Genomic DNA, 144,179 nt, shown 5'->3' with positions numbered 1-144,179 from the left:
AAACGTTAAAAGTAAAGTTATTTTTCACAAGATGCCATAGAATGTTGGGCCAAGGCTCCGTTCTGCCTTTACCACACTTCAGAAGTTTATTCTGGTAAAGCTGATGTTTGGAAGCAGAGTTAACCTTTCAGTGGTGGCACAATTTACCCCAAGCAGCTGTACTTGTAAGGCTTTTTGCACATGTTTCTACGAGCAGGTCTTGTCAGATCCTCCTGCTTCATTGCCAACATGTGGGTTTTCATTGTCAGCTTCAGTGTCTGGAGGACTTTTGGAAAGACACACCTCAGGGGGCCTCTTCCTACAGTGAGTGTAGCTCCTCACTCCCACTTATCACCAGCTCCTGTTCTTTTTCATGACTGCAACCACCCGCTTGCTTGCTTGCTTGCTTGCTTGCTTGCTTGCTTGCTTGCTTGCCAGGCAGAGTGCCAGGCAGCAAGCAGGCAGTGGCATCTACTGCTCCTCCTCCTCATCACGACTGTTGTCGGGACCAGAGCCAAAGGCAGCTGAGCAAGCAAGCAGGTAGAAGTTGGGAAGGAGGAGGAGGCTTCTGGGGTGTGGGCCTGGCCACGCTATCCCTTGTGGCTGGCCCTGCACACATTCACTCTGCAGGAATGAATGCATGAAGAAGGCTGATAAGAAAGCAATATTGCCTGCAAGTAAGCCTAGAAGTGAGGCAAATCCATTCCCATTTTATTCTGTGTAGGGAAACCTCATACCTTCAGGGGAAGCCAGGTAAACTCCCTGCCCTAGTTTTCTCTGAAGCAACATGGAGGGAGCTAGAGATAAAATTAAAGTTTGTAATGCACGTTGTGCATGAACATTGCTAGGTATATATATCCCCCCTCCCCAGATTATGTTAGCTGTGTTCCAGTACTTAAATAACAAGGCAGCTGCTGTCTAAGGGTGTGCCTGGATTTCGCAGCTCCAAGGTTATGCTTTCAGAGTATCCTCCTGCTATAGCCATTTCATATTTCTCGCAAAAATGAGCCTGAAAATCCCCCACAGGGATTTTGCTTGCCATCTATGGGATTTTCTTTCTAAAAAAAAACACCAAACCTTTTTCTTACAACAGGCCAGCAGAAGGTTACTGAAAGGAGGGGTAGCTAAAAGTGAAGCAAAGAGAAGTGTTAAACATGAAATATGGGTGTCTACTGGGGGGCAAGGAAGGATTCGACCACGTCCTTGTTTTATTCTCTAGACAGTCCTTCCTTGGCAGCAATCCAAGAAATGGGTAGCAATACAGTTTTTATGAGTTGCTGTGGAGCCTCTGAGTAAGTTTTGAACTTGCTACTCACCTATCAATTCTCTTTATTTCCTTCCATAGGTATGCAGTGCCAAATCCCATATGAGTGTAACGTATCATGAGTGCCAACAGCACTTGTGACTCAGCAGCAGCAATATTCCTGGGAAAAGCAGCCTTGGATATTAGGCTCCATCAACAGATTTGCTTCTAGGACTTTAGTCACCCACATCTGGGGACATCTGCTATCAGCATCAGCCAACATGGTAACTGCTCAAGAAGGAGGATGGTTGAAGTCCAGCAACTGGCTCCCTGATCCTGTTTTTTTTGTTTCGTTTTTTGTAAATTCAAATATAAATTCCATTCCAAAGCATTCAAAATTATTGTGAACTCGTTATCAATCCAGAACTAATCTGCACCGATATTCAGAAGATTCAAGGCACGGGGTTGAAAAGCACACCTTCAAGCATCCCCAGGTATTTCATACTCCAGGAACTTTTTAGGAAGCTTGTCTCATGCTATGTCCCCAGGCTGACTTACATGAGCAATGAATGCAGATATATACCAGTACGAAGAAGGCTAAGGAATTCCATTTAAGCAGCAACATTTTTAAGACCTCTAGCCCTTAGGAGATACATACTTGCTGAACATAATTAGATCTATATTTAATTTTCAAATGCTGAAGGATATGTGCCTATAAACCAAATATTCTTAATACTTTGAGTTTAGGATTGTTGACTGCAAGCCATCCATACCATCTGAGTGACCAGTCTGAATGGAGTGACATCCAAATTTTTTAAAATATAATTTTCATTTATATATATATATCACAATTATTCAATCATAATTTTAACATTTCAAACTCCAACTCCCTTCCCTCTCTTTCTGTGGTTCTTTACATTTCATCTTCCTGCATACTCCAGATTATCTCAACATATTCTTTTATATATCTATTCCCATATATATTTTGAAACTGCAGGTTTTTACATTAATCCTGCCAATGTCTTAATCTGTTTACAGTTTGTTTGTAAATACTCAATAAACCATTTTCACTCCTTTCTTTAAAATTGTTGTCTTGATTTCTTATTCTCCCAGTAAGTTTCACCATTTCTGTGTAGTCCTTTAACTTCTGTATCCGTTCTTGTCTCATCAGGACCTCTTCTTCTTTCCCTTTTTTGGCAAATAAGATTCTTGCAGCTATGGCTGCATACATAGATAAATTCCTATACTGTTTAGGTAGTTCTGATCCCATAATTCCCAAAAGAAAATCTTCTGGGGTTTTTAAAAATAAATGTTATCTTAAACATCTTTTTCAGCTCATTATATATCATTTCCCAGTAAGCTTTAACCTTATTACAAGACGACCACATATGAAAAAGGTACCTTCTTTCTCTTTACATTTCCAGCACACATTCAATTTGGATTTATAAATCTACTAGATTTAACCAATCTACTAGGTGTTGGGTATCATCAACACCAAAGTATTCAAGTGTGGAGTGTGGAGTAGAGTGATTGCAACCTGTCTTCATGTTTGTGTTTTTATAGACTTGGCTAGACAATAATGCCATGTATCTTTCTCCTCTTCTTATCTGCCATTTCCTGACAGTAGAGCATGAGCCTCTTAATCCCAGTGTCATGGGTTGAAGCCTCATGTTGGGCAAAAGATTCCTGCATTGTTGGGGATTGGACTAAATAACTCCCTTCCAGCTACAATTCTATCATTCTAAACTAATTAAAAAAACACTTCTAATCACATCATCCCATGAGACAAACCCAAATTTGCTAGAGCAGATCTTAGCATGCCTTTCTTCATATTCTGTGTCAAATCCTTCACAAGAAGCACAAGAAGGGTGCTCTGCTCCATAGGATTTCTGTTCTTTGGTGAGCAAACTGCTTGGTTCTACCAGATAATTCTTCCATGTGTCTGCATCCCTTAGATGAGAGATAGGGAGCTACAGATGTCGTTGAACAGCTACTTCCATCATCCTTTACCATTGGCCATGCTGTTGGGGATGCTGGGAGTTGAAACCCAACAACATCTAGAGGACTGCAGGTTCATCATCCCTGCCTTGGATCAATGGGCTTGCTTCCTGAAAAATTTCACTTATACTAGCACCCCTGAGACTATCCTCAGGACTATTTTTTTAATGTTATTGATGAGTAGTCATTCCTCTTTATGTGCCATGGGTCCTCTTCAACTGATGTAAGATGCACTTCCTGATTTTTATTGCTGTTTTAGTACCAACCTATAAATGATAATTTTCCTTTCAATTTTTTTATTAGGCTGCATATCCATGCTAATCTGTAAATCATAGCCAATAAATTTCCACCTCGTTTAAATGTTCTGATATGGGTAAATCTTCAAGAGTCCCATTGAACTCGTGGGGTATTGCTTCTCAATTAACGTGCGTGGAATAAGCATCATACTCCCCTTCTCCGTCTCCTGGCAAAGGTCATTGATCAGGTGACGAAGGCAGACTCAGGTAGCCAGAAGCCCCAGTCTGTCTGCCTTGACACCAGCTACAGGCACTCAAGGCCCGTCTCAAAGTGAAGAGGGTTCCTGGTGAGCAAGATAGATTTAAGGGCCATGGCAACACCTCCACCTTGACCTTCAAGCCTGTGCTGATGCTGTACTGAGTAACTGGACAGGCAGAGAGGGATAAGATCCACTCTGCTCTTCCACCCAAGTTTCAATGACAAAGGCCAGATCAGCAGTCAGTGTATTTGTATGCAACTGGTCGTTGGCCCGTATGTATTTTGTAATCACAAAATAATAGAAGGAAGTTAATTTTTATACAGTATATAAAAAATCTCTTCACTTTCTGTGTAGAATTGGCCTTGGCTGCCTGGCTGACTATATTGTACTAGTTTACTTTTTTTAAAAAGAAAAACCATTACTTACACACACACATTCTCTTCTTCTTCGTCATGCCACGTATTTAAAAGGACAAGAAAACGGACCATTTCATAGATTAAACAGAACCTATTTTAACCAAAGGAATCACAGGAGGGAGAAAGGTTGTTTTCTGCTGCTCCAGAGAAGCGGACACGGAGCAATGGATCCAAACTACAAGAAGAAGATTCCACCTAAACATTAGGAAGAACTTCCTGACAGTAAGAGCTGTTTGACAGTGGAATTTGCTGCCAAGGAGTGTGGTGGAGTCTCCTTCTTTGGAGGTCTTTAAGCAGAGGCTTGACAACCATATGTCGGGAGTGCTCTGATGGTGTTTCCTGCTTGGCAGGGGGTTGGACTCGATGGCCCTTGTGGTCTCTTCCAACTCTATGATTCTATGATTCTATGATTTTCAATACCAAGCAAGCAAAGGAAAGCATCTGTGGGAGAGGTCAGCTAGTGTTTGATGTTTCAGGTCCGGGGGAGGACGGACGAATTGTAGACAGTTATGACATGGTGTCTTCCTCTTTGACCATACTGCACTTCAAAACATCAGAAGGAGTTGACTAACCTCTGACCAGAGAAGTGTATTAATCTACCATGGCAATTGATTTGACTGTTAAAATGGGAATGGCCTTCAGCATAGCTTACATGAGCTCAGAACTGCAAATTGTTTAAAGATGTACAATTTATAAGGGAAGGTGTGTTGCCACTGGCTCTGGTGTTCAGTGAAGACTTAAATCTAAGCCCGCCAAATTGCTGTATCTCTTGCAGCTTTCAGATATCTAGCTTGCCATCCAATGCATATTTGTTTGGAAGTAAGACCCTTTGTTCTCAAATGAGCTTATTCCCAAGAATGCATTTGTAGCTTGGTAATTATTCAGAACAGACACGGCCAATGTGGTGATTACAAATCCCATCATCCCTGACTACTGGCCCTACTGGTTTAGGCTGGTGACTGTTGTAGTCCGATGACATCTGGAGGGCCCCATGTTGTCTACTGCTGATTTAGAAGGAAGCAGGGGAGAAAAAAAAGCTCAGGGTTTCCCGGTAGTGATGTATGGAAGTGAGAGCTGGACCATAAAGAAGGCTGATCGCCAAAGAATTGATGCTTTTGAATTATGGTGCTGGAGGAGACTCTTGAGAGTCCCATGGACTGCAAGAAGATCAAACCTCTCCATTCGGAAGGAAATCAGCCCTGAGTGCTCACTGGAAGGACAGATCGTGAAGCTGAGGCTCCAATACTTTGGCCACCTCATGAGAAGAGAAGACTCCCTGGAAAAGACCCTGATGTTGGGAAAGATGGAGGGCACAAGGAGAAGGGGACGACAGAGGACAAGATGGTTGGATAGTGTTCTCGAAGCTACCAGAATGAGTTTGACCAAACTGCGGGAGGCAGTGGAAGACAGGAGTGCCTGGCGTGCTCTAGTCTATGGGGTCACGAATAGTCGGACACGACTAAACGACTAAACAACAACAACAACAAAGGGGAGGAAAATATTGTTCTTCTCAGGTCCTCCAGATTTCCTTATATCCAATTCATTTAATCACTTTTTCACCACAAGATGACTCTGAGCACTGTCAGTAGAATTGCCAGATGCCCATTATTTTAAGAGACACATCTTAAAAATTCTTTCAGAACATCTTGAGTCAGTGGGCAGACTGACATTCTAAAGCAGGCATAGGCAACCTCAGCCCTCCAGATGCTTTGGGGCTACAAATCCCAGACCACTGGTCCTGTTAGCCAGGGATCATGGGAGCTGTAGTCCCCAAACATCTGGAGGGCCGAGGTTGCCTATGCCCATTTTAAAGTGTGAGTGAAGTTATTAAAACACGTCTGTTACATTCTGACACAGCTGCTTCCAAGGAAAAACCCAGGTTTGGCTAGATGAGGGGGAATGGTGGGAGGCTACAGCTGGGGAACTCCCCAGGGAAGCATCAGAATGGGAAGGCTCCGAGCCACGAAAATGGTCTTCGGATGCAGGAGACAAGTCAGAGGAAGAAGGGGGTGCAGACGGGTTGGAGGCTGAGCAAGCAACTGGGTTAAGTGGGACAGCTGAGGAGGACGAGGAGAAGGAGGAGGCTGAGGCTGCGACAGACCCCCAGCCACTTGCCAGTTCCAGTGGCTCCTTCTCCCCTCCTCCTCTGTCCCCAAGATCAAGGAGGGTGTTACATGTAGCAGAGCAAAAGGTGCCTTGAAGGAGTTTGCAACTGTTGGGAAGGCAGCTGGCTTGGGGGTCTTTCGCACCTCTTCCTCCTCTTCCACTGTCTCAGTCTCACTTAACCCAGTTGCTTGCTCAGCCTCCAACCCATCTGACTTAGGAGGAAGTGGAAAGCTCAGGTCCTCAGTCCTGGCAACTGCCTAACCGGGGCTAGTCCTGCCCGTGGAGTTCTCTGTTGGTGTTTTGTCTCTCTGAATGAATGAATGAATGAATGAATGGTTTGTTTGTTTGTTTGTTTGTTTATTATATCCTGCCCATCTGGCTGGGTTTCCCCAGCCACTCTGGGCAGCTTACAGCATATATAAATCATAGTAAAGAATCTACCCTACTGCTCATCTCTGAGTTTCTGTGCTGAACCAGCCTTGACAACGCCTGCCTCCCTCGCTGCTCAACTTCCAATTTTGTGGTATTGGGTGGGAAGGCTTGAATTGGGTTTGTTAAGAGCATTGGGCTCAATGCAGTTAGTCTCCCAGTGGTCAGGAACCCTGATTGTGAAGAGTGACACAGAGGGAACTGCAAGGGTGGTCAGCTGACCAGGTCGAATGTGCATTTCCAATGAAAAAACTAGTGATCGCATTTCAACCTTCTCTTATTTATATATTGAGGATACACTTTCCAGCTTCTCCTCAGTTCCCAACGATGCAAGAACATTCCTGCAATTTTATTATGCTTGTTTTTAAAACTGCTGGTTTTCTCTAATTTTGATAATTGCACCATGCCTACTATTTTAAAGTCCTTTTCTGCTATTTTAATATTTTAGAGCATTTTTAAGTTGAGTGGTATATAAATCTTGCTAAATAAAAATAACCATTTTTTTGAATCTGATTTTTTTAGGGGAAGACCAATTTGGGTCTTCGTACGTCTTCTCACCAGAAAAAGGATTTTGATAGGTGAAAATTTCTGCAAAGTCATTTTACATATAATAGCAAGTGTCATAAATGAGAAAAGTCATAAAGATGATGTGGCATGATACAATCCGCAAGGCATCATTAGATGTGCTTATGCCTTTTTCTCAGCGGTTTTTCAGTGTCAGTAAGAGAAATAAACACTGTTGAGAGTTGGCTGAAGGATAATAAATACATCAGCACCAAATGATGTTATATACGGGAACAGATAAAATAGATTTTTTAAAAAAATCTGTTTATGCTTCTTTAATATTCACAGCTGTTGAACACATCAATTTCTTACCTTTATTTACATTGTATTCTCCTCTGCCTGCCCTGCCCCCACATCATGGATGGTAAATGGGAACTTTTTCTTTACTAATCCTTGTAGCTATGTAGAGGCACTGTATTTGAGGGGACATGGCTGGGGGAGAAAGAGAGACCCCCCTGCTTCTCACATGCTGGAGTCCCAATAGCAAAAGCGCCATCACAGCTGCAATTAATTAAAAAGCATGAGAGACATACTTGCATCCCAAACATTGAATATAATGTGTAGCTTGACTCTAAGACTGCAGTGTTTTGCATATTTTACTGGAGGTAAGGCCCACTGAATATAGTGGGACTTATTTCTGAGAAAACATGCTTAGAGTTGCAGGGTAAGACTGGAATTCTGTCCACGTTGTAGTTGTTGTTAGATATTTATAATTATATTCCATCTCCAAACAAAGCAGTCAAGGTGACTGACAACCAGATGCAAAGGTTAAAAGCAAAAAGCAATAAAAATTATGGACCCATTTCTTAAAAATCATATCCAATCCCATGATAAATCCAGGTTAATAAATCTGGGTTAAAAGGCCTGGAAAAATACAAAGAAGTTACCAGATGAGTCTTCTGGAGAAAGGTTTTTCCAGAAGTAAATCCTGAAATCCCATCCAGTGGGATTTACTTCAAAATAATGCATAGAACTGTACTGCATGAAGTGGACAGGAAATAAAGCAAAAGTATGCTCCCCCATTGAACTGTGGTCCATCCTTGGAGATAAATGGCCTGCATAGTGGGTAGGAAGCCATTGGAATGGGCAGAACGACAGTAGCTAGAGAGAGCAGAAACTAAGGACTCAGATAAGGCAAAGGTAAAGGGACCCCTGACCATTAGGTCCAGTCATGGCCGACTCTGGGCTAGCAGCGCTCATCTTGCTTTATTGGCCGAGGGAGCCGGCGTACAGCTTCCGGGTCATGTGGCCAGCATGACTAAGCCGCTTCTGGCGAACCAGAGCAGCGCACGGAAACGCCGCTTACCTTCCCGCCGGAGTGGTACCTATTTATCTACTTGCACTTTGACATGCTTTGGAACTGCTAGGTGGGCAGGAGCAGGGACCGAGCAACGGGAGCTCACCCCGTCGCGGGGATTCAAACCGCCGACCTTCTGATCGGCAAGTCCGAGGCTCTGTGGTTTAACCCACAGCGCCACCCTCGTCCCTGAGGACTCAGATATACAGCTGCAAATAAAACGTTTGAAGTGTGTTGTAAAGTGCAATATACAATGTGATGCTAGATGGCGATAGTGAGCCATACGGAAAATTCAATGTATTTTTAAGAACACTTTTATAAAAAAGCATTTTCAAAGCGGTTTTTATATGTGTGTAGATTCCACCTAAGAGTGTAGGGAGGGTCCCCAGACTGCTTTTTGAGGGATCTTTTGTTAGTATTATCTTTTGTTTTGTATAAGTAAGCCTCTGCTTGTGGTCTATTTACAAATAAATACAATGTTACAAATACCATAGGTCTTTGGAACGCTTTCATCCAAAGCAGAGAATTGTTTTATTGTTATCACACCTGTTAAGTTGTGGTTGAACATATCAGACGACACAGCAATTCTTCAAACAGCTCTTATTTATTCACAGGCCAGAACAGAACTGAACTGAAGGGTTCAGTCAGCCTGCTTATATAGAGTCCAGTACAACGTAACTGTAACAATTTTCTAAAACTATCCAATCACTGAACGTCACTTTCGATCCCTTATTTGCATAACTATCTAAAGTATCCCCCTGCTGGTCCAGGGTGAGAACTTCAGTACATAACAACACCCAAGGGCCACATTCCCTCAAAGGAAAACTCTGAAGGGCTGCATGCCAGTGTTGTTCAGGGACAAAGGCTGTGACTCCTGCCTCTGTACAGTAGGCTACATTTTAGCCTTGCTAAAGTCCAGTTTCTACACACACATACATCCTTTCACCCTTCATGCAGGAGAGCAAGAGGTGCTGTCACAGTTCAAGGATCCTTTCCAGGTAAAAGAGCTCAAGGAGGACAAAAAGCAGGGCCAGTGAGCTAAGTTGCTTGAGACATGGGCTGTGGCCTGGGAAAAATCTTGAGGGCTGCATAACACCAAGGAAACTAGCCCTAATACGACCAAGAACCTCACTAAAATGCTGGAGAGAGGGTGCATCTCCACAGGCACATACCTCCACATGTGGTGGGAATGCCCCAAAATCCAACTATTCTGGACAACAGCCATACAAGAAATACTGTATTTTTTGCTCTATAAGACTCACTTTTCCCTCCTAAAAAGTAAGGGGAAATGTGTGTGTGTCTTATGGAGCGAATGCAGGCTGCTTTCACTGCACAGTGATCCCTCTTGCTGTTCTGGCTTCTGAGATTCAGAATATTTTTTTCTTGTTTTCCTCCTCCAAAAACTAGGTGCGTCTTGTGGTCTGGTGCATCTTACAGAGCAAAAAATATGGTATGTAAAATAAGCAAGTTTTAGAAATCACCCCAGAACTAGCCCTACTAAACATATTCCAAGACAATAATGCCCACTCATATCACAAAGAACTCATAACCTACCTACTTTCAGTAACCAGAAACATCATAGCCAGACACTGGAGAGACCTGTCAAGAGTAAGCATGGACCAATGGTACCAAATAGTATGGGAAACAGCCCTACTGGAAAAATTAACCAATAAACTGAAACTGACATGGGGACAAATAGAAGAAGACACCTTCACCCCGGTATGGCTCCCCTTTATTACACAGCCCAACAAGACAACGAGACAAATCCACCAACAGCATACAAATCAATATGGCTAACCTGATCCAAAACACCCACCCATCCCACTCACACATGAAAACAAAGTTCAACACAGCCAATCACAAACAAACAAGCACACCCTAGGCCAACCACAATATCTCTCACCACCAAAGGAACACAAGCAAATAGCAAAGAGAACCTGCACAAATGACGCTGGCACAAAAAACCACACATGCATTAAGCAAAATAGAAATATCGCCTCCCAACCCCGACCCCACCCCCACCCACCATGGCCCCCTCCACCTCTTCTCTCCATCCTAATGTCTCAACAAATGAAACTGACCTATGGAAAATGTAACTTAAAAAAAGAGACATTGTGCATACCTTTGTAAACCAAGAAAACTTTAATGAGAGAGAGAGAGAGAGACCGAGAGGAGTGCATTGAACCTCTGGATCTGAGCTTCCCCACCTCTGGGGAAACAAAGTGCTGTGGTACTGTCTCTCAAACTTCCACTGCACAGGGAAGGGATGAGTCAATAACAGCACACAATGAATGTTCTGGCACGCAGTCATCTATAAATGGGCAACTGCACCTGATTTTTCTATGTAGTGTCACTCAGGCTTGCTCAAATGTCACATATGTCCTAAGGCTAACATTTCGATGGTTAAACTATATCTGGAACTATGCACAAGACTATTCATAATGTGCACTCACTCCCGATGATAAGTGTTGATCTTCCCATAATAACTAGAGCAGCTTGTTAGATTTCAAATGGAGTGGTCACAGGAATGCCTCTCGCAGTGCCCATAAACTGAAGCACTCCCCATGGAAATAAACAGAAATATACACACTGGGATGCTTTTGGACCCTAAATACACAGAGTCAGCATATCAAATCCCACATGCCACACTGCAGCTTGATGCTTAATGACAGCACATGCAAGAGCCTGGAGGAATCGTGGAACTTCCCTGTAGACATACCCTAAATATATAACATGACTGCCATTTTTAAAGAATTGCTAGGATAGTTATGCAAATATCTACTGGTAGAATTAAGAGTGACACACTACCTCTGAAATTAAATAAGGAGTCTTGATAAAATAGAAATGAATACACGTAACGAATATTCCCAAGAAAGCACATGTAAGATTCCAACTACGTATCCCTGATTTAGCCCAGGCATAAGTCCCATAAAGGTAAACGGGACTTCCTCCTAAATAAATGGGATTAAAGTTAAGTAGTCTGAACTTAACACATGTTTACTCAGAAGTACAATACATCAGCAGCAATCAGATGGAATTTATCTAACAGGTGAAGAGTTACCAAGAGAAGATAAAAGACTTTTTTTGTATGCAACAATGGCAGCGAGAATGCTACTAGCCCAGAGATGGAAGGAAGGAAGAAGTACCAATGAAAGAAGAATGGCAAGTGAAACTGATGGAGTATGCAGAGATGGTGAAACTGACGGGAAATTCCGAAACCAGGAAGATCAAGTATTTACTAAAAATTGGAGTAAATTTGTAATTTACTTAAAAGACCACTGTAAACAGTTAAAATCTTTGGCAGGGATGTAAGGACACTTGTAATGTGAAGTTATTTCTGATAACTATGGTTAATTAATAGAGCTACCAGCATGAACTTGACTAAACTGCGGGAAGCAGTGGAAGACAGGAGTGCCTGGCGTGCTCTGGTCCAGGGGGTCACGAAGAGTCGGACACAACTAAATGACTAAACAACAACAACAATGGTAAAAGATGCGGCAAACTTAAATTTAAATATGGAATCCATGGAGGGAGAGAAGGAAGTCTGAAGGCTCAAAAGAACCTTGTATTTGAATGTTTGAAAAGGTATAATGTGTATAAAATTATTAAAAACCTAATTAAAAATTATTATTTTAAAAAAGATGGAATTTATCAGGTTGACTGGCACACTTCCCATACCTTTGAATAGAAGATAAGGGTCTGCTTGACCACCCAGGTCTTGGTGATGCATACAAGGTTAGTCCTCTAATCCATGATCATACTGTATATGAGTAGCTTTTCATTACGGAATGACTTGGCATTCACCAGCAGGGCCGTTAGATGGGAGCGTTGGTTTGATGAATCGGGGCAGTCCAGAAAGGGGGAGAGTCTTTAACTGTCTTCCATCCCATCTCCTCAGATGGCCTAAACTGCTCCTCTTGCCATATCCAAAGCACTATAATTAAAGTGCATTGCACCCACACTCCAAAAATATCACATTCATCTGGTAACTTGTAAATCTAAATCAATTTCAGTTATATTCAGAGTCACCTTTTGTACCTTTGCATTTTATAGTTCTTTGTAAGTAAACCATACTATGAAATTCAGCTTCTACTTTGCAAGCAGACCTTTCTGTCTGTAACTATAGATCCACTTCCCTCTATAAATCCACTTCCCTCAGACAATCACTGGGTGAAGGTAATGTTCCTACAGCCAGGCAATCAAACGAGAGTCATACTCTCATTTGCAACTCCCTGTCTTGGGTTTCACCTGATAGAAATAAGTATGTTCTAATCTCAGCTTTTGCTAGCAATCAGTATGTTGCACTCTTCTGTATAAAATAAGACAGATTTCTGTCTGTTCTAGAACTATCCTACCAATTAATTTAAAAAGCCATTGCCAGATGCCAAAGTAGACAGGGCTTCGGTACCTCAAATAGGTGCGTGGAACAGAAGAATGTGGCAAGGATAACTTGTTACTCTACCCAAAAGTCAGCCAGCAATTAAGGCCCAGTTTATACATCACACTAGTGGTGAGCTGCTCTCAACAGTGCATGCAACAGTGATTGTCTGAGCAGGCATACTTGGTAGGAGCAAATCATAATCACGCATGGGTAGGCAAACTAAGGCCCAGGGGACGGATCAGGCCCAATTGCCTTCTCAATCCAGCCCACGGATGATCCAGGAATCAGTGTGTTTTTACATGAGTAGAATGTGTCCTTTTATTTAAAATGCATTTCTGGGTTATTTGTGGGGCCTGCCTGGTGTTTTTACATGAGCAGAATGTGTGCTTTAAAAAAAATGCAACTCTGGGTTATTTGTGGGGCCTAGGAATTCATTCATTATTATTTTTTTCAAAATATAGTCCAGCCCACCACATGGTCTGAGGGACAGTGGAGCGGCCCCCTGCCAGAAAAGTTTGCTGACCCCTGCACTAGAGTAATCCTTCCATAGCTCTTTCTAGTAGTGCAGAAGTAAGTAGCATAACAATTTTTATATCCCTGTGTGAGGGTCAGGCTAAAACACATAGATATAAACAATACCCCTTTGGGATTGTGTGCATGCAGAAACATATTACATTTATAAGCATAGTACATGGATATCCTACTTTTCCTTATATGGCAGATATAGTTCTCCCCCTTCCTATTTTATCCTCTTCCTGAGGAGTAGCGCTGGACTGAGAGACAGTGACTAGCTCAAGGTCACTCTGTGAGCTTCATTGGCTATGTCAGAATTTGAACTCTAGCCTCCAAGGTCCTAGTTCAACCCTCTGACCACTCCACCACTCCAGCTCTCTGATGCAGAATACTGAGCTGCAATGTTATCAACTGTTCTAAATATAACATTGCTTAGAAGTGATCAATGAGCTGTTTCTCAGCAAGTTAAGCAAAGCAAGCAAAATTATGCTGTTTTGTGTCAGGTACTTAGCAGAAATCCCTTAATAATGTGTTTGAGTGCTGAAATCATTAATAAATGCATAATTCCCTAAGACAGGCTCGATTAAGTCATATGTGTATCCTCCTAATTAAAAAAGAATGACATTAGGCAAATGAGTGGAATCTTTAAGAGGAAAGTTCAATGCTGATTCTCTCCCCCCCCCCAACCCTTTGGTGATTTTTAAAGCCTTAATTTTAACAAAAGAAGAAAAGCTGCTGGTTAATGTAACTGCCAAAGAGCAGCTATAGTGCTTATACAAAGCCCCCAAATTCTGTGACTTCTTAAAAACAATTCAGCATTCATTTGCTAATTTGCAGCTTCATTGCTAATCAGGTGGCTGCTTGAGTAATCCAGACAGTTAAGATTTGAGGGACAGCTGGTGCTCTTATGTAAGTAAACAGACAAGGGAAATGGGGCCAATATAAATCAACATGTAGAGAGGCTCAAAGCAAGGTCTTAAATGAGTGTTTTGAACTTTTTCTAGTTTACTTTCCCTGGGCTTGTTAAGATAGCATGGCATATTTAGAGGGTCAGAACCAAACTGTACACTTTATGGTCCTAAGATACTCTTAGTACAGCAACATAGGGAAGCAAGACCAAAGTTTCATTTTTAAAAATAATAATACACACACACTTTTTATTGTTGTAAAGTACTTTGGATGGGCTTTGCCTGGCAAAGTGATATATAAATAGTCTTAAATGAGGAGGGGAGTTTATAATGTTGTGAAAAGTTGAAAACCCTTATTAAGTTTGGTTGCAATTATTAAAGTCAAGGTCAATTAAAACACAATTACGACCCTTTCTGTTTTCATTTCATATTGTCTGACGTGTCATTTGTCTGCTGTGTCCCCTGCATTGTAGGGCTCGGCTAGTTTCTGGCATCCTTCCATTACTTGCACAAAGTTTCACAAGGGAAGAAAAAGTGAGGTAAACCATGCAAGGTTAGATGAAATGACCCATGACAGTTTGAAGATGGTTTTTCGGTATCCCCAGGTGTAAGATGCAAGAAATCATAGAAGCATTCACATTTTTTGTGGAGGCTTAATTTTGTAATCTCTTGGTGCTCCAAGTTATAGCATGCTGGTGAATACTGCCCCCACGTTTATAATTCCTGCTAGCAAAGCTGTACTTTGTTCCAGGGCAGTCTGGGATGGGTGACCCAGTGGTACGAGCACATCGTAGTATGCACATATAGAGCCCTTGTTTGAGTCTTAACTCAAACATTACTCTTTAAACTTGAGAACTTGACTCAGCCTCCTCCTCTCTTTCCCACAGGACAAGGGGGACAGGAGACTGACATGTCTCCTTTTGTCCTCCCTGCTCTCTCCCCATACACGCTGGCAGGCAGTCTCCAGACAATGGGAAAATAGTTCATTTCCCCAGCAGCATGACTCAGGGAAACCTCCCCTCTTCAAAGAGCGCTATGATCAAAATACTATTTACCTCACAGATACACAGAGTATTTAGTTAGGGTGGGAATGTTAACTCTCACCACTGTGGCATGAGATAAGGAGGCTGACATGGCCTTGCTTTTGTTTATTTGAACCAATGCGGTATCAAGGCTCCAGGATATCTCTTGTTGTAGAGCCAGCTTGTTTTGTGATTTGTAGTCTCCCTCCTTAAATTGTGGGATTACTGTTATGCATGAGGGAGCTGTGCAGATCAAGAAAATCCAAAGAAGGGGAGGAGGAAGATACACTCCTCAGGCAACTTAACTTAAAGCAGTCTGATTGAAGTGGTTTGAGGTTTGTTGTATTACCCAACCTGAAAGTAAAACTGAAGATAAGAAGGCAGGTGAGGGACCAGATGCAGTTTCCACCACTAAGAGTATGGGCAGGAAGCGATGATCAAAATGCAGCTGGTTTTCTAGGTCTATTTGCAATCCGGCTAACACGAAACCAAGGAGGAACATCAATTTGCAAATACAGCTTTATAAACAGCCGCAGGAATGTCATAATTAAAGCTTTGCTTCTCCTTGTAAAGTCCATAATCAAAACAAAAGAAGCTTCAGAAACTAGCAAGGTTAGCAGACAGTGGCTAGGGAATAGCTCATATTGTACCAAAATATCTAATCTCAATCTCTGGCTGAGTGGGGAAAAAGGAGAACCACCAGTTATTAATTGCATTGATGTGTAGAGATGTAATGTAACCAAGGTTCTTATCTCATGGCTAAGATAATAAAAAGCCCACAAGGTGGGAGAATGAGTCTAAACAGATAATTAGAGTACATTGCATTTACATCCTGAAGACATTCAATTAGTATGAGATACTGATATAATAGAATTCTGACACAGTAAGATGCACTTACCCACACAAAGGCACATTTCTCTTCATTTTAATAATCCTGCATTTTATTTTCACCAACACATATTCACAAATAAATCCTAGCATCTCAAAAATAGTTTTCCCATTTCCCTACACATTTGAAATGGAGCAAAGTAAACACGCAAGCTCTGCCCCCATCCCTGGTCACTATTTCTGTCACATTCCAATTCTCAACCTTGATTATTTTGACACATTTTCACAGACCCTCCAAGTGTCCCTATTTTCCATGGATGACCCTGATTTAAGAGAAGCTGTCCCAGTTTTTTATTTGATCCTTAAATGTTCCACCTTTCCTTATTACATCCCTATTTTCATTGAAGAATTGGGGGGGCGGGGTAGGGAGTTATCCGACCCCCGAGCTGTCTGAAGGCAATCCCATACAGGGAAGTTTTTTTAAATGTTTGATTATGTATTTATATATGTTGGAAACTGCCCAGAGTGGCTAGGGCAACCCAGTAAGATGTGTGGGGTATAAATAGTAAAATTATCATTATGGAATGGGGCATCCCTATTTTCATCGGAGAAATGTTGGGGGGTATTTTTTCATGTTTTGTAGATGATTTGTTTTTGTAGATTACATTGTTTAGAGGTTTTAATAAGTATTCACTAAGCATGGAAACCTTTGGCTTACATGATCTTTCCAATACATAGCCCAATTTTTTGAAAACAAAAGAAGATATAAACACTGTGACTACTACTCAAAATATATGTAAATGCCCTCTTTCCTCTTTCTTTACATTTACTTTCCATTTTGAGAGAGAAAGAGAGAGAATGCTTTTGGGTTACAGAAGTGAAATGGGTGCAAGAAGACCCTTTACTTCTCCCCCCTTCATGATCACAAATTCTAGCATGTCACTAGAAATACTTTAACTAAATAGTTGTTATATATAAATAATCATTGCCCCTAAATCAGGAAAACTGTTACATGCTATGCTGTGCTACCTCCTGGGTAAAATCTGTAACACTGTTTTTAAAATTGACAAAATAGTACCATCACTGCAGTAAGATAGGGATTTATTTAGACATGACAGATATTTCTGATATAGTGAAAAGTTTTTAACCCATGTATTCATGTTGCAATGATTCACCTAGACCACCAAGGAGGTCTGAAAGACTGAAGATCAACTTGTTTTTGGACATGTGCCCTGCAAGTGGGACCTAAGTTCCCTGCTAAGGAAAGCTCTTTAGTCAGTACTGAGCTGTCATAAGTTCTTATCACAGCCCAGACCACCTCAACTATACTTGCCTAGAAAATTCATCAAGCAATTTTATACTTAAAATCTTCAATAAATGCTTGGATCAGAAAGTGGGTGGTGCTGGGAAAGATTGGCAGAGATGGGGAACCTATGACCCTCCAGATGTTGTTGGACTCCAACTTCCATCACCACCAGCCAGTGTGGCCAATGGCCAGGAATGATGGGAGCTGGAGTCCAAACATATCGATGGATAAAATTCTAGGAGTTTCCCATTTAAAGTAATTCCTTGAAACTCCTGCTAATTTATGACTGTGTGCTAATATCTCAGACTCTGTGAAGAACTATTACATAAATCTTTTAAACGGTGTTATCATCTCTTGCACACAAACCATAATTTATCCTAAGGACTTCAAAAGGTCATTAGTTATCTCGGTTTCACTCCAGCCTGATGTGGTAATTATTAAAAACAGAGACACTTCAGCCAACAAAGTTTTTCAATTCACAGTTTCGTTCACCTGGTAATTTATAACCACTCTTTTTCAGGCAAAGACTTTTCATATTTTAAGAAGCATAAAAAACTTCTGTTCGAGTTATTCACAGTTTATTATGGTATTAGCTACCTCCTGCAGCCTTTATTTTACAATATTCTTTTTATGTTATTTTAATACACACTCACTTTGCCAAACTCCTCCCCCCTTCCGTATAATTTTTGGATAAATAAACTATGTACATTCAGACTGGTTTTGCAAGCAGTCCTTTCCTTTGCAAGGAAAAAGGCAGCGCTTTCTGCAAATATTTCAGGGATCTGGTTGCAGTTGAGACAGTCTCAGACGGCCTCACATCTGTTTATGCTCATAGTTTGAATTTCCCTTTTATATCAAAAGGATAAACCTTCTGTAAAAATATTTGGAGTGTTTCGCCTGCAAAGTCTGAAACCCACCTCCAGAGGAACTGAAACAATATACAGCCCGAGGGGGGAAAAACAAATACAGAGCGGCAGGAAAACGTCTTCACACAAAGAGGGATTTGCCAAAAGAAAAAGAAGCAGTAATGGTTGAACTCCTTTTATCAGTACCCTAACAAATAACACCTCCTGTGCTTTAAATATTTAATGTGAAATCATGGATTTATATAGCTTACAAAATGCCGGTGGCTTATTATCTTTACAGTTTGCATGACAGGAATATTCATATTCAATTCCACCAACCAAGACAACAGGAATTCCTGCAGGTGCTAATAGCAGATAGCTTGGCTTGCTGCTCCAGTAATCTACTAATTATAGAATCCCTCAGGTTGAACAATGTCATTAATCTGATTAAATTATTTATATTGAGGGAAAGCTAAATCTTATTAGGCCCTCAGTATTTTGGATGTTGTACAACTGTATGAATGACATCTTGGAACAGCTGTGGAGCATGGATGATTGTCACAAGAGCTGTCAAAGAAGTTAGAAGCAGCGCACACATGCTCAGTCCTCATACATCTAAACCCTTTATGAATTATTATTAGAAGTACACCACCAGGGAAAACCATCAATGTATACAACTTCCAGAGTATACACTGAAGCACTTTATACAGCTGTAGCACTGCTGAAGCTAAGTTGACGTTGACTTGATAAGTGTCTGAATCAGAGGCCTCCTGGAGCCACATGTAGATTTTGCCAGCTGGTTTATACGTAACCAGAACAGTTATGGTTGCTACTTCCTCATAGCTTCTTCCCACAATGGTAACATCTCAATTGGTGCTTCAGTCAGTAAATTCTAGGCCTGTTACTTGAGATGCAACAGTGTCAGCGCCCTCAATGGAAGAAGTGGTTATTTCCCTTGTTAGCCTATCACAAGCGAAAAATTAATTCAGACACTAGTAGTACAGTGGTACCACGGGTTACAGACGCTTCAGGTTACAGACTCCGCTAAGCCAGAAATAGTACCTCAGGTTAAGAACTTAGCTTCAGGATGAGAACAGAAATTGTGTGGTGGTGGCGCGGCGGCAGTGGGAGGCCCCATTAGCTAAAGTGGTACCTCAGGTTAAGTACAGTTTCAGGTTAAGAACGGACCTCCAGAATGAATAAGTTCTTAACCAGAGGTACCACTGTACACTGTAGGACGAATCCATGCTTAGTAACTTGATGCTCTCTAAATGTTGAACTACAAATACCTTCAGTCATATGTAGTTTGGCTGTTGGTCATGGATGGTGGAAGGAGAAGGGCAGGGTGACCTACTGATCATCCAGGATCTTCCAGTGGCTTTTAATACATGGACCCCCGCCCGGGAACCAATGTCCCCACTGTGGAAGGACGTGTGGGTCCAGAATTGGCCTCCACAGTCACTTACGGACTCATTGTCAAAACTGTGTTTATGGAAGACAATCTTACTTGGCTACGAGTGATCATCAAAGAACAATGAAGAAGAATGGTGTCTTTCCAGGCTTTTCAATGGCTGGCAGTAATTTATACCTCCAGTGCCCCCCTGCTACCCCTCTTAGCACCCCCTGAGATAATCCCATCGCACCTCAGGGGAGAGTACCCCCTTTAGGAACCACTGGTTTAGAGACAACATGTCACTGAATGCCTGTTCATGGGGAGTCACAGTTTATGGGCTTCCCAGAGGCATCTGTGGCCAGTGCAAGAAGCAGGATGCTAGAATAAAAGGAACTTTGGTCTGACCTAGCTGTTGCAACTGCTATTCACACCCGAGATGATGTCCTCAGCAGTCCTTGTGTCTTTTGAAGTTCTGTGCTTTTCTCCCTGATGCCAGCCGGCCAAGCTGGGCTCTGGGCTCCAATTTCTCATTCATCAAAAATCTGAGCAAATTGAATTATTTATATTTTAATGTCTGAATCTTTGTGAAGACAGAGAAAAGCAATGTCCATGCTGCTTGCTTATTCATAATGGTGACCTTGGGTGCAAAAGCATTGGTTTCATGTCAGGCACTGATAAACAACTAAATAAATACAGAAAGCAGATGCTTGAAATTGGAATATTCACACAAAGCCCATTTGCCTCCAGCAAGATGGCAGCTGATGTCCTTTATAGGATTTAACATAGAATGCTTGCAATTTGGAATTTGCTAATTGTGTACCTTTTTCTTGTCCTATTCTTTATTCAGCTTTCTACATAGAGGAGTGCAGAAATGGTATCTATGTCACTGATATCATTTGTCAAAAGGTAGGCTTAGCAGGACGCGGGTGGCGCTGTGGGTAAAACCTCAGTGCCTAGGACTTGCTGATCGTATGGTCGGCAGTTCGAATCCCCGCGGTGGGGTGAGCTCCCATCGTTCCGTCCCAGCTCCTGCCCACCTAGCAGTTCGAAAGCACTCTTAAGTGCAAGTAGATAAATAGGTACCACTCCGGCGGGAAGGTAAACGGCGTTTCCGTGTGCTGCGCTGGTGCTGGCTCGCCAGCTGCAGCTTTGTCACGCTGGCCACGTGACCCGGAAGTGTCTTCGGATGGCGCCGGCTCACGGCCTCTAGAGCGAGATGAGCACGCAACCCTAGAGTCGGACACGACTGGCCCGTAAGGGCAGGGGTACCTTTACTTTTACCTTTAGGCTTAGATATTTGACTGTGTTCCCTACACATGCACAAGTTTGCCCTATAGAGCATCACATCCTTTCTACTACTTTCTGGAACAAGGCTCCCCACCCCCACCCCCAGCCCCTGCTTAAGATACCTGACCCATTTACTAAATAATGATGCTTTCATGAGGCAAAAGTAAAAGTAATAGCAAGCATCTGAATGGTAAACTGTAGACAAAGAAAGTCTGAGTGAAAATTATTTCAGTTTTAGGAGCCCTCGACACTCATGCTATTGAAAATATATAGTAAAGACCAAGATCACATGTTCAAACTGCTTCCAAATCAAATTACTACGTTATGCTAGTTTGCATCTTGACATCTCCAAGCTTGAAAGCCAATGCACACTTTACACAATTATTTCCTTGAAACTTTTTTTTTTTGGTCAGCCTTGGTTCAATGTATCATGTGCTTGTCTGAACATGCCAAGCTGAGCCCAAATGCTGATTTAGTGATTTAGGGTGACATTGATGCCAAAGAGAGAGAGAGTTAAACACAGACTGAACTCTCCTAATCAAAACACTTACCTATGACTGGAACATGCCAAGTTCTTTGAGATTTTTCAGAACATGGCATGAAGCACAATGGGTGGGATTCACCTAACAAGGCTTTCCCCGCTTTCCCCACCCTGCAAGTCCCCACGCCTGGTCAAAGTGACACTTGTGGGGGTCAGGTAAAGCCACAGAACAGTACACAGAAGGAGGAAAGGGGGATCGTGTTGAATTCCCCCATTCAACTTTTTGAGTGTGTTATATGCATGAAACAGTATACAGTATGTCCAGGTAACTGAGTAAATTTTGTGTATGATGAAGAATGTACAGTTTTCACTTTTACTTTTTTCTCTTTTGGAAGGCAACACCATCAAAGTAAAAATACCCAGGAGCATTTCCCCCCTAGATAAATGCATTTCACTGCATAAATGCTTTCACTTTAAGAACTTTAATATCAATTTGGATTTCACATGCAATTCACATAAAAACCAGGCCAATATAATGAATGCACTATATAAGAGGTTGAGTTGTGCATATTCTGCATGGTATGCAGATGTTAAACTAACTATTGCTTTCCGTCGATGGCACACTTCATTTGGACTTCTGTCTTCTGCATTATTTTCTATATGCATCAATCAACCTGCAAAAGCACACAAATCTCAGAGGAGGGCTGATTTTTTCTTATGTTAACATTCTCTGAGGATGTGTTATTAGTGCTTAATGGTTTTGTAGATTGAGTGTAATACTCTTCAGCATTTGCATTTTGGGTCTTGCTAGTGATAGAAAAATTAACATGATAGACAGAATTGCCTTGAGTTGTAATGTTCCTTAAAATTCACACACAAATTGGCTCCAATTGGTACCCATCCCCTCTTTTTGCTGCTATTTGAATTGGCTGACCTGCAAGTCTAGTTAACTCCACCGCACACTGGAAAAGTGGAATTATGAATGAAACACAGCTATCTTTAGCCCAATCAGCAGCTCCACATGGTTACCCACCGTCTATTATATTAAGCTTTCTGCACAGGAGTTATGAAGTTAAACAAAAGCATTATTAAGCGTGGACTTATTCTACTCTAACATTAGTTACTGTTTCATAAATCTATGGAACAGACAAAACGAGGAAGGATTTCTTGATCAAGTTGCTTCTTCCATCTAGCATGACACTTATGGCTAATTGCATGCTGAAATTCCCCAAGAGATTCCACGTACACCGAAGAACAAAACATTTGCCTGGTATATAATGAAAATGGAGGGAGAAAGAAAACTCTAGCAGCTTTAGCCAGAACTCATTGCTAGAGTAGGTCACATAGAAAGACATTTTTATAATGAGCCATATGTATACTTTCTTATGGAGGCTTAAATTATCCTCAGGAAATATGATTTCTGTCATATTTACTCTTATCATTCTAGCTAGTCTTCAGAATATGTGAAAGAAACTACACTAAACCTTCCAGACTGAGCTTCCCAACCAACTTTTCAATCAGATGGGACCAAAGATTTGTTGAACGTTTTTCTTTGTCTTTAAAAAAAGAGCAATAAACAAACTAGAGATGGCTGAAGAACATATGGCACTGTTTTACCATACAGACGTTGCTTCCCCTTCTCTTCTTTCTCTTTGTTCTTAAAAATTTTCCCACTTACCTGTTTGTGTGTCTGTGATTGTTCTTTTTGTTCACTTCATCTTGTACTGTGAGTGCTGAGAAGATGGCGCAAAGGAGTACATTTCCCATAATGATGTAGAAAACAACATTCTACGGCTGCACTTTCCTAAAGCTAATATATACTGGGGGAAATGGTCTATAAAAGCCATTCATTTGTATGTTCAAATTACATGAAGAAATGTATGCCAAAAATGCCAACTGCTGGGGTTAATACTTTCAGTAAGGACACAAACGGGGCGTGCTAGGTGTTAGAAATCAGCCAATTGAAGAGTTACTAAACAAGATACAGGAGGAGCTTGAAATGGCATGGCTGGTGACATGTGTTCAGGAAGGATGGCTGGCTTTCCTGAATCTTGGACTGCAGCTGCCAATTATAAGAATGTTTGACGGCTCAGTTCAAGAGGCCTACAGCATGCACTTGCATTTGATTTACCAAATTAAATGATGTAAGAAATGAATAGGTAAAAGTAAAGGGCCCCCTGACCATTAGGTCCAGTCGTGGCCGACTCTGGGGATGCGGCGCTCATCTTGCTTTATTGGCCGAGGGAGCCAGCATATAGCTTCTGGGTCATGTGGCCAGCATGACTAAGCCACTTCTGGCGAATCAGAGCAGCACACAGAAACGGCGTTTACCTTCCCGTTGGAGCGGTACCTATTTATCTACTTGCACTTTGACGTGCTTTCGAAGTGCTAGGTTGGCAGGAGCAGGGACCGAGCAACGGGAGCTCACCCCGTCACGGGGATTCGAACCACCGAACTTCTGATCGGCAAGTCCTAGGCTCTGTGGTTTAACCCACAGCGTAGTTTGCATGCAACTGTATACTGGCAGGCAATGTAGTTTGGTGGTTAGAGTGTTGGATTAGGAGCTGGGGGGGGGGCAGAGTCCAAATCTCCACTCAGCCATGAAGCTCAGTTGGGTTAGTCATAATCTTCCAGCCTTACCTACCCCACAGAGTTGTTGTGAGGATAAAATGGGGATGAGGAGAGTCATGTATGCCACTTCAATCTCCTGGGAGAAAAGGTGATATACCCTTGGAAACATGATCAAGTGAAATCAGTGCGAGTTTGGACAAGTTTACGCAGACACATTCCACCACTCAATGGACTGAATTATCAAGCGATCATCATGAAAGCCGGGTGGTAACCGTGTTGGTCTGACACAGTCGAAATAAATAAAAAGTTGTCCAGTAGCACCTTAGAGACCAGATAAGTTGTTCTGAGCATAAGCTTTTGTGTGCATGCACACTTCTTCAGATACCATGCACACAAGTTTATACCCAGAACAAACTTAGTTGCTCTCTAAGGTGCTACTGGACAACGTTTTATTTATCATGAAAGCCATCATAGATGATTGCAAATAACAGAGAAAACATTTTCATCCCTTCGTTTAGTTTTTTCATTAAGTCTTCAAGGGAGGCAGTTTGTACATTCAGCCAGGAGGAACTGAGTAATAAACTCATTGGGCCAGAATCAGTCAAGTAGTTCCACTACAGGCTCCAGTCCGGAGGTGCCAACTTCTGAAGGAGAATGGGGGTGCCAATATCACACGGCACATGATGTCAGGAAGCGGTGGTAGCATGGCAGCAGCGTAACTTCAATGGCCACAGCTCCTCCTTCTACCAGTGCCACCAGCCAGGGCTGCTTCCTTGCTCCTTCCCCTCTACAGCAGGAGCGGCAGGAAGAGGAGCCAGCCACGGTGCGCTCCGCTCCCTGCTTGCTCTCCTCCACCCTTTTTGAACATTGGGGGGCAGCCCCATCCCAAAATATTGGGGGGCCCAAAAGAGCTCAGCCCCTAGGAGATGGTACCCCTGTGCCAGTATAAGGGCTCTTGCTAATGCAATGGGGCTTCCCACTTCCTCGCCCCTGTGCCCCCCTCAGTTATCTCTGGAGGGTCAAAAGAACTGCCTGAACAAATGCACTGGGGAAGCAGAAGGGGGGGCATTCCATTGGGCAAATTTGTTTGCCTTGCATCGATGGAATGCTTGTTTTATTATGACATTGAATTCTTCTCACTGAGTGATAAGTCACTGAGGGGCATAAATGCATACAGTGGTACCTCTGGTTAAGAACTTAATTCATTCTGGAGGTCTGTTCTTAACCTGAAACTGTTCTTAACCTGAGGTACCACTTTAGCTAATGGGGCCTCCTGCTGCCGCCGCATTGCCGCCGCACGATTTCTGTTCTCATCCTGAAGCAAAGTTCTTAACCTGAGGTACTATTTCTGGGTTAACAGAGTCTGTAACCTGAAGCGTATGTAACCTGTACAGTGGTACCTCAGGATGTGAACAGGATCCATTCCAGAGCCCTGCTTGCATCCTGAACAGAACATAAGACGCGACTGCGCATACGCGGCTTGCATTTCGCCACCTCCACGCATGCGCGTGACATCATTTTGACCGTCTGCACATGTGCAAGCGGCGAAACCCGGAAGTAATGCGCTCGGTTACTTACGGGTCGCCGTGGAACGCAACCCGAAAATACTTATCCTAAAGCATATTAATCCCAAGGTATGACTATATATGAATCTGAGGCTCCGTATGACATCATTCAAATAAATAAACCTTCAAACAAATGGATTATTGGTGATTACAATATAGTGAAAGAAAGCTAGATTCATCATTAAATCTCTAGCAGCTCTGCTATAGAATAGCCACAATAGTATTTCTCAGGGTGATTTTTTATTTTTATCTTTTTGCATTTTTGTGGAGTAAAAATATGCTGTTCTTGTTAAAGACTGTGGCTAGTCCAATGACTATAAAAAAAAGCTGCCATGGAATAAATTAACCATACTTATTTTACACATTTAGTTTAAATCCAGCCAAATTATGATTTTTAAAAATATATTTTATTCAGTTTTCAAAGATGTTGTACAACAGGGAAAAGAAAGAAGGAATCAGTAAAGTACAATAGTGCACTTTCTTTGTGAAACAAATTATGTTATGTTTCCTTCCACAAATAATGCATGCTTTGGGGGTTCACCATCCCCATAGATGCAAGTTATTTGTCTTCAGTGCAGGACTGACTTTTTTATATGATTGCAGTTTTGACATCTGACATTTCCGCATTCACCCTTCATCTACCAAGATCGTCCCCTACTGACAAGCCAGTACAGGCAAGAATGGCTTGCTCTGTTCTTCAGGATCTGTAACACTGGGCTATTTTAGGAAAGCCTTGTCTTCAAGCATGGGGTTCCTTCAAGCTTTGTGTGATGCCAAACTTTAAGAAATCGCTACAAATCAAGATGATGATTGAAGTGGCAACCGCAGAAGTTAAATGTCTCCATTCCAGGAAGCCTTTTCATGCCCTCCAGTGGTTGCGGATGTCTCAAACATCTAAAGGGCAGAAGCATTACCAAGCACCTTTGGGAAGAATGGTGAAGAAGCATGCCATGGACTTGCTTTTTTGGTGCAAAAAAAATGGGTCACTGTTGAAAGAATATTATTACCTTTGAAGCAGCGCCTTCAGTCCAGCTTCATTTCCACTTAAGGATAATGGCCTTGTGGCCAGGTAGCTTGTTCTTATGTGGTTCCCAGTGTTTAGAGCTGGTCCCTCAAGCATGGGGTCTGGCTGGCTAGTGGTCACAAGGAGCGTCTCCACCCCCATCATTCTGCCTGGATGCTGAGGTCCAGCACCAAGGATCTTTTGGCAGTTCCCTCACTGCGAGAAGCAAAGCTACAGGGAAGCAGGCAGAGGGCCTTCTCGGTAGTGGCGCCCGCCCTGTGGAACACCCTCCCATCAAATATCAAAGAGATAAACAACTGCCTGACATTTAGAAGACATCTGAAGGCAGCCCTGTTCGGGGAAGTTTTTAATGTGTGACATTTTGATGTATTTTTAATCTTTGTTGGAAGCCGCCCAGAGTGGCTGGGGAAACCTAGCCAGATGGGTGGGGTACAAATAATAAATTATTATTATTATTATAAAGCTAGAGACCACTTGCCTCACCTTTTTCCATCAGCTCTCTCTTCAGGAAGACCTTATAAGCAAATGTGAACACAAACTGCATTTTCAAAAATGTTTTCTAACAATTGTTGTTGTTTAGTCATTTAGTCGTGTACGACTTTTCCTGACCCCATGGACCAGAGCATGCCAGGCACTTCTGTCTTCCACTGCCTCCTGCAGTTTCGTCAGACTCATGTTGGTTGCTTCGAGAACACTATCCAACCATCTCGCCCTCTGTTGTCCCCTTCTCCTTGTGCCCTCCATCTTTCCCAACATCAGGGTCTTTTCCAGGGAATCTTCTCTTTTCATGAGGTGGCCAAAGTATTGGAGCCTCAGCTTCACAATCTGTCCTTCCAGTGAGCACTCAGGGCTGATTTTCTAACTATACATTGCCACAAAAGTTTTGAAACGGCTAACAAAAAAATGCTGTTCATTTATTTAGCTACATTTGCATGCTGCGTAATCTAATAAAATAAAATAAATCGCTAGGCAGTTTGCAGAAAATAAGGATGCATTTCTGATTGCAACTGAGTGACTCCACAAAGAGTAACTATACCATTGTGAAGGTTCAATGACAATGATGTGGGGACCAGAAAATCTAAATAACAACTGGGGCAGAAAGACCCTGCCAGCTGCAGCCACTTACCTTCTCCTTCCAGATTCAACCACCTGTACATGCAAGAATCAAGCCCTGAACTGTTGCAAAGCTTCAGTTTAGATACAGGGAAAGAGGGGAAGCCAAAGAAAAATTGGGACTTTTCTGTCACCATGCTGGACTAGAATTAAGAGATGGCCACCAGAATTCTGGTGTCTCTATCTTGTGATACATTTTCTTCCTCCGCAGTTTACTACAACGCTGAAGACCAGGCACAGCCAACAGTTACAAACGATGTGAGTTGTAGTCTAAAATCTTTATCTCAATTGGTATCTTTTTTAGATTGGAATTTCTTTTTTGGTGTGTTACTGTCATATTAAACCTTCTTAATAATGGATTTTAAATATGCAATAGTTTTAGTACTTTTTATATGTGTAATTGTTATATATATGCCATACACTTCAGGATGCTTAATGGGAAGTGATTCATAAATGAAATAAATAAAAATAATCCAAAACATCTGGAGGGCACCATAATGGTGAAGGCTGCTTTCACCTCTTTAATCTTGTAAAAGTTATTCCATTTATAGCTCTTTCTCCTGGCTACCTTTACTTCCTGTATTCTTGCAAGGGCTGCTGAGAATTGTAGTATTGCAGGAATAAAGAGAAGACACTATCTGGACAAGATCTTATTGTTTCCAGTTTCATTGCCAGCTTTTTTTATGGGAGATAATGAAGTACCTGGAGATGGCTGTGTGATAGATATGTGTTTCTTTACTGTGTTTAAGAAGCTATCACATGTACACGCAGATGTTGATGGAGTACATAAATGAATATAACATGGGGAAATGATGGCTCCATGCTTTACAAAGCAAACACAAAAGCTATGTGCACACTGTTGTGTACCCTAAACACCAGTGAACTCACGACAACTGCATTTATTATATAACGTGTGGAAATATCTTATTTTTTTATCCAGTCTCTGAGTGAGTTGGTTTCTTCTCCTCTCTTGTTATTTATGTCGCCAAGCTTCTGGACTTGGTAGAAACAATTAGGAACATAAGAAACTGAGTTATACAAGCTTAGTTGGTAGAGCATTGGACTCAATCTTGGGGTCATGGGTCTGAGCACTATGTTGGACCAAAAGATCCCTGCATTGCAGAGGGTTGGACTATATGACGCTTGTGATCCTTTACAACCCTACTCCTGTCATCCATGATCACATGGGGGGCATGGGAGTTGTCTTACTCCTATGCTAGGTTCTTGATCTGATTTGCATGTGGAAGTCAAGGGAAAGGGTTCCAACTATGAATAAGGTGAGCATCTGAGCAAGCACCCCTGCTAAAATGCTTGTGACCAGATTGAAGAGCAGGTCAGCTTCTTCTTCTTCTTCTGCTGCTGCTGCTGCTCCTTGCCCATGGATTAAGCCTGGGAATGGAGAGGGAAGTGGGTGAAGTGATCCTGGGAATGGCTGTAGTAGCAAAGAGGACTAACTCATTAAGTTGTCTTGGGTAGGTGGTGAGCTCTTTGGTTGTCAACGGGTATCCAATGACAACAATCCTTAATGCTCCCTCAACTTCAAGGCTGGATGAAGATGTTTGCTCCTTGTTATCAAAGTGAGAATGCATAAACACTTTAGATTCCCTAGAACTACAGTAGCAGCACAAAAATAATTTAGAGATAGATCCAGTGATATAGCTACATGTGAAAGCAGTTTTCAGTTCTGAAGCCAGTTCAATATTTACTAACAAAATCTCTTCTATTCCAGAAGAGAGTAGATTATAGCAATTCTACTGAGGGAGGAAACAAAGCAAGTTTTTTTTGTTTTGTTTATTTTTATTACCACTACTACTAATACTACTGTTGTTGTTGTTGTTGTTGTTGTTGTTGTTGTTATACAACACTCAGTGCTTAAGGGAGACTCCCTGCAATGGATGCCTTCACACTAATTCCAGGGATATCAATTATTCTGGAATCGCAAACAAAATGGTCAAAAAACAGTAAAAATCAAACACAGGCAGACACCTTTTGAAACCCGCCTACTGAACAGCTTATGGGATCTGTTTATTCATTCAACAAATATATGTTGAAAGATTAGGCTGGAGTTGGCTGCCATTCAGCAAGATAAATGTAGAGTAGACTCATTTTCTGCCTCACTTAATGCTTAAGGATTTGTATTAAAGGAGGTAAAAGCAGGGGGTGGGGAATTCCAGCCACCTAGATCTTTGGAGTGGGATTATTTTGCCAAGGACCTCACACAGAGGGTCTGATCAGCCCCCTTACATAGAGTGAACGGTCTATTTTTTCCCCCATAGAAAATTGACAAAGAAAGAAAACTGGCAATCAAGGAGCACTTGCAGAGACTATTCAGACTCCAAAGACTGGTTTTCACAAATAGCATCAGTAAAACTGTGTCTGGACTATGCCACTTTGAACTGCAGGTGATTCACATGACTGAATACATGAAAATATATTCCTATGTATAGAAAACCTAGGATGTCGGGGAACTAGGCTTGGACATTTATTTCTGACTGCTACTTTTCCATACATTTTTTTGTATGCAGGGAATGTTCAAACGATCTGAAATGGCACCACTCAGATTTTCCACCTCACCCACTTGCTTGTGATAATAGGGCCTTAAGTGACAAGAGAAATAACAGAAAGCTAGAAATAGAGTTTTTGACTATACAGTAGGGGTGAGGAACCACAGTCTGAACTGATGTGTGTCTGTCTTCTAGTCAGCATCTCAGACTCTCTCAGGGGACCAAGAGAGGCAGGTCCTGATTGAAAGGCAAGCATAACTACGGAGCCTGTCTAGTAAGGTTTTCTGGCTGTGTACACACTCCCATTTACACTGCATCCTGTGTGCTCCCACAATCGGTTTTGGAAGTGGTATATACAAAAAGTTAGCCCCAATTCATATCTATCCTGCCATATCTTACTAAATACTGCATGTTGATGTGTTTCTGCCAAACCAGCTTTGATCCGAATTGAGAAAAATAACAGCTTAGCTGTATTAGGCTGGCCTGTCTCCATGCTCCCTCTCTTCTCCAGCCTCCGGGGAAATGAGTGAGAAAGAGATGGTAACCAGGAGAAAATTGATGGGGAGAAGTTTTTCTCCCTCTGTCATAATACTAGAACTTGGGACTGTTGAAATAAATTGAATGACGAAGCCCTTCTTCACACGGTGCATAACTAATAGAATTTGCTCCCATAAGATGTAATGGACACCACCTTAGGTGACTTTAAAAGAGGATTAGATAAATTCATGTAGGATAAGGCTACAATAATGGCTATCAGCCATGATGGGTATGTCCTGCCTAAACTGTTGGAAGCACCATGCCTCTGCATATCATCAGCTGGGAATCACAAGTGGGGTGTGTGCTGTTGTACTCAGGTTCTGTTTGTGGGCTTCCTTCATGCTGGAAAGAAAAGCTCAGTTAGAGAATTTCTGACTTAGGGAGTGACTCACTTGCGAGTGAGTCGTAGCTGCAGAGGGGGCTTGCTGCTGCTGAATTCCATCATTTGCCACCTGAGGTGACTGCCCCGCTCTGCCTAATGGTAGGACCAGCTCTGACCACCTGTGCTTCAACTGCAGCAACAGTTAAGAATACCTTTTACCAGCTAAGGTTGGTGCACCTGCTGTGCTTAAGAAGCCAAACCAGGCCTTTGTCATTCATGCAGTAGATCAAAAGTGGAGAACAAATGTGGCCATCGATGCCTCTCTATCTAGCCCTCAAGCTTCTCCCCAAACAAAGCCTTTCTCCAGGCCACACCCCTCTTCCTGAGACTGCATCATTTACTAGCCTTGTTCCATTCCCTCACTGGCATTCAACCCCACAGAATTTTGTCCATGAGGCAATGCAACCATTAAGCCCATTGTCCATTCTTGGTTAATTCCAATTGCGATTACTATGATGTGTGCTGAATTTGGTTGGGGCTTCCTTTGAAGCATTTCAGAAATCTCAGTTAGTAAGGGGAGCAATTTTTAAAAATCTCTCTCTCTGAATATTACCACCTTCATTAGCCACTGATTCGTTTTCTACATTAATTCAAATAAATGATTTTGTCCTAGAAAACCCTATTTGACCTTGGACACACCCACACCATCCATTTAAAGTACTCTTATGCCACTTTGACAGTCATGGCCTCCCCTTCAAATCCTGGGACTGGATTTTAAATCCTGGGAATTATAGCTCTGTGAATGTCTCCTAACAGCTCTTAGCACTCCTTTTTTTTTTTATATAATATTTTTATTTTTCCATATAAACACAATACAACAAACAAAAACATACAAAAAACAACAACAAAACAAAAAACATGTATCATTTCATATCCTAATTTCATATCCTATCTTCCCCGACTTCCTCATGCCTCCCCTTTCTGTATTCCAAATTATTATCGATTGTTCAGCAAATCTTCCCTTATTTTAATTTAAATTTAGGCTATTCTTTCTTATTCTCCTTGTCTTAACCATTACTAATAGTAACCATTTACTTTCCAGTCCAACATCATTCTAACTTTCATTAACTTTGTAATATTTCTTTAAATAGTCCTTGAATTTTTTCCATTCTTCTTGCGCTGCTTCTCTTCCCTGGTTTCGGATTCTGCTCGTCATTTCTGCCAAGCCCATGTAGTCTATCACCTTCATCTGCCATTCTTCCAGTGTGGGTAGCTCTTGCGTCTTCCAGTACTTCGCAATGAGTATTCTAGCTGCTGTTGTAGCATACATAAAGAAAGTTATATCCGTCTTTAACACCCCTTGGCCGACAATACCCAAGAGAAAGGCCTCTGGTTTCTTGGGGAAAGTATATTTAAATACCTTTTTAAGTTCATTATAGATCATTTCCCAGAATGCCTTAATCTTCGGGCAAGTCCACCAAAGATGAAAAAATGTACCTTCAGTTTCTTTACATTTCCAACATTTATTGTCAGGCACATGGTAAATCTTTGCAAGCTTGACTGGGGTTATGTACCACCTATATATCATTTTCATAATGTTTTCTCTTAAGGCATTACATGCCGTAAATTTCATCCCGGTGGTCCACAACTTTTCCCAATCAGCAAACAAAATATTATGACCAATGTCCTGAGCCCATTTAATCATGACCGATTTAACCGTTTCATCTTGTGTATTCCATTTCAGCAGCAAGTTGTACATTTTGGACAAATTCTTAGTACTGGGTTCTAACAGTTCTGTCTCCAATTTTGATTTTTCCACCTGGAAGCCAATTTTACTGTCCAGTTTAAACGCTTCATTTATTTGATGATAGTGCAACCAGTCTCTCACCTTCCCTTTTAATTTCTCAAAACTCTGCAATCTCAATTTGTCCCCTTCCTTTTCCAAAATTTCCCAGTATCTTGGCCACTTAGACTCCATATTTAACTTTTTAACTGCCTTAGCTTCCATTGGCGACAGCCACCTTGGAGTTTTATTTTCCAGCAAGTCTTTATATCTGACCCAGACATTTAATAGTGCTTTTCTGACAATATGATTTTTAAAACTTTTATGTGCTTTAACCTTGTCATACCACAAATATGCATGCCACCCAAAAATGTTATTAAAACCTTCCAAATCCAAAATGTCTGTGTTTTCAAGAAGTAGCCATTCTTTCAGCCAGCAGAAAGCTGCCGCTTCATAGTAAAGTTTAAAGTCTGGCAGGGCAAACCCCCCTCTTTCCTTTGAATCCGTTAGTATCTTAAATTTAATTCTGGGCTTTTTGCCCTGCCAGACAAACTTAGATATGTCTTTTTGCCACCTCTTGAAACAATCCATTTTATCAATTATTTGCAATGCTTGGAACAAGAACAACATTCTTGGCAATACATTCATTTTTATAGCTGCAATACGGCCTAACAAGGAAAGCTTTAAGTTGGACCAAATCTCCAAATCTTTTTTCACTTCTCTCCAGGTTTTTTCATAGTTATCTTTAAACAAATTCACATTTTTAGCTGTCATATTTATACCCAAATATTTCACTTTTTTAACCACAGTTAACCCTGTCTCGTTCTGAAACCTTTCCTTTTCTATCTGTGTCAAATTTTTCTCCAAAACCTTTGTCTTAGACTTATTCAATTTAAATCCTGCCATTTGACCAAACTCTTGAATTATTTCCAAAACTCTTTTCGTGCTAGCTTCTGGCTCTTGTAATGTAAGTACTAAGTCATCTGCAAATGCTCTCAGTTTATATTGTTTAGCTCCGACCTGAATCCCTTTAACCAACTGGTCCCTCCTAATCATATTAAGCAAAACCTCCAGGACTGATATAAAAAGTAATGGGGAGATAGGGCACCCCTGACGTGTCCCTTTTTCAATCTTGAACTCTTCTGTAACCACATTATTTACAATTAATTTAGCTTTCTGTTCAGAGTATATTGCACCTATACCATTTTCAAACCCTTGGCCTACCCCCATCCCCCGGAGGTTCTTCAACATAAAACTCCAAGAAATGTTGTCAAAGGCTTTCTCGGCATCCACAAATATCAAAACAGCTTTAGTGTTTATGTTCACTTCCAGCTTTTCCAAAATGTCAATTATATTCCTTACATTGTTCGACAAATGCCTTTTTGGGAGAAAGCCCGCTTGGTCCCCGTGAATCTCCTCCATCAAAACTCTTTTCAGTCTCATTGCTAAAATGTCAGCAAAGATTTTGTAATCCACATTCAATAACGAGATGGGTCGGTAGTTTTTAAGTTGGGTCTTTTCAGTCTCTGTCTTTGGTATAAGTGTAATGTAGGCCTCTCTCCACGTATCGGGTGCCCTTTTCCCCTCCATAATCTCATTGCAGACTTCCTTCAGAGGTTGTATCAACCCTTCCTTCAAAACTTTGTAATATTTGGAAGTCAGTCCATCCGGTCCGGGGGATTTGCCCAGCGTCATGCCTTGAATGGCATCTTCTATTTCTTGTGCTGATATCTCCTGGTTCAATATTGTCTTACTTTCTTGCGAAACCTTTTTCAGCCCATTTTCCTCGAGGAACTGTTGTATGTCCATTTCTTTCTGCGGCCCTTGTGTGTAGAGTTGTCTAAAGTAGTTCTGAAAGCAATTCCTAATTTCCGCTGGGTTGCTTATGTTTTTTCCTTCCACTTCTATATTTGTTACCGTGTTGAGTTTTTGTCTCTTCTTTATTTGCCAAGCCAGTAACTTGCCACATTTATCAGCAGATTCAAAGGTCTTTTGTCTCATTTGTTTAATTTTCCACTCTAATTCTTGATTCATCAGTTCCATATATTGTGTTTGATGAAATTTGATTTCTCTTAAAATCTCTTGGGATTTTGGCTTCGATCTTAATTGTTTTTCCCCTTCTTTTATCTTTTCCAAAATTCTCTCCTTTTTCTCATTTTGCTTTCTCTTCTTTAAAGTATTTTGCTGAATCAAAAACCCTCTCATCACGGCTTTGCTTGCGTCCCATACTATTCTTTTTTCTACTTCAGACCTTAAGTTGATTTCAAAATAGTCTTTCAAGGTTTTTTGGGCCTTCTTGCAGATCTCCTCATCTCTGAATAAGGTGTCATTCATTCTCCATCTGAAGGAACCAGTTGTTGTTTGCCTCATCACCATCTTTACAGCATTATGGTCGGAGAAAGTTTTTGGGCAGATTTCTACTTTTTTTATGTTCGGAGCCATACTGCTAGTCACCCAGATTTGGTCAATCCTTGTCCATGTCATTTTGGCTTCAGAAAAGAAGGTTCCCTCTCTTTCTAATGGGTGTTTTGTTCTCCAAATATCAATCAAGTCCATATTGTCAGTCATTTCAAAAAAAGTCTTTGGTAGTCTTCCATCTTTTGTTATTACCTGTCTTTGTGCCTTGTCCATATTTGTTGAAACTACTCCATTCATATCTCCCATCAAAATTAAGTTGTAATCCATATGGTCCATCAAGATTTCATGCAACTTCTTAAAAAATTCAGCTTTCCCTTCGTTTGGTGCATAGATTCCCACTATCAAATACTTCTCTCCTTGAGATTGAATTTCAATTGCCAAATATCTTCCTTGATCATCTTTAAAGATTTGTTTCGGTTGCAATTTTTCTTTTGCATAGATCACCACTCCTCTCTTTTTTACTCTGTCTGAAGATATAAATTCCTGTCCCAATCTTTTATTTATTAGTAATTTTCTGTGTGCTCTTGTCACGTGGGTCTCTTGTAGGCAAATCAAGTCCAATTGGTCTTTCTTTAAGGCATGAAATATACTTTTTCTCTTCCTGGGAATGTTTAAGCCGTTACAATTCCAGGTTAGAAGTTGCAGAGCCATGATGGGATTATTTACTCCTTCCTCCTACAGCTCCCTGTTTTTGTTCCTCATCCGTCGGTGGTGCCGTGTTCGTGTCCAATGATGGATGCCCCTGTCCTGGAAATGTCTCTTTCTGTAGGTCTTCTTCGTGCTCTCCCAAGAACTTGTCTTTATCACTTACAGTCTTTATTCTTCTCTTCTTTCCCTTATATTTAAAAGACAAGCCTTGGGGAAATTCCCACCTGAATGGTATGTAGTTCTTCTTCAGCAGTGTCACCAGGTCCTTATAATGTCCTCTTGCGTCCAAGATACTCTTAGGGATGTCTTTAAAAATCTCAATAAAAAAGTCTTCAATTCGAAGGGCTGTTTGGTAGTGCAGGTTCAGTATTTTATCTCGCTCCTCCTTTGATCTTAAAGTAATAAGACAATCTCTGGGTCGATTCCTCTTCTGTCTTATTCCCAATCTAAATGCACTTTCTATCTTAAAATCCTCTTTCTTCAACTCCTGCTTCCAAAAATCAGAAAATTCTTTTGTCAAATAATCCACCAAGTTGTCTCCTTCCTTTTCCGGCACAAGTCTGATCCTTAGGTTCCTCTCCTTGCGTTGCATATCCTGCATAGAGAGTGCCAGTTCATATTCATCCAATTTCTTGTAAACAGGTGGAAATTTTTCCTCCGCAGCAGTTGCAATTTCCTTAGCTTCCTCAGCTATCTTTCGTGTTATAGATGAATCTTCCAACAATTTCCCAATTGCTTCTGCATTTAAGTTCACTTTATTCCCTAGGTCAGTTATACTTTTAGTATTTAGGTCAATTTTCCCAGAGATTTCTTCAATTTTTTTATTTGTTTCAGCAACTTGTACTTTAGTTTCAGCAACTTGCAATTTAGTCTCCGCACCTTGCTTTTTTAATTCCTCCAAAGAGTCATTTATCTTCTCCAATACCTTAGCAAATGATTCTTCTGTAGACATTGCTTTCACTTTTGGCTTTGCAGCCACTATAGTTCCAGAGGCTCCTGTTACAGAAGCCCTTCTTTGCATGAAAGTGTCAATTTTGTATTGTCTGCCAGATCTCAAGGTTGTTTCTTGTAGATCCCCTTTCTCTTTACCATCTGCCATAACAAAGTCTTTTAGTCAAGGTCATTCCCAGACTTTGGAGCTCACAAACAAAAGTTCTCAAATTTTAAACTCCACTTGTTGCTGAAACAATTTGCAGGTCCTCTAGAGGGCGTAGAGTCAGTTCTATGCTTCTCAAAATAATCCCACACTCTTCAAAAAAGAAGGAATAAAAGTTTCCTAGTCCCTTTCAATTTTTCTTTTCTCTTTCAAGGGGATCCCAATCAATAGTGTCCTGTAAGTAATTTTGTAATACCACAGAAACAGTGTTTCAAATTGGAAGTAACCAAAGTCAATTTAAGATACTTTTTAGCTTCTTATAGCAACAGTCCTTAGCCGGTTCCTTTTCTCCGGCAGTCCGATCCCAGGTTAAAGAGCAGCGGTACTTAATCCAATTCTTTTAAATTGGCAGGGAAACACTTTTAAATCTTCTTCCCCCCCCTCCTGCCTTCGGGGGGGGAGTTCTTTGCTTTGGTGGTGGATTTCTTAAATCCCGCAAGTTTCCTCTCAAGCAGTTACAGCTAGAGTGCCTTTCGCTTTGATCTTGCTACAGAACGGAAAGCAGACTTCCTTTTTAGTGCTTATCCGTCTCGGTGCCCAATTTCTTTATTTTAGAGTCCAATTTATATTTTAGCAGTCAATCCTACTCACGGATAGTTATTCTTTTAATCCAATTTCACGGGAAGAAGTCAGCGCTCTCCGCTAATGGCGACGCGGCTTTGCTTCGCAGGCTGGGTGAAGACGACTCTCAGCACCGCTCCAAGACCCCTCCGCTGCTCCGGAGCCTTTAAAAAGGCTATTTCGCAGCGTCGGGGGGGCGCAAAGGTGCCCGCCGAGTCTCCGGTTCACAGGCAACGCGCCTGTGATTTTTAAGGGTCCCCGCTTCGCCGTAGCTGACAGGACCCGAACCCGTGAAGCAGATCTCTCCCGGAGCTCCGGTTGAGATCCGCCATTAAGCGCCGGCGCTAACCGGAAGTCCAGCTCTTAGCACTCCTAACAAACCACAGTTCCCCAAATTCTTTGGGGAAGCCATGACTCTTAAAGTGGTATAAATGTATGACCAAGAATGGCCTCCACCAAAGAAATGATCTGCTGATGCATGCCCAACACACTGTGGCAGCTCAATGTGTGGCATGTGGGCCAATTTACATGGTAGCTCTGAGATAGTGGAACAACCTTCTTAAGAAAACTTATCTTGTCCAATCACTCCTTGTACAGTGGAACTTTGGGTTGCGGACATAATCCGTGACGGAGGCACATCCACAACCCACAGCGTTTGTAACCTGCAGTGCTGCATCTGCGCATGTGTGTGACATGATTTGGCACTTCTGTGCATGCGCAAAGCGTTATTTAGCGCTTCTGTGCATACGTGAGCGGCAAAACCCGGAAGTAACCCTTTCCAGTACTTTCAGGTTTCCCGCGGTCCACAACTTGAAAACACGTAACCTAAAGTGTTTGTAACCTGAGGTACCACTGTGCTTGGCAGCTAAAACTTATCTGTTCCAGTGGGAAAGTTCAGGTGTAGCCTTATAAGATAGATATCCAACTGCTTCTGTCTCTGCTTCTTTACCATTGTCAAGATTCACTAAGAACAACTTTTCGGGTGTACTGTTTGTCTAGTATGAGGAATCCTAATGCCAAGCAATGCTCCTACTTGTTGACCTTGTGAGCTGTTGTTTCATTATCTGAACTGAGAATACCAGTAGACAGACCCAAATGGGAAAGGGTGGTGAAGGTACATTTCAACAAACACATCTTCGTGGCCTGGCCCCTGACTCCTTAACTGTTGTTTTGACAGCAAACAGACAGAAGCTAGAAACAAATTTCAGCTCCACAGAAATACATGTTGTCAGCATCCCAGCAAAAGATGGAACAATGAGTGGAGGCAAAGATCAGTGATGATGTCAGAGATAAGAGCAACCAGTCATAGGTGGCAGGATTTGTTGAGGGAAACTTGGGAGTCCATGGGCTTTCCCTCATCATATGGAGAGAGAGAAACCCTAAATGTGATGTTAATCATGTTGTTAGACTTTGAGTGGATGAAATAGCTAGCTCAGGGAGCACATTGCAGACCCCTCCTCCATATCAAGATCCTGTTCTCCATCAGCCCCATCTCCCAGGCTGGCTATTTTTAAAAGGGAAATAGGGAAATTGTGCACTAAATGGCACAATTTAAACTTAGTTTGGCCCTAGAGAAGTGTAATTTGATAGAAGGTACGTTAGGAGGCCAGTAGTGATGCATGGAAGTGAGAGCTGGACCATAAAGAAGGCTGATCGCCGAAGAATTGATGCTTTTGAATTATGGTGCTGGAGGAGACTCTTGAGAGTCCCGTGGACTGCAAGAAGATCAAACCTATCCATTCTGAAGGAAATCAGCCCTGAGTGCTCACTGGAAGGACAGATCCTGAAGCTGAGGCTCCAATACTTTGGACACCTCATGAGAAGAGAAAACTCCCTAGAAAAGACCCTGATGTTGGGAAAGATGGAGGGCACAAGGAGAAGGGGACGACAGAGGACGAGATGGTTGGATAGTGTTCTTGAAGCTACCAGCATTTGTTTGACCAAACTGCGGGAGGCAGTGGAAGACAGGAGTGCCTGGCGTGCTCTGGTCCATGGGGTCACGAAGAGTCGGACACGACTAAACGACTAAACAACAACAACCAAGTTAGGAGGAGTTTCCAGCAGTTATATTGCAAACCCATGAGAGATAATAACCAACTCTGAAAAGATGTTGGTTCTGAAAGCTAAAGATAGGCACACAATAGTTGATATGAAAAAGTGACGGCCTTAATAAAAATTGTGGCAACCAAATTCAGTGTCCTGAGAGGGGAACAAAAACATGTTTCACAAACAGTCTCCATTCCACTGGTGGATGGACTCCATTGGCTATCAGCCTGTAATAATAACAGGAACTACAGTGTTTCTCGAGTGCTGAAGAACACCAGGAAAGAATTTATACCTAGAACAGCATCCATTTTAAGATGAACGGCTGTAAAAGTTGCAAAGTGTTAAATAAAATGTGCTTTTCTGCACTTATCACCTGCATCGTTTTATCAATTTTCCCACAGCAAATATATAGTAGTATCAAATATATAGTAGTCCCATTGATACCAAATTGCCTTTAATTCCCTTGAGGTGCTCCCACACTCAGTAACGCTGCAGCTTTTGCAGAGGGAATAAATTGTACCTGGGGAAGGGAGAAACTGTCTGTCCTTGTGGCATTTCTAGTTCTAGACTTAGAAGGAGAAAAGAGAACTGGGCACTGCAGTTTAGTTACAATGATGTAAACCTAAGGCTGCAATCTTCTGTGTGCGACTTGGAACCATATTAGATCAGTCTGTGGTCTAATATAATCATATATACAAAGTATGGCTGAGATGATTCACTTTCCTCCTTGAAAGTAGTGACTTTGGGAGGGAGAAGGCCTTTTCCCACTGTTATTCATAACTGTCAACACTTACCCCCCCCACTATTTTCTTAATCTCTCTGGTTCATTCCTTCTCAAGTGGTCACAGGGAATACACGCTGAATGTGATGATTTACAGTACATTGATTTAAAACTATCTGTTAAACTCACTAAATAAACTCTATTTAGAGTAATGGTAACCCTCTTTATTCTGATTGCATGGGTGATACCACCTAATCAGGGTTTGGTACTGCACTCTCCCATCACTTTTTCATTCCAGGATATATATAACCAATTACCTTGCTTACAAGCACTAAATGGAGCCTGCCCACTGAATCATTGTAGCAGCCGGGGGTGGGAGGAATGTTATTGGAATTAAGATAGACACACCCTACCGAAAAATGTTGTGAGATCCCCTGCCCAGCTTTAACTCAGCTCTAATACTTATATATACCAGAAAATCAGTGTAGATATAATAAAAACCAGTGCAATACTGATCTGCCCCAATGGATTTCTGCTATGGCAATAGTTATAACCAAACACCCAGAATTATCATTTCTTACTTGCTGCCATCAGTTGAATGCTTTAATTCCAGCCCTATTTCTTTCCACAGTTAATAAATCCATAAGTATCTTATTTTATTCCTATGGAAGGTACGACTCAGTCTGGAAATGGCCATGCTATTCTCATACCAGTCATGGCCATAATTATCCCTGTCAATAGCCTTATTGCACTCATTACACATTATTATGTGCACAAAAAAGTGCACGAAGACCTGGCACAGTGTATCCCATAATTTAAGTGCCCAGGCCTGGGCTTAATTTAGAAAAGATAAACTAAATTTTGGTAAAGGAGTTGCTGACTTTGAACTGCTTAATCTAAAACATCTGATTTTTGTTATAAAGGATATGGCTTGACACTCAAAAATTTAACCTACACACTAACGTTACGCTAGGGGGGAAAGCAGTAATGGGGCTCTGATGAATTCACTAGAGACCATTTGCATTTTGAAGCACACATAAAATGCGACCATGTGTGTTAGGTTTTGGCAAACTGCTAGGTATTTTGCTGCTGTCAGTCATCCAGAACTTCCATATATATCTTAGTACTGTTGCATTTAACACAGCAGCAATCTAGGATGGGCTCCTTTTGAACACTTACTAATGCTTAGCCTGGACAAGGCAAACGATAGGTGTTAGACCTAACGGACAGTCAGGCTATATTTACAGTCTTCACTGCTTAGAGCAGGGTTAGCCAATGTCGCACACACCCAGGTCTTGGACCCCAGCGCTCATCATAGGCCAAGCTGGGGCTGAGACTGATGGGAGGTGGGATCCAATAACATAAGGAGGTCAGGTCACCGTGTTGGCTGCCCTTGGGCTTACAGGGTTTGGAGTGTGGCCCAAAAACTTATTCTTGGGAACAAGAGAGTGGTTGTCAGTTATCAGTTATCAGCCTGGACTGTGTTATGACCACCAAAACAAAGTCCTTGGGTGAGGAAGAGATACAGGCTGCTGCACTCCAGAGGGACATCTAGCACCTCCTTCTTTACTCTCCCAACCTGAGGATGTGACCCTTCCACTGTTCTCTGACTCCAGAGATCAACCCCCAGTAGTGTCTATATATCCCCAGCCTTACAGAAACCATCGGTTGTAGAACTAAACAAGAGTCCTTTAGCAGAGCCAGATTCTGTGGGGAGGTGGGGCCAAGTGCAGAATAGCAGCCTTCATAAGACTCAGTTCTTTGCTGAGGCAACATTTCTTCATAACCTGTAAGAAGAAGAAAACCACAGCCAGAAGAGTTCACTGGGAGCTTTTTTTGGTCCTGATAAGGCTTATCGCTATCTTGTCCAATCAAGCTGTGTGCCCCTGAAACTGACTCTACATGATTCAAATCTGCTCATTGAGACTTTACTTGACACGATCATACCAACAAAGTTTTTATCTGGTATGACATTAATTAAACAAGCTTGTTACCACCTCCACTGAGAGCCTCAAGTCCCAGCAGAATAGAATAAATTGATACTAGAATTACAAGTCCCAGAATCCCTGGCTGAAGTCCTTCTCTTTAGGGAAAATGGTATGCATAACATCAGCTTCCTGCCCAGAAATTCTGGAACTGTTCATTCCAACCTCTGGCAAGAACAGATACTCTGCCAGGGCCTGGGAGTGCTCACTGCTGTTTCCACCTTCTCCTGCCCCGGGGAAAACAGCAGTTTACACAATCAAGGAGACTGTAGCCCTACTTGCCAAAAGCTTCAAGGCCAGGAATGTGTTCACAATCTTTTTTGTAAACACGCATGGAGAACTGCTTGGTTATATAATCACCTTTGCATGAATGCTTGTGGCAGCCCAGAGTAGTTGGCTGAAGGTCACTTCATGGAAGATAAAGGTAGTTTGTTCCAGAACTGTCCAACCAGGTCCCAAATAATGTCACCATCACATCACATTGATGTTCCAGAGCATGATCTCTAGGTGGACCTCAATACCACCAGTGGAGATTCCAAATTGGTTTATGGCAGATACCAAGACTGCAAACTGACAACAGTTAGAAGAATAGCACTGTAGGTACAGACATGTACTCTCATAAGAATATCTTATGTATATGTGGCATTGTTAGAAGAAAGAGCAAAGTGCAACATCATAAAATATGTAATGAATCTTTGCTAAGTCTTTCATAAGAATTCAGTGAGACTCAACAGTGATCTATGCCAGTTTGGGCAATTACCATCTACTTAGAGCTCGGCTGCACTTGCTCAAACTGCTATATTTCATGGATGTTCTGCCAACAGCATAACTTACAACAGATACACTTTTGACAACTCCAGTTGAAACATTTCAAACACAATTCTGGAAAGTGTAAATATGGAAAATTAGGTTGACTTTTTTGGTATGCCAAGAATACCCACGGTGCTTTATGGTGACCTGATTCAGCAGAAAGGCAAACAACAGGTTGAAAGAATGTATTTATTGTGTCTCAAGCATACAGTGCAGGTCACTGCTGTTTTCTGTTTACATTGTAGTGGCCCTTAACACTCCTAGAGCAGTTTATTCAGCTGTGTCTACAACACAAAATGATGTGCCGTATTTCCTCTTAAACCACATTTTAAACTTTCTGGGCCCAGTCACACTTTTCTATACATTCTGGGTAATCCAGGGGTGGGTGGCTGATTTTTCCTGTGGTTCAACCCCCTTAGGTAAAACACTGTATCTTTAAGTCATCTAAGTAGCAAAGTCAGGACATAGGGCTCAGCATTCATATAGGAATTCACAATTTATAAAGTATTAAATCTCTCATAATACAGTACTAGAACCCATGGCCCAATGAAATGAAAGGGTGGGAGATACAGGACAGACAAAAGGAAGAATTTATTCACACGGTGCAAAGTGAAGCGATGGAATTCTCCACCACAAAATGTTGTGGTGGCCCTCAAATTAGATGGCTTTAACCTGGAATTAGACGCATTAATGGAAGATAAAGCTATCAATGTCTGCTACTCCTGATAGCTGTATACTTCCTACAGGATCAAGGACAGCATACCTCTGAGTCCAGGAACACCAGTGGAAGAGGATCATTGCCCTTGTGCCCTGTCTGTGGGTTTCGCATAGGCATCCGGTTGGCCACGGACAGAAACAAGATGCTGGACGAGATGCGTATGATTCAGCAAGGCTCTTCTTATGTTCTTAAATTGAGCCCTAAACACCTTAGCTTTGATGTCCCATCCCAGAATCTACAACCAGCTAAGACTAAAGAGATTCTTCCTTGCATATAAGAGGCACACTGAATGTACAGAGAGGCCCTCTCAGTGGTTACTCTTCAGCTTTACCAAGGCCAGACACTCTTAAAGGCAATAGTCACTACAAGGTTCAATAGCCAGACATCACTGTGCATTTTAGTTGTATTTATATGTGCCAATTCATACAACATAGCATGGTGGTGTACAACATGGTGGTATTCAGCTAAGTTTTATTCAGGGCAGACTCATAGAAATTAACAATCATGACTAAACTGGGTCCATTAATTTTAATAGGTCTACTCTGAGTAAAATTTAGTTGACTGCCGCCCAATATATGCAAACAAATATAACACCTGAACTGACTTCAAAAAAGGAGTTGTGAGGCTAAAATGCTTCTTTGAGCTACTTGACAGAAGAGCTGAATACAAATATAGCCAACAGAGATTAAAGACACTTCACTGAGCACCACGAAAAGGAGCAAAGTATAAATCTAACTACAAATGAAAGCAGGGTGAATCAGTCATAATATGTGAAAGCAGCCTTTCAGGAAAGAAAGTGAACCCTGACATATATTTTAGGGTTACTGAACTTCAGCTAGGATTTGTTTCTCTTTTTCGCTGTTTGATGAATATGACACAGTTGTAACACTTAAAACATTTAAGGTGTGCAAAATGTTCCTCAGTGATTAGGAAAAGAATAGCAGGAACATTTGCTCTAGCATATGACATTCACAGCTCATAGGTCCAAACCAGGGTCTGGTTCACTCATAATGCTAAACCAGGGTTAACGTTAACTACAGTTAATCATAGTTAAAGAAGATGTGTTTGGCAGATGATCACTTAAACCTTGGTTTGTGATATTACAGAATAGTTAAAACAACAAGCAAGTGACTGTGTCTTGATCGTGGCTAGACTTTTCAGCCACTCTTCTTTCACATGTCTAGAGCTTTTGGATGGTGGCAGCTCCTTAACCATAGTTAAAGAGAAGGTCCAGGTCCACCTGTAATGCTGAACTGTGATTAACATAAAATAAAGTTTTTAAAAATGGCTGGGAACCTTGGTTAATGAGCAACCTTTAACCATAGTTAATAAACACTAAGTCACAGTTTAATAAACCATTGTTTAGCATTATGCAGGCCCAGATACGACATGGCAGGCTGGTGCATTTTATTCTTGTATCTGCTCCAGGAGTAGCCAACATGGTGCCCCTCCAGGTGTTGTTGAACACCATTTGCCCCAGTCAACATGGCCAGGGCTGACATGGGCTGTATTCCAGCAAGATCTGGAAGGCACCACAATGGTTACCCTTGTCTACTTCACCAAGAGCTTGACAAGAACAATCAATTGTACTCCTACTGACCTTACAGCACTCATTGCTTTTAGCAAATTTACCTCTACCCAGCTTTTCCAGTCTCAGAACCAGGTGAGAGTGTGGAATTCCCAAAGCAATGGAGGAGAGCAAGGTAAGCTCAAAGGGCAAGAGGAAGCATTTTAACTCTCCTCCCTGCATGCTCCTTTTCTGGGGTGGGTAAAGAATATATGTCCTTCCCTGATTTGTTTGCAAATGGAACAGATAAAGTGCACAAAGTACATGTAGGTGTCCTATCCCATCTTGTCTGGCCATGAGGAAAAACCTTTTTTTGGATCTACAATAGTTCCAAGGTCACTGGCCAAGGTGTGACACAAATAAACACAGCCCAGAACACTTCGTATAGGCGGGGACGTGACATTTTCACCCAATGCACTCAGAGGTAAGAGAATGGCTATAAGATTATATTTCCATTGATGAAGGGTCCCAGGCTGCGAGTAGAAGAAAAGCACTCCATGCAGATCCATGCCCATGCCTTCTACAGGTGGACTAGATTGTTTGGATGTGGTCATAGAAGGCAAAGCACTGCGTCATATATAGCACCCTGTTTCCACAGTCGGAAGAGTCTCTAGAGTGTTTATGTCATAAGAAAAAGAATCTCTGTAGGAAGAGTGAAAGGTTCTTTCTCTTTCTCTCTCTCTCTATTGCTGTGGGACACCCAGACAAAGCTCCTATCTTTAATTTCTGCTTCCTTTCATTTTGGTTTTGATAACATGGGTTTCTTCAGACTAGTGTAGCAGTAAGCTCCCCACCCCCACCCCCACCCCAAGGAGCTGGAGACACAGTCAATAACTGGCATGTTTTATTTTTGATTGAATGTCTTGCTTGAGGCATCTTTTCAAGGCTTTGCACCAAAAATGTGGGAAATTGCTATGGATCAAGCTCAGGACTTTAAAGTAGTAGCACAGTGTGAAACACTTGTTATAAACACAGACTGTAGCACACTGCAGAAATAAAATAGCGGGTCACTATTTTCTTCACAGGAGAGGGAGGTGGACACATGCCCTTTTCTAACATTCAAATATTCACAATGCAAAGATAGGGCCCCAAATCCCCATCGCAATAATGCACCTGTGACAACCAATGCAACTCATGGCCACAAAGTCCAAATGGGTTCACGCCCTCTTTGCAAAGCCTTACTTTGCTTTTTAGCTGGGAACTCACTTAAACTTTCCCCCTATAACCTCTTCCCCTTTCCTCATCCACTTGCGTTTTCCCACAATCCTAGAATGTGGATTTTAGTGTTAATCCATTTCCATTTATTCTCCTCAGCATATTGCTTCAAGTATTTTGGGATACAGCCACGAAACTGCACAAAGCATTGAAAGGGGGGAAATGCATTAAAAGATGGAGGCCTGGGAGTAATTCAAAGAGAAAGGAATGGGCATGTTTTCTTTTTTTCCTTTTTGGGGTTCTGTACACTTACAGCGGGATGCGGGTGGCGCTGTGGTCTAAACCACAAAGCCCAGGGCTTGCCGATTGGAAGGTAGGCAGTTCTAATCCCCGCAACAGAGTGAGCTCCCATTGTTCGGTCCCTGCTCCTGCTAACCTAGCAGTTTGAAAGCACACAGTGCAAGCAGATAAAGAGATACCCCTCTGGCGGGAAGGTAAACGGTGTTTCTGTGCGCTGCTCTGGTTTCACCAGAAGCGGCTTAGTCATGCTGGCCACATGACCTGGAACAAACTGTCTGTGGAAGCAGACAAATTACCTTGGCCTTTAAAGCAAGATGAGTGCCCCAACCCCAGAGTCGTTCATGACTGGACTTAATTGTCATGGGCCCCTTTACCTTTACCTTTTTATGCTTACAGCATTTCTCTCTCTCTCTTTGGTGGGCATGTTTTCTATGAGCTGCTATCTGAGGGGAGAAGGGAAAGATGCAGTAACCAGCAAGGGAAAATAGGAAATTCCCCAGTGAAGATTTTGATCCCAAGTGGAGAACTTGGGGGCCATAAAAGCTTGGCTCTTGTTCAGGGCAGGCTTTTAGACTTCAAGTCTCAGAGTAGAGATAAGAAACCTCAAGTCCAAGAATGCAGCCCTGTGAGAATTGCTATCTGGTCCACAGGACTCTGCCCATCTGGCTACAATGCCTCCAACTGTGATAATACTCTTGCTTTCCTTGAGGAAGGGAGAGGTGTCTGGCCTCACCCACCACTGGGATGCAGCCGCACAAAAGGTGGTCTGGGGTGGAATGTAGCCCTCAAGCTGAAAAAGGTACCCCAGCCTTGACATAGAGCTTCCAAAGTCAGTTTCTGGGTCTGGTTCAGGAGAATTTTGCCAGCATCTCTCAAAATCACTATGCCGAAGTGTCCATACTCAGCCAAACATCATGGCTGTAGCTGGTAGCAGCTTACAGTAAGGTGCCTTTAGTTCCTTGGCTTTTATAAAAACAGCACTAAGGAGCAAATGGTACTATTCCAGAGGAGAGACAACTTCAAACATTTGTCAGTGTGTTAAAAGCTACAGTAATAGTGGATTTGAGGAAGGCCTAGATAATGCATTTGTTTTCTTGAAGCAGCAATGTTGTTCTCTCATTACAGTGTATGGTTTCATGTGAGGGGAAGAAATGATATTCTGTTCTATAGATTGCTCACCACCACCAGTGGAATAATCTGAAAAGCTAGGAGAAACAGAGACATCTGGTTTCCTCATCTGGAAACCCACTGAGATAGAGCAAGCATTCAAAAACGGTGTACAGAACACAAAAACATCCTGACCACGTGTTTTGTAAAGTCAAACAGAGAAGGGCCTATTGACAGTGAACACTGACCATGCTCGGCAGTCATAGCCATAACAACCATCTCCTCATAATTAGCCATTTGGGGCTGGGGAGAATTTCTTGGGAGGAAAACCAAGGGAATGTTCACATTTCCATTCCGAAATGGAAATGAGAAATCTGACACATTTCTAGGGAGGGAAATATGATTAATCCTACTAGGGTGGCTAATATCACATATTTGAATTTTGACTCATGGTTGTTAATTGGCCCACATGGTAACTATCATAGCAGCCTAGAAGTATTCTTTTTATGTTATTTATATTTTATTGAAGTGATGTCAACTAAAAGAAATAAAGCAATACAGAAAAAAGAAGGAAAAGTAAGGAAGAAAAAAGAACAACAAAGATAAATATAAAAAAGAATATGCAAAAATGCAATATATGATATCCCCATACAATCATATATAAATTGGTATAGTGTTATTATCCTAATACTTATGTAAATGTTAATAGCCTTTTGTATTAAGTCCTTCCCAATATTATCGTATTTATCCATACAGAGTCTGCACCTGTAAGCAGTCCGTTCATAGGTTGCGAGTGATGTCATATCACCAATCCATTGATTAAAGGGTATCATATCTTTATTTTTCCAGTTCATCAATATTAGTCTCTTGGCCACCATTAGGGCACATAAAATCCATTTTCGTTGTCCCATTGATCATTTCCATACTGCAGGTACATAGTTTAATAGAATATTCTGTGCTGAAAAAATTTAAAACTAGCCTAGTAGTATTCCTGTAATATACAGTAGTGACTCAGTCATTTCCAGATCAAGTGGTATCTACCCTGCATCAATTCAAAAGATTATGATTTACAGACAAAGTATTATATGCAGCATGATGCATAGTCTGGGTAGACCCATTGAAATAAACAGAAATGACTAACTCGAGTCCATTAATTTCAGTGGGTCTATTCTGAGCAGAACTTCTAAGGTTCAAACATATGCTAGATTTTTCCATGATTTGTTTAAAACACACACACAGAGCCTGGGTGGGGTGGAAGTCTTGTGTGGAAGAACAGCACAGCTGTTTTATTTCCATAGCAAATGTGAAAAAGCTGTTTGGGGAGGGGATTATTTTCAGCTGGAAAAAGACCAGAGGAAAAGGGTTAAGTAGACTCCTTCCACAAGCTCTTGCCCCACAGATTCTCAGCTCATTAGAGACAGCCAGGGCTGTAACCTGCACCATGAAAGCAGGGAAAGGTGAGTAAACAAACCAACAAAGCCTTCTCCACTCTTCTTTGGTCTTTCCTGCAGCCACCATGTGGCTATCTTTATTTTCTGGCTGCTTCTACTCAAAGCAGCCCTTTCTGGGTTTTGCTTTCTGATCCAGCTCACTCTTTTTACTGGAGTCCTGTAGAAGAGCAATTAGACTCGGGGGTTTCATGTAAAGCAAAGCAAAAACATATCCGGTTTTTTGAAAGGCCCTAAATTATTGTGAATATATTTCTAAGAAAGGGGTGATCTCATTGTAAAGCAGTTGTAACAGTTGACCTTAAGTGCAAATGAAAATAACACAGAGAAGCACATCTATCTAAAGCTAGTCTACACAGTTTCCCCAGCCAAGCTAATATTTACCAATAAAGCAGTTTCCAGACCTTTTGGTTTAGCTTCTGTATTCCGGGACCACTGCGGCTCTCTCCATCATGGCTTCTCTTCTGATTTCAGCTCATTCTTCATTCCTTAAGAGCAAAAACTTCAATTCTAACCAACTCAGCTTTACTTATATAATTATTTCTATTTCTGCTCCCCAACTCTTGGCCACCCAGAAGGACAATACAGCTATGTCTGGGTTCACTCTTTCCCATAATTTCTTTCTATCCCTCAACCCATATTGTGTTTTAAGGTTCATTTCCCCCATTAGGTGTCAGTTTCCTAGGTTGAACATTTAGCCCTCCTCAGAAGAACCTTTAAGACAGAAAGTTACCATTTTACATCTTCAAAGCAAAACACAAAATAGCTGGAGCAGTTTCATTCCTTCACACTATCTGCACAGCTTTGGGTTAAGAAACAATGGTAAACGGACAACAAACCTGTTTTTTACACTGCAATCCTGCACCCACTTTCAGGAAATAACACCCACTGAAACTAAATGGGACTTACTGCCGAGTAGAAATGTATAAAATTCCCCTGTGAGACTACCCCTGGTTCAATTGTTTGGAACTCATAGGTATTGAATGTAGGAACAATTGGGCTTCCAAGACTGTGTCCTGCTGGCCTCCTAGACACAGACACACATGCTGGCCAAGCCCTCCCAGGCCATGTATGATCATCAGTTGTCTGAAGGGAGCCTGTACACACAAACCCAACCCTTCAGACTCACACCAATCATGTGTCAGCATCTAGGAGGGAGGTGTGGGGCATTTTTGAAAGCCAAGTCATGTGTCCAATACCCTTGGGTACCAAACCACTGAACAGAGAGGGCTTCTGTTAATCTTTGCTTTGGAATTTCTGTTTTAAAGCAGTTGATGCTTCTATGCAGATGTCCTTCTCTGCTCAGTAGCTCTACCAATATTATTGAAGATATACCCATTTCAGCTATTCTCTTCCCTTCCCACAGTCACATGCGCCATTAATCTGCGTGATGTACCATTGTTAATAGGGCAAATAAGCTAGTGATTAGTTATGTCCCATGTGAAATTGTGACAGCACACTGATAACAGTTCTCTCTCTGAAAAGTAAGATTTCCAATAGACTGAGGAATCGCTCAGTTCCATGGCGCACACCATTTTAAATGACTCTTGTAACCCTCCCATTTAGGCATTTGATGCTGTGCTAAGGCAGTCTACTTATCAGAACACTGGTTTGTGCATAGTTCTTGGCAACAAAATGTGGGTTACTTTTACTAGTTTATTTTCACTTCTTTGTTAAGATGGTCTTGTGTTCACTATGTCCACCTGAAAATGTTGACCTCTTATTCAGAGATGATGCATTATACTTCATAACTCACCTAAGTGAAGATGGTTATAGACTAAATGCCAGAGACCAATATATAGTTTAACCACACTACTTTTGTGTCTACTGGGGAACTGCTGAGATAAGCATTCATTCTCCCCATCTTTACTTTCTATGTAAAAAATAGAAAAGAAACCGACCCAAAATTGGCTCTTTGAATTCAGTTCTGGTTCTTCTCATTCTGTTGATCAGCCAACATCATCCTGATCATTCAGAAACAGATGCTTTCACTTCATCATGCAGTACAGATCACGACAGGAAAAGAAGAACAGAGAACGGACAGCAGTCTCTTGGCTATGATGATGCCAAGCTGTTTACAAACTTTAAAAAAAAAATGTAATAAAAGCACAAGGATACTTCCAACTATCCTTTCAAGAAGTTTTATGCTCAAGTCCCCAAACAACTGTTCTCTGCCATTTCCAAGATGTGAGGCAGTCTCTATCTCTAACACTTAAAAGCTTTCCAAAGGAGGGTGGCTACCAGCCTAGCTAATAATTTGTACCTTCCTGCAACCGCACATAATACAGCCTTTATTCAGTAAATAGCAAAGCCGTTTCACACCAAGCCAAAGGTCAGCTTTTGCTGTATTAATAGCTGCTCTGGGAGGGTCAGTGTTGTGCTATCCTACATTTTTTCCAGGGCCTGGAGATGCAATTTCCTACAATCTGCAGGCAATTTCCCACCAATTTTCTCGGGGAGCTAATAGGCTGTGACAGGAGATGGAGCTAGCAAGCAGCAGGCGGCTTCAGAAAAGACAAATTGCATCTCTGCCACCTAACTGGGCAATCTAGATCGACAGAGTTTATAGCTTTGTAGTGTTATTGGGCCCCATGCTAACACCAAATCATTCAAGCTGCTATCTGAATTTCATATTCTTCTTCCATCTGAATTTGCTATCGCCACATATCACCCCCCGTTACAAAATAGATTGTATACGATTAGTGGTTTAACTGCCTTTCAAATAGCTTTCTAGACATCGTTCAGATTCAAAACAGGAAAATGTATAGACTTGCATCTGGATATCACAGTCATGTTTTCCTTTCAAATCGGTTTTCAGAGGAGGCAGCCCATGTCATCCCAGAGGATTTGCAACCATAGGAGAAATTAATTTTCCTGAAGTTTAATGGGAAATGCCATAATTCTAAAAGACTCACTGCGCAAACACATACCCATTAAATAAGTCTGGGTATGCATGATTGTGGGAGAGCACAGTACGCAGTTAACTTTCTGAGTACTCATTTTATTTCATTTTTTAGTGGGAAATTCAAAAAAACTATTTTGGAAAGCAACACAACATGGTTGCCATAGGGCTGTGGCTGGTCACAAAATGGCCGTTGGGGGCAAGTTAGTCACAAGCAACAAGAACAGAGCAGAATACAAAAAAGGGACACCTTTGATTCCAAAGCTTTCTGCTGCAGAGTTCTGTGTACCCATTTCAAAGAAGGTAAAATGTGCCCCAGAAAATGTACAAATGAACCCTGGAAGACAAGAGCATTCATATACAGTCACATTTCTGATGACCAGAACACCCAGAAGGCAAGTGAATTAATTTCCCTAAATCAACTTTAGATGAGCTTGCTGCCCCCATCTCCCTCTCTCTTTCATGACTCTCTTGCATACACTGCAACTGTGTATTCAACAGCAAGCACCATTCTGCCCCCCTTTCTCTCCCACAACCGTCTCCCTCTCATTGTTCTATCTGCTCTCTCCCCTTGGTCCTGCCTTCCTCTTTTCTTGCTTTGCACCTCTTGTGTTCTCCCTGCCTGCCTGCCCAGCCGCCCATCCACCCTGTTTTCTGCCTTTCTTCATTTCACATTCCCTATTTCCCCCCTTCAAGCCAAACACACCCAAACAGAGCTCAACCACCGCCTGTGCCTCTCCCTGCCCCTTCCAACCAGCCCATAGGCCTGCTGCCATCCAACTGGAAAGGAAGTGGCTGGCTGTGCCAAGGGCCTAACAAGGAACTGCAGGCAGACAGAGGAGAAGTACAGGGAGGTCATTTAAATACTGCTACAAGTATGAGCAAATCACTTGGCAGGTACCATGGCAGCCCTATGGGGGCACATTGGCAATTCCACCTATATACCATAGGACTAAACCAGAGCTTTCCAAACTGTGTGTCGTGACACGTTAGTGTGTCGGTTGCAGTGTAGTGTGTCACACGAACGCTCCTCCCAGGGTTGGAAAGGGGATAGTTTAATCTCTGGTTTACTAGTAAAACTGATTTACTGTGTTGTGAAATGATGCAGGTTTAACAGTGTGTCACCAACATGAAAAGTTTGGAAAGCTCTGGACTAAACTGTGACTAAGGAATAAAGACCCTAAATTCAAGGCAAGAAACTGAAGTCAGCTATGAGGTCCTTCGTGTCCACGTATGCTAAGGAGACAATGGGAAGTTGTCCTTGACTTCCTTTTCTCCCCAGGGGGCCCACCTTGGCAATGCCAAAATAAAGAAACTGCATCACCAAACTGTTCTTATGGGGTGAATTACTGGGCAATTCATGACAGGAATTTAAAATAGCAACTCTATGCACCTTTTAAATATGAGAAAACCTTTAACTCTAAAGTTAGCTTCCCTCCCCACCCCACAAAAACGAAACAAGTATGGTAAAAGTTAATAGAACTATGAAGATCCCTCTCCATCATCTTCAGACAAGGGCAAACAAGGTAAAATGAGAATTTCCAATGAAGTAAAATGTTTCCCAGTGGGGGAGAAAATATAAAAACATGCCATAAATTCAATCTTAAAGAGCTTAATTACTTCACTAATGAAAAATGTAAAGTTACCATGAAAGTGTCAAAACAGCCTTTCATTCCAATTCTTGGATTTAAAACCACACGGCACTTAATATACAGTTTCATATTTAGTATTTTTAATGAAGTGCTGCTCTTTCAAAGGATGGAAGAAAGTTAGTTACTTGCACTCAAACACCAATAAGACGCAGTATGTAATTACCATTCTCAATGTAACTGTTCACACACAACATGAGGAGAGAGAGAGTGAGAGAGAGAACACAGCTGCAGCAGGAATACAGCTTCTAAAAATCCTGACTTGGAAAATGATTTGAATTGAAATGATCATGGAGAATGGAAATGCACACCTGGGCCCATTTTCAATTAGATTCACCTGCAGTTTAAAATCTTTGAATCAGCAGGTTCTGGCACTTGCCATCCAATAACTAGATATATATATTCTGCATCAATGTAGTCTTCATTGTTGTGGTTTCTAAAAAGAATCCTTTGAAGGAAAGACTACAGAGCAGGACACATGACCACCCTCCCATGTTCTCCCAGCATTTCAGGGAGCTACAGAGCCATGCCAACTACTCCATTCCACACACCAGAAGTCCATTTGTCCTTTGTGCATTCTGGTCTGTTTGTGCGGGTTGGGAGGAGCTGGCCGCATGGATCCAAGGGGTGATTAATGCATCCTTGTGAGAGGAAACAGTTCCCATGGTCTTGAAAGTGGTCCTAGTGTGTCCACTCCTGCAAAAAACTAACCCCTCTCCCTGGACCCTGAGGCACTTGACAACTACTTCAGTGTCACCAATAGTCCACTGGGGGGAGGGTAAGGTGCTGCTCAGAGGTGCTTTTGGAGGAAGCTTACTATCTTCAATCTGGATTCAGGACTGGTATTGACACAAAATTGTGGCCTTCTTTTTCCTGAGGAATGATCTTCTATGGGAAGAGAGATGTGGACTACAACCTTGTTTCTCCTACTAGATCTCTCAGCAGCTTTTAATCCTGGCCAGTCTGTGAATTGGGGGCTGGAGGTGTTGTTCTGCGGTAGTTCAGCTTCTTGTTGCATCACTGCTGTCATCTGGGTACTGTGTCTCTACACCATGGCCCTATTTTACACCCGGTGCTGTTTTACATCTATATGAAGCCACTGGGAGCAGCCATCAGGAGGCTTGGGGCGCAGTGTTATTAGTACGCTGGATACCCAGCTCTGTTCCTCCATCAAATTTGAGTCAGGAAAGGTGAACCAAGCTGAACCAGTGCCTAGATGCAGTAGTGGGCTGGATGAGGACCAACAGACTGAAACTGGGCAAAGTACAGGGTTATCATTGGTAGCAGCCATTGATAGTCTTATCTTTTATGAATTTGTCTAGACCCCCTTTAAAGTCACCCTAGTTTGTCACTATTACTACATCTTGTGCAGAATATGATTCCTTTTGTATGTCCTGAACCTTCCAGCATATAGCTTCGTTGGAGAACTTGGGGTTCTAATATTGTTCGAGAGGGAGAAAAATGTTTCTATCCACTTTTTCCATACCATACATCAGGTATAGGCAAACTCTGCTCTCCAAACATTTTGGGACTACAACTCCCATCATCCCTGACCACTGGTCCTGTTAGCTAGGGATGATGGGAGTTGTAGTCCCAAAACATCTGGAAGGCAAAGTTTGCCTATGCCTGCCATACATATTTTTGTATATACCATTATGATGTCCCGCCAACACAAATATTTTTTTAATAAACTGGATATCCCCAAAGACTGTAAGCTTTCTATGTAGATCATGAGTAACTGATCCAGCAAGCTCCCCCCTTGCATGGAGTTCTATGTGCCTGTATCTGTATGTGCATTGCATCCTTTTACATGGCAACAGAATCTGCAGTTGGGTGGGTGGGTGACCAGCATGGTAGCAGTCGTCCAGGACTAAAGAGTACAATCCTCCAATACATTCTTTCAATGCATGAGTAGACTCAAGACACCATTATGACCCAGAGCCTTGAGTGCTCTTCACTGCGTCTATCAGAGATGGGCAACCAATGGCCCTCCAGATGTTGTCCTATCAGTTAATGATGGCATGGCCAGTGGTGCAGGAGTTACATTTGTGGGGCCACGGGTTAGCCATCCCTGGTATACATGGACCCCCTGTGCAGCAGGCTTCTCCATTTATCTCAATGGGAGAGGAACCGTCATTATCTATTCCTTGCTATATATTCATGAAGCTGTCTGCAAGTGGAAGCCAGTTCGGGAAGCAGGGGAAGTTTGGAATCAGGGCAACTGATTAACATCTCTTCTGATTACACAGACAGTGCATTGACAGTGCCTAACTTTTCTTCAATTGAAGCAAGTGACAGAGAGAAATATGCATTTGAAATGGACAAGTAAAATCTTAATGTGCAATTTCTTCAATAATACATGCAGTACATTTGCAAATACTAATTTGACATTAAGGTTACTGTCATATTAAGCAGAAATACATGGCTGATTCATTAGGAGCAAGTAATTGAATGACAGCACTAATATAGAATTTATAAATATTAAAATAGTACATTAATTTTAAACCAAGCTTTGCAGTGAATACTTGGGCCAATAGATAAATTGGATAATTCAGGAAAATTAAGGGGAAGCTTGGAAGTTATCCAAAATATCTTGATGCAGTTAACCAAAAAATAAGAGTTATTAGCTTATCATAATTGCAGCCAATTTTTAAAGTAACAGAGTACTCCGCTGTGGATTGCTGCAAGGAAGTGGAACAAAGCGTGTGAAATGAACAGATGGATTTGATTTTAAACAAATTAAGCCCACTCCCTGGGTTGTAACAAGTGATTTTGTAGTTTTCCATGTTATGGGTTAACTTCCCACTGTGACCTTCTCAGACTGCTTGCTAATTTTTTTTCTTGTCATTAAGCGCAATCCTTGAAGGAGTACAAGGGCTTGCTACTTCCTGTTGCAAAACTACCATCTTCAGCCTCTATGTCTAGAAGGCCTGCTTCCTATAAGATCAAGCTCGCATACAGCAAAATGAACATGCCTGTGATCACAGAGTTTTCTATACAAGACAGAGTTCAAAGTAGGCAATCCATCTCGTGTAAACTGGCCTTGGGAGCACATTGAAAGCTCAGACACAATCAATTCAGTAATTAAGTTGTGAAACAATCTATTATCTTCAGCCATAGTACATTCTCAGTTGTTGTTTTTTAAATGAGATAAAGTTGATCACACCCCTTACTTAGGAAGGTTGGTAACAGCTTACTATTTCTATCCCCCCCCCCAATTTCTTTGAAATTGGGATGGGATACCTCTCCATGTTGGAATACCATAAGCATAACCCAGAGCTGCACCCACTTCATGTGTGCATAACTGTCATTTGATAATCCACATTGATCATAGGAAGAGAAGACACATATAAAAAACAGTTACCCTAATACAGGGGTCGGGAACATTTATGTGTTCAGACTCAGAAACCTCCCCCTTAAATAAATTCACACTTGACTCGAATTTTGGTTTTGATTTTTGGCAGAATTTAGGCCACAACTTTATTGATTACAGAAAGTGACTGGTTGCATAGGCTCTGGTTCAACTAGCTCCTTGCCATGCAGGTAGTGCTGACCCAGGGTTCCAGCCTAGGTCAGCCAAGGGTGAACACCTGGATAAGCAGAAAGCCGGGAACGGGCTACCTCCGCCATCCAAATGTCCCCCTGGACTCCGGCACGGGCACAATCCCCTCTCAGGGATTGACCAAACCATCGAGTCCCTGGATTCCTTTAACAGAATACCCTTCACATAGGGATGGCAAGTGTTCTCCCATCCCTATCACCTGAACCAGAGCCTATCCACAACCTTACAAGTTGTAGCGATTTGCTATGCGGCAGGCAAAACCCAAATGGCAACAGCCAATCAGCCAAGTGGGGAAAATTCCTGCCATGCCCCAGTCCCAACGACAGACGGCACACAACAGCATAGCAAGGTCAAGCGCAAAGCCCTAAAAGTAGGGAGAGGTGGGCGGGTGTTCCGAATGCACACGCCGAAAGAGGAAGCTGTGGGTCATGTGCATGGGTATAAATAGGTCCCTTGAACCGTTTGGACTGCATCCCATTGGCCAGATTGCACCCAGATACGAGGGACCTACCAATCAGGTGTTGTGGCTGACCAATCGTACCCACGCACAACACAGGGTGTCGGTTTCCAGGTTTCACTGCAATACGTGCCCTCTTTAAGGGAGGACCCGATTTGTCAGCCTAAAGGCTGCATTCACTCATGATAACCTTTCAGGGGCCACTTAGCAATTCTGGGGATGATCAGAAATATACACCTCTCCATCCAGGCTAGTGAGAGGTATGGTATCACAGTTCAGAGATGCATTCCTGCCTGGTAAAATGGCAAGAGGATGGTGAAAAGCAGGTCCAGGCAGGGTATGGATGCTTTTAGCCCCACGACTGGAGCTTCCCCATTCCTGCCTAACAGGTGGCTGGTACTATTGGAGATTCTGGTGCCAATCAGGTACACCAACATTTAACAAAACATGATTAAAGTAACAGGTCACTGTGCTATGCGTGCATCTCTGTTTCATGGCCATTATTTTATTTATTTACAGTATTTCTACCCTAGGTTTTTATGACACCTCATCAAGGCAGCTAACAATCAATAAAAAGATACAAATAAAGCAATAAACACACCAGCAATAAAAACCAAAAGCTACTCAAGTCAGAAACAGCCACAGATTAAAAACAGCACCTTTTAAAAGCTCACTGAAATCTAACAGCCTTCCCTGTCCTCTGAAAGGTGAGAATCCAGGCAGACCTCTCAGAGGAGACTGCTCTAAATTCCAATCTCTTGTGTCACCTGCCAAATATCAGACAGTGGAGAACTGTGTAAAGTGGATCATGGTGTCTGGGCAACTTTGTAGAGGTAAAGGAAATTCTTGGTATACTCTGGTCTCAAGCCACCGAGGATTTTATAGGTCAAGACCAGTACTGTAAATTGTACCTGGAAACAGCTAGGTAACTAGTGTTTATCTATGTGATGCAAAAAAAGCATAATACTACCAGCAGTCTCTACGCTACAAGGAAAATGGGGAAAGTTTTAGCCTTAAACTGAAAATTACAGAGGAGAATCAGCCTCCTGGTGTCAACTATTAGTGGTTGCTGTGAATCTACTTCAGGAGGGTCAGACATCATGTACACAAACTCATCTGAGAATGTGATAGACAGAAGTTTTTTTTTAAAAAAAAAGGATAGCCAGTTCATTGCATATTATGCTAAGCCTCATAACGGTATCTTTCTGGACCAAGCCATCAAAATAAAGTGCTGCTGAAAGATCAGAGTAAGAACATCTGGAATTCTGTGACAATTTGTAATGCTACAAGAAACCCAAATTCTGCAACAGAATTATGAATTATGCAAATTGGGCACTCTATATATTCACTTAATCTGCCTAAGCACTCACCAGCAGCCATATGCTTTCCCAATTTCTGGAAAAAATAGGGTTCTGTATATATGCACATTCCTGCTTTATTTATCCTGAGAGCCAGAGACATCACACTTACAAAACACACACCAATGACTCTTTTCTAAGCCTTTAAGCACCTTGGTTTGCAAAACTTTCTGAAAAGCGAAGAAACCATGAAGTCCAAGAACAGTAGGGTGATGGGAGAAAGATGATCCAAATGGATTAAGCCATTAGAAATACTCTTGATACGATACATGACAGGGCTTTGAATGGTTAAAAAGCATAATGTTGGAGCCTTATACCCCAGAACCGAATGCTACAACCACACCTGCTCATCCACCCATGTTCATATAGCTGCATATCTGATATGTGCCGATAGGTAGAAAACAATACTAATTTTAAAGGCCATCAAATGAGGCTATTGAGAATAGTTAACATTTTACATTCTGAAATCAGAGTTATATATATTAGGGCTACTACCATTCCATACTGCTATAAAATAGATTCGGTAGAATGAGCATATAAATTGAAAAGAAAACTAATGTCTCTTCAGGCACTAGATGCAAGAAAGGAAATCTGTTTCCAAATGGGAAGCTGTGTCTGTAGTTAAGCCAATGTTGTGTTGATTTGGCTTCCAGGTGACACTTTTGCATCAATGTCGAGAAGCTGGCCAACGCACCAGCAAGCAAACCAGTAGGCAAATGCCCAGTGAAGCTAACCTTCAAAAGCATAAAGAATTCCTTCACTTTCTAAGACTGCAAACCTGTACCACTTTCATAAAAGCAGATAACCTGCACTTGGAAAATAATGTAATTCTTCCCTAAGCCCTTGACTCTGTTTCTTTCCTTGAAAGCAATGGAATGGCCCAGAAGGGGTTGCCTTGGGCTTCTTTTTGGGGTTTTTTGCTGCAAAGTAGAAAACTGCCATGGGATACGAACCACAAGCTTCTTTACCATAGCATTTCAATCCTTAAACATTCACTTACAAACATTTTGAATAAACAATTCCTCAAAATTTAAAATGACATTATTTTCTGAATGTAAAAGTTATTGCTTTTCTGTTTTCTGCAGTACAAATGTGAATTCTGAATCCAATCTGTTTGAAGAAAACTGCTTATAGTAAAATAAGCCTCAGAGCTCAGCACAGAGTGTTGTATCCAACTAAGTTTTACTCAAAGGAGATGTGCTGAAATTAATAGACTCAAATTTGTCATGCCTCTGAATTTCAATGGATCTTCTCTTGTTAGGACTAGTATTTGATGCACCCTAGAAAGACTTTATCAAATATTGCAAAAACTCTACTCTAGCTTGTTACAAAATTTAGACCATAAAATGATTTTTTTTAAAAAATGACTTAAGGGGCATTGGGGTAGAGAGAGAAAAAAGAGACCATTTATTGATACTAAAGCCTTTACTGTATTAAACCAAATATATTTACAATTTATACAAATGTTTGATCTTCAACAAAAAATACAAAAACCCATATCCCAAGAGGCAAAACCAGGAAACAAGTTTATCCAAGATATCACTGCTCTACACAAGACAAGAATGCAGGTGGAATTGCAAGTGCTGAAACATAATCCCGCATATTCAAGCAATGAGCATGATTTTTATGAGGTCATAAAGAGGGGGGGAAACCAACCCAAAGGCTTCAACAATCTTCAGCAGACTCTGCTTTTAAAATCCATCAAAACTATGCTACATTAATTCATTTTGCCTTCTTGCTTCACATTGATCCAGGAGCTGGATACCAAAATGCTGCCTTCTGTTTAATACATGTTGAATAGCTTTGTGTGACATTGTGGAAATCAAGTTCTTCCTCTTTTTTTCTTTTTTTTTAATTAAGAAAGGTAAAATCTTTCTATGTCTACACATTAAGAATGTTTTGGCCCAGTTCAACTCGTTATGTCTCCAACACAATTTCTCAGTAGATAACTTCATAGACAGTAGCTTTCTTGTCTCCAGAGCCGGTAACTATGTATTTATCATCCACGGAGATATCACAACTAAGTACAGAAGATGACTCTTTGGACTAGAAGAAAAAGAACAGAGTTATAGTATAAATGTATGCAGTATGAGTGTCGGCGTGTCCCTCTTGTTTATTCTTTTCTAGAACATACCAAGTTCTGGTTTAAAAAGTCACTTGTGTTAAGATACATGCACAGAACAAGATAACCCCTTGTCCACTTCTCTGACCTCTCTGGTGAAAGTGTGAGACACAAATGTAAGACTGGTAATAATATCTTTGTTCTTACACCTCACCCACCACCACGAGGTTCAAATCCCTTTCATTGATATGCTGTTCTTCTTACCTGGAATATGCTTGCGCCATATGGGGTTCGCCAGGCATTTAAGAGGTTGTCTTTTCCAGTACTAACAAACCATTTGCCTGTAATGTGACCATCAATGAAAACACAGTCAAATAATTGACACTAACAGACAGACTTGCGTATTTTTTTTTCATATTCTCTTGTATCTAAAAGCACTTTTAGCATATGCCTAAAATGTTCCCCATGTTAACAGCTTTGCAGGTGGGGGTGGGCGGTAGGCTGTGAAAGATTGCACAAAGTCACTTTACAGAAAACCAGTATAGTAGCCTACTAAATTCAGCGGCCTGTCATTTTGACAAGCATTTGATGCATGGTTAACCAACACAGAGTGCCTGAAATCCGCCGCAGGGCATCCCCAAGCTCTCCTCATCCAGGACAAATCCACCTTTGTGGATTTATATAAATGATTTAACTAAAAAGGCATAACTAGCTCAGTAAAGCAATGGGCATCATTCAAAACTCCTGATATGCCAACATTCTATAGCCTCACAACCTAAGCAAACTATGGGCCACCAGCTGCGTATGAAAGCTGCTTTGATGATATTGCGACTTTATAGGCATAAGCTACCTCTCACTAACCTCCTGGGGGAGCTGGTAATAGGGTGTTACCTTTATTTTCCAGCTGTTAAACCAAAATAAATGAAAGCATTCAGGTGCCTTGCCCTGAGACATTCAGCTAAGGTGTGATTGGCTTGTAGAAATGCTGGCGACTTGGAGCCGCTCTTCTTCCAAAGTATGTTCTCCCTAATGGAGAGCACAGGTTGCGGGCGGGGCTGACAAGACACCTCACTGTTACTAGGCAAACGGTTTGGCCATCCTTTAAACAGGGGCGGGCTGTTACTGGGGAAATCTAGATGTTGCCATTTGTTGATTGACAGCCCTATTTGTTAAATACAATGCTCACAGGGAGGAACTTCCTCTTTTGCTGCTTACTTCGGATCACCCGCCCTCCCTTCCCTAATTTTAGGCTGTTTGCTTGACCTTGCTATGCCTGTCATGGGGTCGTCTGCTTTAGGGCAGGGGCCTGGTAGGAATTTTGTCCATTTGGCTGATTAGTGTGTGCCACTTGGTTTTTGCCTACTGCGTAGCAAATCGTCACAACTTGTAAGGTTGCGGTTAGGCATTGGTCTTGGAATTGGTTGGTGGAGGGGTATGGATACGGCTGTGCCTGCCCCTCCAAAATGCTGCTGCTGCTGCTTCAAGGGTTTTCCGTTAAAGGAACCCAGGGGCTCCCCATGCTTTTGTCCGAAACCCCCTGGCAAGGGGCTAGGGCCACGCAAGCCCCTGGGAGCATTCTGGGGAGAGGTGAGGCATGGTTCCCAGTCCCGTCTCTCTCCCCAGGTGACTTACCCTTGCTGACTTCGCGGGGGGTGCAAATGTCACAGCTGTCCCCGGGCGGGGTCAGTTAGTGCTAACCAATGCCTAAGCAACCACTCACATTGCTGTAATTTGAATAAAGTTGTGGCCAAAATTATGCCAAAAACCTTAAACAAAAATTAAGTGTCAATTGTGTTTTTCTTTGGGAGGGTGTCTTGGGGACCTCGACGCACAACTTACCGCAATAAGCAAACTTGAGTGACAGCACACAGCTCTCATGCAGATGAAGCTGGTATTTGTCTGGCTTATTTACATGCAGCACTTCCACATTACTGCTCTCCATTCCCACAGCCAGCCATTCACCAGTGGGGCAGTAGCCAAGGGAAAAAATCTTTAAGAGAGAGAGAAAGAACCCTTTATTTTTCTTGCAAATATTAGCAAGAAAGGAAGGAAACAAGAGACAATAAACTAGGGCTGCAATCATAAACCCCTTACCTGGGAGTAAGCCCCATTAAGTTCAATAGGACTTATTTCTGACTGTGCCATCACAAGTCATTTTGCATCTCTTTTAGAACAAGAAATCATTATTTGAGTCCAAATGGCAGCACTGATTGTTTATTAAATAAGAAGGGTGCATGCTAATTTTGCATTATGGGAAGCAATGGCACACATGCTTTGTCAGTGTTCTGGGACATTTCCACCTCCTTTGCTTTCACCACCCCATCCCAGGCAAAAAGGCCAAACTGCATTCTTAGCAGAGTCCAGTGTTTTAAGATACCGTTTTATTACAAAGCTGTCGGATTACCCCAATGGATGCTTCATTAACAATAACAGCTTTGCTCCACAGTAAATGCTTTGGCTGAAAGCAGCCTGAGACTATACCAGAAGCCTATGTGAATAATAAAAGCAGATGTGGTGCTAATAATTTTGCTAGCATTAACACTCTGACTTCACTCTGAAGTTAATAACCAAGATAAGATGGAAGTTGTTCAGTATACCAGTCAGTGCCTGAAATTTGCAGTAAGGAATACTAGGCACCTGGGATGTGAAGTCATGCTGCTGTAGCTGCCGCCCTTCTCTCAAGTCCCAGGATCTTACAGTGTTGTCCAGGCCTCCCGTCCAGAGCTTGGTACCATCATTAGAAATGTCAATACAGCTGGCTCCATCTGTGTGGCCCTGGAATTGCCTGATAAAACAAACCAGATTGAATAATGATTTCCTGCCAGAACTCAAGGTAAACACTGTTGTGTTGTTAGTTTTGGACTCTCTCTGTGTGTCATCTCCTCCACATCACCTGATGTGTGGCAAGCAGCAACACTGCTCGCCCACCCCAACCTGACATAAAATACCGCACTGTACAAAAAACTATTTTGCAGGTGCCAAAGCACATGGAATGTGCCACTAATCGTCTAAACAGGAACTAAGTGAACATTAGCAGAGATTTTGGAAAAGGTAAGTTGACAGTTTGAAAAACTGAAATGTAATTCACGATGACGACACCTGGAAATAAAAAAAAAACTTAACAGGCTCCTAGGCTAAACTCAAAGTACAGAGGACAAATTGCCTCAGCAGAGGCAGGCAGTTATTTATAGGCTTTGTTTAAGCTGTGAATCAAGAGCATAAAAAAAAAAAAAAACTTCAGCTACATAAACACATGCAGGAAGGGATCCAATAAACCTAATCTTTTTACTTGTGTTGGCTGAGCCTGCAAAATGATGCCCTTGGTAGCAAACAGGTCATGAGCAGCCATCATTATTCAACAATGTTTTACATTTTAAATCTCGGCATTTGGAAATCCCTACTCTTGGTAACAAAGAGTCAGCTCGAGCCTTCCTTAATCCCTAAACTGGAATGTTCTAAGGCGCCTGCCAGCCTTTTACCATCAGCAATTAGCTTCAGCTTCATGCTTTAAAAGCAAAAGAGGAAGGCGTAGAACGACTACCATGGGACACCCTATGAATCAACATGGCATGTCTGGAGTCGTTGGTCTGAAAATTCAAGGAGTTATCAGCTCGTGCTCTCCTTTTATTTTCTCTGACTTTTACCAACACAAGCAAGGGCAAGAAGTGAACCACAACAAATTGGCAACCAATACTTATTGCTCAGGAAGCCTGGCAAGAACTAAGCTGCTCCAGTCACAAGGTCTGCAACAAGAGAGTAAGCAGAAGCTCTTTATTCCAGAAGCCCACATTAGGAAATTATGCTGCTCAGGTAAATGACAGGTGAGCCGGTCTACCCCAAGCTTTCTCCATGTCTAGTATAGGCATGTGGTTACTTAGAAAGCCCTGTGTGAGATAGGACCTAAATATTCAGACTGCTTGAACACTGTGATGTCTTCTATGAAATGCCCTCCCTTCGGAGGTGTAGTTGGGCGCCATCTCAAGAAAGGGATCGGTTCCCTTTCTTGGCAGTGCCACTTCTAGCTGAGACTTGCTGTGTGGCAACGCAAGAGAGAGCCCTTTTTATGGTGATGCCCTAGCTTTGGAGCTCTCTACCCTCTTGAGATACCACTGGCACTGTCCTTACTGAGATTCTGATAACAACTGAAGCTATTTGCCCAGACCTTTGTTGGGGTTTAGTGCCAGGATGGACCTGCCTTTCTTAAATCATAATTTTATTATAGGGATGTGGAATGGGTGGCCTTACAGGGATTGGTGAACTATAACTCCCATTTTTCTCAACCAATGGCTATGCTGGATGGGGCTGACGGGCACTGGAGTCCAACAAGCTATGGAGGGCAACAGGTTCACCATCATTGTTATGCTGTGTTCATGAACTTGTATTTTAAACTGCAACCCTCTCTCTAGAACTGTATTTACAATGAAGAGTAGGCAGAAAGTATTTTAAAGATATAAATGTCCCTTTATTTGCCCATGCTTTTGCTGGTTGCTAGGCTGTAGGTTCAGGCTGGAAGTATCAGATCTGCTCTGCAGCTATAAGATGGACATTTTAACTGTGGTGTTTTAGCTGCTCCCATTGATTTATGAATTAGATCTGATGGTTTAGGTTTAGTTTTTATGATACATAACTTACACATGTGGTCCAATGAAAGGCAGGGTAGATTTTCAAAAGACATACATTGATACATACATAAAAATGCCCAGTTATTCTCTAACTAGAGCTCACCATCCAACAATTACCTTGGATTATTGTCCAAGAAAGCTCCATCTATCTATCTTCTCTTGCATGAACTCAGCCAACTAACACAATATGATTGTGGTCCTATAGTGGCATTAGAGGTCAGTATGAAGGAAGTTAGTCATGATCTATGTGTGCCACTAACTTGGCACAGCACTTGCACACCTCTTCCTAGAAAGTGCAAGTACGAAACCCCAAGGTGGTTGTCACCAATGGAAGCGAAGGCTCAGAAAAAGCTCAATATGGAGGCCAAATGGCCGAAATATTGGGAAATTCTGGAACAAGAGGGACACAGATTAAAACTGCAGAGTTTTGAAAAACTAAAAAATAGAGTGCGAGATTGGCTTCATTATTACCAAATAATGGAAGCATATAATTTGGATAAAAAAATTGGCTTCCAGGTGGAAAAATCAAAATTGGAAACAGAACTGTTAGATCCCAAAATTAAGAACTTGTCAAGAATGTATAACTTGCTGTTGAAATGGAACACTCAGGATGAAATGGTGAAATCAGCTATGATTAAATGGGCTCAAGATGTTGGACATAACATTATGATGGCTGACTGGGAACAGTTATGGACCACAGGTATGAAGTTTACGGCATGTAATGCCTTAAGAGAAAATATAATGAAAATGATCTACAGGTGGTACATGACACCAGTCAAGCTTGCAAAAATTTATCATTTGCCCAATAATAAATGTTGGAAATGCAAAGAGACTGAAGGTACATTCTTTCACCTTTGGTGGACATGCCCAAGGATTAAGGCTTTCTGGGAGATGATCTATAATGAAATGAAAAAGGTATTTAAATATACCTTTCTGAAGAAGCCAGAGGCCTTTCTCCTGGGCATGGTCGGCCAATTGGTGCCAAAGAAGGATAGAACTTTCTTTATGTATGCTACAACAGCAGCAAGAATACTTATTGCAAAGTACTGGAAGACACAAGATCTACCCATCTGGGAAGAATGGCAGATGAAGGTGATGGACTACATGGAATTGGCGGAAATGACTGGCAGAATCCGAGACCAGGGAGAAGAGTCGGTGGAAGAAGATTGGAAGAAATTTAAAGTTTATTTACAGAAACATTGTAAAATTAAGGAATGTTAGAAGGATGTTGGAATGAAGTTATGTGGTTTTAGCAGAAATGTTATAAAGGATTAAGAAAAAACAGACTGTTAATTGGTGAAAGGAGGGAAAGTTAAGTTATATTATATTAAGATAAATTACAGGACAAAAATTGGAAAAGAGGGAAAGGATTTGCTGAAATAGCTAACTGAACTAGAATACAAAAAAAGGAGGTGTGAGGAGGTCAAGGAAACAAGCAAATGAAAGATAAGTTATGGGAAGGTTCGTTGTGTTTTTTAATTGTTTCTATTTTTCTGTTTTTTTCTTTTTCTTTTTTTTCTTTTTTTATTAAGATGTATTGTACTGTTTTTGTTTAATTTGGTGTTTTCTTCTTTTTTCTTTTTGTAACCTCTAAAATTTTAATAAATATTACTTTAGAAAAAAAAATAGAAAGTGCAAGTACGTGTAAGACTGTTCAAACAACAGGGGATGTGAGCAGAAAGAACTACAAAGCCACTCCTGGAAGTCATTTCAGACATTACATTTATCTCCATGCATCTTAAAAGTCAATTTTGCAAGGCTCGTGTGTCTGACCATTCCAAAGTTAAATATATGGGAGTCTTGAACAGTGTGCTTTTCGCACCTCTTTTCTCTTTTCTCTGTTCTCGAAAGTAACATTTATAAAGTGATTGTGTAATGCTGTGATTTATCCTTCCAGTGAACAAGCCTCACTGTCTGACAACAGCGTTCACTTACTGAAAAGGTCTGGTCCACTATGCAATTAACACAGTAAAGAAAGACTGAAAACCAGTTGGTGCACAATTATGGATTGCGGAGAGCAAAGCTAAGACAAACACAGATATCAGGAGCAAATGTGTGGCTCTTTAGACACAAGGCAGAATTCCTCTCATGGGCCACTCCACAACACCTCATGGATCACACACAAGCAGAAACTGCAATTAGGCATATAATCGCCATCCAGATAATATAAGCATTTTTTAAATAAAGAACATGAACTAACACTGAGTATACGTCTTAGCAAGGGAGTGCTTCGTTGTAGTTTTAGAAGCAAGATATTCAGCTGATCACAGTTTCCAGGAGTCAGGATTTAGGATTTCAGTACCCTGAAAAGCTCTTTGCCCTTTTCCATTACTAGCAAAAAGCAGGGGTGGGGGGGGAGAGAATAAGTGGAGGCATGGAAAGCTGCTTGATTTGTATAAAGGCGACAGAGGTGGCAAGTTTTGGATTTACTTGAATTTTGAACTACCTTGCTGTAGAATTTTGACATTTTCTTTAAGTGCCATGTTCACACAGCCCAGTTCATAATTAAGATGACTCATTCAGCCTGTAAGTGTCCAGAAATGCTAAGTAGCGAAACTCTGATGCTTTAAATAGCCACTCATTAGTATCAAGACAGGTGCAAATGTCGGCTGTGCTTGCTGAGATTTATTGTGGGCTGCTGCCAATTGAGTTGAGATGTATGAAAAGTTGGTCTTGTGGTCCACCAAACACTGTCATATTATAAAGCTATTTTGAGCAGTTAAAAGTCACTGCCTTGCCAAGACATTCACATTGAGGTGTGCGTACACATTCATTCTTTAATCCTGAAGGCCTGAAAGGAAATTACTTATGTGGACATTATGTTAATCACACTCCCTACCTTCCAAACCTGGAAGTGTTAGAGACTTCGAAAAGAAAAGTCACTTAGCCTCTGGGGGGCTGGTGAGAGAAGGCTGATCAGCTGCCAAAAACATACTAGGAAAAGAACACACTGGATTTGTGAGCTAATTTCTAATTTTTATTTATCTTTTAGTTAAATAGAAGATTTAAGAGCTGCCTTGTGCATTTGTACCTATACTGTCAATAGCTTTGGGTTAGCTCAACATTAGTATAAGCATTAAACGGGTGTTGTTGTTTTAAAAAATACTGGTTACTGGCGGCAAAAGGTACTTAATGCCAAGAGACAGAAGCTGCAAACCACAAAGTTTCGGTTAGCTGGCTTCTACCTACAGCAGAAATGCTGAGGCCTTTTTCAAAGATATCCAGCTGGACAGTGTAAGACTTATATCCTTGAATTCACACCAGAGGAACTGGAATAGTTTCTGAAAGAGTTCTGAAGTAGAAATGACCATGTTGAAAGATGGCTTGAGCTCAGCTATTAGCAGATGCCAGCAGCACACAGCTAACTGGAGCTACGTGCATTCTTAAGGGATGAGAGCTCTCAAAATGCATCATTTTATTGACTAAAAAAGGGTTTATTTCCTATAGCCAAAGTCAGTACTTTAGTATATGTTTCCTACCTTACTTAACTGGATTTTAAAAGGAGTCATTTTAAATTCTCACCATATTCCATGCTTATTATTTTTTAAATAGCAAAACAGAACACCAGGAATGTCTCAGTGATGCAGAGCAGAAACGTAGCTAGCTGGCAGGGCTGAAGCAGATGAGTGTTGTGGGTTGCCCTGAGGAATATGGAACAGGAAGTGGCATAGTGTCCAGGAGGGGAACCAAGAAAGGATATGGGTTGTAGTGCAGTAAGCAGAAATAGGCAAAGGTATTTAGGTGCACCAGGCAGGTAACTTAAAAAAGGTCAGATGGGAGGAACCCAATCTGAAAGAGCCCATTATAAGACAACAAAAGTGATAAAGGAGCAGCCCATAATATGCTCTAGGGGAGAAATAGAGGGACAGGGAGTGCCATAATTTCACTATAACACTGTCAACTGTCCCTGATGGAAGCAAATTCAATTGGAAATTATTCACTCTCTCATTATTTGCAGACATACCAAAGGACTTTTTTTGTTCTTCGTTTCCCCTGATGCACTCTATGCCAAAAGCAATTGAGGGCAACCAGATAACCTGAAAATGAGCTATTAATATTCTGGCCATTCAGCATTTTCAGAGGGGTCTGCAGAGCACACCTGCTGTGCTTTGAGGAAGCAAAGATGACAAGCAGCCAGTTTTGGGGTTTTTGTCTGTTTTTTTGAAAGCTAGAGCTGTTGATTTGTGACTACATGTAAATAAACAACATTATCTAAATCTGAGCTAGGTGAGTGACTGCTGGAAACATGGTAGATGTTTCCAAATTTCCCATGAGTTTGTATCCTGAATGTGACTGGTCATGCTGCCACCGCACACATAACTAGGCTTTTTCCATGCTCTGGAAGAGCGGTTTGTGGAATGTAGGTATAGTGGAGGGGAAAAGGTACTGCACTGCACACTTGGCACTAAAACCCAGAAGGATTTGAGGCCAAAGGTAACCTAAATTTTGCACCAAGAAAATCTCAATTCTCAACAAATTATGCAAATGAAGAAATGCTGCATCATTTATTCTACCTTTTTTGCTAGTTTGCATAATTTTTTTGATAGGCATGGAGAGCACTGAGCCCATTCCTCTCCTGTTGAGAATCTTGTTCAGGCATTTTTCAGGCTTCTGGGTTTCAGTGTGCATTATTCACACACTTTTGAGTATACACTCACAACCACAAGTGCTAGAATCTGGTTATGTAAACAAACAAAAGAAAACCAAGGTTCCCTAGAGGCTGAATTCTCCATCCATATCCAAATTGTGCAGCTTTCCAGAGCTCTCATTGAATTGTAGAATACACACAACCCTGCAAAGGGCAGCTTGAAGATACATGTATTTTGCTTCAGACACGTTTACAGATGAGACAGCAGATGAGGGGAAAAGTGGTGAACTGATTCAGCAAGGAAAATGGCTAAGCACATGCACGAACTTCTGAGCTAGGAGCAAGGAAAACAAGAAAGGAGGGCATCGCGACAGGACCCTTCCTGGCTTGCTAGTTGCCGTACAAAGGGAGATTCAGAAGCACAGCCTTCTGATTGCTGGAAGTAATTAGAATTTTATGTCTGCTGACCTCTGGAGTCATTGAGGGGGCAGCGGCATTTCTTCCATCTCTGCTGGCTGCCCTTTCCCCCAAACCACTTCTCTGGCTATGATAGGCTTCTGTAGCCACAATGGGTGTATTTGGTAGAGTTCTTGGCATTTGATGGCCTCAGGACATCTCTAATGCACTAGTTCCTCCCTGAAAAGCTACAACTGCCCTATCTTATGAGCTTAGTTCAACTGAAATGGAACAGAATACAAGTGGTTGATGACGGTGGCAGTGACTGTGGGATCCAACAGAAGGAATGGGTAAGGCTACAGGAACAAGAAGAACAAAACTCGATTTGTCTCTAAACCCAGACAATTTCATAGATCTCTTAGGAAAATCTTGCTGATTTGCCCCAATGGCCAGCCCACTCTGAACTGCTAATTTAGGCAATTTAGCACTTTCAGTCATGACAGTGTAATACTGCTGCATGGTAACTGCACATACAAAAGGGGGGGAAATGGAAGGAAATTGGCTGAAAAGCAGCAACTAACCTGACCAATGTCTGATTGTGCAGATCCCAGACTGCAATGTTCCCATCGCTACAGCAGGAGAAGCAGACCTTGGAATCAGGGCTGATTGCCAGAGCATAGCAGGCAGGAGCCGAGGACGTCAACTCTGCTTTTATACGTGGAGTTGGAGCTGCCAGGTCCCAAATGGATAACGTGCTGGCTTCCCCGCCAACAATCAGGGTGCATCCGTCGGGGAGCAATTTACATGATCGAATGTAGTTATCTCTGTTCTGTGGAGGTACAAATCTCAATGACATTAATATACATTCTCTGCAATAATGCCAATGGTAATGTTTTCATCCGATAGCCAGACTTTAAGCACTGTAAGTTCTGAAGCTGAACCTCACTGGCCTGGCATGGACAATCATTCTAAGTTGCATTAGCTTCAGGGCTGAGCACTCTTCCTTTCACCCTGCACTGGCTTTGGCATGAAGGTCTTGTTTTGTATTAAGTCAGAGCTCCCTGTTATGTCCTAGCCAATGAACTCTGAGTTAATGTTGAGCTAACACAAACCAGGGTAATAAGCCAGGATCATGTCGTCCTTCAGCTCAGAAGAACTCCAGCGTAATACAAAGCAGGATTTTCATGCTAAAGTTGACATACAATGGGTAGAGGGAATGGTGAAGAAGGAGCACTCAGCACCCACTTCATAAACCATGGTTTATGTAGCTCTGCACAATCATCTGAACAGGACATATAATTTCCAACCCACACATATCACTGCCAGTCCTGCCTTCTACTGTTCACATCTAAGCAGAGACAGCAGTTAAGAAAATTCAGTGAATTTCTCTCTTGAAAGCATAGCTCTTTATATTGTTTTCAATATGAGCAATGACAATTCTAGCATCTTATTGCACATTAAGTATCTCAAAAAGAACCCGATCCAAGATAAGTGTTTGTTTGTTTTCTAACAGTGTGGTGCAGTGCTAAAGAAATCACTTTGGACAAAATCAGTGCGCCCTCAGTGGTTACAGAAGCTCTCTTTGATAATTAATATCCCAAGTTCCTAAGAACACCTGTTGCTGAAAAGCTTGGGGTGGGGGACTCAAGGAATGGAAAACCCCAGGCTCCAGCTATTTCAGGTTTTAGTCCATAAACGCAGCAGTTGTCATTATGCTCATTTTCAGTAGTCACATTAAGAGTGGTAAAAATTCTGAAGCAGCCAAGAGGATAAAACTAGTAACAAATCATGCAGTGCAAGTAAGGAGAAAGCAATTATTTTTGTGTTTGTTTGTGCTACACTTCCCTTAATTCAACAGAGCCAAATTCTGTCATGGCAAGAGACTGTTCTTTTCTGACATCAATATTTGGTGTCAGGTAACATTGTGGCAGTAGAAAAAGACACATAAAGGGGACAGTAAGTATAGGACTTGGCTTGAACACCCCCATTAAAAACTACCATCAACATTACTGTTTTCATAGAGCTTCATGGAGTCAGTTTCAACTCTCTGGTTCTGTTAGCAGAAGCCCATGCAAAGGGTTTCCCCACTAGGGTTGTTTCCCCCTTCCCCTGTGCAACCCCCCCCCCAAAAAAAAAAAAAATCAGGAGAAGCTCCAGAACAGCATGCAAAGAGGAAGAACAGTCTTCCACCATGGAGCCTCCAACACAGTAGTGTTCCAAAATGCACCTTGGGAGTAAGGCCTTTTTATAATACCTTATGAAAGGTTCCTAAAATATTAATGATAAAAGTTAAGTATTTGGTACAAATGCCACATTTGTTAAGCCATTCCTTCGCCATTTTACATCTGGCAAACAGTTCACCTAAGATCAGCCTGAGCAATCCTTAACACAATCAAAGTTAAACTCCGGATTTGCTGCCCCATAAGAGTTTCACTTCTTCACTGCCCGCTTTCTGGGGGTACAAAATTGTAAAGGCTGCAAAATGGGTGCCAAAATCAACAAGGGAAAATGAAGCAGCTGTAGAAGATGGGCGCTGGTTCTTGCAAGGCTTGAGAGCAAGAAACCAGTTCTATCTGCCATTGCCATGTAGAAGCAAAGCAGAGATAGGGAACCTTTCTTTGCCTGAAACTGCTTGCTCTTTGGGGCAAACTTCAGGGGGCTACCTGGGCAGGGCCAAAGGCCAGAGTGGATGAAACAAGTAGGCTTGTTTATACACCCACCCTTACCTCTCTGAGCTCCAACTAAGAAAGCAAGGTTCAGGGCCCAACAGGTATTTGATCCTTGGCTTGGTTTCTCTGAAGCTCCATTGTTTAGCTTTTATTACTTGCTGTTTAAAACATTTAACTTTCATTTTTTACTTAGGGGTCCTTTTAGGGCAGTGGTTCTCAACCTGTGGGTCCCCAGAGGTTGTTGGACTACAACTCCCATCATCCCTGAGCTCTGGCCTTGCTAGCTAGGAGTGATGGGAGTTGTAGTTCAACAACATCTGAGGACCCACAGGTTGAGAAAGGCTGTTTTAGGGGGTTCAGATGTTAGCCAATGACCTAGTTAAATTCACCAGGTTCCTATATTTCAATACTGGACTCCAGTTTCTATAGGATAAACTTACCAGACAGTCCAGCTGAGAAACAGGACTCTTGTTGCCAGGCTGGCTGATATCCCAGACTTTGACACATCCCTTCCCACCAGTGTACACGTGCCTTGTTGGGTTGCTGATGGTGACAGCACACACCACTTCCCCGTGATTCAAGGTGTTGATCTGGCGAGCATGACGCGGTATTCCTGGTCCAATGAGAGCATCTGGGGGGAAAGGAACTGGCTGCATCTGACCATCTGCAGTAACGTGAAATGAGTATGCTCTGTTTGGGTTGAAAAGAAGAAGGTGGGAGGGGAAGCCCCAAGTCACATAGCTGGCCTATTTCAGTTACTAAGTCATAACTGTGTACCAGTTCACACTTGCAAGCAGGGTAGATGTTGTGGAGCAACTCAAAGAAAGCTCACACTTGTGCAATGCCGGTGACGTGCCTTCTTTCCACACAACTGCCACCTGGCTTGGGAAATAGCCACGTGGGCACAGTTTTGATGCAATGTTGTATTTGCAAAGTGAAAATGTTATTTTTAGTTCCTTGCCTCCTCCAGCAATTCACACATATCAATTCCTGAGTGCAAAACGCAAATCAACATGAGCAGATGCCTAAATTTATCTGGAGAAATGCTGTCATGACCTTCCAAGGTACAGCATCTACCAGGCATGCAGAAGATCCCTGGGCTCAACCTCTGGCATCTCTAGGTAAGGCTGGGAATGTACCTTGCCTGAAGCCCTGGAGAGGCTCTGTCAGTCCGTGTAAACAACCCGAAGCTAGATGGGCCAGTAGTTTGAGGCAGTAGACGGCAGCTTCCCATGCTCTTGTGATCAGATAGATTGAATAATGGCTTCAGTGCTTAATGATTACTTATCGTGGCCCTACAACATCTCCCCTGCCCCCTGAAAAAGGTCCTTGGCCATTCAGTGATTCACAGCAGATGCCAACACTAGATGATTTATAGGAAGGCATGGCTATTCAAGGGAGAGAGGGAGGAATCAATGCATTCACTTGCTTAGAGGCCCGAAGCACATCACATGAACCAAGGGAAGTAAAATAGGAAATAAAGTGCTCTCCTCATCCACCTCATACTTTCACTTACTGCTAGTTACCCATTTGCTAGATTCTCTGTAGGGCTTAAAATATTGATTATGCAATTTAGTTAGTCTGCGCTCCCTTTTTAAAAAAAACAGAAGAAACTCAGCCAGGGACCTATCACCATCAACATATAACCGAAATTAGTTTCCTTCTCTCAACATGCTGCCAGAAGACGTTTGAACTACCTGGTCAAGTAAGACACATTGGCCCCATTCAGACCTAACAATTGCAGTTTAATCCATGGCCTATTAGACAGAAGGAGTGGTGGGCTATGCACTTCCTCCTCCACAGTGGCACTGAAGCTGGGCACATAAAAGGATGAGAAGAGAGGGAGTGAAGATAGAGTGCCTGAGCACAAATCTCATTCTCAGTCTATGGTGTGTGGGGTCACACTAATAAACTATGGTTCATTAGACCAATATTGTTATATCGGAAGATCAACATGACCACATACCATTTTCACTATCCAGATTTGCACAAGTTAGGAAGCTGTGGGATCACACTGATTACTACTTTGTATGGAGGTGAAATTACAAAAGGCTGCACCAGAATAAACCACAACTACAACTAGACGGAAAGATGGAAATAAACTAGAAGCTTAGAAGGAAACTCTTTTGGAAAGAAAATAGGCTACAGCCTTGGTGTCTAAAAGGCAGTCTGGGATCTCTTGCATGAAAAATAATTTGGGAAGCAGTACCTCAAAGAACAAAAGAGCAGTGATATGAGCTGGAAAAAATGTAAGTGCTTTAATTTTCCATGTTCATTACTAATGATAAATAGATGCCAACTGAAAATTGAATGCTAGGCAAGCTTGAACAGTTTCAAAGTTTTTAGCTTTGCTTACTAAATAAAAGTAAAATAAACATGCTAAACTAGAGCACTCTCTAGGGCATCAGTAACTTTTCTAATGTGAACTGTACGTGTTCCATACAAAGAATACTATGCAAATTAGCCTAATTTGCACTGCAAATTTTTCTGGTTCAAAATTTCTCCAGGAAACCCACACCACTGTACAAAAGGACACCTAACTTTTTAGGTCAGCTTACAATTGGCCAAAGCCACTACGACTCTTATCCTATGCATTTTTTACCTTTACCGTTCTATGCATGCTGTCTTGGAAGTTTCACTGTGTACAAGGATTACTATATAAAATGGCAAGCAGTAGAAAGGAGACTATATTTTTGAAAAGAAGCTTACAGTATGTTTGGATGCTAAGGGCCAGGCTATTTAAAAAAAAGTTGTGGGCCTTACATTCTGTTAACATGTTGTCAGGTGGTAGAGGAGAAACAGGAAACAGGTTGTCCAGAGGGAGTTCTTTCAATAGCAGCAGAATGGAAAACAAGAGTGTGTTCCTAAGAGGCTGATTTCTTTTTAAAAAACAGCAACCAATTCTATTCTAATTGTCATCAGCTTGTAGAAAAATGCTATTTTCAGGAAAGACAGAACTAGCACACAAGGCTTTAAAACAAACCCAAACATAAGGCAACACACAACTTGCTCTGGGTATGAAATAATAGAGCACCAGTCAGCTGAGACACGGAGGGAGTTGCAGTTATTTGTTTGGGAGGGGAATGGAAATCTCCCCCCTACTAAGAAGAGGATACACAGCAAGGACGCTGCATCCCATTTACAAAATAAATTCAATGTGACATCTCGATTTGTGTGCCTGAAAGAAGCAAGCTTTTCAGACTGAAGCTGAAAACTCTCCTGCTGTCAATATGAATCTGTGGCAGACGGTGCATTATCTGTACTCCTACACCAGAAATTTTCAATAGACTTATCTATCACAGATAAGGATATGCCATCAGAAAGTTGCTATGGGTAACTGAAGGCATCCCGCTGCCTTGGGGTGATCAGGCGTAGCGTCAGCCTCGTTTCAAAGGCAAATAATGAAAGGAGATCAGCTCAGCACCTAGGATTTTCAAAGTTTATCTTGTCTATTTATATAGTACGCACAGGCTAAGATGGAAGCTGCGTCCAGCAAAGAGAAAGAGAGAAAGAGAGGGGAGGGGAGTAGAACTAGGTATTATGGAGTATTGTTTTTAAATAAATTCTAAGAAACATGGGCCAAACAATAACAGCCACTGGGTTATTGAAGTGTTTAGGACACCAAAGGTCCTTAGCTTCATATTGCTGTTGGTTTTAGTTTTTTAGCACCGGACATTTTGCAAGCATGCAATTTAAACAATCACAACAAATTATCCTGGTCCATTAGGGCAAGAGGGGCACTGCCCACCCTAAAGCCTCAAAGCCTCTCTGCTCTGTACATTCATATTTGATACAGTACCGCACATTACAAGACACTCTGGACATGCTTCCTCTCCTGTGCTGGCCAATCACATCTCTGGGCAGCACAGCCAATCACAATCACCTCTATGCCCCATTCAATGTCTCCAGGAGTGGCAAATTTCAGTGGGAGTACCAGGGAACCCCTCTGAACCTCCATGTTGATTTTGTTTCTTGGGGAATTAACTCCTGTCAATCCAAGTCCCTCAGAAACACCCTGGCAGTGCCCCAGCGTTGGGGCAGAGCTAGTGGGAGACTCCCCACCCAATCAGATGCATGTCTTTGCAAGCCTGTGTTCCATTCAATCCAATCCAAAATCAGGATATTGCCAGATATAAGACTTTTTATTTTGTTTTCCCCCAATTTATCAGTATTATACTTATATCCATTCCACCTTTCCTCCAAGGAGCTGAAAGTAGCATACATGGGTCGTCTTTCGCCTCATGCTTTCCTCACAGTAGCCCTGTGAAGCAGTTTAGGCTGAGAGACAATGACTGGTGCAACGTCACACAGGGAGTTTCACAGCTGATTTTAACCCTTGGCTCCCAGGTCTCAGTCCACTTTATATCTCTCCATTCCACATTTGGGGTGGTGAGGAATGCACAATAGTTCCCCATAAATCTGTCCCCCTGTTAACAATCCTGTGTGGCACTTTTAAGATGAACTAATTCAGGCTGCAATCCTATGCATGCCTATCAGGGAGCGAAGTCATGGAATCCAGTGTGGTTTACTTCTAGGAAATGCATAGCTTCTTTGGCATGAACCCACACAAGAAACTGAAAATTTAGTGAAGTACTATTTCTAAGACTATAATGCCAAAGTGTCCACAGTAGCACTGCAAGGGATGGGGATGGGGAGAAACCCCAACAACCTGGCTATTCCTCTAGGTCTAGTGGGCATCAGCTGCCACTGCTGTGAATAACCACACAGGCCAGAAAATAAAGAAGTAGAAGCTCTCAAAATCTACATGCAAAAGCCACGAATGGCATGGAATGCACAGCCATGTTTACATGCAAGTGAGAAGTACAGATTCCCATTTTAATGTTTCCTAAAAATTAAATAATCTTCAGATCATACTAAAATTAGAAACAGGAATTCCTATCTTCACAGGAGAGGTTTTCAGATTAAAAACAAATCAAAACAAGGACATATTTTCTTTATTCCACCCAAGTACTAAATTCCTCCTCAGCAGTCTGGTGAGGCAAAGTTCTAGGAAAAGAGAAGCAGATCTTGCCAATTGCTTCTAACATGCCAACGAAATGGCATGCACTAGTAATAAAAACAGTATGAAAATGCTATTGGTGATTGTATTTTGAACATCCTTATCAGCAGCTGGCTGTAACCTTTCTGGAAAATTCCACGGACCTTCCCCTGTGGAACTGTCATGTGTTGACAAAAGGTAAACAGAATGAGCTCTGGCTGATTTAGACTTAGTTATGCTGTCAGACATTACTTACGGTTTTCCTCCAGGGATTCCAGTCAGATTTGGAGGGATGCCGGGTACTCGCATATGAGGAGGAGGATCAAATCCAACCTGATAATGAGCAAATAGATGCCTCAGAACTCGCTGACCATTTAGAAAACACACTTTCCCCATTGGCTGCACCAGAACAAAAAGCATTTGCATTCCCTAGCCACTGGGCATGCTCAGCCTTCGCTGGGCTGTTCTGCAAATCTCCTGCCCCTCCTTCTGTTTTTGTTTTTGTTTTGTGCAAACTTGCTTATACTTCTCCCTTCTGCAGGGCTGCTGCCATTTTGGCTACATAAGCAATGGCTCTCACAGCATGAAGCTCAAGAAAGACATGCATTGATTTTATACCTCATGTGAATGTAACAATGAAATGGCTTGTTCAAAACCCAAGTTAACCAGATGTGTGGGCCTGTTTATCACCGGCCAAGGCAAATAGGTGCTAAATTATATTCGTGCATGCCTCATTTTGTCGTTGACAAATCATGCATACAACAAAGTACATCGAAGCCTTGATCAACTTTACTGTATTGATTTTATCTGCAGTAAATATCAACACTTTTGAATTTATAATTCCTTTGTAGTGATGAAGAGAATGTGGATTTTTGTTATAAACAAAACAGTTTAATAATGAATGATATTGTGCACCACAAAAAGTAAGTGTGTGTGTTCAAAGGTTATAGACAAGACATAAGTCTAAAGCATGTTTCTGAAGGCCTTGAAAAACCACATATTGGCTTCATTTGGACATAATGGGAGATCTGTAGTGAGTTTGGAACATTTGTGCTTCCCCTTCCTCCTCTGGTGTGGCATGAGGTGTTTGGAAGCTTTCTCTTTTTCTAGACTTAACTGCAGTTTGCTATGTCATCCGAACCTTGACCAACAGTGGTTGATAGTCAGTTGAAGCAAGCCAATGTCTAGTCAAAGTTTATGACAGAGGACACCAATCAAATGCCTGTGAGTGCCATTGTGCTCAAGGCAACTTCCAGAGGTGTCCCAGACTCTATTATTATTATTATTATTAGTGGCACTGTGGCCTAAACCACTGAGCCTACGGCTTGTCAGTCAGAAGGTCGGTGGTTCGAATCCCCATGATGGGGTGAGCTCCCGTTGTTCAGTCCCTGCTCCTGCCAACCTAGCAGTTTGAAAGCACATCAAAGTGCAAGTAGATAAATAGGTACTGGTCTGGCGGGAAGGTAAACGGCGTTCCCATGCATTGCTCTGGTTTTGCCAGAAGCAGCTTAGTCATGCTGGCCACATGACCCGGAAAAACTGTCTGCGGACAAACGTTGGCTCCCTCGGCCAGTAAAGCAAGATGAGCGCCACAACCCCAGAGTCATTTGCAACTGGACTTAACTGTCAGGGGTCCTTTACCTTTACCTTTTTACTACTACTACTACTACTACTACTACTACTACTACTACTACTACTAAAAATAAGTCTCTAACCCTCGTAGAAAGCAGGTTATGGGGCAAAATGTGCAGGTACCGTCTAAGTGATTTCTGTGAAAAGAGAGTGGTATAGCTGTATTGTATACTTTTCCTGGAACTGAGGGACGTTCTCTGTTATTATCAGACGGCAACAGAATCAGTGTGCATGTAAGTGAGAAATCAGCTGACATTACCATGGTAAACCTAAGGTTGCTGGGGGGGATAACTGTCTCTCTAATTTTGTGTTATACCATGCTCCACATGGGAGCCATTTCGTGTTATGCCACACCCTCTCTATGGTAGCAATTTTGTGGCTGCTGCCTCCAGCACACTCTCAAAATTAAAAATGCATCCATTAGTCCAAAAGAGTTGGCATTCCCTGGTTTATGAAGTCCACTTGTTTCAACTAACCACAATCAAGATTAACCACAGTTTAAGGTTTGGATGATAGCTGAGGAAGCAGAATCTTTCCATCTCCGTCATGGCTGTGATGGAGGAGCCCAGGATGGAGCTCTTGAGCCGAAGATTTGCACACTCTCATAAAAACTAAACTACAGTTTAATGCTGCACCTGAACTTGCCACAATTTCACACAAATCTCACTACATGATGAAATTGATCCACATACTGAGGAATTTGGAAGACTAGGGTCTCAAAAAGCCAAGACAATATGTGATGGATGTGAGCTTCTATGATATATCACTTCCATTACAGAACAGTCTACAAGGAGGAGGACCCTCTATTTCAGGGATGGGGAAGCTGTTGCCTTCCATGTATTTGTTGGACTACAACTCCCATCATCTCTGATGGCTGGAGCTAATGGGAGCTGAACAACTTCTGGAGAGCTACAGGTTTCCCATCTTTGCTCTATTTCAATGATACGAAAACAGAAACAGAAAAATAAAATCCTGTTTGCAACAAAATGAATGTCAGATACTCACTAAGTGTATATATCTTCTTCCCCAGGAGAATAATCAAGTGCTCAGCAAACCAATGAAACAATTTTATGGTTTCAAGCTACCTTTTAATGGAGCAAGGCAATGAAGGCTGCTTTCAAAAACTAGACAGCATGCATAAATAGGACAGATACACCCTTCACTTTTTTAAATAAGGGGGAAAGTAGTTTCAGCTGCTCCTGCCATGAGCCACACAGCTGAGCAGTAAAGTCTCTGGTGCTGTTCTATCCCAAGAGCTTGACAATGCCAAATGTTGCATAGGGGTTTCTCTCTGTGAGCCCTGTCCCCACCCAGTTCAGTTTGCAAGCCTACCATAGGGGATCGCCCATAGGCAACCACAGCGGCTGCGGCTGCAGCAGCACTCATTTGCGGGGACATGTTGTGTAGGCTGGCATAGGCTGCTCCTGGGCTGGTCAGCTCTCCATTCATGCCAGCATGTGGTACCATTCCAAACGGAGAAGGGTACGGTCCGGGAACAGCAAGAGGTGTCCTCAAGCCAGCAGCTGCAGTGCAATAAGAAAACATATTGATGCTCAGGACAGTTTCCTTTGTCATCCCTCTTCACAGAAAGCAACAGGCACCCTGGAATTCAACATGGGTGCTTCTTCCACAAAACCCAAACTATTGTGTCCACAGCGCTAGCTATAATCCAAACTGTGCTTAACATCATCTCCAAATTGCAGCTGTGCAGACCAGAACCTGCATATTTATGGATTCCAGAAACATGGGAGCAGAGGGGGCTGTAGCCCTCACCCCAAGGTTGGCCAGGGTAGTGGTGCCTAAGCCGTGTCCCCAACAATGATCGGGGGGCGGAGGAGATGGCTGCTATAGTAAAAGGAGACTGACAGGTAGAAGTGAGGGGAGGGTACAGCCTCCTTCTTCTCTGAAGCAAATAATATGCGTTAGAGTGTTCCATAGCTGAATTCCGTTAAGTGCTCTATAATTTTAACTTTGATCAATTACTAGTTTTCAAAAAAAATTATTATAGAACTGTGCATACAATTGTGATAAACCCATTTCAACAATACTGAATGTGATAGCTTTTAACATTTGCCCATTAAAGAAGCAGATGTAAAGAGGCACATGAAAATGTAGATAATATTCATCACATCCTGACTGCCTGCAGCATTCTCTCTCTCACTCCCCACAGCCCATGAGAAACACTTCCAGAGGTCGCTGGGCATATTTCTTTCGAGACTGGGCATAATTTATAACATTTGGTGCTGCAACCGACTGCAGTTAGCACACAGATGCACATGGTGCTGTTCTGTGCTTGTCATTATGCGCACTTCAACAAACATTAGCTGTCTCAGTCTCAAATATGGGATAATAGTTTCAGAAAGGAACTAGCACTTGGAATAATGATCAGAAATTCAAACTATGTTAGTATTTCAGAAGGCAGCAGCATGCAAACACATCAGAAACAGAGAGAGAGAGAGACAAGCTAGGGGAGCTATTAACACATCATTCTTCTTGATAATGATTGTAAGTATTCATGAAGGAAACAACATCAAAAGTGGTTTGTGTTACCTGCTTGGTTGACCAGAGGGTCCATTGATGGAGGTTTGCCAAGGCCTGGACGAAGGCCTGGAGTGGCACTGGTTCCCGGGGTTGGCACATCACTTCGTGGGGTTGGTGTGCTGGACTTCAGAACCGGTGTGCTGCCCTTTTCATGCTGGTATCAAGAAACATTGCTTTTTATCCAGGCCATGTTACACAACTGAGATGTTTAGTGCTAACTGCCTAATTCTCTAGACTTATTTTCCTAAATTCCAAGGAACATTAGCAGCATTTATGCTGTATGTGAAAGTGAGAGCTTTTAAATTAGGATTTAAACATCAGAGAGCGAGAAGACCAATTTAAATCATTGATATAAATCAAGATTCCAATTTGAAAATTCACATTACCTGTATAGCATACTAACTGGTTGCCATAACAATAAAAACGTAATGGTTTGCAACTAAATAGAGGTTGGGGCCGAAAAGTGATATATAAATAAAACATAAGAGATATAAATAAAACATAACATAACATTTAGAAAATCTAGGAGAATAGTCACAAAAAAAGCTAAAAAGAAATCAATGCTGCTTTGTCTGGTCGGGAGTCAAAATATTCATACATTTGGTTAACTGATCAGTTCAAATAATTGAAAGGTATTAAATTACTTTACAACATCACCCATGTACAGAAGGGTCAATGGATGATGCTAATGACAGAAGATCACACTGCTTGGATCCTAATGTGTGTATAAATATTGAATACTTTCTCAGATTAATCCAAAGGTCCTAGAGACAAATGTGTGTTTGACAATCTGTTGAGAGCTGCAGCCTAGAAAACTTAACTGTTTTGACTTTCAACAAATTAATTTGACAGAATTGCAATCCATATCTCAGTGAACTGAAAGGGCAAAATTCTTACTGATCTTGAGAGAGCTGGATTTAAACAAGTGTTTGATTAGAGGGCATTTCATTTATTATTTGCACAACCACCTTATGTTTTCTTAGGTGGTGGCTCACTCCCCCAATCTAACACCACCCCCTGACATGCACCATTTACACGTGAAGCTGAAATAGATAATTATTAGGCATCCAAATATACAACAGTGGTCAGGCCAGAGGGGTAACACTCACCAAACCGATTTCTTTGGATTTCATGGAAGTAGAACTTCCAGATGAGGCAGTGGACGCTGGGCTGCTAGAGGCATCTTTCTTCAAGAGGCGGTTCTTGTCTATGCCGTTCTCACGTGGTGAATGCGCAGGACTTGCCCGTGGAGATGAAGGGTCCTGGATGGTTTGCGGGCAGGGCAAAGGCAACAGCAAGCACAGAATTAAAAAGTTCCTGATACAGGGCTGCCTTCAGATGGCTTCTAAAAGTTGTATACAGTGGTACCTCAGGTTAAGTACTTAATTCATTCCGGAGGTCCGTACTTAACCTGAAACTGTTCTTAACCTGAAGCACCACTTTACCTAATGGGGCCTCCTGCTGCTGCCGCGCCGCTGGAGCACGATTTCTGTTCTCATCCTGAAGCAAAGTTCTTAACCTGAAGCACTATTTCTGGGTTAGCATAGTCTGTAACCTGAAGCGTATGTAACCTGAAGCGTATGTAACCCGAGGTACCACTGTAGTTATTTAGCTCCTTGACATCTGATGGGAAGTTGTTCTACAAAGAGAACACCCCTACCGAGAAGGCCCTCTGTCTAATACCCTGTAGCTTCACTTCTCACAGTGAGGGAACCGCCAGAAGGCCCTCAGATTAAGAACTCCAAAGCATCCATGACTTGTGGTGAAAGTATTCTGGCCTCTGCATGGAAAATCACTACTATTGTGCCTCACTCCCCTGTGCCTATCCAAGAGACCAGTGACCACAGGGAGGACTACTGTAGCTCAGATATTCAACCAGAGATAAGTAATCCACAACTTTCAGAAACATGGTGCAGTGCCTTGGAAAAAAAACCCCACTTCCAATTATATACATTCCAGTGCAAAGCAACTTACCTCATTGGACACATCCACGACCAAGTTGTCGTCGCTTTTGTCCCCATCACTGTCCTAAATTTGAAAAGAAAGTATTTGTTTTTGGTCAGTACACTTTGCTACAGTATGTCTATTCACTTTAGCTGTAAAGACCAAACATAAATACAGATCAAATACATTGCAAGCCCATGGCTTAAACAATACAAATAGAGATATAGAGATATAGAGATATAGATAGATAGATAGATAGATAGATAGATGATAGATAGATAGATATAGAGAGTGTTTTTTTTCACACAGAAAATGTTTAGGGGTACTCTCATTTTCCTACTCATATTGAAATACTGTCCCTCAATGAGGCCAAACTTAGATTCACAAAATGTTTAGGGGTATGCGTACCCCTGTGTCCCCCCAGAAAAAAGCACTGGATATAGATATATATAGAGAGAAGTGCATCTAGCATCTTCATTGTAGTTTCTGCTGTTTGCTGAAGATGCCCCTCTTTAGCCAGCTTCTGTTGTTCTGCTAATTTCTGTCATTGGTGGTGCTGCTACTGGGGGCTGCCTGGTTAGCACTGACCCATGACTTCAGCAGGTGGGGCTTTTCACAAATGGGGAACCACCAAGAGAAGGCTCTGTCATGGGTAGAGATGGGAAGTCCTGGGAAAAAAAACAGAAAAAGGGGGGCGGGGACCAGGTTTTTTCCGTTTCCCCCCAAAGCCTTTCCCCCCAGAAAATTTGGGGGAAAAAATGTGTAGAACATTCAAACTGTATCAAACTGTTTTTTTCAATTTTTTCCAGAAAAAATGGCTTTTTGGGGAAAAGGGGGGGCTGGTTCCCTCCCCCAATTTTTCTGTTTTTTTTTCCAGGCCATCCCATCTCTACCCATGACAGAGCCTTCTCATTGGTGGTTCCCCATTTGTGAAAAGCCCCACCTGATGAAGATTATCTGTCTTCCACCTTATTTTTAAAATGTATTTATTTGATTTTGATAAAGATACAAACAGTAGGCTTAAATGTAATGGATCATTTTTAAAGAAAGTATAATAAATCAATTTCGCTGATGTGTGGACATGGTCCTTATAATAAGGTAACACAAAGAAATATATAGAAAGCAATACAGTTAACCAAGATCTGTGAATGTTAAGCATAAGTTAATATGCATTTGAAAAGATATAAAATTGTTTTCTTTATTGCATGCAATTTTTTTAAAAGGTACCATATATCACCAAAGTTGTCTGTTTCATTTCCTTTTCCAAATGCTTTCATCTTGTATGTTGACTTTTCCACTGGGGCACTGGACCACATTTCTTGATACCACACAGTGTCTCCCTCATTACTGACTTCCAAGAGAAATTTAAAAATATTCCTGTTTACCCAAGCACTTGATGACCATATGTTACTATCCCTGGCAACCTTGAAATCATTGGCTGATAAATGTGTTTTTTAAAACATTTTCAAAGAATGTATTAATCTGTTGTTATAATATTTTATGATATCAATGTTTGTTGTCATTGGCTTCTTTGGGAAGATTATAAACTGAATTACTATTAGTAATCATTATTGTTCTGGGATGCTTTTACGTGGAATGATTTCACTTCTTTTCATAACTGTATAAACTGTTTTATTTGTTTTTAGTTGGATGAGTACATGATTGCAACCTTTCCTCGGACCTTATGGTGAATGACGGGTAAGAAATGAATGGATGGATGGATGAATCATAATCAGATAAAAAGAGAACATCAATTTCTGTACAAAAATAAAAACATACCTGACAAATGTGCTAGATCAGGGGTGGCCAACTCCCAAGAAACTGCGATCTACTCACAGAGTTAAAAACTGGCAGTGATCTACCCCCTTTTGGGGGGTTCAGGTCACTGATCTACCGGTAGATCACAATCTACCTGTTGGACGTTCCTGTGCTAGATAATCTGATATACAAGGTGGCACCTGATCTCCACTCTCCCATGAGTCTCTTGCTTTTGCTCTTCACCTGTAGGTTATACCATTCTCCTGTTTCTACTCTAGGAATCTCTCAAATGGTCTCCCATCCATAGAGCACACACTGCCAGACAGGCTTAGGTCTGGCAGCAGAACTACACTTCAGGCATTATCTGGGCTAAAGATATCCTATTGTTAGTATGGTTATCAAGGATCACAGAAGCAAGGTCATTCATTAACAAGAAAAAGCCCAGTTCAGACATAATGGCAGTCTTAATGACAGCACTCTTGGAATGATGAGAGCTACAGGTATCCTGGCAACCTGACAGAATTCAGAGAAAAAGTGCTGAGAGACCCAGAAGGTGGTGAGGAAAGTAAGGGAAAGAACCACAGTTCCTAACTAATAAGATCAAATTCTTGACATCCCTTTATGTGAAGCAAAAGTTAGGCTGCCAGTGTTCGCTCCTTCACATACATGACCATATGAAGCCCAGCTATGAGTTCCTCCATACATGCACAGTATCTGAAAGTAAGTTAATCATCGTTGACAGATTTACTTACATAGTGGCTCGAGTCCTTATCATCCACCTTTCTTTTTTTCATGTCATTGGAATAGTCAGGTCCATTCCTTCGTTTATCTGTGCTCCGCAGGCTATCAGGAACCAAGAGTGAGTTACTCTGTAAACACAAACACAAGGTAGTAGACATTTACCTTAAAGATCTCCTTGCACACATTTCCTAAGCTTGAAATAGGCACATGATACCCTTGCATTCATTTCCAGATAGCATTTCGCTATTCAAGTACATTAATTACATTTCCAGATAGTACTTTACAAACACAAAAACCTTAAAAGCAGATTCAGATACCCACAAAGCAGCTGTTTTAGGAAATAGGTTTGTGCAAGTCACCTGAATCAAAGAGCTTGTTATTATATATAGTCTTATTTGAATGCTTTTTATGGGGAGAAATTCAGGGGCGATTTACTCATGAAAAATATTTCAGCCAAGCATAAAGCATTTGTGCTTCTGAAAAGGAGTTTGTCTTAATCTCCTCTTAATTTACAGTCTGCCTTAAAATTTGCATTGCTAATGGTTAATATATTACTCCTCCTTTAAGTGAAAGCCTGTGGAAAGGAGCAGACAGCAGGCGTGCCAGCTCTATTTAGATCTCAGCTGAACAGTTAAGAGTGGCTCCAGTTTGAGGGTCACCAACCTTTTTGGTGCACATTTGGAAACTGAAGAAAACCACAGGCATCAGGCACACGACATCAAAATATATTTTGTTGTCTACAACAGAATGCTTCTTTCAAGCCTATTTTGGGCAGGGCAGGTGGAAGAGGAATTTGCAGATACCTGTGGCTGCCATGTTGTTCTAGATAAATAGAAATTTGATATGCCTGCATCTCTCTGTACTCAACAAAAATATTTACGTAAGAAACTGGTATAACAGAGGTGGGGAACATGTGAACCTCCAGAACCTTCAGCTCCCAACACACTTAGCTAGTATGGCCAATAGTCAAGGATGCTACGAGATGTAGTCCACCAGGATCTGGAGGTCCACAGGAGGCGTGGTTATTATTAAATTTGTGTACCACCCTTCATCTGAAGACCACAGGGCAGTTCACAACAGGTTCCCACCTTTCAACTATCAAGCCATACAAGAAGAATATAATACGTCCTTCAGATTCACGAATCTTTCCTGTTTTATACTTTACTCCTATATCGCTTTGTTTTAAATATGCTGTACACCAATCAGGAATGTTTTGTATTTGCAGCTTATAAATTATTGTAAGTAAATAAGCAAATGTAAGCTTTAATCTGCTTGTGTGTCATCCTACTCAGAGCAGACACAGAGAAATTAATGGACTTGAGTCCAATTATTTCAGTGAGTCTGCTCGGAGTATGACTAATGTTGGATATCACCCATAAGAATCATAAACTGAAGAAACACAAAGCAGTACGAAGCGAAATGACCTTACTGCCTAACTGATAAAACACACAAATGGTTGGTCTCAGCCAATTTACTGCTTAGCACTTCTTTAAAATAACAATAACAAAAAACAAAAAAAAACCCCACTTCCAACATAAAACTCAGAATGTGAAAGGAAGGCCAAAATGCAAGAGCAAGAACTAATTGTGTCCACAATCTACAGGCTACTTTCTTTTAGATAATGCTAAGTACAAACTGTTGACCCAAAGGGGAAGAGAGGCATTTGAGATATTTCTGGGTCACATGATAATTTGACATGCCTCCAGTTCTCATCTTCCCTCCAGCAAAAGCATTAAACATGTCACAATGGGTTCTTTTAAGTTCAGGATTAGCATATGCAAGAAGGGCAATTTGTTCAATGGTGTGTTAATGCCATGAACAATGCTGAATGAATGGTTGGCGGAGGGGGGAGAGAAGAGGGCTCTTTTCACAAAGACCTGACAAGCCTCATTTCTGAAAGTCATCTTTACAAGGAAGCATAATGCTAACATACTTTAACAAAAGGTATACCAAAAAAAAAATTCTACCCGCACCACTACTTCAAAGAAAACTGTTATTCACATATTAATAATTACACCTGAAAGCAAAAAAAAGGTAATATTACTAAGCGCTTCTCCCCCCCCCCCCGAAGACAACCACCCTAGGAGCTTTGTAGTCCTCATACACCAATTCTTAACAGCAAGGAGAAAAGAAAACAAGACAAACAAGGGCACCTAAAGCAATCTGAACTTTCTTCAGCACTCCAAGAATCACACTTTAAAAGCAAGCTTCAACCCCTTTTATTTCTGACTATTCAAGCTCAACACACACTAGGGATCTTACACAAAGCATATGGGAGGGTCTAATGAAATCAAGTAAAAAGCAGCTCACAGTCATGTCTTTACCGCAGTGTTCTGTGGCTGAAAAGGCAGGTTTGTAGGATCACTAAACTCATTAGCTTGAAATATACAAGGTTGGGTTTTTGTTTTCTACCCCCTGGGTGACTCAAGGAAACTAGGAAGGTTCAATGGAGAAACTGGGAGCAAATATTAAGTTCCCATTTTGAAAGATCTTTTAATACCAAAACACAAACATCCACACATATACTTTACAGAACGTTGCTAGCAGACAGGTATGTTTGTTTGTGTATAAGAGAGAGAGAGAGAGAGAGAGAGAGAGAGAGAGAGAGGGAGGATATAAGACCCACCAAGTGTGTAGAGATCCATATTTCATGAATATTCACTGTCCCTAGACAGCATCTCAATATATTCCACCCAGCCTTCACCATTACAACTTAGTTCCAGCCCCCCTAAAATTTCCTTCTCTGTTAAAATATCAATTCTTATTTGCAGGTGCTTATGCTTTGAACATTTTCCCCAAAATGTTTTTTGTGCTGCCACCACTGGTTTCTTTAAACCTCAGATCTTTTCCCAAGTCTTCCATGAAGCATGTGGTTGAAATGGGCATTCTTATCCCAAAGACTTGAAACCAATACCAAGTATGTTGAGGTGCATTTGTCCACCTCTGCCCTGGCTAAAACTGGAAATGAGTGGTCCCTTCTTTGGGGGCAATGCGTAAACTATCACCCTAAGCCCAAGAGATGACACTAAGTTCATGCTGAGCCTAGAAATCCAAGATCCCGCTGTCATTGGGAGTCATTTGTGATGACCTCAGAGGCATGTGGAGTGTTGAAAGAGTCTACACTGGGAAGGGTCCTGGGGGCACATGAGGGGCCCAAAATCCTCTTGGGAGGCCTGCGCCATTGGAGACATTTGCAAGCATCTGGTGGATGGAAAACCCTTGGCAGACCTAATCTAGCAACACATCTTGCATTATAAAAGAATGAAGCAGCTCACCATTATCACAGGACAATAGAGCTGAAAGGGGACAAAGGGGACAGCCCCCTGCAATGCAGGAATTACAACATTCATGCCAGAATTTTGCCTTGGGAAATATGGAACTTGATCAGACAAAAATTCTGAAATTTTCAGAATTTCAGAACTTTCCAGAGAAAAAGGCTGTACTTCATTGGGAAGTTTTATATTGGCAGGGCCTCAGGCTCAAGATTAGATTGAAGCTCCAATGACAGTGCTAACCATACTGAGCTAGATGGATCACTGGTCTGACTCAGTCTAAGGCAGATTCCTATTTACCTTACAACAGGACCCCAACGACTTGTCCACTGATACAGCTCTGATTTTTTCACTGCTTCACAGAAAACAAACACTCTCAAAATGGCTGGCACTTTCTATTGATCTACAGTGCTTACCTTATGAAATTTTGAAAGCACATTAATTTTTAATATCATGCATTGCAATTTGTAATACTAAGTATGGTTTGAAATCAATTTGGCATTGGTTACAAGACCATTCTCATAATCAGCATTTGCACCAGCACTATCTGTTGTAATGTTATCATAGCAATGCTGCTATAATTCCATAAGTAGTACAATACTGTGATTGAAAAAGCGGGGGGAAGAGACCAGTAGTTTCTCTTCAAATCAAGTGTTATAGAAATGTACTGACAGGTGTGACCAAGGATAAAGCTTTTTCTGAGGTGCTGCTCCGCGTATGGAATATTCTGCCTAGAACTATTTGCTTGCCACCTGTTTCACAGACTGATGCCAAGTGTTTTATTTTCCCTGAGTATTTGATGCGTACTTATTGTCACTGCTTCCCCTTTAATCTGCATTTTACACTTTATGTTGGGAGTGTGTATTGAGATTTCTAATGTTTAGTGAGGAAGGGCCACAGCTCAGTGGCAGAACAGATGCTTTGCATGCAGAAGGTCCCAGTTGAATTCCCCAGCATCTCCAGATAGATAGACTCAGAGAGAACCATTGAGATTTGCCGCCATCAGTGAAGACAGTAGCGAGCAATTCACTCAGTCTCAAGTAGTTTTACTATTTGTAAACTGCCTTGGGTGAGCAATAGGAAAAGCAGGATAGGAAGGCTTTGAGTAAGATTGGCAGCAACATCTAGATGACCACTGGATTTGCATGCCTGTATGCCTGCTGATCTTGTGTAGCCCCCTCCAGAGGCAATTTTCAAGGTTCTCAGTCCTACACATGGTGGCAGCTGCAGACAATCAGCTGGCTACGAGCAGGCAGTAGACATGTGGGTGTTCTGAGCAGCTGCCATGCTGTTCTTGAAACTCCACCTCAAGTTTGCTTGTTTGTTGGTTGGTTATTTGAATTTATATACTGCCCTATACCTGGAGGGGAAGCAAGCCCCCCCCCCTCCCCAAGACTTTCAATTTTAAAGACTGATCATGTTATGAAGATAGTAATTCTTTTTAAAATAAAGGTTTTGGTCATAGGCAGCAAATGGGAAGAGAGATGGTGAATAAAATATAACAATTTTTGTAAGAGTCTATGAGAGAAGCTGCTTTTGTACGGAAACCTGAGGTACCAAGAAGTCAAAATCCAGACCTTTTGCAGCAGCATCACCCAATTCTATCTTTTGAGATTAGGTTGTGTGCTTTCACGTAATCTTGCCAGTGTTATGGATACACAATGGATCGTGACTCAGTAGGATGTGAGATCATTCTCTGGAGTTTACCAAAGCAAAAGAATACAGAAATGTTTATGAAAAACAGACAATAAATCAACTCACACAACAGTGATTTGTACACACCCTGAGCAAAATATAGAGAGGAGCAACAGAGCTAGCAATGGGGGTGGGGAGGGGGGAAAGGGGGGGACACATACCCAAATATCACTTCTGACAGGCTCAGTGATAATGTTCATTCAGAAGAAAGGAAATGTGTTTGCTAATTTTGCTATCTTTTTTATTGTGGGATGAATCTTATCTTGGAGGCAGAATGGCAAAGATCTTCAGTTCCACTCAAGTTGCTAGTGATTTGCAACACACTGAAGTGAGTAATGAGAATAAATAACAGAAAAAATGGGATTGGGGGGACTGTTTCACTTAGGAACTTTATGCATTTCCTGCCAGAAGTACTTGCAGACTCACCAATAAGTTTGTCCAAAGTTATCCTCCATCCACTGTGGTATAACTACTGAAGCAGTGGTCAGGTAGAAATGAGCTAACAGTTCAAACTTCTGGCAATATAGAAGTGAAATGTGTATCGCCAAAGGAGGTCAATTGTGGGTAGGTTTTTTCCCCACCCACCATCATCAAGATGCCTTCAGTCCTACATTGCATTTTGCCTTAGCCCTAGGGTCAGGGCTCCCTCACAGCACAGCAGTTAGCAATGGAAGTGGCAGTCATATAGTGGGTTACTTGGCATAATAGCGCTGTACTTCCACAGGAAATAACTTTGAATACATACAACCCATACTTTTGTTGCCAGGTTATGGAGTCTTGACCACATTCGACTGTTTTTTGTTAAATCAGCAGCTAAACTACAGCAGTAATTATTAATATGGCTTGGTTGAGGTTTAATATTATGTATTTTGACCACTTTAGAATTCTAAAGAAGGAGCACTGTACAAACCATTAAATGAAATTACGCAAGTGTCAATTGCCTATGCTTCCAAAGCAAGCATCCTGATCTTTAGTATTTTCAACAGTTTATTTTGTTGCAATTCTGCTTTAAGGAGTCTTGTGCACTTTGGTAGAAAGGTATAGTTATAAAATGGATTGATATTATCTTCACCATCCCATTACAGCTGATTGCAACGCAGGTGTGATACTTGCACCACTGACGTCTTTATATGTGATAGCAGCAAGACTTAGGCCTAACCTCCATACTTTAAATTCCACATATCTGCTAAGTGAAAGCACAATGTGTCGTATACTAACTGCGGAATTATACCTGTTATAGTTACAACTATTCTGTAGTAAAAACACAATAAAACAAAACAAAATGGGGAGGGTTTCAACTCCAGTAGGAGTTGTTTTCTGAAGTGTTTCTGAAACACTTATTTTCCCCTATAGTGGAAAATCCCCAGTTTGAGATCTTCATCCCTTTGCTCAATTTTTGCAGAAGTGTCCAAAGTTTAAACAATCTGGGGTAGACAAAGCAGTATAATCGTTTCATTGAGATATGCAATGTAAATTGATTGCATTTCTGTCAAATAATTGTTACCACCTTGCTAAGAGAAACATGAAACCAGTTTGTTTCATCTTAATTTCAGTAGACTAGACATTTTAATTGAGGATAATCCCAGCTTTCATGGTCAGAACCCAATTTATCAGGGATTAAGAACATGAAGTCTACATTATTTATCCAGATTGGCCTAAGTGATTAAATCAATTTTATGAGTAATTCCACCACCACTCCCAATTTTTTGGTGCTGTTACTCAAAGATTCCCTTCTACTATAAATTCAAAATGTAGCTTCTCCTTTGTTTGGGCCTAATCTGTTGAATGGGAATTACCATTAGTTTCAAGGGGTCTTACACATTAAGTTAGTCCTATTGCAAACAAGATGAATAATTTAATTACATCAAAACTCTTATTCTTTCAAGGAGCTTGGGGGTGGCCTTTGACCTCATTTTAACTGTGAGGTGTTTTAGGGTAAAAAGAACTTGCCCCAAACTTCCCACATGAGCTTCATGGGTTTGAATATGGGATTTCCACACCCTAACCCAGCACTCTTGTAATTGCTATATCATACCGGCACTCAAGGATGCTAAGGCCCCTGTAGCTCTTCTGTCATTAAATTTAAATAGTTAAAACAGTGGGGAAAACTAAAAGGGAAATCTACACAAGGGAATGCAGGTTCCACAACACTGTACTGTGTTCAGATGGATTTGCTTAGCTATACTTCTCCACTTGAGACCCTTTCTGGCCTGGGGAGACAAATGAAGGCCTCTGAAGTATGGAAGGGAGTCAAACTGTAAATAAATTTATAAGAATGTGCATGTGTGCACACCCACGCTTGACTATAATTATGCTAAATATTAAGTAGAGGAAAGTGTATGCTGATGAATGCCGGGATGGCAAAATGTTTGCACCCAGAATAACCAATATTTACTCATCATGAAATTCTAGCTCCTCTCTTTTCTCAAAGAGGAGCTCAGACTTGCCCCATGAATGCTTCTGTAAGAGTTACAGCCTTTCAATAGCTGCTAGTATTTGATTTATTTATGAATGACAGGTGAATGGGTGTTAATAAAGGTGGACACTGTTGCTTCAGCAAGTCATTCTTCAGCTTACTTGCAAGTTCCTTGCCTTAACAGTTTTAAGCACAGGAATTGTACTGTGTTGCACGCACAGAGAACTGAATACTAGGCCTCTAGCGACCAAAATGCATCCAGGATCACTTCCAGACTACACTCCCAGGGGGAATGTGACCCCATCCAAAGCAGGCAACTCACCAGCTATCTGGATTTGAGGTTTCAGTCAGTTTGTTGGCCCTCATCCAGCCCACCACCAAGTCCAAACAGTGGTCCAGGGCTTGCACAACCCCTCCCAGTTCAGGTGGACATCATCAGTGTACTGATCTAAGAATACTTGCAATCACCTTCCTTAGAAAGGGAACATTTGCAATAAGGCCGTATCTCAGTGGCACAGTTTTGGTATTAGAGATAGTGCCTAACATACAACCATCTTTAGGTTTCATTCCAGAGAGAGGTTTGACAGCCTTCTTCACAACGGATCCCGGAGAGGGCGGAAGACAAGTTGGTCTCTTTTTGGTGTCAGGCTGGCAATTAAGAGTAGTTGCTAAAGTAGGGTTGTTTATTGCCTGATTGTGTCTGCCTTTGGACATAGTCATTGTAAGATATTTTGGTTTTAAAAAAGGATGTGCTGCCCCTGGGACTGAGCTAAAGGAGGGTTTAGGAGTTCCTGAGAAGAGACGCTCTTTTCTGCTAGTTCCATTAGAAGCTTATCAAGGAGGCCCTAAACAGGTGGGCACTGGATGAGGGGGTCTAATGTTCCAACATCTGAGCCAAAGCAGCCTTGGCTAGTACATCGCTTGACATGACACAGGCTGAGAGTCTGCCATATAGGCAGCCATAAGAGAGATTACGAATAGGGTTAATCTTTTTATCCCCCTGAATTTGATCTCTAAGCTCATCCAGCCCTGGCAGAGTAGGAGCTTACGCCTGAAGCCTTAAGGGCTGTAGCTGAGGCATCAACATCTCTCTTCAATGTGTTTTCTAACTTGCAGTCAATGTGGTATTTATTATCTGCAGCCGTAAGGCAGGCTGCAGCATTAGACAAAGCCACAACCACAGTATCTTCCCTGGGAGAAGAAAACAAGTCTTCTCTCTCATTAGAGAAGGGGTTGAAGCTTAAGAGAGATTCTGTTTACATTAAGAGACATAATTGGCTCCTGCCACCCATTTTTGAGTGCGTATTCAAAGACAGCTTGTGGCAGCACCAGCAGATTCTTGGCATAAAGTAGACTTGATGTAGGATCAGGTGCTATTGTAGTCAACCCTGTTTTGAAGTGGAAAGAGGAAATAGTCAGGCCTGCTAGGGCTGCCATATTTTGAAGAGCGTAAAAGAGGACACATTTGCCAACTTCTGCTTTCAACTATGGATCACTATGATGACTCTACCCATGAAAAAGAGGACGGGTCCTGGAAAAAGAAGACATATGGCAACTCTCTGTAGAGGAGTCAAAAGTCTAGTGCTGCCTCAGCCAATGGAAGGGGTGCAGGTTAATTAATTAATTAATAATAATAATAATAATAATAATAATAATAATAATAATAATTTATTTATTCCCCGCCCATCTGGCTGGCTTTCCCCAGCCACTCTGGGTGGCTTCCAACAAAACACTAAAATACAATAACCTATTAAACAATAAAAGCTTCCCTAAACAGGGCTGCCTTCAGATGTCTTCTAAAAGTTTGGTAGTTATTTTTCCCTTTGATATCTGGTGGGAGGGCGTTCCACAGGGTGGGTGCCACTACCGAGAAGGCCCTCTGCCTGGTTCCCTTTAACTTGGCTTCTCGCAGCAAGGGAACCGCCAGAAGGCCCTCGGCGCTGGATCTCAGTGTCCGGGTAGAACGAAGGCCAGGAGAGTGAGATATCATTTAGAGCAGCCTTCTCCAACCCTCTCTCTTCTCCCCACCCCACATTTCCTGGACTACATCCCCCTACAGCATAGCTAATGGTCAGAGATGATGTAAAGTCCAAACATCTGTAGACTAAAGGCTGGAGAAGGCCATGCTAGAAAGTACACTCTTACAAGGATGGAGGGCAATAGTAGAATCCCCATTTTCACCTCTGAGGCCCCAGCATAAAAGGAACCCTCTAGGCTAGGCTTCCTCAACCTCAGCCCTCCAGATGTTTTTGGCCTACAACTCCCATGATCCTTAGCTAGCAGGACCAGTGGTAAGGGATGATGGGAACTGCAGTCTCAAAACATCTGGAGGGCCGAGGTTGAGGAAGCCTGCTCTAGGCTAAAGTCCACATTTATTTAATGAGTTTGTATGCTGCTTTTAAAGCAAAAAATTCTTGCCAAACAACAAGCCACTTAAATATAAAAAAAAAATTTAAACCACAAAATATCATAAAACATCTCAAAATGTATTAAAAACTATTATGAAAAGCCAAAAGACCAACATATATCCAACAGAATATGCAATTATCAAAATCAGGAAATAAAATTGAGGAGTTCTGCAACTCAGAGCGACCTTGTGGCTGAAGGCAGTTGGACCTTAAGGCCTGTTTCAGACATGCAAAGTTTGGCGTCTGTCTGACATTGCATGCAATTGCAACCCACAATTGTAGGGTCACAGCTGAAATGGCAAGCACATGGAAGAGGGAAATCTTATTTCCTATATAGGCAGGCATGTCTGTTGGACTTCAGAAGCAGATAATAAAGGACAGGAATGTTGGTACTGTAAACCCCCAGCCCCCAAACTATTGAACTAATGAGGGGCAGTAGTTGATGATGAAGGGAAGGGTGTCAGTCATCATTTGATGCTGGTACAACTGGAGCATATTATCCTGAACAGATTGGGAGCCAAGCTTGCATGGAATCTGAGACTGTTAGGGGAAGCAATTAAGAAGGTTCCATATTTCATCTTTGGCAGAGTTCACGGCTTGTAGGGCCATATTCAGATGCCACACTAAACCAAAGTCAGCAAAACAGAAATGAGCTGCAGAAAGTCTCAGGTTCACATGCTTCTCCCTCCAATATTTTCTTCCAATGCAGCTGCAAGGAGTTTAGACACAACCATTTTTAATCATTTATTTTTCTGTTGCCCAAACCAACTTTAAAAGATGAGTCATCAAAGTGGTTTGCTTAAACAAATCGTGGTTATTGGCAACCATGGTTTCAGATTTGGATGCGAAGCTAAACTGTGGTTAATAGAAAACTGAATGAATGAATGAATGAATGAATATTTATAGCCTGCCCATCTGGCTGGGTTTCCCCAGCTACTCTGGGTGGCTCACAACAGAATATCAAAAACATGATAAAACACCAAACATGAAAAACTTCCCTAAACAGGGCTGCCTTCAGGTGTCTTCTAAAAGTCAGATAGTTGTTTATTTCCTTGACATCTGATGGGAGGGCATTCCACAGGGCGGGCGCCACTACCAAGAAGGCCCTCTGTCTTGTTCCCTGTAACCTCACATCTCGCAGTGAGGGAATCACCAGAAGGCCCTTGGAGATGGACCTCAGTGTCAGGCAGAACGATGGAGCTGGAGATGCTCCTTCAGGTATACTGGGCCGAGGCTGTTTAGGTGAAAGTTCCCAACTCCTCCTTGCAGCTGCTCCAGGGGAAGTGAGAGGCTGTGTGAGCCCAGGGTTCACTGCAGCTCATTCTCATTGTGCTAAATTATGTCTTGGTATGATGTACAGTAGCTGATCCTGTTGTAGGGGGTGTCTATTAGGATTCCCTTCAATGCACCCAGAAATGTAGTTCCTAGCCAGATAGGAAAAAGTACTCCAGCAGTTTGACAGTCCAGGTCCTGCAATGGTTCTACTGTCCACTATAATATATACTTGCAACTAAATCAGGAAAACCCACCTCCTCTCTTTTTCAGGAACAGCTCCAAAAGTGTGATGGCAGGAAGAGTAAAAGCAGCGTACTTACAGTGGAATAAAATGTCTGTCATGCAGAGATGAACACCAAGGTAATATTTGAGGTATTATTAGAGAATACAGAGTACATTTGCTTTACATTCTCCAATTAAGCAGAGTTTATTTGTTTTTTGCTCACACTTGTGAGCATAACCCCTTACTGCTGAAGCAATCTGATTCCCATTCCAATATACTTTTTAAAATGGCAAGAAATAATGTATTTGCTATATTTGGTTGAATTCAAAGTGTCCTTCCACGTGTGGGTGGAGGAACTGTGTTACACCCTGTGCTAGAGTTCTGTAGAAGAGAAGAAACTAAATCCGAGTTTTAGTTTTTTCTGCCTGCACAAACACTCGTGGAAGCATAGAACTTCTAAGTAACCAACTTATATAGGACACTGCAAGCTCTTCCACTAGAGCTTCGTTCATCAGTTGCTAATGGTGCTAGCAAATATTCCACTGACTTCTTTCCCAGACTGTTCTGGGAAAGAACAGTCCTTTGGAATAGCTTTTTTGGGGGAAAGAAACAGCAGGGGGAATAGAGAAACTGGACCAATCATTCACCCTGGGACTCAGAATCCAGGCTATGTTTCATAGGACACACTTATGAAAGATTAAAAAGTGACCCCTTCATATACAGTGAAGAGGTATTAAGCTTTGAAGAAGCTAGTGTAAGTGGAAGAAGAAAAAGTAAAAGGACTGAAATTAGATCCTAAACCTCTATGACAGGGGTCAGCAAACTTTTTCAGGAGGGGTCCGGTCCACTGTCCCTCAGACCTTGTGGGGGGCCGGACCCACCCTCTCCTAAAGGAACCCCAACCCCGCCCCTGCCACCACTCACACCGCCGCTGCCTCGCCTTCGGCAGCAAAGGCGTCATTCTCTGTATCGGCGGGGCACAGAGTCCATGCCGCTGGCCTGGGCGGTGGAGGCAGCCGGCCTTAGTTTGCCAACCCCTGCTCTATGGCATGCAGTGCCCACAAATGAAGGTAAGCATCTCATAGCTAGGAGTGGAAGTTGGAGAAGAGTTCTTACATCAGTGTTGTGTCTGAGCAGCTGAAACATACAAGTAGACTAGAGGACAGTGCAATGTACACTGAGGGTGATAAGTAAAATAACAATGTACAGTCATACCTTGGGTTACAGACGCTTCAGGTTGCGTTTTTTCGGGTTATGGACCGCCGAAACCCGGAAGTACCAGAACGGGTTACTTCCGGGTTTCGATAGTCGTGCATGTGCAGAAGCACTAAATTGCGCTTTGCACATGCACGCCGAATCGCAACCTGTGCATGCGCAGATACACCACTGCAGGTTGCAAACACGGATCACGTTTGCAACCCGAGCGTACACTGTGCTGCAAAGGATAAATTAATTTTTTTAACCCAAAATGAGAAGCAGTTTCTTTCAACTGCAAATGAAACACAGTACCCTCTACAACTTCACAGGGATGGACGTGCTTCTGGGATGCATTCTGACCATGTGACAATGCTCCCTCGCCTCTTGCACACAGTCTCTTGCACTCCTGATCTTGCCCTACTATTGTGGGCAACATGTTTGCTCTTCCACCCTTGCCCAAGGCTTTGAAGCAAATTGCACGAATCTTTAGATGGCTCAATGACACACATGGAAAGGTTAAAGCAACCCAGTTATATTTCTTGGGGAATGTAACAAACTAAAGATGACCTCACAACTTTAGCAGATATCCCAAATGACTTCTCAAGACTTCCAAGTGTCCGAAGGAAAGTAATAAGCAACCCCAACAGAATTTGTACTTCTAATACTCTAATGCACTTTTGAAGTTCCTGCACTGTAGTGTGGAATAAACTGGAAAAATATGAGAGGGGATGAGAAAGACATTTCTTTCACATCTTACAAAACAGTTTCGAATGTGTGAAAACCCTGGAAAATCCAGTTTCAAGGGACATCCCAAAATCAAATAAAAATTTATTTTAAAAAATGCTATCTACTGATTGTAGTACAGATATGCTGCACAACAGATCTATTGTCTAAATTAGGCGTATACATGGCCAGAGAATCATGGTGGCCCCTGATACCAACAAAAAAGTTCTCTGATGAACCATGTGAGCGTGAATAAGTGGTTTTTAAAATCAATAGAACACTTTTTTGAAAAGCCTAAAAGTGACACTAGCAATACATTCCAAGTACAAGACAGATTAGATGGGAAATGTCTGATATACTAATCACAAAAGGAAAGGCAGATTAGATATGAAACATCTGATATGCTAATCAGATACTTAACACATATGTATATGAAAACAAAGTTAGAAAAACTACTAATCCTGGTATGGCTAATGTGCAAGTTTTTAATCTCACCTGTTTTCACAAGTACACACATATGTAATGCAATTAATGCAGGCTTGAGCAGTTGCTATCCAAAACCAGATTAGTTTGTAGGGATATTATCATAGCAGCTACAAAAGTTGTTCAATAGAAATATTTTTATTTTTATTATTCCAACAAAGCACTACAGTATTCATACCACAGACACTATGCCCATTATCTAAACTAGGAGAGACGTAGCAAGTAAGCCCTACAGGGAAGAAAATGTGAATATCTGGCTATCAACTACTGTAGTAACTGAAAAATGTTAATGTTAGCAGGAATATTGGTACTTACTGTGCCCGCATCTCTGTCTGTTCCCGTAGTAACCAAGAAATGCACAGACATGCCCGTTCAGACACAGAGGCAAGAACAGAAATAAAAAAGGGGGGAAAATTAGAACACAAGCCGCGAACAGTTTTAAAATGGCTTTTATTTATATAAGTCATTGCACATTCCTAATACAGTGATTTCCTGAAAATTACATTTTGTAAACATGATTTACAGTTTAACCATACACAAAGCCTAGTTCTTTCCATGACAGAATAAATTACTTTTTTCTTTTTCAAAAATTATTCAAGTGCAATTTTGCCCAATATTTAAAGGTGTCCTAAACAAACCTACAAAACAGTTTTAATGCTCTAAAACTTTCATTTCAACACATTCACCTCAAAATTTGACTCCGTCATTTGCCCACCCTCCCCAGAACTCTTCCCATTAAAGATCACTTTCTTTAATCAAAAAAGATAAAATTACCCATTTATTCTGTTTTAACAATTTTCCACAATATTGTGCGGACCACTGAGGTTACAACTAAGCATCTGTCAGGATGTCAAAATGTCCTGCACTTCATAATAGCAAGGGATCCTTAGCGATCTCCCAGCTTCAAAGACTGAAAACTTCAAGCTGAATTTTGCTTCAGTGGTATAAATGCAGAGTGCCATTCTTAAACGTCTGGCAACCAGTTTGCTCTCGGCTTTCGCTCAACATAAGCGCAATTTCTTTAGAGATGCCTGCAATTTGCAGCAAGGTGCAAATATGCGCCTGGCAATGTCCTAATCAGGCTTTCCATGCCTCTCACCTCTGTGGTGGTCTGCATCATGGTGTTTCTTGTCATCTTTTATTGCCAAGTGAGACTGCCCACCTAGAGCACTGGAGAGGGCAAGGAGGCCAGCGCTGCTCCCAAGCGGAGGAATTCCAGGAGGCTGAAGTCCTGATGGGTGAGGGGTTAGAGGCACTGGGGGTCCATGGCCGTGTGAGAGGTGTTGAGCCTGCAACTGCTGTTGCTGTTATTTGTGGGGTATTTCCAGGCAGAAGCAGCGGCACGTAGACCATTGGGAGGGATGAAAGAAAAGGAGAACTGGTTAGCCAACTGAACTCACTGCTACTTCCAGTTTTCAAAGCCTACACTACTTCAACCTGCTCCAAATAATCGCCCCATACCAGGTTTCACAACTGCTAGAATATTTCCTCAGATATCGATCCTCCTTTGTATTACAGAACTGAGCCCTGTAATTTAATCTACAGCCTGACTAACAGGAGATTTGTGCAGTCTAGACTCTTGAAGACATCTGGCACCTCTCCAAATCCACCCCCGTATTAACAAAATTAGTGCAGGCAAAACTATACAGTTTGCACACATTCCTCCTACTCAACCCAAAAAACTAATTTCCACTACTACTGTGTTGCGTGATTAATTTTTTAAAAGTGGTGACTTGGAAGGTCTGGTCTAAAATAAGGCTCCACCGCAGCTTCCACTAGGAGTATTTCCTGTGCAAAACAGATCAGCTGGGAGTGTTACCTTCCAAATGCATTTCGGCACCCAGCATTTATAGATGTTCCCTATTGCTCCTCTTCCTCCCACCCACACTTATACACTAACTCCTGCATTAAATACTTGACAGGACAGATGGTTGGTCTGAATGAAAAGTTCACTTTGATTACTGTTATCCTCAGTACGTTACATCTGAGATTTACTTGGAAATATTCTAAACCTTGCAGCTTAGTCTACTTGAAGGCCGATCCAAATCCTCTCATTTCTAAAATGTGATAAAATTACTTATGTTTGTAAGTTCTCTCGTGCAAACAGAAATTCCCAAAGCTGAGAGCACTACCAGGTCCTGTGTTGGACACATCCTGTGGCACCAACATACCAATTTCCACCTACCCCCTTCATTTCATGTTAGTAGTTACAATTTCATTTAAAAAGCAAAACGGTTGCAACAGTCTGTTATAAGTCTAAACAGGAGTACAGTATCAAGTTTAAGAGGAACTTGAACCTGGAGAATATAGAAGAAATTCCACACACACCCCGGGGGACTTCCGGGTTAGCGCCATCAGCAATGGTGGAATTCCTCTGTCTCAGAGGAACCCGCTCAGTGAAAATCGGGTCTTGCCGCCGCGGCGAAGGCGGAGACCCCTTAAAAATCCCAGGCGGAGGAAGCCTGGGATCGTGGGATTCGGCTGATACCAGGAGCGCCTCCCCTACTCGCAGGGAAACCCCTTTTTCGGGGATCCGAAGCGACGTGGGGTGAGCAGTGCGGTGTCTTGAATCGACCGCTATTCTTACGGAGTGAAGCCGCACAGCCGTTGCCGGAGAGCGCTGACTTTTTCCTGTGGACAATTGGACTCTAAACAAGTACCCGTGAGTAGAACGGAAAATTGGATTCAGAAACACCTTAATTTGGCATTGAAGCGGGAAGGTCTAAACAGGAAGTCCGTCTTCCGTTTTTTGTATATAGACTGAAGCAAAAATTGTGCAAGCCAAAGTCTGGAGAGTTGTATATAAAGACCTAAATTTCCTTCATTTTTAACCATCAAAACCTCTCTTGGAAGCAGGGGAAAAGAGGGGGAATTTTGATTCTTTAAGCCTGCGGAGAGAGAGTAAAGAAAGATAAATTTCCACCGTCTCAAACCTGGGAACGGGGTGTCAGAGACAGAAACTTTTGGGGAAGCCCATCAACTGTGAATGGAATGTTTTTTGACAGATAGTTAAAGAAGAGAAATAAATTGATTCCAAAGTTACCTTTTGCACTTAAAAGAAACAAAGTTTGAAAAATGAAAGTAACTTTCTTTTGCTGGACTTGCCTTCAAAAGATGGATACAAATGGAAATTGTTCCCTCTAGAGGGAGCTTGTTAAATTGTTGCTGGAGTCGATCTGGGGATTTCACAGCTGTGGAGATTAGGATCGTGAGACCAGACTCTGACCTTGAACAAAAATGGATATGGAAGAAGTTTTGGTCCTTGCTTTTTGCAAGACAAACGCCTTGCTGGAGCAGATGCATGAGAAGATGAATTTGATGACTGTTGCAGTTCAAAATTTTGGACAAACAGTGAATACTTATATAGAAACCACTCAGGACCCAACCCAAGAACCTGTTTTGACAGGGCAAGTGCAAATGCAGAAGACAATGGAGGAGGTTGCTGCTGAACCTCAAGCAACACAAATGGATAGAACCGAGGCTCTGCAGGAGCATAAGCCGCTGTCTTTGAAGATTGAACCTGGAGTGGGTCAGGGGGGGTCTGGAGTTGTGGGGGGTCCTTAATTTTGGAGGGACTTTGAAACATGCATTTAAATATTTTCTGGACTACCCGGTTGACTGTGGGGAATGGGCTGATCTGTTGAGGGGAGATGGAGATATTTTTGGGCTGGAGTTTCCCGGAGACCTACTCCTTAATAAGAAAGGAAAGAAATTAAGAGACCAACAAAAGACAAGGGAAAGTGCTGGTATAAACAAGAAGAAGAACTGCAGAAGGGACATGGAAAAGACTTAAGAGCCTCGGACATAAGGCTGCCAGGTTGATGGACTAGATGGAGGACAGTAAGGCCTGACATAACCCGAGACCAGGAAGAAGGGACGTTGGATAAAGATTGGAAGAAAGTTTTAAAAATTTATTTTGGGAATTAGGGTAAAATTTATTTTTGGGAATTAGGAAAAATGGTGGAATGAAATTATTTGGCTTTAGTAGAAATGATATTAGGAGATATGTATAAATAAGTATTAAGTTCCAGGATTTAAGGTATTTTTTCGTAAGATAAGGTTAAAATAAATTAAGGTAAATTGAATGACAGAATATTTTGAAAGATGAAAAGGATTTGCTGAGTTAATTGATAGGTTAGACTGTTAAGATAAATTATCCAATAAAAACTGAGAAAGATGGAAAGAATTTGCTGAAACAAATAATTAAATTAGAATACAAAAAGGGAGGCGTGAGGAGGTCGATGAAACAAGTAAATGAAAGACAAAGAGATGGAATATTGGAGTGCTGTATTTTTCTTTTTCTTTTTACATTTTTTTCTTTTTTCTATCTATTTTTTATATATATATTTTATATAACATATGTATATGTTGTTAATTTTTTTGCTGTTTGCTTTCTGTTTCTTTTTTTTTGTAATCTCTAAATTCTTAATAAATATCATTTTTTTAAAAAGAGAGAAATTTCCCCCCCCCTTCTTCTATGTACCTCAGATCAAGAATTTCAGATGAACAGGCCTAATTTTCCATTTTATTTATCATTTAAAATTTGAAGATGGGGCATTTGGACAGCTAAGGAAAGTTAGGACTTAAGAGAGCTCAGTTTATAAAAACACTGAGCAATCAAAGACTCATTAGGTGGCTTTGGACAAATCATGAGCTCAGCTACAGTCCCCCCCCCCATCATTAAAAAGCTAAATATTTCATATTACAACTTCTGTAAAAAGGATATTTACAACAATATTTCTCAATGAGAATCCTAAATGCATTCTAACAAGGCACAGCATGCTAAACACTAGATATACTAGCATATATGTTTTAACAAGCCCATTTCATAACCCGTAGTTTATAGCTGGCTGCATTTGAAACTGGCCAGGGTTTGTGACAAACCATAACCGCATGCAGAAGCAAGAGCCTTTGCCCAGCTCAAAATAGCGCCAGTAGCAAAATGTCCGGGAATTTTAGGTTGACTGCCTAAAAAAAAGCTCAACCAACTTTGAATTTGACTTCTAGAAATATGGCAAGCCTACTGATATGGGCACCAAGCCAAGGGGATGCAAAATAATAAATAAGGAATTATTGTGAAAATATTTAAGGGGGGGCACCAAATTTTGTCCTTGCTCAGAAAGCCATTACCAAGTCCGCCCCTGCGCTCACGCACTCTAATCCGTAGTTTATCATTACGTGTAAGTGAACTAATGTCTCACCAATGGCAACGTTCGTTTAGCTGCCTTTTACTGCAGTTGGATTAGCCCATTTATTATAATAATAATAATAATAATAATAATAATAATAATAATAATAATAATAATTTATTATTTATTATTTATACCCCGCCCATCTGGCTGAGTTTCCCCAGCCACTCTGGGCGGCTCCCAATCAAGTATTAAAAACAATACAGTGTTAAATGTTAAAAACTTCCCTGAACAGGGCTGCATTTAGCTTAGTATTGCCCACTCTGGCTGGCAACAGCTCTCCAGAGTCTCAGGCTTCGCGAACTCTTTTCCATCACCTATCATTGATCCTTTTCCATTGGAGATTCCAGAGGCGGAACAAGAAACCTTCTGAATGCAAAACATCTTCTCTAACAATGAGCTCCGCCTCCCTTCTCCCCACCCCTCCAGCATTCCATCTTAAAAACTGGGTCCATTTTTTCCTCATTATCAAGGATGTTAATAGGTAGTGCTCTTCTTCCATTTAGTCTTCAAATTTAACATTGTGCCTACAGCAACAGCATTGCAATTAAATAGAAAGATGCCAGTAATGAAAAGGGGAGTGGAATGATGCCTTAAATGAGGTGCACACTTGTCAAGAAGCAAAGCACAACCATGGCTAAGGACTGCATTACTTCCTCATATATATATTTTTTGGCAGTGCTACTCTTATGTACACCAGGCATGGCCAAACTCGGCCCTCCAGATGTTTTGGGACTACAACTCCCATCTTCCCTAGCTAACAGGACCGGTGGTCAGGAATAATGGGAATTGTAGTCCCAAAACATCTGGAGGGCCAAGTCTGGCCATGCCTGATATATACTTTTACACTGGGGTTGAAACGTTTAAATGGAACTACTGTATTTTTCGCTCTATAACACGCACCAGACCATAACACGCACATAGTTTTTAGAGGAGGAAAACAAGAAAAAAAATATTCTAAACGAAATAGTGGATATATGATTTTTGTGGTTCATGCTGTGGCCACAGACATATGATCTGACAGTGAGTTTGGAGTAGCCCAATGCAAAAATCCTGAGGATCCATGTGGATCCATGCTTTGTAACCACGGAGGAGGGAAGGAAGGGGAACCATAGATCCTCTGCTCATGACTGCAGCAGATCCCCCCGCCACCCATAGGCATTCCCTCCATAACACGCACAGACATTTCCCCTTACTTTCTAGGAGGAAAAAAGTGAGTGTTATGGTGCAAAAAATATGGTAATTTGATTAACTGGTTGGTCTACAAACATGACAGGCTCTTGTAAAAATGTTGGTTGCAGATGGCATCTTCCTACGAGGCATGCCTCTTTTTTTCAAACAAAGAAGAGACTGCCATACACTTGGGCCATACACTTAGTTTATATGCAACTACAGACTTGTCAGGTTTGAGTTAGGGCGTGGTAAGTAGGGTGGCCAAGGAAGTGGAACTGCAAAATTCTCACACACATTTCAGTCTCCTGGTCCCTCCTCTAGAGTCATTGTTGCAGGTAAAGCAACAGGTGGGGTGCAGATTTGCTTTTCCAAACAAAGCCCAGTTCCAGGCAAGGAGCAAAAATAGTGTGTGTGTGTGTGTGTGTGTGTGTGTGTGTGTGAATAATGCCTTCCTTTAAATTTTCAAGCTTAACAGTAATTTAGTCAAGTTACCTTTAAGTTACATTTCAGAGATCACCAGCGACAACTACTAAAGTGAAACACAATTTTAGCCATGACATGCTTCCAACCAGCAAACCCAAAGAGGGATCACGTAACCTAGACTGCTAATGGGTCTCTCTCTGTGGCTGTCACCATTGACAGACAACAGACACAGCCTAAAGGGTCTCAGTATACCAGTTCATTTGGCTAGAATTAAGAAACAGTAACTAAGTTAAACATTCATAACTAAATGTTTGCTTTTTACTGCGTTGGAACCAGAATGACTCTTGGAGTCGGGCAGGGCTTAAGTCTTCAGGGGATCTCCCCCCCCCCAAAAAAAAGTTCTCTTCTGTGGGAAAAGGATAGGAAAAACAAGGAAGGAAACCAGCACTTCACCGTATATGTTGTCAAGTATGTTTAGCAAACCAGATTTACAAAATTTACAACAAATGCATCTGAAACTTTCATTTCTTGGAAAAAGGGCTGGAACAGGGAATAGGAACACAGCACCATATGTTTGAAAACAAATTAGGAAATACTTGGGAACGAGGGTGGAATGGAAACTCTGGTGCAAAATGCGTGGCAGGCTTTTTAGCTGCCTGGATGAATTTCTCATGTGTCTGCACTCCAGTCCAAAAATCTGCCTGGTAAAGTACTTCACAGCTTTTTCTTTTAAAAAAACTCACGCTCACATCATCCATCATGAGGTACAGCTTTATCTGTGATGTGATAAACATAGGTCCACATTTAAAGGGGGATAAGGGGTAACAGCAGTGTATTTCCCCTCCCCCAGAAACACACTAAATTCAGGTTTTTTGCATACTTCAGAAATGTAGTACCCCCAAAAGACATCATATATTTTGTTCTGAGTCTCAGCCAATGGAAGCCTCACTATATACACTAAAGATTTAATCTCTTGTTCCATCTATCCCCTAACAGAAGCTAGTTATCTTCCCATGCCCTTAACCAACCCCACCCAAACCCTAATACAGCACTCAACACTAAACACACAGCACCGACAACTCCAAAAATCATGCAAGGCTAAGCTGTTCTAGAATTACACTTTTGAATTCACTTCTCTTTGCGCCCACATTTCTATTTTACAACAAAAACATGCATCCTAGTTATTTATAGGCTTTCTAAAGATTAACTACATGCTCATAATAAACCCTCAAGAGGTTAACCTCATCCCCTTAAGCTTCACACACTACAATCTCAGAGATAGCTGGCAACCACAGCCAAGCAGAGGAAAAATAATCCAGCATCTTGCTAATCCTTTAGTCAATCACCTCATGCAATGATGGAAAGCCCTTTGGAGGCTGACAACTCAATCTGTCTCACAAGTGCTGTCAGTCCAAGAGATACATTTCACAGAACCATTAGCAGCACACCTCAGAGAGGAGGAGGAGGGAGGAAACCCAACACCTCGCAAGTATTAAATTCTTTCTGAACAAGCTAAACTAAAAACACTCTCATAGGCTGCCTGTTTCTTGTGAGTGTTGCATGCTGCACTCTTAGGTATGTTTCTATAATTCATCAAGGTGGCAGTATTATTTAAACAGAATTTTTTTCCAATCTGAACCAATCTTGTAAAGTGATTTTATTTGCTACCAGTGTCATTCAGATATCCTGGCATGCAAAACTTTTAATTTTCCAGCCTGTTGCTTAACTATCTTCTTCCAATCCCTTCAAATTATACCAAGATAATCCATTTAAGCCCTTCATGCCATAATCTAGATTGTCTTCACTACAAGGCAAAAAAACCCTCAAAAGAAACAAAACTACACCATGCTTAAATACTGAAAATAAGGGTACCATAATGGTTCCCATCTCTGTTTTTAAAACCCTACACATGAGTAAGGCATCCCCCTTCAGGCTACTGCTGACTGTGCCTCGGCTGGGGGTGGAGGGAGAGGCCATTGCACTTTCTTCAATTGGAAGGAGTTTGAAAATAAATGCCTGAAGAGGACTATTACATTGTACTATTCAGACAGGACCAATACGCAGAGACAGATGTCTGCTTTACAGGTTCTCTTTTGTAGAGGGCTCCTTTTGTTCCTTCCCCCTAGTATCTCTCCTCCCCACAACACACATTATATGTGCCTGCCTCTCTGACCCAGCCTGCTTTTTCATTTCAAAAGTTTGTTTCCCACTAAACGCCCCCCCTCCCCTTACTTCTTGCTGCTTCATTAATGTGCAATGATTTGGCACCATTATCTCCTGTGAAGGAGTGCAGCCTATTTCTTAAGTCAAGAAGCATAAAGTTTGCAGACTCTATGCACAGTAAACTCTTTACAGAACACCTGTTAGGAATATAGGTAACTTTCCACCCAAGCTCCTTCTCATCCTTCCCCTCTGCTGCTTCTACTTTCAAGGAACAGAAACCTCTTTAACACCGTTAAGCCACTGGCTACTTGATTGTGCTTCTAAATGTTGGAGAATGCACCAGCCTTATTTGCATTTTAAAAAGAAGTCTTTCATGATCTTTCACGCTCACAATAGACGTCTAAACCGTTAAATTACTATTTCTTTTATTAGCTTGAAAGACACTGCAGTTTAAGAGCATGCGCCCCTGCCCCCCCCCCCCGCTATTGTCTTTTACACTAAGTTGGGTCTCTGAACAATACTGACAGCTGCTATCAAACTGGGCCACGTTTACTTTCAGTGCAGCTGCTGCTTGTAGGAACAGACAGGCTCCTGATGCCTCCTCCCCTCTGGGGAGACAGGCTGACACAGTGCATGTTCAATGAAGAGGAGCAAAGGTCCACTGAATTGTCATCCCAATTTTATGCTACTCCAATTTTCCAGAGTGCACACAATCCCTTTCAAACAAATCAAGCATATGTCAGAGCATGAAACTTATTGTGCAGCATAGGATAATTATTGATGTATACAAATGTGGCAAAGGGAGAGATGATCTCTTCTTGGACCAACTTGGTGGAAACGTAAAGGGGGGAAAATAGTGAGGTTTCCAGTGTGTGTGTGCATACACACACGCACGCACACACACAACTGTTCTTCAGGCTATAATAGAATTGTCAGATCAGCTATGCAAGAAGCTGAGATTGGGGGAAAGGGTGGAATGTGGGAGTTTGACTGTGCTAGATAGGGATGAATGTAGTATTTATGAATACTCACTAAGAACTGAAGTTTATTTCTGCTGGCAGTGACATGTTAATACCTCAAGGCTGCAATCCTATACACACTTACTCGGGAGTAAGCGACACAGAAATCAGCAGAGCTTATTTCCAAGTAAACATGCACAGAATTGCACTGCACATCCAGCAAAATTACAGCAGCTGGAGGACTTAGAAAAAGAGCAAATGTTCCTAGATTAAAACTAAGTTAGCATATTAAGGTAAAGAATGGTAGTCTGAATCCTTTAACAACACACTGTCAAGAAATGTTATGCTGGAGCTGCAAAGCAGGGACTCAGTGAGGTGCGACTTGTAGTCATTTGAATGGAGTTTGCAAAAGAATGAGCTTGGGTCAGAGCTGTACGCTCTTCTCAAGGTAGACAGGCACTTTGTAGCAAAAAGACAAACCCAGCCAGACATGCCACAAAAGCTTCATGGTCCAATGTCAAAAGGTTTCTATAATGATGATGAAGAAGAAAGAAATGTATTTGCACTGTTCTGTGTCTGCTACAAAGCTCAGAAAGTATACTTAAAACCACTATTTAAAATATGCCTATTAACCAGAGGTGTTTGTTAAATCAATGTACACACACACAAACACAGAGACTGAGACACTAGGTAGATGAACTTTTGAGCTGAACTTTCAAATTAAGAATTTATTAGACAAGCAGGGTCTGTTAAGACATCAGACAAATAGAGACTTAATTATTTTTTTAAGTAGTTGATTGGATGGGAGGGGGGGAGAAACAAGGATTCGGTTCAAAGGGGGGGTATGTTTATGCAAAGCTAATCTGTCAAGTGTAATAAAGCAGCTTGAATAAAATTTAAGCTGAAAATCCACTGACACTCCCCATTGCAGGGAGGAATAGCTATTAAAAGGAAATGAAGGTCACCCTCCCCGTTTATTTCACCTAATTGACTGCCAATAGCTTACCACAGGCAAAGCGACAGCAGATCTACAATTGAGAAACTGATAAAAGGAGAGTTTTCAAGCTGAGACTCATTCTTTTAATCCTCCCTCCCTCTTATGTTTTTTTCCATCTCCAGTTGGGATGTAATTTTAAGCACAGATGGATTAACTGGTTCCATTGTCTGTAGACGTCATTGGACTATGGCACTGTTAATCCATACAGCAGCATGTCTAATTATCATTACAAAGTGTCTGAGGGAACTCTAAAGACCAGCAGGGCATCTTCTCACAAGCAATTAACATAAATTGATAAATGAATAATTTGAATCTGCTCAAGCACTCGCGTATGAATAAAATCAGAAGAAGGAGGAGGACCACTTCTTGTTTCTGCTCCTTTTGCTTACTGTAGAAGGGCAGTAAAGATTAGTGATATTTCTAGAGCGTGGCAGCAGGGCTTAGGAAATGAAGTCATGGCTCATGAACTTCAATAATGCAAAATAGGTTACAGAGCAAGCCTAATCCTCAGAGCTGCTGGTCAGTGGATATGTCTGCTATGGACCACTCCTGCAGAAAGCTCCACAGCTTTGGATCTACCATTGGTAGTATCACTGCTGTATCTCCACAAATGGGGTGTTTCATGGGGTGTGTGGATGCGGGACAGCCGCATGAAGGGGCCTGTGGAGCAGGCTCATCACCTACACAAGCTTGGAGATGATTTAGTTCAGGCATGTCCAAGACGTCGATTGACTTGGAGATCCTGGGACAGATACTGGTCGATCGCAGGCTGAGAAAGAAAAGCCTTTCTCTGCAGTCTTGGACACAGCAGCAGCCGCTGCTGCCACCAATCTCGTGCAAGCCTGAGCCTTCCCCGGAGCCCGCTCTGCGTTGCGCTCTCGGGCATTAGAGCTCTGGCAGTGGGGTGAGGGGGACATGATGGAGGCAGGAAACAAAAAGCTCCACGCCTGCTCACCCGCTTGCTCACCAGTGAGGAAGGCAAAGAACAAAACACATGGGGAAAGTCCCCTTAGTGCTCCATGAGTTTGAGTGAGGGAAAGGCTTTAGCGCAACAGTAGGAGAAAGACAAGGTGGAAGAAGGGTGTGGGGATGATGACAGGAAGTCATCAAATTTAAAGCAACAGTAGGGGAAAGATGGAGAAGCCCGGCGCACTCTGACTGGCTCCTCAGATCTGTGTAAACTAATATAAAAATATAGTTTGACTTTTCTCATTTGTTTAGTTCCTTGTCCATCTAACAAAACTATTTGGATCTGTCGTGATGACATCCAAACATAACTACTGTATCTGTGAAATAAAGATAGATAGATGATAGATAGATTTAACTAACTAACTAACATGACTTTGGAAGGTGGTAGATCACTGCCAGTTTTTGATATTGGATTGTAGATCACACCCTACTCGGTTGGACATGCCTGGTTTAGTTAATTCCCCCTTCAGGTGATTTCAATAGAGGGAATTTTACAAAAATTTGTCTTCCAGGCTTAAAAAAGGGGGAAAGTGCCACCCACTCTTCATCTTTTGCCTCAACCAGTACAAGTCTGCAGTGCATTGAAAATGGTGGACCATGACACTCCCCACTCCGACTGCTCAGTTAAGTTACTTGCAACTGAAACTCAGACGCATACACTATGAATAAACCTCAGTATATTGGATGCGGACTCAGAAGAGAAAGCTTTTGCAGCCTATTAATTCCCATACTCCAAACTAGACAGAGCAACAGCAGAAATCTAGAAATATGGGGCGAAATACATAGGCCCAGGCAGGCAATATTATGCTTTCAGTAATTCTACCAGATTTTGAAGAGATGCAGGTGCCAAGACAAATAATGCTGAAGAACTAGCGTTAAGTATCAAAACTATTACAAATCAAACATTTAACACATCAAAAACTAACAATGCAATAAGAAAGGAAAGCTGGTTATACACACTGTAGGAGGTAGACCTGGCAGGCCACGTACCCCGATGATGGCATTCAGCTCAGCCATGGTCACTTGTTTGGCACGTTCTACTGCTTGAGCAACTTGTTGCTGATGCTGGAAAGACAAACATATCATTCCCATTGTTAGAACCAACCTAACTGAACTAAGCTGGAACAAAGTGGCATTTTATCAAGGGGCAGAGTATTTCCAAGCCACCCTGCAAGCTAGTATATATGGGCAGTCTGTGCAGAAAGAGGAAAGGATGAGACTTGAAAAGGCAAGCACATGTCTTTTGATTTTTCTTAAAATCAGGGGGTTTCTTATTACAACTCTTCAATAAGTGAGACCGACAGTTTTCATATACCCTCTGTTCACCATAAATAAATAAATAAATGGTCAAGAAGCCAAATTCACATGTCACAATCAGCCTAGGTTCCTGGTTTTTCAGGAACAAGTGGTGCCTTAATTTACACTCTTGGTTCACAAGCCAGGAAACTGCAGTTAAGCTTGGCCTCAAAAGGCAACAAAATCCACGTTTAAGGTTGGCAAGCAATCCTGGCTTGTCAGGGCGCAACAAGCCAGCATCCTACATCCAGATGTCACAGAGAGGCACACTTAATTGCAGCTTCCTGGTTAGTTTCTTCCATTCATGCCAGAGAAGGAATAAAGTGGGAGTAAGCAAGCAGCATAATGTTCATTCCCAAATACACCACAATAAGCTGGCAACCCAGGCTTATTGTGACATGCAAACTCAGCCAAGGAGAGGAAGAACCTTACGACCAACTTTGATAAACGCTTCCAGGATGCTACATCTTTAATCACATACACATTATAATTGTGTGGTTTCAGAAATATTTGGTGACAATATGGTGGTAATCTACAAGCTGTATTCAGGAACAGCAACAGTAACTGCTTGCTCAACAACATAGCCTGCAGCACTAAACTAGTGTCCAGTGCCCCAGCATAACCATTACATTCCTACCCACCAATCAAGTACCGTATTTTTCGCTCTATAGGACACACTTTTTCCCTCCTAAAAAGCAAGGGAAAATGTGTGTGCGTCCTATGGAGCGAATGCAGGGGGGAGGCAGGCGGGAAAAGCACCCAAGAGCCGCACACAAGCTCCATGCGCTCTTGTGGGCTTTTCCCCAGGAGGGAGAAGGGACTAACTGGCCGTATCAGTCCCTTCTCCCACCTCCTAGAAAAGCCAGCAGAAGCCGCGCGGCCCCTCTCGCTCTCCAGGCTTCAGGGATAGCTCCGCACAGCCGCTCCGGCAGGGAGAGGCTGCACGGGGCTATGGCTTTCTCTTTAGCCCCACAGCCTCTCCCGGAAGCCTCTCCATCCATCCTTGGTTTGTGCCTTCCTTTGGAAGGGAGAGGTTGCGCAGCCTGTACGCTGCTCTTTGGGGCTGGGGGGGATGAGATTTTTTTTCTTGATTCCCCCCCCTAAAAACTAGGTGTGCCCTATGGTCCGGTGCGCCCTATGGAGCGAAAAATACGGCATGTAAAGAGAATAGGATTGAACAATTCCAGCCTCTATGGTCTCCACTATGTCAGATGGCACAATCCTACATGCAAAGTAAAAAGGGTTTTCCCATGACAATTCAACAAACTTTCCAGCAACATGGTCATACCTCTTTTGTGTCTTTGTGTAATTATGCATGAATATAGTATCAGAATTCTCTTTCTATAATAATAATAATTAGACTTTTCTAGGAACTGTATTTCTCAAATGCCACTCAAATTGTATAGCGTGCTATCATTAAACGCCGACATTTTTATTTACACAGAAATTAGCAAATGGTTAGCTGCCTTAGAAAGAATAATTTTGTGACTGAGCTATTTCACCAGTTATATAGTTGGTGCGCCTCTTCTCTCATCTGCTATTCCAAATTAACAGGGGGCTTGCGTTCTTCAGCTACAACAGATGTTCCTCACTCTTGTGAATTTTGATAAAATTAACATCTTAAAAACTAGCTAATTTAAAAACAAAGATGCAACATAATTTCACTTTTTAACAGCTGAACAATTTTACTTACTTCTTGAGACAAAAATGGGATGACTTGTGCACAGATTGTATTCAATCTCTTGGCAATTTCTGTCTATAGAGAAAAGTAAATATTTAGATTAAAACATGCCATTATATATTAGTTCATTTACAAAAATCATATTAAGTACAAATATTAGGAACATTTAAAGTAGGCCAGCATTAGGTGGAGTCTAGAGTGCATGTGATTAATCAGAGCAGGTTTCAGTCTGTTGAAGGACATCTGTTAATGCCTCCAGAACCTCATATCTACATATATTAGAGCACAAATCTGTTCTTCATAAGTAGCTCATTAGCAAGTAAAGCATTGGTTAAAATCCAGCATGAGCTAAATCCCTTTAGACTGACAAATCCATTGTTCTTCCATGTTATTGGCCGCACAGAATAGGATATGAAAACATTTGCCACAATAGCATCTTCAAAATACTAGGGTGGTGGTTGAGGCAACCATCTGATCAAAGTCTAGATAACTTAAGGAAAGAACAATATTTTAGTAGCAAGTATCTTTTCCAACTAAGCATTATTTTCCAATAAACTCTTATCCATAGGAGGGGTTTCCTTATCTGAAGTCAAGCACCATAATAACCCAGAAGGTACTAGATTAGACTTTAGATTAACATGGAAAGAAGCCAGTCTAAGTGGAATGGTCAGTTCTATAACTCAGTTATCTAGAGTAGGCATGTCTAACAGATAGATTGTGATCTACCAGTAGATCACTGGACGTCTGCAGTGGATCACTGGTTGAACATTTGGCTCCCCCCAAAGAAGCTGAACAACTGTGGCTCTCCAAAAAAAAAGCTCAACATTTTACCTCCTCCCTGAAAAAAACTCAACAACTTTGACCCGAACCCCACAAAAGGGGGTAGATTACTGCCAGTTTTTAACTCTGTGAGTAGATCACAGTCTCTTGGAAGATGGCCACCCCAATAAAGAGCATCTGCTTTGTACACATAAAGTTCCAGGTACAATCCCCAGCATGTCCAGAGAGTGCCGAGAACGTCCCTTGCCCCTACATCCTGGAAAACCACAGCCAGACAGTGCTGATTTCTGAACTAGATGGAGCAAAAGTATGATTTAGTACAAAGGCAGCTTCCTATGAGCCTATGAAATTATGGCTGAAGTGTATGAGAATTGTTTTTGGCTTAGTTTGAGGCTAGGTTGTACTCAAATTCTCAGTTCAGGGAAATTGCTAGTTCAGTTTCAGCACCTCAACTCTGGTTAAGATAAAGCAGAGGGGTGCAGAATACAGATGATTCCTTGAGAATGGGGAAGAGTGAATGACAACAATGCAGAGGGTATCTTTGGAGAAACAGAAACCTAGCTCACCTGGAATTCAAAGATACTCAATATTCACCTGGATTAAAAATTATCTAGGTTGGATAACTGCACATTTCTCCTGGGCCTTCACACTTCTAAGTCTGAATCACTTCTAAATATTTAACATAGATGCCACCCATATGTATCAGAGCTTACCACAATTTAAACTTAAAAGATGGAAAACATTGAGTGAACACACCAAGGAACAGTAATATTTACCCCACAACATTTGTACGTGCGCAAAGGTACCAACAGGGCTAATAAAGAATATTACTGTTTATTCCAATTTAAGCATAGAACTCTGATGTACATTCTTATGTTACCATGCTAAACTTTATTGGAGGGAAGAGATTTTACACACACACAAATGCCTCTCTGTGACCCCCCTTGGAAAATTTCTGCACTTCATTTTATTTATTTTGAAAAATTAGACCCTTCCTTATTTAATATACCATTCAAGGCTGCTAACAATCCTGTCTTCACAATTATGACTTTCGAGTAATGAGGGATAGCCCAGATAATGCGGTTGTGTTCTGCCAGCTTTTAATCCCTCCTAGAAGATGCTGCTAAGAGATGCGGGTGGCGCCGTGGTTTAACCACTGAGCCTCTAGGACTTGCCGATCAGAAGGTTGGCAGCTCAAATCCCTGTGACGGGGTGAGCTCCTGTTGCTCAGTCCCAGCACCTGCCAGCCTAGCAGTTCGAAAGCATGCCAAAAAGTGCAAGTAGATAAATAGGTACAGCACCGGCAGGAAGGTAAACAGTGTTTCCGTGCGCTGCTCTGGTGGTGGTGGTTAGGTCACATGGGGAGGCGAAAGTTGGCTTGAGCAGATGGCCAGCAGCACACCGGGGGGAGGGTATGCCCCAAATTTAGGTTAGAAGAATTGGAGGCTATGGACTGGCCATCTTGCTTTATAGCATATCGTATCATACTTCAACTTTCCTCATTTGCTTGAGGCTATTCTGAGGAACCAGTGGCATTGATGTTCCTCAGTTTACTGAAGGCCTCTATTAGGCGACAAATAAGCTGGGTATGACCACCTTCACTTCCACAAAGCCACCAGAAGAAGGAGATTATGTGCTGAGACGTGCTCCTGCCACCAACTGGAAGCCACAGTCCTACCTAGATTCAAGTAGGAGTGTATTCTTGTATTGTGTTCCTGTTTAGTGGAAACAACTGAATACTCTTCTCATTTCTATGCTACTGTCTTCATCTGCAGCGTTCAATTAGCATACAGTCATACCTCATGTTGCGTTAGGTTCATGTTGCATTTTTTCGGTTTGCGAACGCGGCAAACCCAGAAGTGTACACTTCAGGGTTTTGCTGCGTGTGCAGAAGCACTCTGTCGCACCCCGCACGTGCGCAGGAGCGGCACTCTAGTTACAGACTTTTCGGGGTGTGAACAGCACCCCCGAACGGATCAAGTCCGTACCTAGAGGTACCACTGTACTTAAAAGGAAACTTTTAAGCATCCTGTCCTCTGCCTACCATCTGAAGGGTGCTAGTTCAGTTAACTTCACCGGAAAGCCAAACTACTCCAGACTTTAATTCGACACACAACCCACAAGCTTGCATAAATTTTAAAAAAAACTGAAAAAACCATATTCCACAAATACTCTGAAGTCAGAATTCAACTTTTTAAAAAGAACAGTAAAAAGGATGGAGCAAACCAAAACCAGTCAGCCAATCAAAATATAAGCCATATTTCAGATATGGGCCATAAAATATATATGGTATTAAATCTCTTGAAGGCCTGTCACAGACTCTAAAGTTCATGTAGTATTCATGACTTCTGGGCTGTCACCAGTTTGACACAGCTTATCGTTTGATTTCTGATCTGCACATATAGAGGACAGTTAAAACAATGAGGGATTAAAGAAGGAAGGCCTTGCAGATTCATCAACACTAATTGCCCACGTTCTCTTTGGCTCCCTAGCAAAGCAGATTGCAGAGGTCGGTGCCGCACATGAAAGCCCTCGCTCGCATTTGTATGGCAGCAGCTTTCTGTGGAGCAGCTCAAGTGCCCTTAATTGTTTATGTTCTTAATGCAAGGCCTCTTGAATGCATTCATTTTTAATAGCAGGCTTGAGTGTGGGGCCTATCAAAGAGTACACAGAAACTGCAGTCATTAGACCTTGCTATCAGCAATGATGGCCTTTTGATTTATTTGCAAATGACAGGTTTGCCAGGCCCCCAGACTCAAGTGCTGCCCTCCTTTTTGAAGCATCAGGAAAATCAACATGAAGGAATTCAGCTGCATTGTGCAATGTGCAGTTAAGACTGCAGTCGTTTTGTCACTTCTGAGTCTGTGTCTGCAAGTTCTTCTTATTAAATGAAAAGTGTTTTGACCTAAAATGTAGCTAACTGCGAGGACCAGTACTTGTATTATGTCAAATGTTAGCTCTTGAGTGCCTCTCCCCCCCACCTACCCACACAACTTGGAACAGCTTTTAAATAAGCTCAAAAATGGCCATTATTAAATTTGCACCCAATTTTTCCTACACGCTCTGCAGCAGGAAACAAATACATTTAACCAGATTACTAATGTGTGATAAAATGTGTGATACCCTTTTTAAGCAAACCCTTCCCTAAATTTCTAAGTTTCTATAGGTCACTGGTTTTTCGTTTAAACTATGTGTAAAGTTAACGTGTTTCCAAGTTCAAACTGGAAACTTTGGTTAATAATCTATAGTATGTCTGCTCAATGTAAGATCCCATAGAGAAACTTGTAACACTTTCTCAGAGTATTTGCAGCACTCGGGAATTATATTTACGCCCTCTGAGATGCAAACCTTTGCCTGGGCCTTTTGTGTGTGTTGCCGTCTTAAGTGTGAAACTACCATGAATGCAAGAAGACACTTGTCCAACAGTGCTAGAGAGGGAGGTGTCACTTGGCACCTGGTGCTATTTATATTTTATTTTATTTTACCCTCAAAGCCCAGTGCTGGCACTGGACCACCCTTGCTCCTCGCCTGACAAGTGGAGCAGTTAAGAGCTCAGAAGAGAGGGAGGGTGCATGCGCTCTCTTGGCTGGCTTCCTACAACTGCTGTTGGGTAGCATACACACAAATCCATTCTTTTGCTTAACAATGAAGCTTGCCATCAGCAGAATGAGGTAGCGGAGTCCTGAGGTGGCACTGCACAAAGAGGCCAAGGAGCCTTCTTTTTAATGCACCCCAGTCTAAAATGTTTTTTTCCCACACACAAAAATAGCCCATGTGAAAGAGAATGACCTTCTAAACCTAGGTGAGGAACAGCAGTGGTAAGTGGGACCAAATGCAAAAGTTGGCAGAGAATTGGATATGACATTTAGTTCTGTACAGCCCGTTACACTCCAGTCATGCAAAAAATGCAAGAGGTTTCTATGAACATACCTCCAGACTCCTACCAGGCAAAGGAAGAAGCATTATCACAGTTCAAGGATATACTCCAGCCAGGTCATGGCCTGCGGGAGAGTCCCAAGGACCCAGCATAAAAGTTTGGAGGGCCATGTTTGAACACCAGACCAACCCTCTGCCAGCTGTGCTAGCAAGGAGCTCAAAACACATTCAACAGTGGTACTTCATTCTGCTACATGCACAGACCAAGCATGATCTTGCGTGTGAAGAAGATTGGCAAAATTTGATTCCCGTTTGACAACAGATTCTTAAATCTTGAAAAATGAATCACAGATGTTCTTCGTAACCAATGATCCCTGTAGTACATTAGCAGCAACAAACAACAAATCCAAGACAAACAGCTGAGAAGTCTCGCCCTCCATTCTGGGGGGTTTCAATGCCAAAATCAGGATGTTTTCCTATCGCAAACAGCTTCTCATCAACATACGTGCCAATCTCCATAATTTTATCATTGTAAACTCTCAACGAAGGAGGACTTTCTTTGCCTAGACAGCCAAGCCCTAAAGTGATAAAAAGAAGTCCAAAGGAAACAGGCTGCACTTCCTGAAACGTGGGAGACATTCTGCCTGGACAGGAAATAGAGGGATGCAGAGAGAACTGGATTTTCTCACTGTCATAAAATGCAACTCAATTATGGTGATTAAGCAGCTCACCATTAAAAGCTCTTTTACCTCCAGCTGGTTATCCTGATGTAAGCAGCGAAATATGTTTTTAGAAGACAAGAGGGGGTAGGGACACAATAAAACTTATTCTCTCGGCCAGAACAGGCAAGTGGGTGACAGAATCGAGTCCCATTCACCCAACCTCACTCATGAATTTATGTTTTCCTCTCTTCTCAAGGTGATAAAAGCTTTCTTGAAGTTCTAACTTAAATGAGTGGTGTGCAGATTTCAAGTTTGTAGTATCTAGCTCGTTTTTAACTAGATTCAGCAAGCAGGTGGGTTGGGGAATTTTTTTTTTTTGTCATTATTAAACAATTAGGAGCAAAAAATTGAAGATTTCCTGGAAACAGCTCAGAGATCTATCACTACAGTTGTACCTCGACTCCCAAACGCCTTGAGAGGCGAATGTTCTGGCTCCTGAATGATCTAAAACCAGAAGTGAGTGTTCCAGTTTTCAAACTTTTTTGGGAAAGCCAAATGTCCAGCACGGTTTCTGCTATTTCTGGCGTGCCTGGGCAATCGGAAACCAGTTGAAAGCTGCGCCTTGGTTTCTGAACGTTTCGGAAGTCAAACAGACTTCCGGAATGGATTCCGTTTCACTTCCCAGGTATGACTGTAGATCCTGATCTACCTTCCACCCACCTTAAAATCATGAAACTCTCATCCCCAGCTAGTGAAGAAGCAAAATGTGTATATTATAGAACATGCATGCATAGGTCTTATAAAAGTATGAAATTTCTAAAACATCTTAATAAAATCTTTGTTGTATAATTACAATTCAACATCTGACAGCCACTTCTCATGAGGCTAAAAAATATTTCCTTCATGCATTTTCTCCTCCTTGAACACAACACTTTGCTTGTAATTGCTCAACTACCTTGGAGAGAACTTCAGATCAGCATGGCTGTTAGCTATTTATAAACAACAGTGTGCATGGCACATTTTGCAAATATTTCCCCACACATCCTTTTGGGTTGTTTTTCACACCTACTGGCAAGGGTGTGCAAAAGTCACAGAATCATAGAATTGTAGACTTGGAAAGCAGAGGCATCAGCATCACACACACACACACGGGTGACATAATTCCCCCTCCCCCCCCAAAAAAAATGCAGCACAAGTCGGCACCTCTGTATGCTGAAATCATTTGAAAACAAACCTAAACTTGGGAAGCAATTTCTGAGAGGTCAATCTAGCTGTGGGATCTGTTGCGCAATCTTTTAGCTGCAAAACCCAAACTGGAGTTTCCCTTGGATTAGAAGCAATGCTGGCCCATGGTGATTACATATCAAATTGCTCATTTGGGACCAATTTATATTTACACACAAAAGTAGGGAGGGGAGGAACTGAAGCAGGCAGCATTGAGGGGGTGGCACACAACTAAGCAATGTACTGAAAGTATGTGGGAGTAAGTTTTGCATATCATCTGAGGGGAAGCAACCACTGAAGAAACGCGCAAGTCACACTTCCTGTTACCTCTGCGTCTTTCAAGTTCAAAGCTGCCTCAAAACTTCATAACCTTTTCCTTCCACATTCTGGCACATCAGCAAAAGCACCAAATGCAAAGAGAGAGAGAGAATTTAATAACATCTAGTCTAATTGCCAAGCCAACATCTCTGCTGGCTTGGTCATGTACACAGAATGGAAGATGGCAGAATCTCCAAGGACATGCTCTACAGGGAGATGGCTTCAAGTACCAGGCCCACTGGCAGACCAACTCTGTATTACAAAGATGTCTGCAAACATGATGTGAAGGTTGGCAACATCAACACTACCATGTAGGAATCCCTGGCAGACGAGCGCAGTGCCTGGAGACAGTCAGGTCATGGAGTCACAGCAGTGGCCAGAGGAGGAATGCAGAGAGAAGAATGGCCATGGTAGACCAGCACAACCGGACACCATCTTCCCCAGCTGCAACAAAACATGTCTCTCCCATACTGGTGTCTACAACAGGTGCTGCAACCTTCCAACAACTTGACTTCATCCCCAAAGGCACGCTCCTCCATTGTCTCCCAAGAAAGACAAATGCAAACCAACAACCAAGTCTAATTATTATCATTATTTTACTTCTGCTCCACAGCTATTGTGCCTTACTTAATTTTATAAGATTAATCAGCTGCAGCCATTTATTAGGTCTTACTCATGGGGATATCAACTAGTTTCTCCTGCTCCAATGAACATTTTATCTGACTCACCACAACATGCGGTAAGACTTCTGACCATCCTTGAGCAAACAAAAACAAAATACCCCAGAATCTAGCGGTTGCCACAAGGCTAAACCTCATCTGCTTATCGAGGAAGCAGTCTTTTAACTCCTATAAGAATCTTTATAATCTCCAAACAAATCCAGTTGCTAAATAGTGCATCTGCTGAAAACAGGAGCTCTGTGTATATCTTAGTCATGTGAAGACATAACAAGGGTACAGACTGGAGCAGTCCTATGTTTAAATCACACCTCTGACACCAGGTGGTTGGGTTTTTTTAAATAAAAAAACACACCCAACAATCAACCATGTATAGTATGCGGTGGCCTATATAGAGAGCCCAATGTGGTAGCTCCCATTGGCATTCAAAGGCTCTGCGCGACCGTATCACTTGGTTGCAACCATGTAATGCACAGTTGTTAAAGATCTCCTGACATAAGGGCAGGGCTAAAAGTGCCACCTCATTCTGGGCTGTACTTGCTTGTGTCTTGCATGGAAGTAATGTATAGCTGGAATTACATCTTAGAAAACACTTAGAAGAAAAACTATAAGAAAAAAAGGCAATAGAACACATTCAGAAACATTTTAGCGACACCTAATAATGACAATTAGAACCCCAATGTTCACCAACATAAGAGTTAATTCTTTACTAGAAGTACATATAAAAGCAATCATTTTAAAAATACAGTATGACCCTCTAGGGTTTTGGAAAAAGAAATCATCATTAAAAAGGACACTATTATCACCTAATTGAAATGATACATTCAGGCTTGCCACGGAACCAGCAACCAACTGGACTTAATGCTCTGCTTGTGCTATAGAAGACCCGGCAAAATAGACATGAAAACTCCATCTGAATGAACAAAATGTTCTTCTTGCCATTTACACTGTGTAACAGTAATCCACCAGGGAATAAAGGTCAAGGCTGCACTTTTGGTCATTACTGAATCATTTGAGATGATCTGTGGTGAGGAAAATCGAAGGCTGCGAGTATGCAGCAAATGGCTTGACCTCAGACCAATTTTAGTCTCCATCTGTCTAACAGACATGAGGATAAAAGCTCTTTATAGGGTGTTCTTAGATTTTTTTTTTCTCTTTTAAAAAAAAGCATTGCAAGCCAGGATTCAGCCTGATAGAACATTAATAAGGAGACGGGAGCCTTTTGTGCAATTGGAACACACTTCGATTGCTGTTCTTTATTATCTGAAATACTCCCATTTTTCAAAGTCTCTTTTCTGAACTTAAAAAAAAATGTTGAGACACAATGATTTGGAGCAAAAGATACCAAGTGAGGAGTGTTTCCGGTTGCTGGGTTGGGAGAGGAATAAATAGCCAATTCCTGTATATGCAAGTTCCCACTAAGACTGGCTCTAGAAGGCAAGGCTGAGGCTTTAAGGCAAGACAGGAAGCAGTAGCAACCTCCCAGGGCAAAGGGGCATGCCTTACTCTCATGACTGTGCTCACTTGAGCCAAGCCAGTTTGTTTTATAGGTTTCCTATGTTCAGAAGTATCTTCAAGTCAAACAAAAGCAGTCAACATGTGCACAGCCAAAGAGTTATAGTCACAGTGAAATGCTGAATATGCTGGTAGTATCTACAGCCCATTTACTTTTCAGGACCTGTAGGCAAAGTTGTTTCGTAGTTAGAAATTAAGTATTCAGACATTTGAACTTGCTAGTTCCCTAAATATCCTGCCATATGCAACCATTACTTAATTCCCCCTCCCTCCAATACACATGCATTATTAGCCTCCTTTAAGGGAAAAAATCCTGCTAAAATATGCTAGTCTCTTATTTTGGCAGTGACAGCAACACATTAAGAGGCAATGTGCCATTTCAAGAAGTTTAAGCCCCCACAGTATATCAATGTCAAACAACAGCATGTCAAACTAAGATTCAATTCAGGTAAGTGCCACTGCCAAATGTTCTTGTTCCCAGACGTGCTTTAAGATTATTTTTATTGCTTAAAATTTAATTTGTTCCAACTCACGTCGCCATGACAACATTGGCTAGCCCTGCAAATCATTTGGGTAATTGGATATCTTATCTCTCTATTGCTCTCAAATCGAATGATTCTGCTAGAATTGTAACAGCCAATCAAGTTTACAGGCCTCCTGAGTAATAGACTTAGAAAAGTAGCCACATTCATCTCCTATTTACAGCCATATTAACCATTACACACACAAAAGCCATTGAAGGTGGCCTTCAACTACATTTCAAGTTATCAGTGCTGTCACCATTAATATTATCATCAACAGAAAGGGGTGGGAAAACTTACTCCAAACAGATTAAACTCAACTGATAAACAGGAATACATATCCATTTCAAATGAGCTTTGATCAGGTGCTGTCTAGATACATTTGCAACAGCAACACATCACTTCAAACTTCCCCAGCCTCCTTACATCCAATGTAATGACTGCATTCACATAACAGGATGGCAAAATAGCATTATCAGCCCCCACCCAGCATAGAAATTCAGATCACCACGTTTTGATTAGCATGTGCCTTTGTGTTTGTCTGGATAGCATTAATGTGAGTGGATGCCAAACTCAAAAAGGGATACCCATTGTATTATGCTCCTCTTGTCCTTGTTCATTATTCTGATCCAGTTAAAACCAGAGCAATTTGATTCAGTGGATTTAATTTTCCTAAATGGCTTGTGGGTGGTACTGTTAATTGTTCACCTTTTCATTTATTTTCAAGCCATGAGCGTTCTACTCTTTGTGAGGGCTAAATTACACCAGATTAGTTTCCAAAAATAAGTTTCACTTCCATACAGGAAACTATGGGTAATGTCACACGTGGCAAATGCAGACATGCACATGCCTCTTTTGTCACCTCAACAGGCCAGCCGGGGATCCCCAACATTTGTGTGTTTTTTTCGCTCTCCCTCTATACACATTTCTGAAGTTGTCACATGACTTACACAATACCTGTGCAGGCATATAAAGCAAGTCTAAGTTCACTTATCTTCACACATGGTACCCCTTCTCCCTTTCTCCCAAGTAAGCTTCTAAGTGTAATTTACTATATATTCATGACTGGTACTGATGTACTATAGTACTATCCCCCCATTTCATTCATTAATATACTACTTTTCATATAAGACTGCAAAGCAGTTTACAAAGAAAAACAAAATTAAATACAGCACATAAAAAACAACATCCATAAAGTTGGTTTCCACTCACTCAATACCCACATGAATTCCACACCTATCACTGCCATCAACCTACACCAGCCCCCACAAAACGCTCTCAACAGTTACTGATCCCAAGAATTCCCTAGGTACATATACAAAAGACCACAGCACAACATTAGCAGCCAGGATGCTTCGAGATTGAAACCAAATTTAATCTGGGACTCCACCAACATCAATGAAAGTCTAACTTGGTCACCCATTCACACTGGGGTTAGTGTTGAAGGCAGAGGAACTAAATTCTCACCCTAGTTGTCTAATAACAATTTGCAGCTCCTGCAGAGAAGTGATAATCGGTCAGCCCCTTTTTAAAGGGTCACATGCTCTTACCCTAGCACAGCATCACACACCCCACACTCTGCCAAAACACACTAATAAAGGGGATAGGTCCCTTGCCCTCAAGCACCCCAAAACCTTGGCTCAGCAATGTTTGTAACATTTGTTAAAGGTATTGGTGGGCCATTAAACTGTGCTCTGCCCTTCAGCCTATCCGCTATGCTACAATATTATATAAAGAATTTAATTGAAGGTTTCATTCCTTTCTGACCCTGTTCACATCCCCAGTCATCTTTGATTCATCTGACGGAAGAGAACTGATGCCCATTAAAACCTTATGACATAATGTTAGTCGGGTGGCACAAGAAATAATAGTTTATCGGCTATAGTTCGAAAATACATTCTTCCATTGATAAGATAGTTTGCTTAAAATGGTAATCTAAGTGCCAATACATAGTGACTCCGTCAGTTATGACACTGTACTGAATGTGTGAAGTGCTTGCACTTAAACAATTCTGAAACTGGGGTAATATAAAGTATTATGAAGGCACTGCCTTATGTCTGATCTGCAAAGATCACTTCTTGTTGAAAGAACAAACAGCTATGAAGTTACCCTAAGTCTGCTACCATATGCATATAGCTGCTTGCATGAAAACGGTGCTAAAATCAGTGAGGTTTACTTTTGAGTAAACATGTATTTGACTGGGCTGCAAGTTACAGGTGCATGGTGGCTAAGAGAAGCAATGTCAATACATGGATCACTCTGGGAGCCTATTCACAGAACCACTGTGGGTTATTATTTTCTTTTTTAAAAAAAAAGTGTGGAATTTTGCTCTTGTCAATGTGAAACTGAACTTGTCACCACAAACAGATTGGTGACAGTGCTCACTGAAGCTCATTCACACAACCAGCTTATTTCAGGCAATTTCAAAGAAAGCCAAATAAGCTAAAGAAGTCCTTGTAATAGCTGGGAGGGGTATATGTCTTACCCCCACATCTCCTAGGCTTAACTGAATGCCATCTTGACCAGGCAGCAAACAAAGACCCCTTGTGCTTTGCTCTCTTTCCACTAAACTGAAAGCTACCTTTGTGTTTCCACTCACTAATCCATAGAAGCCTTTCACATGGCACAAAACAGAGGTTGCAGCATTTTGTTCCCTAAATCAATTTTCTTCTCAGCCATCCACTAGATGTTCCAGCACAGAGAAAGAACAGTCCTTCCCTTCTAATTCAAAAATCCATACTGCCATTGCCCTTGCAAACTGCTAAACAAGCAGTATTGGCAATTCACTTGTGTTCAGTAATATATTTACTGCAAATCCCAATGGCTTGCCTCCTAATGCAGTTTTCTATTGTGTCTGTTCTTGTCAATACACTGACTGGTCACCTTATTCCATAAGCTGCTTTGACCGACTGTTTACCCAAGATATCAAAAGGCTGAAAACGGAACAAAAAACAATCCAGTGTGGCTTGATTTTCTGTCCAATCATTTTTGAAAGCCTTACGACATAAGAGCTGCCACTTAGCCAGAGGTTTGTGTCACTGCTCCAGAAGCATGGCCCATGGCAGATCAGCCATGTCCTACTTTTCATCATTTCCAATCAGTCTTAATTGTTTAGATTGCCCCAATTAACCACAGCCAGACTGCAGGTAAGAACTCTTTACACACTGCCAGCCAAACCTATTGCTGAGGTTACAAAAGGCACATCCAACTGTCACACTTTTCAAGAGGTGGCTGCCCCCAGAGCCAACTCAAACATTTGGAAGGGGAATGCGGTGCTGTCCTCTCCTGTGGCTCCCCCTCCCCCCCCCCCCAGAATTTATGCAGTGGATTGCTTAACAGAAGAGATTCACTTTTCAAGATCTTCTGGCGTGTGAAAAGTCCTGGTAAGGACTGAGCAGATGAAGAGTGGTGGTGCTGGGAATTTTAGTTTGCAGGGAAATAACAGTTGAGGCGCAAGATTTTAACCCTTGCTCTTTTTTCAATATTCCTCTGCACCACCTTTCCCCGCCATTGAAGTTCCTAGATGTGCATTTCCCCCCTGAAACCTTGGCTCTGTGGCCAAATGCCTGTCTAAATCCCTGAGCCAAACTAGACTGGTATGCGCTCTTCAGCACACCAGTGTTAAAAAAATATGTTCAGCTTAATTCCACAAAGATAGAGAATCAATGCATTCAGCAGAAATTCAGACAACATTTTATGACAGCAATTAAAATGCAGCAGCCAAAGGAAGGAGAAATTATCTTTAAATATGTCCTAATTATAGCCTGAGCCTGGATCCTCATGATTGATCCTCTTCCCTACAGAACAAATTTCCTGCATGTAGAAAACTAGATATATTTACTGATATCTAGTTTACTAGGAAGGTGAGCCTTCCTCCCTTATCTCAGCGAGAACTAGGTGAACACTACTACGCCTCTTAAGAAAGGCGTAGAGAACCAAGGAAGTCTCTTGAATGAAAGGTATATCTAGCGAACTGAAAACGGTGCAGCCACACTGGGTGCAGATTTTCTGGGGTGCTGCAACTAAGATATCCAATGGAAGGCGAGAAGTGGGGGCAGATTTTGGCACCGCAGAAAGTGCCACTGAAGTTTGAGAAATCAAGGTCCGCCACTGCTTAAATTGTCACTCTGTTTAACCCACTATTGTCAACATCCACTACTGATGATTTAATGAGCAATCAGGAAGAGATTTTTTGCAGGAAGAGTCTTGCATACAGAGCGCTTTATGAGTGCTTCCTTAAACGAAGGAGAAGAATAGTGCTGTTAGCAGTATGCACCGTTTTTGAAGTTGCAATTATTTGGAAGTGAGAAGGCAACAAGCCAGACAGAAAAGGGGGAGAAAACATAGAAGGGCAGAGTGACAAGCTTGCCTGAAGGCAGGTCAGAAAGATCATAGCAATCTACCCAAAGCAGACAAAGGCCCACCTGTCAGTTTTAGGATGGCTGGAACTCAAACACTGTAGTAGTTTATATAGTCTGTCAGTGGGTTCAGCAGTGATCAATCTTTCTTTGGCCGACTGCCACTGAACAAAGGCTAATCTTACACCTAAACAATTTGGGTTTTAACACACGAGAAGGTTTACCTTCTGGTTTACTCTGAAGGCCAACAGACATGATTGGCGAGAATGACACACAGAGAATGCTTCCTGTGTGGCTGATAATATTCAAGAAAACTCTACGACTTGGCACCAGCTTTACCACAGTAACCACTGCTAACTCTGACTGCTATAATGAACAACTCTTTTAAAAATGAATTATTGGCATGAAACTCATACATTTTACAGCTTGCTTCCTAGAAGGATCTACATCAGGTTTCGATGGAGTACAAGCTTAGTGTTTCCAAATACAAGCTAGGGAAAAATCTAGTTGCTGCATATGAAAAAGTGTGCAGTTAACCGCAAAACACTCAAAGTCAGCCAGGTGGTTAGTCCTAATATCCCACATAGCCAATGCATGCCATCTTCCAGGGAAACTCCCTTTTTGCTATCTTTGTACTAGCTAAAGATTCCGATTCATGGAAGAGGAGATCAGGACCCAAGCCAATGCGGGGATGGAAGATGTTTCATGGTATTAAGCTGGTTGTATAGGCGCTGCTCTGGTTCGCCAGAAGTGGCTTAATCATGCTGGCCACATGACCCGGAAGCTGTACGCCGGCTCCCTCGGCCAATAAAGTGAGATGAGCGCTGCAACTCTAGAGTTGTTTGCGACTGGACCTAATGGTCAGGGGTCCCTTTACCTTTATAGGCTAAAGTGCAGTGTCAGTTTAGCTTTACTAGGCAAAAGATGCCTGAATGAAGTATCTTTTTAAGACCTCTTAAAAATAGATTGAGACTGCATTCCTATACACACTCACTGAGAAACAAGTCTCACTGAAATCAAGAGGAGGGGGGCATTTCTGAGTAACAGGTAGAGGATTGACTTATCTAACCTATCTAAAGCAGTTTACTACATGTTTGTAAGAACAGGAGCTAGCTACATACCATGTGTATACAGAATCCCCAGCATTGCCCCTTGAAATGGGCAGCATGTAAGGACCATGAAAGAATCACATAGTGAGAATGTAATAGTGGCTGCCCATATCAGCTCCCCATGACTTCTAAGAGGGGACATGGCAGAAGCTGGGTAACAGCAATTTACAGAGGCATACATTGGAACAAAACTATTCCTCAAGCAGAATGACAACATTGAAATCCATCCTGGGAGAACACTGACAACACTGAAAAGCAACTACAAATGTATGCAATAAATAACTTTTCTCCTTGAATTGACAGTCTGGATAACGGCAGTGTTTTACTATATTCAGGCTTTGTTAACACAGGAAGGCATGGAGAAAAATATATCTGGACTATATAAAAACACACTGGATGCAGGCCCCATTAACATTAGAGCTTAGTGAAAAACTTTCCCCATCATTGCATTTCTCAGTATATATGTATAAAAAAAGATGTTGTCAGAAGTGACAACTTTTGTGTCCCCTGATGATGCCTTGCTAAGCATTTGGTTATAAGCCATAAAGCAGGAATAATTTCAGCCTGTCAGGAGTCTAGCTAATGCCCAGTTTCCCCCTAGAGAGAATTCCTGTCAAACGTAATGAGAGCTCTGAAGGCCTTCTCTACAACATAATGAGCACTTAGGCCATGCTGGTGATCAGCCAGCAAAAAGCATCAATTTGAGCCTTCCTACACCCCAGGGGCTACACATCACCAGTTTTAATAAGAATTATGATTACTCTCCACCAAATGCCCAAGAACATACTGTCCATGTTTCAAGATCAGGGAGTTTCCTCCCCACTTTTCAAATTTTTAAGATGATGATTTGGACAGACTTGAGAAGTAGAACTTCTCATTTTTCAGAAGCAATTGCTTAGCTGGGGCATGGATTGGTTTCAGTCTGTGAAACTGAAATATGGATTTCTTTATTGGTTTATCTACCACTGTATACAATGTAAGGAGTACGCAAACTTCTACAAAAGGCTTAAAACATTTTCTTGCCAATTTGCAAGCGATTTGTTGGCAATTTATACTGTAGCCTAAAATATAGTCTCTGCCACAAGTAATACCATCCTGCCTATAAGATGCATGCTAAAAAAAAAAGAAAACAAAGCTATTATAGTAAATACACACATTAAGGGGAAAGCAGAGGCCTCAGCTCCAGGGCTCTTTAATTTAGGGGGTTTAATCTTTAAAAAGTGAAGTCAGTTTTCAATCCATTGCTCCAAATTACACATTTTCTTCTGCTCTACCAGAAGATAATTAAATGTCAGTCACAATGTTAAAGTACTACCAATTAAGCTCACAAAGCCCATGATTTGTAACAAGCTGGCTGCATTTAGACCTCTGTTAAATAAAAGGTGTCAGCAAATAGCAGCTTAGACATTTTTGTTTTTGCAAGACAAACTTTAATATCTGTATCAACACAAGACGAGTAGTTTCAAAAGAAATACAGGCAACAAAATAAAGAGTGAGACTCCAGGAAAGGCGTGTTGTTGCTTTTTCCTAAAATTCAGCAATACATCCAAATACTGAAAGCTGCCAGAGTATTTATGTGAATGAATACTTTGAATGCAAACATGTATTACCAAATGCACTTTCTATAGCTAAAAAGCATCTACCTTTGACACAGTGATAACTTCGCATTACCAAATACGATGTTCTTACATCCAATGGATTTTACAGACAAAAAAAATCAAAGAGTTCAGAGTTACAAAAGCAGAATTCAGCACTGAAACACACTTGCTTAATGGAAGCCTTTGAATATACTGAAGATGTGAAGCCTGAACTAATCAATTTCTTTGCTGTGCCCTAGCCGGTCAGCCATGCTCTTTAATTTAATGAAACAAGAGTTTTAGATGAAATAGCACATATACATCAAGAAAGAATTGTATTGTTGCACTTTGAAATGTGTCCAACTGTGCAACTTCATCTAATGATAATTTTTTTAAGAGGCCATCGATTTCTAAAAGACTTATTGTACCAGCATCTTGATGAAAAAGTGGATGTCAGCATATCTACAGAATACTTACACCCTGCCATTAATGCTTTCTTTGGCAGACAATAACTACTCAATTGAAGGTCCTTTGGGCTGAGCAATCATTTAGCTTTTCTTCTCTTATGAGGTTCTTAGTGCCTTGTTCCACTTCAATACTCTTTTTATTCACCATTATAGTGGCCATAAGTGTGAATTTTATGGGAACTTGCAAACTCAGTCATAACCAAGAGCTTTCCAAGTCACTAATCTTTTCATGCTTTTAAATTGCTAGGATTTGAGCAACCATCAACATATGCGCTTGGACATAAGAGACTGGTTAGGCAGACCCAAGATTATAACGTGAAGTTTTCTCCTAGAAATTGGTTTCCTTGAAAGCACTTAACTTGAAATATTTTTGAAGACTCTTTTAGAACAGAGTAGCAATCATAACTCATTCGTATTTATGCCAACCCTCATATGGCCAACTGGTAGTTTATAGAAAAGCTATGCATTATACTTACACCATTCCCCTTCTCCCATCTTTGAGTTCATCTACATACACTATGGCTTTTTTAAAACTACAAACATTTTGCACCACAGCACTCTAGCAGTTTTGCGATTATGTATCATATCAATTTCTTACCTGTTTGTGCATTTCAATATTTAACCCATATGACATTTCATAGTACTATAAAAAAGGGAGGGAAAAAATATGTTAGAATCATGCAAAAGGCACCAATGCACTTACAAAACTGATGGCGCAGGCTTGTTCAATCTACTACTCCAAAAGGCGATAGATAAAATTGTAAGCGAGCAGGCTTTGACTTAACATTAGGAGAAACTTCCAAACAGGAAGAGCTGCTCAATCGTGGGACTGTCTAGATCATGGGCTTTCTCCTTGGCTGGGGCTGTTTAAAGAGAGGACACTGCCTGGAATAGTTGCATCCTTCACTGAGGATGGGGCTAGGCTACGCTGGGTGACCTCCTTAGGGGTATTCCAATGCTATCATTTCTGTGCTTTATCAAAACAAATAAGGAGACAAGATTGTATTGTATTTACCATCACGTAGTGCCTTTGCATTTCTGTCTTTTCACTTGCCAGCTTCTCACATTCCAACTTAAGGCTAGGAAGAGAATAATATATATTTGAAATAAACCACGACACAGGTATTTTTAAGTATGTCAATTCAAGTATTTGCCATTGCTTGCATTCTGAAAAGAAAGTTGTTTGGAGAGCTGTCATAATATATCACAGTGTAAATACAGAGAAACTGTAGCATACTGCTTTAATATGGAAGATCAAGCTCAAATATGCTGAGTACATAATATCAACTCAGAACAAATTAAACACACATTTACTCAGATGATGTATAGAAGCCATGGTTCCAATAGGGATCTATGATTGTTAGAGGCTGCAGTGAAGTACAATTCCTGATTTCTTGACAGTGTTAATATTCAGAAAGTTAGTACATCTATCCCAAAGATAAAACACTAGAGTTCAGAATAATTATAGCAGTTTACATCTTTACATGTTCTTTCTAAGCAATCACTTTAAAACAGAAAAACTACCTGAAATTATATACTATTTATACTACACTACTTCAATATTAGTACATTTCCACCTAGTATTGCACTATAAAGTTACCTGTTTAAAAAACTAAGTAAGAAATGAATCAGTATGAATTTGCATAATCATATAGCACCTTAATTATAGCTAGGTACTGGCCCTTCTCAAAATTAACATCAGTTAAAACCCATGCATGCTTTTCTCCTATAAGGTGGACCATAGTGTGATTTAAGTGATGTCATTAAGAGATTACAGCATCACATGTATGCTGAACTACACCAGTAGTTGATGCCTTTCAGCTGAAAGTAAAGCCACAATAGGATTCTGTGCACATTTACTGTGGAGAGGTTGGGCTACTCAGCTGCAATCTTATTTGTAAGCAAGTCCCAGTGAACACCACTGAATTTCCTCTGAAGTATCAGGCTGTCATGCATAAAACTCTAACATGCAATGAACCCCAATGGAAATTTACTTCTCCCATGTTTGGGATTAGAATGAAAGTGTGTTAATTCAAAATGTAAGTCTATAGGCCATCAAGATAAATCCTTTAGAAACTCAAACTGTTTTGCTGCTTCTCTCTCTCTCTCTCAGGTTAATTGCAGTGGCGTGCTAGAATACCTGATCAGCTCATACTATCTTAAAACTTTGCTGTCTCAGAATACTACTTATCTGAATTGGCTTGATCTTTTGAGTTAGAAGAGTTAAAACTGTGTACACAAGAACCTCAAGCTAAATAGCATGATCTCAGTATGTGTGTTTGTTTTGTTACAAACTAAGATAGTACGCTAACAAACCAAGTCTAGGACATGTTTGCTTGGAAAAGCCCTACTGATTTCATTAGGACTTGCATACAGTAGACTTACCTCACTTTTATACCATATCACTTTCAATACCATATCTGCTGTTTTGGCTTTGCGTATTTACTAAGAAGTGAGTCTCACTGCACTTAGTGGGAGTTACTTCTAAGTGAACTAATAATGAAATTATTAGCGGCTTGGGTAAGTGTTCAAACACCATTGTGTCAAGGCAGGAAAAACTGAACCCTTTACTAGCAGCGCTGACATGTTCCTAGTATCCAAATGCCTCTGTTTCCCAAACAACAGAAGTTTAAATCGATGTTTCAACCATTTAGTAGTGGAATGCAGGAATATGACGACAAGAATACACTGGCTGACCAAATGTCAACACAGTCTCTTTCAAAACTTTCCAGAGCAAATATTGACAGTTCCTGTGTAGTTCTGAAAGCACATTCTGGGGGAGGGTGGGTTACGTTCACCTGAACTGAAGAGCCTATGCAAAAAAAAAATTGGGGGGGGGGTTGCTGACCATTGTTTTTAAGTGAGTGACAGCCTTAAACTGACTCCACACGCCACCACCTGGGCACAACTACAAAGTACATTTTGAACAAGCAAAACACACCCCACTGAACAAGCATGCTGTGGGGCAGCTTGAAATCCCCAAATCAGACGTGGCCTACAGAGCAGAGGAAGGCAGGAATGAAGGGACCAGGCCGCACCCACCTGTGATACTGAGCTTGAAGGAACTGGAACTCCTCTTTGATTCGGTCTAGAGATTCTGGGATGGTGAACTTAAAAGGCTGTCCTGCAGCCTGGTGTGGCGTCTGGAGGAAGAGCAAGAAAACAAAGAGTTAGGAGGAATCTGTGTAGATAAGAGGCAAAGTCATCTCTACAACTAAAGTCCAACTACAGAGCACAACCCAAGGAGACAGTGGCCAGGGGCACATGACACTTAAAAAACGGGGTGGGGGGGCTTCAAGCAGCACTGGGGAAACTGGGCCTTCAGATGTTGTTGGACTCCAGGGATGAGGCAAGCAGGCATCCAGCAACCTCTGGAGGGCCACAGGTTAGTTACCTGGCACAGGAACGTCCTTTTGGAGATTCACAAATATTTCTCCATGGTCACCTGCCTGGTGCTTCTTCCCTACCTTTTAAACACCTGCTGGTCAAGGGTGCCAACTTGAATAATATATTGGGGGTGCAGGCAAGGCCCTCCCCAATCGATTACATGACACACCATTTGAATGGCAATCTCCAACAACTTGGGGGCTCAAATGTTTTACTGGGGGACTGAAGACCCATCTGCTCCTCCTTTTCAAAACAGTTTTGCAAAACGCTCTGGGAGATCCTCAGAGGCAAGATGCTGTCTCCGGGAACCATCATCTCAGGAGACACTTCGGGGGGCGTCTAGGTTTCACTGGCAAGGCTTTTCTTTGGAGTGGGGGGGGGGGAGAAGCGCCGGCTGCCCGTCTCTCTTTATCTAGCCCCGCAGTTGGGCTGGAAAGCGGAGATCGACCAGAGCAGCAGCAGCCCCCCCCCCACTCCCCGCCATTGTCGGCTGGTAGACAAACAAGTCCCAGAATAAACAAAGGAGTCGGCGCTGCTCGGCGGGCCGAGGGAGCGAGCGAGCGAGCCAGGCGCGGGCCGGCCAAGTTCCTCCGGCGGGACGGGCAGAGTTCGCAGGCGGGGAAGCGACCTTGCACGCACTTTGCCCGGACGGGGGCGACCCGGGGGGGGAGAGACAGGCAAGCGGGGAGAGGGGGGGGGCACTTACGGGATGCCGGCTCTGCGGAAACATGACTCGGGCTGCTGCTGCTGCCGCTGCTTTGCTCCTTCGCAGCTGGATGGCCGAAGTTTAAATCCCGAGGGGAAAAGCGCACCCAAGGCAGCCGGAGGGAGAGGCGCGGGACCGGGAGCCCCTACTCGGCCGTGCGGCTCAACTGCACCATCCTCCCGCCGCCGCCGCCGCCTCGCTCCAGCCTGAGCCCAGCCGCTTCCTTTGTTGTGAGCTTTTGGAGGGGGGGTGGAAATGTCACCGGGGAAGGGGAGCCCTGGCCGGGCAAGGGGGTCGCTTCTCGTCGCGGTCGCCGGTGCTCCTCCTCCTCCGACGGGGCGCCCTCCTCGCCCCCCAGCCGAGAAATCTCCTCTTTCCCGGCTTCAAACTTGCGCGGTGCACTTGCAAGACCCCAAACTCCCCGGCGGCAGCTCCGGCGATCTCTCCGCAACTGGAAAATCCAAGGGAGTCAAGTCCGACGGCAGGGCTGGCTCGCCCCAGCCGAGGAGTCCCGCTACAAAAGGCCACGCGGCTGCCGGGAGGGAGACTCGAGGCCGGGCGCGCCCGGGACGCGGGGACGGAAAGGGGGGTTGCGGCGCTGGACGGGGCGCGCCAAGCAAAGCGGCTCCGGGAAGCGGGGGATCCAGCCGCGCCCGGAGAGGGGCAAAGGGAAAAGCGCCCCCCGCCCGCCCCCACCAGCCCCGCTTCAGCCTCGCTTCCTCTCCCCGCAGCCAGGCGCCGCGCACGGGACGAAAGGGAAGGGACGGGCTGCCTCCGTAGGCCCGCCGCGCATCGGACGGCGCCGATCGGCCTCCGCACTAGAGCCCCGCCAGGAAAGGACGGAGCGGCGGCGGCGGCATCCCCGCTCGCCTTCCCGCTTGGCCTCTGCTTCTCTCCCGTCGGCCGCCCGCCTGGCTCAATCCCGGGCCAAAGTTCTCCCCAGGATCCCTGCAAGAAGAAACATCCAGGCGGAGCAGGCGATCGCCCTCCTCCTCCTCCTCCTCGTCCCGCCGCAAATAATCACAAGGCTTTCTCCTCTTCCATGGAGACCAGATCGGCGCGTAAGGAGGAAACTCCGCGGGACGCGCAGCCCAGCTCGGCGGCGGGATCGCAATAAACGGGACACAAAGTATCCGCCCGAGCTGGTTACATTAACACGCGGTTTCACACTCCTCGAGCTAACCAGCCCCTTGGCCCCGCCCCGGGAGAGGGGGAGGAGGGGCAGGCGCCCAATCGCCGGCTCGGGAACCAACGTGGGGCCGTGACATCAGGCCAATGGGAAGCCGGCGCTGGCAGGCCTCGCCTCCCCCCTTCTCACTCTCCTCCCCCCCCCCGCCTTTGCTAGGAAGGCTTCCTCGCGGAGCTGCAGGACCCCTCCGAGCGAGCCAATGGGAGGCGGCGGAGCAGGCAGACAGGCAGGGAAAATGGGAAGGTCGGGGAGAAGGAGAGTGGAGAGGCTGAGCTGTCAATCAAAGTAACGTGGGCTTTTGAGAGAGATGGGGGGGGGGGGAGGATAGGCTAGGCGCTCTCTCTCTCTCTCTCTCTTTTATTATTATTATTCCTTTACCTTGCCCCGCTCTCTCCAGAAATCTGTGAAAATAACACAGAGAGATAAATAATGCATCCCCACTACAGGACAGGCAGGAGCTGGAGTCAGATAGATGCTGCCCTGTTTAAGCTAATGGAGGAACGAGGACCATGATGTTGCCTTGGAGGGCGGCGTGTTCATAGCGATCTGTATCAAAGTTTCCTCCGAACAACTCCTCTCCAGGGCTTCAGAAAAATGTAGCCTCCTCTCACAACGGTTTTATCTTTAATTTGTCAGAAGGCTCTCCGCGTGTGTTTACTGAAGTACCTACGTAGCCAGAAAGAGTAACGAGTCGCTTTTTGAGATCTTAAGTGTATTTAGCCAATATCAAGACTTAACAGTTGGTCAAACATTTATTTTATTTTATTTTTTTAACCCGATCAACGGCCTTTGAATTTAGGCCTATCTGTTTAGGTGATAATAAAAAAATAAAAGCACTCAACGCAAGGCCACACCATTCTTTGCCAGCTCCCTATAGAGCCCAGCGTTGCCCTACTTTTGAGAACACCAAAGGCATGTTTGACCTCTGATGTCCCCGCTATCTCTGCCGGCATATTGGAAGTTTTGTTCGCGGGATAAAGAGGAATTTAGGCAGCGGCTAACCCACCAGTAATGAGTTTAAAGAGACTGTTGTTGATAGGATAGGCTCGAAATCCCTGTTTGGGTTAAAAAAAACCCGCAGTGTAAGCAAAAGAGCTGTGGATTTAAGTTACTAAATGCAACGTAGTAGCATTCTGTCCACAGTGTTCCATAGAATGAAGGCGTAAGAGCCTAGGTACCCCCTCTTTTCCCCTTTCCCAGCTTTTTTTTTAAAGCCCAATCACTTTCAGCAAGACAGTTCCGTGTGTACATTTAAAAATACAGCCCGAGAGTCCAGTCCTACCACTGTTAATTTGGCCACAGTAACAACTCCTTTCTTATGACTAAACCTAGCAATAAATTACACTCAACTTCAGATAGACATATAAGGTGCCCTTTGTGGAAGGAGAATGCTATGCCCGGGCTTATTTATATACCGCTTTTGGGGCAAAAGGCGCCCAAAGCAGTGAAAAACACATTAATATAAAAGAAATCTACAATAAATCAATCAAAACCATACAAAATACCCATAAATCACACTGGATATGTGTTAGGAACTCCAGCAAACCCTGCAGCAAGAAACAGAAAAAGCATCAATTAAGGCACCCCTATCTCTCTCTCTCATACACACACACACACACACACACACACACAGAAACACAAACACACACCCCTAGGGTGCACACACTCCTCCTCCCTCTCTCACACAGAGAACAGGTTCCACTAACATGTTCTCACCCTAAAGCAGAAACCACTTCTCTGTCACACTGCAGCCAGCCAGCTAGCCAACAAAACACTCATTAACTCCACATTACAAAAACCAGAGCCTGGGGGGGGGGGGGAATAAACACAGATCTACAAGCCTAGCATGCAACACCCAGTCCTCTCCTTTCTCCCATGAGGGTGCAGGGGACAGGATCCACAAGAACAAGCTCACATACTTGAATGTGAAACATTTCTTAGCATCTCCATCAACAAAAAATTAACTTTTCATGCAACTTCACACTTTTACATATTGGCCTATTTTTTTAAAAAAATCAACAAATCTAAACTCAAAAAAGGGCACACCACCCTTTGAAGGTTGCTTCACCACATCATCATGCCAGCAGGATGTTTTGTAGCTCAACGTCCAGTTCTGAAAAGAGACTTGGCCTTGCCAAGGAGCTGGTCTTTGCTGCAGGTGTTTCTCAGCTAAGCAAGAAAGGTTACTGGGTGGTGGGCTGTTCTCAGTAACAAATCTCTTCACCATACAGCCAGCAAGTGTCAGTTTCCTAGCCTGAGAGGCACCATGTCAGCTGGGTGTTTTATAGCTCAATAGGCCCAGTCCCAAAAAGTCCCAAAGACCAGAAGTCACAGGTGATAGGTTGCCTCAAATGCCTAATAATAAATATATCAGTTTGTAGATCAAATTCTTCATAAGCATAAGTGGCTCAATTCACAGTGTGCTTCTGGGTCAGGATTTCTTCATATACCAATTTTGCAAGGCAATGCTATGCATGTTTACTCAGGAGTAAAATACATGGCATTCCGCGTAATTGTGCACTGAACTGCAGTCTCGGAAGTTGATGAGAGTGCCTCACTCTTCATACTTAGCAAAAATGACACCGTTTCTGATCTGGAGGCTTATAATCTAATTATGCCCACTTGCTGATTTTTGTGTCTGCTGCAATGTCCAACACTTATGTTTCTAAGCCTCTGCTAAAGCAGTATTTGCTCTTGCATTCAGCTCACTTCCACAATTAATAATTCTGAGATCTTATCTAAACAGGGAAAATGTGGTATGATTAAAGTCTACACTGACTTAATGATGCCCATGTTATATTGGGCACTGCGGAGCGGTTGCTTTCAGGCACTGCCATGAGGATGCAATGCAAGAGAAGCCTTTCTTATTATTTTTAACTAGCTAAATTCTCAACAGAGAACCCTATTAGCAAAACAAAACAAAAAGAAATGTGGAGAGAATCTTTCCATGTGTGGCATCGTTGCCAGTGAAGACCCACCCACCTGTAGGCTGGATTCTGCAAATAACTGAACACTTTAAGACCAACTTCAATGTTCCTAACCAGGCTGTTAGCATGAACATGTTTTTGAGTCCTATAAAAGGTTACCGTGACTGTCAGTACAGTACATGGGCTGAAGTGCATAGCAGTCTGAATTCTGGATTGTCCATGCAGCCAGCCCTATCATTAGGCAGAGTGAGGCAGCTGCCTCAGGCGCCAGATGCTGGGGTAGTGCATTGATGCCACTGTCCCGACCACATTTCTTATGAGCCCCCTCTGGCCTTCCCTTCTGCTAAAGGACAAAGCTGTGTGCCCTGCAGCTTGCCCTGTGTCCACTAAGCTAGCCTGCTGGTCTTATGGTGGAGGGTGCTGTCTCCTCACCACTGCTGAAGATTCAGGTGTGAATCCAGTTGAGAGGCAGGTGCTGTATCTTGTCCTTTATCTCAGGCAGCAGAATATCTTGGGCCATTCTAAATTGTTAATGGCTCGCTGTTATGCCAGCCAAATTCTATCCCCTTTGTAGAAAGACACGGCCATTTTTTCTTCAGCCCTTTGTGCCTTTTCAGGTGACACAACTGTCAGTGAAAAGGCTTGGCCAGCAGGTGAAACACCAGGTGCAGAGCTTTGGATCCTGGCCTGTATATTTACAACAACCATGCTTACTATATTGCACAAATAATACAAAGCTTAATCAATTTTCATACCTGTCACAGCTTGCAACTGTGATTTCCAAGTTGCAATGTGGGTTCTTCAGAAGCTGATCAAGAGAGATTACAAGAGGACAATAGACAAGCTTCTCTGAAAGCTTGCCTACCACTACAGATTTTTCTCTTCGGGGGAACTGTTGGGTTTGTTCCAGGGCACACTAGCAGTGTTGGTGCTGACCTTTAAAGCCCTAAATGGCCTCGGTCCTGTATACCTGAGGGAGCGTCTCCACCCCCATCATTCTGCCTGGACACTGAGATCCAGCGCCAACAGCCTCCTGGTGGTTCCCTCACTGCGAGAAGTGAGTATACAGGAAACCAGACTGAGGGCCTTCTCGGTAGTGGCGCCCGCCCTGTGGAACGCCCTCCCATCAGATGTGAAGGAAATAAGCAGCTATCTTGTTTTTAAAAGACATCTGAAGGCAGCCCTGTTTAGGGAAGTTTTTAACATTTAATGCTTTATTGTTTTTAACACTCAATTGGGAGCCACCCAGAGTGGCTGGGGAAACTCAGCCAGATGGGCGGGGTATAAAATAATAATTATTATTATTATTATTATTATTATTATTATTATTATTATTATTATTATTATATTATTATTATTATTATTATTATTATTATTATTATTATTATTAAAAAAGACAATGTTGAGTCCCAGTAGGGTCAATGATTAGCACACGTGATGAACTGACTGGAACAGGTGCCAGGATTTTCTACTACACAGATATCACAGAATCACAGAATTGTGAGTTTGAAGGTACCATGAGGGTCATCTAGTCCAACCCCCCGCAGTGCAGGAATCTTTTGCTTGAACCCATAACCCTGAGATTAGCAATCTCGTGCTTTACCAAAAGAAGTCACTGTGGAAAGGTGTGTAGCATTCAGATGCCTGGGAATGAAAGAGGGAAGTCGTATATATTATAGCAATGAGAACTTTTGTTATTGAATGGCAAATAAATGTAACAGATTAAACAATTATTAGCACAGTGGCAATTAAATAATATAATTACATTGATTCTGGTATCTTAACTGATGCTCAGCTATGGGCTGAGTTCCCTTTATAAGAGGGAGTAGACACACATAAGGATGTTCTTCAGACCACAATCCGTACACACTTACCTGGGAGTAGGTACCCATGAGATTAGTGGTGCCCACTTCCAGGTAGATCTGTATAGGTTTGCACTGTGATATGTGTATGTAGGAGCCACACACCAAGAAACAAAGTTAGTGTGGAGTTATGATAGCTAAGTTTAAGACAGGCTTTATGTTTAACCTGCTGGTACAAGTTTGTTATTATGACCTAAAGAGATAATTCAAATAATGTATTTTGCAACACGAGCAAGAGTCTTTCCTCTCCTCAGACTTGCTGCAAAGATGCTGAATAGCTTTATGTAATCTTATTGATCGAAGTTAATTTTTGCAGGGCATGTTTTAACACATACTGAAAGTACACGTTGTTCATGTTGCTCTGAACAAGTGTTTTTGAGCCACCTGAGATTTTGACTTTGATACCAGAGAACATTTCTTCAGTCTCTGCTGTTGAAATGACAGCGGGAGATCAGTGGGATATTTAATGCAATAAATGCTGGCTCATTTGCATATTTAACTATTTTTCTTGTTCATTTGATGGTGGGCTCATAAAAATCTGCTCTTTATTACGCTGATTCACAAATTAAATTGACGAGAGCTTCACCGTGGCCTTTTTTGTTGCTTAAGGCACACACCCACAGCCGTCAGGGGCATTTGAAGCTTTATCTATTAATGAATTCGGACAATATGTATATATTTACCATTGCTGAGCAATATGTTCCGTTCCTAGGCATGGATATTTCCTGTGGAGCTAGTTTGTGCATATAATTCAGCATGTAATACACTGGCCAGCTATGATTTCCATACATCCCAGTCCCGTGGAATAGCGGTTTGGAGTGTTGTACTAGGAGCCACAGAGCTCATTGGGTGACCTTGGCCCAGTGGCTGCCTAATGTACACCAGAGGGTTGTTGTGGGGATAACATGGAGAAAGGGGGAAGAACCAAGTCAGCCACCTTGAGAGTTCCTTGTAGCGATGGTGGGATATAACTAAAAGAAATAATTATATGGTGCAGAATGCAGCAGGTAGACTGCAGCACGTAGTTTATGGTGCTCAGGATGTGATATCT

The 144,179-nt window shown here is 42.0% G+C and overlaps 1 protein-coding gene across 2 annotated transcripts; it reads right to left on the bottom strand.

The window, feature by feature from the left end:
- Window positions 1-60,885: 60,885 nt before the first annotated feature.
- On the bottom strand, window positions 60,886-138,329 carry LOC310744879 (transducin-like enhancer protein 1). 2 transcript variants are annotated; one of them, XM_083576789.1, is made up of 20 exons: window positions 137,151-138,329; window positions 136,100-136,200; window positions 134,073-134,136; window positions 133,656-133,700; window positions 115,986-116,048; window positions 113,957-114,061; window positions 102,223-102,427; window positions 101,439-101,455; window positions 87,443-87,559; window positions 84,963-85,016; window positions 84,098-84,250; window positions 82,998-83,142; window positions 81,780-81,970; window positions 79,072-79,148; window positions 74,257-74,506; window positions 71,729-71,976; window positions 64,179-64,326; window positions 63,381-63,531; window positions 61,806-61,882; window positions 60,886-61,525 (listed from the first exon to the last, which is right to left on the bottom strand). In XM_083576789.1, the coding sequence occupies exons 1-20, from the start codon at window positions 137,172-137,174 to the stop codon at window positions 61,418-61,420; spliced, it is 2,343 nt and encodes a 780-aa protein (XP_083432915.1). In that variant the 5' UTR covers window positions 137,175-138,329; the 3' UTR covers window positions 60,886-61,417. The 2 variants fall into 2 exon arrangements, with proteins under 2 accessions (XP_083432915.1, XP_083432916.1); XM_083576790.1 differs by having other exon boundaries at window positions 113,987-114,061; window positions 137,151-138,303.
- Between the last annotated feature and the right edge of the window lie 5,850 nt (window positions 138,330-144,179).

This window comes from Podarcis filfolensis (genome assembly GCF_964270895.1).
Source record: "Podarcis filfolensis genome assembly, chromosome: 11".
In the NCBI taxonomy this organism is placed as follows: Eukaryota; Metazoa; Chordata; class Lepidosauria; order Squamata; family Lacertidae; genus Podarcis; species Podarcis filfolensis.
The sequence above is the reverse complement of the archived record's forward strand: the minus strand, read 5'-3'. Positions and strand labels throughout refer to the sequence as shown.

Bases quoted from the DNA above. Each gene is read 5' to 3' on its own strand.
- LOC310744879 (XM_083576789.1), bottom strand. From the start codon at position 137,174: ATGTTTCCGCAGAGCCGGCATCCC. The intron at 116,049-133,655 runs GTAAGAAATTGA...TTTTCTCTATAG, and splicing joins ATATTGAAATGCACAAACAG to ACAGAAATTGCCAAGAGATT. The intron at 79,149-81,779 runs GTAGGCTTGCAA...GCTCATTATCAG, and splicing joins CCTATGGGCGATCCCCTATG to GTTGGATTTGATCCTCCTCC.